General features: G+C 53.4%; 6 protein-coding genes and 2 long non-coding RNA genes across 13 annotated transcripts; 5 read left to right on the top strand and 3 right to left on the bottom strand.

Annotated features, from left to right (window-relative positions):
- Positions 1 to 14,533: 14,533 nt before the first annotated feature.
- On the top strand, positions 14,534 to 38,317 carry RASA4B (RAS p21 protein activator 4B). 5 transcript variants are annotated; one of them, XM_086691804.1, is made up of 22 exons: positions 14,544 to 14,691; positions 18,807 to 19,011; positions 19,734 to 19,790; positions 21,836 to 21,944; positions 22,458 to 22,519; positions 23,668 to 23,800; positions 25,373 to 25,454; positions 25,975 to 26,106; positions 26,357 to 26,448; positions 27,715 to 27,832; positions 28,086 to 28,236; positions 28,492 to 28,556; positions 28,866 to 28,978; positions 29,220 to 29,412; positions 29,632 to 29,769; positions 30,312 to 30,456; positions 30,815 to 30,981; positions 33,198 to 33,335; positions 34,336 to 34,471; positions 35,994 to 36,114; positions 37,899 to 37,963; positions 38,125 to 38,316. In XM_086691804.1, exons 3-22 carry the CDS (start codon positions 19,775 to 19,777, stop codon positions 38,244 to 38,246), a joined length of 2,298 nt encoding a protein of 765 aa, XP_086547930.1. In that variant the 5' UTR covers positions 14,544 to 14,691; positions 18,807 to 19,011; positions 19,734 to 19,774; the 3' UTR covers positions 38,247 to 38,316. The 5 variants fall into 5 exon arrangements, with proteins under 5 accessions (XP_086547933.1, XP_086547929.1, XP_086547931.1 ...); XM_086691806.1 differs by having other exon boundaries at positions 14,545 to 14,691; positions 21,831 to 21,944; XM_086691807.1 differs by lacking the exon at positions 18,807 to 19,011 and having other exon boundaries at positions 14,534 to 14,691; positions 21,831 to 21,944; positions 38,125 to 38,317.
- Positions 38,318 to 40,577: 2,260 nt separating this feature from the next.
- On the top strand, positions 40,578 to 44,093 carry POLR2J (RNA polymerase II subunit J). Its single transcript, XM_025923193.2, has 4 exons — positions 40,578 to 40,708; positions 41,823 to 41,912; positions 43,119 to 43,293; positions 43,892 to 44,093. The coding sequence occupies exons 1-4, from the start codon at positions 40,656 to 40,658 to the stop codon at positions 43,925 to 43,927; spliced, it is 354 nt and encodes a 117-aa protein (XP_025778978.1). The 5' UTR covers positions 40,578 to 40,655; the 3' UTR covers positions 43,928 to 44,093.
- On the bottom strand, positions 41,906 to 51,137 carry LRWD1 (leucine rich repeats and WD repeat domain containing 1). Of its 2 annotated transcripts, none has more exons than XM_025923192.2 (15): positions 50,910 to 51,137; positions 50,129 to 50,363; positions 49,912 to 50,028; positions 49,288 to 49,428; positions 48,944 to 49,048; positions 48,562 to 48,684; positions 48,360 to 48,474; positions 48,053 to 48,162; positions 47,659 to 47,866; positions 47,082 to 47,154; positions 46,859 to 46,999; positions 45,473 to 45,564; positions 44,928 to 45,083; positions 44,721 to 44,833; positions 41,906 to 42,112 (listed from the first exon to the last, which is right to left on the bottom strand). In XM_025923192.2, the coding sequence occupies exons 1-15, from the start codon at positions 50,987 to 50,989 to the stop codon at positions 41,906 to 41,908; spliced, it is 2,016 nt and encodes a 671-aa protein (XP_025778977.1). In that variant the 5' UTR covers positions 50,990 to 51,137. The 2 variants fall into 2 exon arrangements, with proteins under 2 accessions (XP_025778977.1, XP_086547926.1); XM_086691800.1 differs by lacking the exon at positions 41,906 to 42,112 and adding an exon at positions 44,372 to 44,640 and having other exon boundaries at positions 50,910 to 51,135.
- A 58-nt stretch (positions 51,138 to 51,195) lies between these two features.
- ALKBH4 (alkB homolog 4, lysine demethylase) lies at positions 51,196 to 57,561 on the top strand. Its single transcript, XM_025923203.2, has 3 exons — positions 51,196 to 51,354; positions 53,673 to 53,870; positions 56,615 to 57,561. The coding sequence occupies exons 1-3, from the start codon at positions 51,232 to 51,234 to the stop codon at positions 57,200 to 57,202; spliced, it is 909 nt and encodes a 302-aa protein (XP_025778988.1). The 5' UTR covers positions 51,196 to 51,231; the 3' UTR covers positions 57,203 to 57,561.
- A 2,413-nt stretch (positions 57,562 to 59,974) lies between these two features.
- ORAI2 (ORAI calcium release-activated calcium modulator 2) lies at positions 59,975 to 71,646 on the bottom strand. Its single transcript, XM_086691801.1, has 3 exons — positions 71,502 to 71,646; positions 67,728 to 68,015; positions 59,975 to 63,252 (listed from the first exon to the last, which is right to left on the bottom strand). The coding sequence occupies exons 2-3, from the start codon at positions 67,950 to 67,952 to the stop codon at positions 62,713 to 62,715; spliced, it is 765 nt and encodes a 254-aa protein (XP_086547927.1). The 5' UTR covers positions 67,953 to 68,015; positions 71,502 to 71,646; the 3' UTR covers positions 59,975 to 62,712.
- LOC147572954 (uncharacterized) lies at positions 64,025 to 66,493 on the top strand. The gene is made up of 2 exons (XR_015245362.1): positions 64,025 to 64,767; positions 64,896 to 66,493. It is a non-coding gene; the product is annotated as an uncharacterized LOC147572954 (long non-coding RNA).
- An 83-nt stretch (positions 71,647 to 71,729) lies between the features above and the next one.
- Positions 71,730 to 75,001, top strand: LOC147572953 (uncharacterized). The gene is made up of 3 exons (XR_015245361.1): positions 71,730 to 71,900; positions 72,032 to 72,186; positions 74,791 to 75,001. It is a non-coding gene; the product is annotated as an uncharacterized LOC147572953 (long non-coding RNA).
- Positions 75,002 to 80,366: 5,365 nt separating this feature from the next.
- PRKRIP1 (PRKR interacting protein 1) lies at positions 80,367 to 114,051 on the bottom strand. The gene is made up of 6 exons (XM_025923339.2): positions 113,866 to 114,051; positions 113,089 to 113,167; positions 111,732 to 111,832; positions 104,566 to 104,651; positions 103,202 to 103,269; positions 80,367 to 80,858 (listed from the first exon to the last, which is right to left on the bottom strand). The coding sequence occupies exons 1-6, from the start codon at positions 113,989 to 113,991 to the stop codon at positions 80,752 to 80,754; spliced, it is 567 nt and encodes a 188-aa protein (XP_025779124.1). The 5' UTR covers positions 113,992 to 114,051; the 3' UTR covers positions 80,367 to 80,751.
- Positions 114,052 to 132,960: the final 18,909 nt, after the last annotated feature.

The raw sequence follows: 132,960 nt of genomic DNA, 5'->3' as shown, positions 1-132,960 counted from the left end.
GTGGCTCAGTCCGTTAAGCGTCCAACTCTGGCTCAGGTCATGATCTTGTGGTTCATGAGTTCAAGCCCCGCGTCGGGCTCTGTGCTGACAGCTCAGAGCCTGGATCCTGCTTTGAATTCTGGCTCTCCCTCCTCTCTGCCCCTCCCCTGCACGTGCTCTGTCTCTCCCTTTCTCTCAAACATAAATAAATGTTAAGAAGAAGAAGAAGAAGAAGCTCTCTGAACTCCATCGACTAGGGTCTTGCTGGAGGCTCCATCACGGAGGCATGGTTGATTCAATCACTGGCTCAACTTGCAGCCCCTCGATCCTCGCCAGCGGTTGTCGCGGGGTGGGGGTGGGGCTGGAAGTTCCAACCATCTAAGCGCATGGCTGGTGCCTCTGGTGACCAGCCCCATCCCGAAGCCACCCAGAGCCCCCCCAAGAGTCACCTCATTAGCATGGGCTCAGGTGTGGTTGAAAGAAGCTTGTCTGAAAACAAAGGACCTTCTTGTCTCCCCTAACATTCAAAAATTTCTAAGACTTTTAGGAGCTCAGTGCTGGGAATCAGGAACAAAGATAATTAAATAAATACACACATTAGTTTGAGAGAGAGCAAGTGTGAGAATGGGAGGGGTGGAGGGAGAAAAAGAGAATTTTAAGCAGACTCCATGCTCAGCGCAGAGCTCGATGCGCAACTCGATTCCATGAACCCCGGATCGTGACCTGAGCCGAAATCGAGAGTCGGGTGCTCAACTGACTGAACCACCCAGGCGCCCCAATATCATGATGATATCAGAGAGGGTCACAGGCCGCCTTTGTGCCAAGCTTGTGGAATCAGACCCTTCCCCACCTTTGTGGTCTCCAGACTGGACAGAAGGGCAAACAGGTGACCTGAAAGTCCTGTCCCAGACAGAGGGCTGCCTGAGGCCAGAGTGGGGGTGGGGGCGTGCAGAGGGGACGCTGCAGGAGCGCATCCCGGAGTCTTGGAGGACAGGGACCTCTGACGGGAGATCCCAGAGGCCCCCAGGGCCACCATACAACCTCCATAGCCAAACCTAGATCTGCCCCCAGACCCCCACCTCCTCCTGGTGCCCTGGTCCTCCAGGCCCCAGGCCAAATGTTGAAGCCCCTGATGAACCTCTCCCCTTAACTACAAGCCTCCGCTGAGTACACGCACCGTTTTCGGTGACAGGCACAGTCAGGCCCCGAAGCCGAAGCCATCTCCTCGGGTCCTGCCCGGTGCTGAGCTCAGAGCCCAAGCTCAGGGATGTGGAGAGCCCAGCACGTGTAGGCGGGATTCTCTCCCACCCGAGCTCCCGTGTAGCCTCAAACAGGCCTGGGTTTGCTTCCCTGAGCTCTTCTGGGGCCTGGGAGCTCGGGGCTGGCTGGAGGGGGAGGCCCGAGCCAGGGTGGCCCTGTAAAGCTGCTGATCACGATCCGCATGCAGCAGACAAGGAACCTCAGCTCCAGAGCTGTGTCGTGGGACCCGCTGTCGGGGAGAGTCACACGGCGGTCAGGGCCCTGGGAAGGTCCGTGCCCTGGCCCCAGCCCCAGCCCCGGCCCCTGCCTGACCCTCCTGGCTCTTTTCGTCCATGAGAAGGACAGAAGGGACGGGCCACAAGCTCCCGTCATCCCCTTCCCCGATCACCGACTCACTCCTACGCCCAGCAGACCCTCACTGACTTCAGGCTCGCCGGGCACGAGACATGGAAACCTGGCCTCATGGGGACTAGGTCTGCACAGAGGTAACAAGGGGGCCTTTATGTGACGGAGCAGGAGCTGGTGGGGTGACACTGACCGCTGACCCACTCAGCATGCCTGCTGTCAGGGGCATAAACCTGGGGAACACGGGCTTGGGGACAATCGTCTTGAGCCATGAAATGATGTCCAGTGGGTCCCCATGTCACCTGCTATCAGGCTGAAAAACGGACAAATGGATCCGGGCAGGGGCCTTTTTCTGCCTTGCTAGCTGTTTCACTTTTTCTTTTCTTTTTTTTTTTTTTAAGTTTATTTTTGAGAGAGAGAGCGAGCTCGAGCAGGGGAGGTGCAGAGAGAAGGGAACAGAGGATCTGAAGCAGGCTCTGCACTGACAGCACGGAGCCCGACGCCGGGCCCGAACTCACAAACGGTGAGATCACGACTTGAGCTGAAGTCAGACGCTCAACCGACTGAGCCCCCCAGGACAAGCCATGGGAACTTGGCTCGCTTCCTGGAGGAAGCTGTCTGATCCGGCCCAGAGACGGGCATGACCGTCTCCCAGTGGACACGGGATAAAATCAGAGAGCTGGCTTCTGTTCCCGGGTTGGGCTCAGTACAGGAAGAGGACAAAAATGGAGCAGACACCCAGACACCCAGCTGTCCCCTGCAGCAGGAACCCAGGTGGCCCTCGTGGACTGTCACGGGAATGTAGACAGCTCCACCCCCTCCTCCCTGCCCGTGGGTATTTGCACCCCATCTTTGGCACAGGACCCAGCTCCGCTGGGAACACTGGCTCGCACAGAGGGGTCTGAAGGCCTGGGTGGTGCCAGAAGCCAGGCAGGCAGGAAGGGCTGCGAGGCCCCGGAGAGGAGGGAATCAGCTAGTCCTGGAGTCCGGGAGGGGGCTGCTTCTGCATCTGACCCTAGCCTCTTAAACTCCCTGGGGGATGTTTCCACCCTGAGCCGCCAAAATGCACCCCAACTTGAGAGAGGGGTCTCTCTAGGGTCCCAGTCACCCAGTTGGGAGGCCTCTCCCAGGGAGGACAGTCCAGCCAGGGGGGTGGTCTCCTCCACCCTCCCAGGATCCGTTGGTGAATCCCAGGCCAAGGAGCAGGTGCTCCTGGGATCCCCCTGGGGATGTGCTGTTTCAGGGGCCAGAATCTCTGCTTGCTGGGTGGGTCTGAGCCGCCCAGAGTCAGGTCTAAGGTTCCTATCAAGATGGCCCAGGGGTTCACACGTGATGGTCCCCTTGCCCTGCTGATGCTGTTCCCGCCTCCTGCCACCTTCATGGAGACCCCAAACCCTCCTGGCCCTTCAAGCCCAGCTTGTACGTCTCCCTTCTCCTTGTGGCCACCTGTGACCCCTTCACTGCAAGTTATTTGTCCCCCCCTGAATCTCAAGGACTCCAAGAATATTCCCTGGTTGTCCATCCATCCCTAGTGGGGTGAAGGGTCCAAGAAAGACAGACGCGGAGCAGGGGAAACAGACCGGAGACGCAAACCACCCTTGTCAGCCACCCCTGGTCACTCCAGCCCAACCCAGCGAATGCCACCCACAGAGGGCTCGGTGAGTCACAGGAGGGACTGACCCATGGCACAGCACTTACTGGGTCCCAGGAACGGGCCAAACAATTCCCAGACGTGAACCCCTAAATCCTCAGGCAAGCCCATGATAAACTCATTTTTCAGATGAAGAAATGGAGGCATGGTGAGAGCCACCAGGGCAGGAAACACAGGGGAAGGGAGCCCAGCTTGGGGTGGGGCAGGGAGGGTCTCAGAGCTTGGCTGGCAGGGATGGGGCTGGAGGGCTCCTGGAGGGGACTCAGGGTGCCCAAGGCTCCCACCCCTGCCTCTGATCTAGACAGCAGCTCGGGTGGTCCCCTTACCACACCCAACTCCCTCCCCCAGCTTCCTCAGCGGGAGGATGGGGCAGGGCTTTCCACTCCTTTCGGAAAGGTTCAAGAGGTTAATGAGAGCCAAGCACGGAACCGCAATCAGGAGATGAACATCTCGGAAGACAGGAACCTGGATCTGGGCTGAAGGCCAAGGGTGGGGTAGCCAACGGCATCTCTGGTCACGGAGCCTGACTACCCGCTGTCCCAGGGCCACAGCTGAGCCCCTCTGACCAGCCAAGGGCCCCCACGGAATCCCCAAGAATGTCAGAGACCCCTTCTCTTCCACTACACACCTGCTCCAATCAGGGTTATTTGGGAGGTGGGCCCTCAGGGCTGACAGACTCTGCTTGTCCCCAACTCACCTGCCTTGAGTCTAAGGCCCGGTTGACAGGGGTAAAGGGGAGAACAGGTTCGGAGTCCCGCCAGGACCCTGGAGGGATCCCAGGCCTGTGTTAAGGTCCCAAGGCGTTAAGAGCGGCACACAGACTGGACCTTGAGTCTCCGTCTTCAGGCTTGGTCCCCAAGGTGGGGACATTTATCTCTCGACCTTTCTCCATGTCCCCAGCTGCCTGTTGTCCTTCCCAGGCTGCATGCTGGGCACCGGGGGCAGAAACAGCTTAGCCACAGTCCCTGTCCTAGGGGGCAGAGGGTAGCCAAGACAGAGGGGTGTCCTTTTGGGGGTAAGGAAGCGCTCTGTCCTTGCTGACCAGTCAGGCGGGCCCTTTGGCGGGGGGGGGGGGGGGGTTGGGTTCATGAGGTGGCCGGAATGATGCCAGAGGTGTCCTTCTCTGCCAGACAAGGCTGAAGAATCTGGGCCGGTGGAGGAGACATCTGGTAGGTCCACCGGGCAGAGGTGGGGACAGGCGTGAAATGCCCTGGGAAGGACCTTAAGAGTTGACCCGTTTAGGATTCTACCCTAGGACCTCGTAATTCCGCTCAGAGGTATTTCCCCAAGGGAAGTGAGCACTCGTGTCCAGCAGAAGACACACGAGCTATGTTCACCGCCGTCTTACTCGTGACAGCCCCCAAACTGAACACAGCGCGGGTGTCTCTCCACAGGCCAAGGGAGAAGAAATTGGAGGAAATTGTGGGAAGCCAGGAACACAGTACATTCCGTATGGTTGCATCCATCTGAAGGTCAAAAGCAAGCAAGACTGTCAGGATAGCTGTTGTCTCTGGGGGAGGCAGTGACTGGACGGGGGCGCGAGGAAACCAGCTCGGGGCTGGGAATGTTCTAGATCTCCGTCTCGGGGATGGTTACCCAGGTGTATGCATGTGTGAAAAATTAAGCTGCTCGCTCAAGATCTGTGTGGGTTTGGTGGCACCTGGCGGCTCAGTGAAGCGTTAGATTTTTGGGTTGTGGCTCAGGGCATGATCTCGCGGTTTGTGAGTTCGAGCCCTGCGTCTGGCTTTGTGCTGACCGCTCGGAGCCCGCTTGGGATTCTGTCTCTCCCTCTGCCCCTCCCCAACTCGCTTGCACATGCTGTCTCTCTCTCTCTCTCTCTCTCTCAAAAGTAAATAAACATTAAAAAAGAAGAGATTTGTGTGTTTTACTGTAGGAGAAAGGGTCCGTGTTTATTCATGAGCCTCTACGGACGATGGCACCGCGGCCACGAGGCCCTGACCCAGAGAGGAACTGGTCCCCACCCCCCCCCCCCACGCCCACCCTCACCATCAGCCAGGCTGCCCCTCCCCCAGGCGCAGGCCAGAGAGACGTGGGCCAGGAAGAGAGCGCGTGGGGTCCAGCAGGGGAAGAGGGGACAGTCACACAGAAGGTGTAGGAGGACGGTGGAGATCCTGCAGGGGGTGGCTAGGGCAGGAGACCCCAGTGAGGCCGGGGGCCCGAGTGCCCACTAGGCCCCAGGAGCAACCGGAGTGGAGGAGGGGGCGGTGGGGAGCACTGCCCGTGGTTGGGAGTGAGGGGTGTGCTGGAGCCTCCGGGCAGGAGTCAGGCTGAGAACCGGGAGCCGCCTCCACCTCCTGTGTCCCCCCCCCAACCCTACACCTCCCTTCTTTACCCCAAGACCCCTGGTTCCTGTCAGCCCAGCCAGGGTCCTGTGCGGAGCGGAGCGGGGAGGCGATGGCGCCAGAAGCCACAGCAGGTTTATGTCCTGGCTGCGGCTGCCCTGCTCTCAAGCCAAGTTCCTGTCTCACACATACATCCTTCTCCCCTTGGAGCCGGAAAAGGCCCGGTCGGGGCCCAAGAGGCCAGGGTCTCCCTGCGATCATGCCGTCCCCACAGTCTTGGGCCGTTTCTGTTCAGGGGACACCCGGAGATCTGGGCCTGGCCACTTCATCCCCACTTCCTGGCCCCATCTCTACTCCTTCCAATCCAGCCCGGTTGTCACCCCTTCCAGGAAGCCCACTCGGAACACCGCCACCCTGTGTAGGAAGGGTGTGCTTTGGTTCTCGTAGAGACCCTGGTGGAGATCTGGACCCAAGACCGTGGACTCCTGGCCTTCAGCTTGCAACACCCAGGACTCCTGGTTTCTCACTCGCCTTGCCACGCCTCAGTTGCCCACTTTGGGGGTGGTGGGAAAGTAGTTTTTACCCACAGGGGCTGAGGCTGAGGGGGTTCACAGAAAGGGGCCTCTGAGCTCCCTGCTGGCAGCCACCCTCTGTCACTGATGGGATCTCCATGCCCACAGGGTGCCTGAGGGACACCTATCACCAGCCCTGTGCCTGCCTCGGCCCACCTTGGCTTCTTGCCCGAGACCACTCTCAGCCACTTTGGAAAGCCCAGAGGGACCCGCAGCCTGTTCCCACCCCAGCCCCCAACAAGGGGTCCCTGGGGAGAATTGAGGGGCCATATCGTCCTTCCCTCTGTCCCCACCTCAGTCCGGGGGCTAGGACGGTCCCCTCTCTTTCTGTATTTTCTCTTTCTGACTTCCTGTCTCTCTCGCTCTGTTTCTGAATGTTTTTCTCCACCTATTTCTCTCTCTTTCACTCCGGGCCGGGTCTTCTCTCTGTCCTGCCAAAGACAAGGACAGGGCCCTGCTAGGAGAGGACAGCTTTGTCAAAGCGACCTTGCAGCTCCTTGTTTATAAAGCAGACGTGATGCCAGCACTTAGGCCCGAGTTGTGCTGTGGATCCAGAGCCGATGACGCCTGTCCTCAGGGGCTCTGTCTGTGGTTTCCTCATCCCTTCGCACTGAAAAAAGAATGTCCCTGACGTGCTCCGCACTGGAAGGTGCCTCCTGAGGTCTGGTGACATCAGCATGCCGTCTTCACAGCCACTCACTCTACAGGGTGCAGCCGCCACTGTCCCACTTTACAGATTAGGCAAGTGAGGCCCAGAGAGGCAGAGTGACTCACCTAAAATCACACAGCAAGTCCTATTGGAGTAGTGGATTCAGGATTTGAACTCAGTGCTACAGCTCCAGTGTCCACACTCTTTACCACGGGCCTCAGTTTTAAAAACCGTATTTAAAAAAAAATTTTTTTAATATTTATTTATTTTTGAGAGACAGAGCATGGGTGAGGGAGGGGCAGAGAGAGAAGGAGACACAGAATCCAAAGCAGGCTCTGGACTGTGAGCTGTCAGCACAGAGCCGACGCGGGGCTCAAACCCACGAACCGTGAGATCCTGACCTGAGCTGAAGTCAGCTGCTTAACTGACTGAGCTGCCCAGACCCCCCTTAAAAAGTGTATTTAACGCTCTCTGTCTACATGGGGTGGGTGGGGTGCCAAGGCCAGCCGAAAGAGGGGAAGCTGGGAACAGAGCCCCATCTGGCCTGTGAATGCCCTTCCACCTGCCCCCCCAGACTTCTCATGGCTGCTGAGTCCACACTGCCTGGCACATGGCTTCACTCGGCCCAGAGCCTGCCAGGGCTCCCTGCGGCCCCGGGCTCAGTCCAGAGTCCTGCGCCCGGAATTTGCGGGTGCCCAGCTGGGCCTCTCTGACCTTTGTGTGGGGGCGGCCCTCCCCACCTTCAGCACATCTGCCCAGCTGCTGGGATCCCCATTCCCTCTCCTTCCTCTGACCCACCGTCTCAGCACCCCCTTTGAGCTGCAATGCCCGAGTGCCATTGCCCCTGTCCTGTCTCCTCCCCGTAGAAGGGACAGTACCAGCAGCCACTGTGTGGGGGGTGGGGGTCGGGGGTGGCAGGGTGGCATGACAAGGCCTTTCCTCTGGGCAGTGACAGTTTTCCCCAGGAAGCGCTGTGGGCGTGGGCCTCCAGCTCAGGAAAATCCACAAGGTCTGGTTGGGGCAAATGCAATGGCTCCAAAATATTGAAACCACAAAACCGAAAACAATAGTAAATGTTTACTTAAGTTTCTTCTAGAAGTAACACTCCATCAGCCTCACCCACTGTTACACTTAGTATTTTAAAACATGTCACTGCGCGTGAAAACAATTTGTAGGTCACATTTTCTCACTTTGGAAAAATCCCCAAGATTCCCAAGAATGCATGGCGTTTGTAGAAAAATCAAGGCCAGCAGCAAATCACAAGAGCTACTTGTACCCAGATAGCTTCAAAAGCTAAGTTAGAACATTATTTTCAAATATGTTTATGGCCAAAATATACATATAAAGTTGGGGTCTATTTGCAATTTTTATTTTTTATTTAAAAAAATTTTTTTTCATTTATTTTGAGAGAGAGATAGCAAGGGAGGGGCAGGCAGAGAGAGGGAGGGGGAGAGAGAGAGAGAATCCCAAGCAGGCTCTGCCCTGTCAGCGCAAAGCCCGACTCGGGGCTTGAACCCGCGAACTGCGACATCGTGACCTGAGCTGAAATCAAGAGTCGCCTGAGCCACCCAGGCGCCCCTGAACCAATTTTTTTTTTTAACCGCACTCTTCAGCAGTATCAAGTGCATTCACATTGTTGGGCAACCCATCTCCAGAACGTTCTCATCTTGCAAAACTGAAACTCTATACCCATGAAACAACAACTCCCCATCCCCCCTCCTTCCACCTTCCGGTCCCTGGCAGCCACCATCCCACTTACTATTTCTAAGAATTTGACGACACCAGGTATCACATATAAGTAGAAGCATGCCGTGTTTGCCTTTTCATGGCTGGTTGATTTCACCGGGCGTGATGGCCACAAGGTTCATTGGTGTGGTAGCATGTGACAGGATTTCCTTCTTTTCTTTTTTTTAATGTAAACACTACCCCCAACGCGGGGCTCGAACTCACAGCCCTGAGATCAAGAGTTGCATGTTCAGGGCGCCTGGGTGGCTCAGTCGGTTGAACGTCTGACTTCGGCTCAGGTCATGATCTCTCGGTTCGTGAGCTCGAGCCCCACGTCGGGCTCTGTGCGGACAGCTCAGAGCCTGGAGCCTGCTTCGGATTCTGTGTCTCCTTCTCTCTCTGCCCCTCCCCTGCTCATGCTCTGTCTGTCTGTCTCTCTCAACAATAAATAAACTTTTTTAAAAAATTAAAATAAAAAAAGAGTTGATATTCTCCTCTAGCCTCCAGGAGTCCCTTCTTTGTTTGAGGCAGAATATTCCCATGAGTGTGCATGCACGCGTGTGTGTAACACATTGTCTCTGTCCATTCTCCTGCCGATGGACATTCAAGTTGCTTCTATCTCTTGGCTATTACCAAAAATGCTGCAATGAACTTGAAGGTACAGATACCTTTTCAAGACCCTGGTTTCAGTTCTGTTGGCTAGATACCCAGAAGTGGGATTGATGAATCATGTGGTAATTCTATTTTTAATTTTTGGAGGAACCTGGTATGGGTGCGTTTAATCGATTTTGTTCCAGTTTTACAAGGATGTGAGCGACTTATAACCTCGTATTCGTTTTTGGTATACAACACGATGATGTGACACAGGTATGCATTGTGAAGTGATCACCACCAGAAGTTTCCTTAACGTCCACTACCTCACGTAATTATCATTTTTTTTTCTTGTGATGAGAACTTTTAAGATCTACGCTTTTTGCGACTTTCAAATACGTCACACGGTATTGTTAATTACAGTCACCAGGCCGTACGGTTAGATCCTCAGGGCTTATTTGACCTTATGTCTGGAAGTTTGGAACTTTTGACCAGCTTCACTCATGTCACCTGCCCCGCACTGGGTGCATTTTTAAATGTTTTTATTGGGATGTGGAGTGGAGCCCTGGCTGAGGCAGGTGTAAAAATAGCCCCGTGTGTGGGCAAGGCATTCAGCGTGCAAGCTGGGGGGGGGGGGTCCCCAAGTAAAACTATTTTTCTATCACTCAATGTCATCTTAAAGTTTTTAAATTCATTTTGACAGAGGGAGAGAGAGCAAGTGGAGGAGGGGCAGAGAGAGGAGACAGAGAGACAGAGAGAGAGAGAGAGAGAGAGAGAGAATCCCAAGCAGACTCCTACTGCCAGGGTGGAGTCCTATGTGGGGATCGAACCCACAAACCATGAGATCATGACCTGAGCCAAAACCAGGAGTCGGACACTTAACCGACTGAGCCACCCAGGCGCCCCATCACTCAATGTAATCTCGATCGAACACTCATTTTTTATCTCAAGGCTGTCCCTTGTCCAGGGCTCTTTCCTTATCCCTGCGGAGCCCGGAGGCTGTCATTGGTCCTGCCGGCCCCTTGCAAGGCTCCTCTGAAGCTCCAACATCCAGACTCTGCAACTCCAACACGTTCTTCTTCCCACCTTTCTGATCCGCTGTGAATTGGCTTTCATGAGCCCTGGGCACTTTTGACTGGCATGGGTCAAGATATTAAAACCTATTTAATGACTGGGCACCTGGGTGACTCCGTCGTTAGGCATCTGACTTTGGCTCAGGTCGTGATCTCACAGTTTGTGAGTTCAAGCCTCACACGGGGTGAGCTTGAGCCCCACATGGGGTGAGCCCTGCTTCTCTCTCTCTCTCTCTCTCTCAAACAAAACAAAACAAAAACCAAAAGACGTATATTTTATGACTGCTTTGGTATAAAGATGAACACAGTCCTGACTGGACTCATTTGTTATATATTCACTAGATTATATTCATTTTTTTGTCCTTCTAAAACATTTCTGTGGGTTCCTAAAAACAGGTGCGTGGAGATACTCCATTCGCCCGACCACGTGGGGCAGGGGCACAGAAGTTCAGGGTGGGAGGGAGACCCGTATGCTAACGCCTCAAAATGTCAGCCTCCTGTATCTCCAGCACCCACGTCCACCCACGTCGCCCCTCTGCTCCAAACCTTCTCTCCACGGGGAGCATTCCCCTCCCACCTGTGACCGCATCACGCACCGCCTCCCCATCCTTCCAGACCAGCTCAGTGTGACGGCCTCCGCGAGATCTCCTGAGCCCGCACCACCTCCATACCTCTCATTCATTTCTCCGCCCTCCACTTACCCACCCCTGCATGTCCATTTCTTCCCTTCAGCTGTGAACCCCTTGAGGGCACGGACCACAGCTGGCTGTTCTCTGGGTCCCCAGTGCCCAGCAGGCGGCCTGGCACACAGCAGACACGCAGTGAATGCCGAACACATAAGCGGGCGGCCGAGTGAATGAATGAGTGAGTGAGCAAGGAGGATGGGAAAGAGGGCAGTGGTCTGCTCCACAAAGGGGTCCGCTCTGCAGGCCTCCACAGACGGAGGGTCTGGGCGGATGGGGGAGCCAGGGCTGGGCTCCCCTCCCGGCCCCGCCCTCTGACTCACTCCTCCCCCAGAGACCGATTTCTGGGAACACGCCGACAACTTGGCTGGCCTCCCTGGCTGAATCCTCCGTGTTGACCATGTTCTGCCCCGGGAGTCCCCGCGTTCAGAGGCTGTGCTCCCAGGCTGCAAGGCCAAGGCCAAGGTGGTGCAGAGGGAGAGCAGTCATGTGTCAGCAGGAGGGGCTGGAGCAGCCCCCATACAGCCTCCTCCTTCCTTGTAAAGTGGGTGCGCTGCAGGATGCTGAGCACCCCGCGGGCGTCTCTGGGGAAAGGGGGTGACAGCACCTGAGGCTCGGGGTGTCACGCGAATCAAATGAGAAACCTGTGTAGGTGGCATCTAGAGGAACCAGGTGGCATCTAGTGGGTGCTAAAGAGATGTCATCCGGGTGCAACATGGCAATTCGAGACCGTGCGGTGAATATCGTCACTCCCGGGGATGCCCGGCCCCTCAAGCCCCTTCCTCTCCGCAAGCCGCTCCTCCCTCCCCCCCCAACCCATCTTCTGAGGTAGGTCCCTCCCAGGACAGATGTGTGCTGTCATTGGCTTTCCCAGCCCTGTGGTGACCAGGGGGGATGCCACAGTTCAGTGCAACACCCTGGCTTCCGGTGTCAGTGTGAGACGAGGGGTCTGTGGTTAGGGCCGGTGCTGGGGATGTCTGCACAGAGTCACTTCCGGCATGTGCGTGGGGCGTTGTTTTCGGCTGGGTGTGGCCTTTGGGCCTGGTTCTCTGGCCCTCCCACAGAATCTGTGACATGCTCAATGGCCTTCTAAGGAATCCCTTTCTGTTTAAATTAGTCAGAGCTGGTTTCTGTTGTTTGGAAGTAGAAACCAGGGCAGTACGGCCCAAAAAAGCTAAGGGGGGGTTGTGGGTGGTATCATTAAAGGTCTAGTGCCCAGACAAAAGGAGGGTTTGGTCTGTTCATGTTTGCTCTGCGTGGCACAGCACAGCAAGGAGGCCCAGCCCCTCTCTGAAAGCTCCACTCCAGAAAGGCCTGTGACAAACTGGAGGCTTTCTAGGGACAGTGACCGGGGCAGCGTGGGATCTAGAACTCATGGCAGGGGAGGGGAGCCTGGCTTGGGGCTGAGGAGGCTGGGGAGAACAGCCATGGTTTAGGCCTCGAGGGCCACTCTGGCAGCTCGGAGGGGTGGGGATCCAGGCCTTGTTCACATCTGGAACAGTCTTTGAAGATGGACAGGGCTGCCTGTGGAGGAGGTGGGCTCCCCAGCACTGGGGGTGAGCAGGGACTAGATCCTGAAGTGGACAAGAGAAGCCTGGCTTCAGGGCACCTGGGAGGCTCAGCTGGTTAAGCATGTGACTTCAGTTCCGGTTACGATCTCGCAGTTCGTGGGTTCGAGCCCCGCGTCAGGCTCTGTGCTGACAGCTCAGAGCCTGGAGCCTGCTTCAGATTCTGTGTCTCCCTCTCTCTCTGCCCCCCGCCGGCTCGCACACACACGTGCGCTCTTGCTGTCTCTCACTCTCTCTCAATAGTAAACTCTAAAAACAAATTTAAAAAAATAAAGAAAAACATATATGTCTGCTGTTCCATTGTGACAGAGACTTCTCCAGTAGGCAGTACAAAGAATTAGGGATGTGGATTCATTGGAGGAGGGGATTTGTGGCTGGGAGAGAAGAAAGCCTGACTCTTCATTGAAAGCATTAAAATTTTTTTTTTAATGTTTATTTTGGAGACAGAGAGAGAGAGAGACAGAGTGTGAGTTGGGGAGGGGCAGAGAGAGAGGGAGCGAGAGAGGGAGACACATAATCCGAAGCAGGCTGCAGACTCCCAGCTGTCAGCACAGAGCCGGATGCGGGGCTTGAACCCACAAACTGTGAGATCATGAATTGAGCTGAAGTTGGGTGCTTAACTGACTGAGCCACCCAGGCTCCCCAAATGCATTTTTGTTATGTTTGTTTTTTATGTTTGAGAGAGAGGGGGAGAGAGAGAGAGAGAGAGAGAACAAGTGGGGGAAGGGCAGAGAATAAGGGAGACAGAGGATCTGAAGCAGATTCTGTGCTGACAGCAGAGAACCCGATGTGGGGCTCGAACTCACAAACCGTGAGCTTGTGACCTGAGCTGCAGACGCTCAACCGACTGAGCCACCTAAGCACCCCTGAAAGCATTTTTTTAAAAAGCAATCTCTACACTCAAGGTGGAGCTTGAACTCAAAACCTCCAGGCCAAGAGTCACATGCTCTACCAACTGATCCAGCCAGGCACCCTCTTTCTTTTTCTTTTCTTTTTTTTTTTTAAGGAAGCATTGGAAAGCATTGTAAATATCCAACGGCTTTTGAACTTGGTAAAGTGTGCGTGTGTTGTACAAATAACAAACTAGGAAAAGAAAACAGAAGGTAAGAGAAAATAGAACCTGTGCTAGGCACCCACACATAGTGTTTCCTGGGCATCCTTGGCAGGTGTCACTGCGCCCTTGTTGCTGGTGATGAAATGAAACCAGCTCATGGCAGTTCAGAAAGCCACCCAGAGTGACCCAGCAAGGGAGTGGTGAAGCTGGGTCTAGGATCCAAGTCTGCAGTGATGTTTCAGACGGTGCCCTCGGAGCAGGAAGGGAAGGGCGAGGGGGAGGGGGGACAGATGCCCAGGGCCAGTTATGGCTGTGCCAGTCCCAGGACTGTGACCTCTAGATCTGGGAGAAAACCGCGAGGGGCCAATTCTAGAAACCTGAGCTCCTCATCCAAGTTCCCACCTCGGGGGGAGGGAGGAGGCGTTAAGTGAGCTGATCACTGAGAAAGCCCCCTCCTCACACACAGGTTCTCAAAAAGAATCCTGGTCTTTCAGACTCAAATACACTGTCCCCAAAGCTCTGGACTGCCCTGGCTCTGGCTGCCTCCTTCTGTGTCCAGGTGGCTCTAACATAAACACACATATTGTTTGCTAAGTTCGTCCGATTGTTCATTCATTCATCTTACACCTACGCAGCGCGTCCCACGCGTCAGGCTCCGGTGGCCAGGGCTGTCCTCCTCGCGCGTCCCCTGCCCGCGTGTCCCCGCACTTACCCGCGCCTCTGAGTACACACTAGGGCCCACTGCCCCCGTGCACCTGGGAACTGGCATTGGGACCACGCCCGCCGCCCACACATACCCGTGGCACTGGCCACCCGGCGCCGACCGTCGCCCCCTAGCCCCACCGCGCCCCCGAGCCAGCAGGGCAACAGATCTCGGCGCAGGCCCCTCCCATTCCCCCAGGCAGCCAATGAGCGCGGCGGCCTGGGCCGGCCCCGCCCACGCCGGGGAGCCCCGGCCGCCGATTGGCCCTCCGGGGAGCACTGGCCCCCGCACGTGGGGCGGGGGCGGGGGTGAATGAAGTGGAAGCGATTCCCCCGCCCCCGCGCTTACCTCCCGCGCCCGGCGCGGCCCGCCCCCCCGCCCCCCGGCGCCCAGTCCCGCGCTGGCCGCCCGCTGCACCCGACCCCGGCGTCCGGCTTTCCCGGACCCGCATCCCGCGTCGCGGACCCGCGATGGCCAAGCGCAGCTCGCTGTCCATCCGCATCGTGGAGGGGAAGAACCTGCCCGCCAAGGACATGTGAGCGCTGCCGCGGGTGGGGGCCCCAACTTTCTGGGGAGGGGCGCTGCCCCTTGTGCCTGACCTTTCCGGGGTCCGCACGGCCCGCCCACAAGTGGAGCAGCGGCGAGGGTGTGGCGAGTGTGGCCGCGGTGGGGGACTGGAAGGGAAATGGGGACAGTTAAGATTTGTTGCAGGCACCGGGCAGGGGGTGACAGGGAAGGGCTGTGGACTGGGGAGGGGACGGGGGTCTATAAGGGGCCTTAGTTAGCAGGGAGACAGCGAACGGCGGCTCAAGAAAGGAAGGGTAGAGCTTTAACAGGACAGGGGCTGAGCGTGGGGGAGACCGCGCTAGGAGATGCCTCAGTGAACTGCGGGGGGTGTGGCTGGGGGGGTGGGGGTGCCCCCTGGAAACTAGGGGTCTTCCTCAGTAATTCCGAAACCTTTAGTACCCGGGAGTGTGCACCTGAAACACGCCCCCAGGGCGGGGGGCTGTCCCGGGGCTTCCAGCTGCGCGCTGGCGTGGAGGGTGAACCTGTAGGTCAGGAGGCCGGTACCGTGCAAAGATGGGGTGGCTGAGCCATGCGGTGGCTTTACCTCCTCACAACTGCCCAGCAAGGCCGTTCTCATCGTTCCATTTTACAAATGAGGAAACTGAGGCTCAGAGACGTGAAATGCTGGCTCCAAACGGCTGAGCACCATCTTGGGGCCAGAGCTCCTAACCAACACCAACATCTAGGGCTTTCCCTGGTCCCTGGCCAGATTTGAGGAGGTTTTAGGGGCCCCTTGTCCCAGCCCCTTTCTCAGTAGGTTCCAGAGCTGAGTTGCCCCATCCAATCCTTGCCTCCCTCGCATACAGCCTTAGACAGCATCTTATCTCCGAAGCCTCAGTTTCCTCTTCTGTAGACTGGAGGTCAGAATCCCTTAAGCACAGGGGTGTCTGGCTGGCTCAGTCAGTAGAGCATGTGACTCTTGATTTCAGGATTGTGAGTTCTAGCCCCAGGTTGGGTGTAGAGTTCACTTAAAAATGAAATCTGGGGGCGCCTGGGTGGCGCAGTCGGTTAAGCGTCCAACTTCAGCCACGTCACGATCTCGCGGTCCTGAGTTCGAGCCCCGCGTCAGGCTCTGGGCTGATGGCTCGGAGCCTGGAGCCTGTTTCCGATTCTGTGTCTCCCTCTCTCTCTGCCCCTCCCCCGTTCATGCTCTGTCTCTCTCTGTCCCCAAAATAAATAAACGTTGAAAAAAAAATTAAAAAAAAAAATGAAATCTTAAAAAAATAAAATAAAATCTCTTCAGCACAAAGCTCCAGGTGCGCTGGCTGCCTGGAGCAGGGTGTGGGGGAAGGGGAGCCCAGAGGCGGCATTGGGTCCAAAGTCTACTGTCGGGAGCCCCCCTCCACACCCCTCCTCTGCCCAACCCCGGCTCCTCAGCAGGCACCTGGATGCGAATGGGGAGGGGTGCCGGAGGCTGGGGCGCGGGCATCTCTCCCATAGGCGCAGTGGCCCCTGGCCCCCGTGAATTCCCCCCCCCCCCCCCCCCCCCCCCCCGCTCTCTCAGCGCCTCGAGCAGTTCTAGTTCAAGGCCCCCTGGGCCAGGCGAGGCCAGACTCAGCAGTTGCTATGGCAATGGGTGAGGGAGGGGGCTGCGAGGGCCATCTCCAGGTGGGTTTCTGAGCTTGTAGGTGGGGCGGGAGCTGAGCCTGTGGTCTCTGGGGAGAGCAGGCAAATGAACTCCGAGGGTCTTAGCCTCCAGGCCCAGCCTCTGAGCACCCCCCTTGCTGGCACTGGTAACTAGGTCAGCTGGGCCTCCTCTGGCTGGTGGCTGCCGGGAGGAGCATCCCCTCCGTATGTCACCTTCCCCCCCCCCACCCCCCTGCCATCCCCGCAGGCCCTAGTGCCTGGCCATAGGCTTTCCCCAGCCCTGGGTGGTGAAGACGTGGACTTCGTCTACCAGGGGGCCAAGGTGCCGGCTTCTCTGGCCAGCCCTGCCTCTGCACAGCCGAGGGGCCTTGGGTCTCCTTCCCTGGGGGAGTGGCCACCGAGGCCTGTTGGTTTGCCTCCGAGATCTCTTTCCTTGCCCTGCCCCCCTCCCTACTCACCTCTCCTCACCTCCTTTCCTCCGCCCTCCCCTTAGTGGTTCTGACCTGTCACCTGGCTCTTAAATCTAGCTGTGACCCCGGCTCCCGGCTCCCCCCCCCCCGCCAGCCTCTCCTGGTTGGGCTCTTCCCCGCCCTGCTTTTGCACACGTTTAGGATCTTCTGCCTTCAAACACGCCCCTTCAGAGTCCTCCAGAAAACTCCTGGTCATCCTTCAGGACCCCTCTCAGACGTCCGCTCTGGCTTTCCCTGGTGCCCTCCGGCAGGGCTGTTCATTTGCTGTTTTGTGTCCTCCAGCGGTTTGGGGGCAGTTAGGATGAAGCCCTTGGTGGCAGCTGCTGCTTCTTGGGCAGCCTGGGGGTGAGGGTAGGAACCGGGACACATTCATCTTGGCATTCCTGGGGCTCTGGGGTCGCCTGGCCCACAGTAGGGGGGGGGAATAAGGGGTGTGGAGGACCTTTCCATTTAATCCTTTTATTTGTCCTATAAAGTAGATATGCTCAATTTGTAGAAGGGGAAACTGAGGCTCAGGGTGTGCAAGTCACCTGCCAAGGCCACACAGCATTTGGGTAGGGAAGTCAGCATTCAAACCCACTCTTTCTGCTGCTGACAAGCCAAGAATCCTGGCTGGACCAAGGTTTCAGGCCTGCTGTGGGGCTCTGTGGGGACTGAGCCTTGCAAATGCCATGCAAATGATATAGCTCCCGGATGTCAGGGGTTTGAAGATCACCGGAGGCCCCGCACTGAGTGCTGGAGGCAGGGGTGGTGGTGAGCCTGCCTCACTGTGCCTCATCAGCCTGTCTCCTGAGTAGCATCTCTTCCAGCCGGGACTCGCACACCTCTGAGGATGGGGAGCTCACTACCTTTATAGTGGCCCATGTTGACTGAGACTGTTCTAAGGAGGGAGACATCATCACACGGCCTCGGCCTGCCTCCCTGCCACCTCCACTCATGGGCTTTTCGTTCTCTTAAGGGCACAGAGCACAGCTGTGCTCCCCATCACCGACAGCTTTTAGAGCCCACCTGTTCCTGTTTTGTTTCCCTCTACCATCTCCCATCCTTGGGTGCCTGGGTCAGCCAGACAGGAGCTAAGTCTCATAATGGCTGGTGACTGGCTCCCACGCCCAGTGGCCCTGGGGACGGGCCCGGAACTATTTCAGGGTTTGCCCTGATCCTTCCCCTTCCACAGCCTGGAAACTGCCAAAGGCCTAAATATAGAGACCCTGCAAGTAGCCAGGCTGGGGAAGGAGAAGTCAGACAGGGGACCAGCCCAGGGGCCTCATCAGGGCAGAGGGCACTGGGCAGGGCCACAGGTCCCAGCAGCTGGCCATGGATCGTGGTCGGGCCTCTGGCTTCAGCCCGCTCTTGACACCGGCCCCTCTGCCCCCCTGTGACCCAGCCACCCAGCTCACCCTGCCCCTGCACACGCAGATCTGTTCCAGCCTCCGGGCCTTTGCCCACTCCAGCGACCTTGCCTGTAACACAAGCCACAGACCTCACTCTTCATTCAGAGATTCATTCGCTGAGTGAGAACTGCGCTGTGGGCAGAGCTGGGCTACAGGGGTGCCAGGGGTGCAGGCAGAGGCGGGGTAGAGGGGGTCCACCCCCCAGAGGCCTCAGCCCACACCGATGTCTCCCTCCTTCGGAGTTCCGGTGCAAACATGCACGTAGCTGCCGGGGCCCTGCCGCCCAGCCCAGCTCCTGGGGCGCACAGGGCCCTGATTGCTGGAGGCCTACGGCCCCCTGGCTTTGGGGTGGTGGGATGCAAGCTGGGGTGTTCCCCAGGGGCTCTTTGGAGGAGGGGGCTCCTAAAGGACAAGGGGAGGGGTTACAGGAAGAAGAGCAAGGCGTCTAGGGCAGTGCCAACATTTACTGAACCTCTCCCACTGGCTGGCCCTCTTCGAAGGTCAGGGCCCGAGGCAGCCGTGAGCCACCGTCGTGGCCCCACCGTGCCATGTGGGGAACTGAGTCTTGGCAGACATTTCCGGTCAGCATCAGGAGGACCTTTGGAGATGTTTGCATCTCGTGGCTTCCTCTGCAGGAAGGGCCCCTTCTGAGAAGGGAAGCAAGACTTGGAATTTCCCCAACCTCCAACAAGCAAATACACTTCCTTTTAATGGACACTGGGCCTGAAAGGCACTTCTGGAGACAGTCCTCACCCCCTTACTTGCCTGGGACCAGCCCTAGGCCTAGACCACCCCAGGAATCCCCCACCAACGGAGACCAGGGCACCTGAGCAGTCCCAGGTTGGTCTGCCCCTTCCTTCTTTCCCGGGTGGCCGAGAGCTCGGGGGCAGACTTACATTTGTTCATTCATTCGTGTATCCAGGAAACATTCCTGGGACCCCTGTCCTCGCCCCTGGGGGGACGCAGAAGTGGCCCCTGCGCTCAGGTAGTCAGGTGGGGATGGCAGCTGAGGACAGTACTCACGAGCAGTCCCGGGATGGAGAGAAGATGGAGAGTTTGTAGGCAGTGGGACCCAAGGGGAGACCTTACTTCCTGCCTCTGGGATGGGGCAGGGCTCTTGGGGGGGTAGGTGGGGGGGGTTGGGGGAGGCTGAGGCTGGGAGGTGGGCCTCGCTGTCCAGGCTGGGGAGCAGCAGTAGCAAGGGGTAAGATAGGGGTTTCTCCAGCTTGCCCGGGGCTGTTCCTTGGGCACCGTTACAGGGCGGGGCGGGAGGAAAGGGTGGCAGGAAGAGGCATCCATTCATGAGTGGGGGGGGGTGGGGGGGGCAGTGAGCCGTTTCTCCCCTTCCCCTGCATCTGGGCAGGGGAGCCTCGGTGCCTCCCACACTGATGGCGGGGCACACGTTTTGGCCTGAGGAGCCTTCAGGCACCAGCCCGGGCCCTGGTACCCCAGACTTGATTGTCTTTCTCCTGGGGTCACCGAGGGGAGGGCTGGGAACCCCTATCCTCACCCTGCCTGCAGCTGGACGCCAGTCCACCCCTCCCTGGCCTTCTGTCTTGCAGCACCGGCAGCAGCGACCCCTACTGCATCGTGAAGGTGGACAATGAGCCCATCATCAGGTACGGGGGTGGGGGTGGGGGGTAGAAGGGGGAGGTCTTGGAGCATCTAATCCCCTGTCCCCCACCCCCACCCCCAATGCCCTGACACACCCGCTTGGAGGGGAGAAAGACCCAGACCCGACCCCGACCCTGACCAGTAACTCCTCATGCTAATGACTGACCTTGACGCCCATCCAGGGATTATATCCAAGGGCTTCTCACCAACTCTGCCTTTTTTTTTTTTTTTTAATGTTTATTATTTATTTATTTATTTATTTATTTATTTATTTATTATTTTTTTTTATAAACACGGGCACATGTGTCCCCTTGTTTTTTTTTTTTAATTTATTTTTAATGTTTATTTTTGAGACAGAAAGAGACAGAGCATGAGTGGGGGAGGGTCAGAGAGAGAGGGAGACACAGAATCTGCACAGGCTCCAGGCTCTGAGCTGTCAGCCCAGAGCCCGACACGGGGCTCGAACTCACAGACCGTGAGATCTTGACCTGGCCCCAAGTCGGAAGCTCAACCGACTGAGCCACCCAGGCGCCCCTAACGTTTATTTATTTTTGAGAGCCAGAGAGTGAGCGGAGGAGGGGCAGAAAGAGAGGGAGACACAGACTCCGAAGCAGGCTCCAGGCTCCGAGCTGTCAGCACAGGGCGCGATGTGGGGCTTGAACGCACGAACCGTGAGGTCATAACCTAAGCCGAAGTCGGCCGCTTAACGGACCTAGCCACCCAGGCGCCCCGTTTACAATCTTTACGGCCCTCAAAAGGGACAGAGGATGATGATTAGGACCAGCAGCTGTCATTTACGGAGTACAGTCTGCCGGGCCCTGTGCTACACCTTTTGCAGCCCACTTGAAAGCTTACAACGAGCTGGCTGTGATATTATTAAATCGCGTTTGCAGATGAGGAGCCCGGAGGCTCAGAGAGACTAAGTAACCTGCCCAGGGTCACCTACCTAGGAGGTGGCAGATTCGGACTGGAACCCAAATCTGGCGGAGCCCAAAGCCAGAGCTCCTTCCCCCTCCCCGGCCCTTGCTCCCGCTTCCTGAGAGACTCCCACAGTGGTTGTACCCCAGAAAGGCTGCTCCAGCCTGGGGGCCCCAGCCTCTACCCAGAAGGGCCACGTCCCCTGGGTGTGGACAAAAGGGCTCCACGATTCTGGGCAGGGCCTTTGCGGTCTCGTGCCCTCCGTGTCCCGGACTTCGTGGCCAGAGCCGCCCCCCTGTTCCGCCCACCTGAGCGCCCATGGCTGACCGCCAGCCAAGGCTGACAGACTTGCGGTTCTTCCCCCCACTGCAAACAGGACCTCAAGTCTTTTGCCTCATTCTCTCCAAACCATGATACCAAGAGGGGGCAGGCAGGATGGCTCTGGTTGTCTCTGTGACAGACAGGGAAACCGAGGCTCCAGAGTTCAACTTACCTGAGAAGTGGTTGGGGTGAAGGTGACACCCTGAACCCTCATCCGGGTCCTTGGGGGTTTCAGCTCTGCCCCACCCCCACCCCCACATGCCCTGCTGAGTCCCGTGAGCTGAGGGGCACTGCCCTGGGGGTTTGGCCAGAGCTGGGTGAGGCTCTGCCCACGCAAGACCTCTCTGGGTCAGGCTCTGGACCGTGACTCCTAGGCCCCCCCAGGAGGATTGTCTAGCTCCAGGGTCAACTTGGCCATCCCCCTGTTCCCACCCTTAGTAAGTCTGTTCAGCATCAGGAGCCAGGGTGAGGCTGGGAGGCCGGGCTTCTGGTCCCGGCTCTGCCACTGCCCCGTCACGGGACCTGAGGCCAGCTACGGCCACCTGTGGTCTCAGTTTCCCCAGATGGAAAATGGCCTGATGGATGCGGCCCTGTGCCCTGCCCAGAGCAGCAAGGAAGGTCAGGAAGGAATGATTAATGGTGGGCAGTAGGGTCTAGGACAAGGAAAACCATCCACTGGCAGAGCACTTGTTCCCGGGAGTGGAAGGAGATGTGGGGAAAGGTGGACTTAGGTCACACGGCCCCGTTTTGCCGTGGCCTGGGTCCTGCGGGGGGCCCAGACAGGTGCTGAGGGTCCTCTCCTGTAGGACAGCCACAGTGTGGAAGACCCTGTGCCCGTTCTGGGGTGAGGAGTACCAGGTGCACCTGCCGCCCGCCTTCCACGCGGTGGCCTTCTACGTCATGGATGAGGATGCCCTCAGGTGGGTGGGCCCCCACTCTTTGGCTGGGGCCCAGACCCCACCACCTGCCCATTTCACTGCTGGGACTGCTGGTCGCTTTGCATCCTCTTTACAGCCTGGCGGGAGGGGGAGCCCAGAAGGGTCTGGAAGGGATCGGGGTTTGAGCGTGTGGGTGTCTGTGGGGGCGGAGGGTTCACTGGGCTCACACCACATCGTACGTGTGCGTGTGCGGGGACACAGGCACGGGTGTGCTGGGCCGCGCTTGGGGGCTGTGAGCTAGAGAACCCACAGAGCATGAGCTCGGCAGATGCGTGGGCACACGTGTCCATCCGTGCGCAGAAACAGGGCACATACCCACGAGAGGGTCCAGAATGCAGGGCCTACGGGAGGGTCATGGGTCCTGCTGCAGTAGGCTCCTGTAAGTGACGAGCGTCAGCCTCCCTGCTTCCCACAGGGCCCCTGAACTGGGCAGGAGGGGGGTCCCGAGCCCCCTGCAGAGCCCTGCCCAGCTCTGGTTCCCTCTTCATCCTCCAGCCGGGACGACGTTATTGGGAAGGTCTGCCTTACCAGGGACACCCTGGCCGCTCACCCTAAGGGTAAGACCCCCGGGAGGGAGCCTGTGGCCCACTCTGGCCTCCCTCCTCTCTTGCCCCACTGCTCTGCTTGTCCCCGGCCTTCCCCCATTTCAGAGACACTTCTTCTAGGCTGCTTCAGGGCCCATGCTCACGGAGAGCCATGTCTGCCCTCCCTAGAAGGGCCTCTGGCCAGCTCCGGCACCCTGGCCTCTGTGCCCTGGGCCCCATTCTGCCCCCTGGCTGGGACTGCACCCCCCTAGGGCCGAGGGGGGCTGCTAGCAGTGGGATCTGAAGCCTCGGCAGGCAGAAGAAGGGCCTCTCTATGCCCCATTGCTGAGATGTAGAGGCCCCCTCCTCCCAATCGGGCTGGCTCTTTCTGTACCCCTGGAGTCCCCCCAGCTTGGGCCCCAGTGCCATCGTGTCCTAAGCCTGTGAGGGGTCAGCCTGTGGCTGGGCTGGGCCCCTTTGGTGACTGCCGGGATGCTGACATTGTTTCCAGGGTCAGCTCTTTCCCAGCCTCACTGTGTGACCTGGGGCCTCCTCTGGGCTGGGTCCCTATCTGCCAGGGAGGGTTCAGGCCAGGAGCTCTCAGACAGTACAGGTTCCGCTTGTCTGAGTCCCCGGGACTCTCCCGGGGCCTTCCCGGCACGCACCTGCTCCTGTCTGTGAGGCCGGGCAGGCATGCGGGGGTGGGGGGGACTTTGCTGACTCATGGAGCCTCTTGGCCCCTGCCAGGCCAGAGGCCTTTCCTGCCCGCTGCCCCCACCAGCCCCTCAGGGTCCAGTGGCCCAAGTGATGCTGTTCCCTTGCTGCTTCCCCGTCTGGCCTTAGTTCCTCCTCCAGCAGCCCTAGACAAGAGCCATTGTTTTAAGTTGGAGAAACTGAGGACAGAGAAGGCAGTCCCGTCGTGAGTCAGGGTCAGAGCCGTCACATGCCTTGTGACACAATAGTAAGGACACAGGGGTCACCGGATTTGGATGCTCATCAAGCCTCTTCCAAGTGCTGTTGCTCAGCTGCTGAGCCTCAGTTTCCTCATCTGTCAGTGGGGACAACAGCCCCCGCCTCACGGAGCTTGAGAGGACCCCGAGGGGCCTGCAGAGGGGGCTGGGTGGCGCCTGGCGGGGCTGAGGGAGAGGGCCAGGCCCCCGGCTGAGCCGCCAGCCCTACAGGTTTCAGCGGATGGGCGCACCTGACGGAGGTCGATCCCGATGAGGAGGTGCAGGGCGAGATCCACCTGCGCCTGGAGGTGGTGCCGGGGCCGCGGGCCCGCCGGCTGCTGCGCTGCTCTGTGCTGGAGGCCAGGTGAGACGGGAGGCGCGGGGGCGCGGGGCGGAGGGCCCCACACAGCTAGGGACACCGGCTAGGACTCCCGGTGTGCCGTCCCCCCCTCCGTGTCCTGGCCCTGCACCTCCTCCCACGAGGAGGGCCTCGGACCCGAAGAGGTTTCCTGGGTGACCGCACACGGGAGGCTATGTCTCTTGGAGAAAGGGGTGAGGTTCTAATGGTGGAGCTTCGGGCATCACAGAGGGGACCGCAAACTCTGAACGTGCAGGCCCAGTGCTAAGACTGGGCTTCTGCTGCCTTTAACTCCAGTATGAACTTGACCTGATGCAGCGTGGATGTGTAGCGGGGTCCTCAGTGGGGTGGGGGGTGGAAGGAGTTGCTGGAAAACTCCAGATGGGAGGGGCGGGGTTCTCTCCAGGAGGGAGGCTTGGGTGGGAAGGTGGGCCTGAGTCACCTGTGACAGGGTTCCCCCTCCCCCCCCCACCCCCGGCTATTTTTAGCTGCAGGCTCCCCTCCCGTCTGGGCCTGAGTGTGAGTCACACACGTTCCATGAGAAGCACCTTCCTTTCTGGCTCCAGCCCACCTCCACAGGGTCCTTGCTCGCCTCTGGGGCGGCAGGGTGGGGAGTGGAACCCCATGTGGGTGGGTGGCTTCCCTGGGAGGAAGATCTCTCTCCTGCCAATGAGGACTGTGGCTCCCCTGGGCTTTATTTTCTGTCCTGGGGCTGGGACGTGGAACAGCCACAAACACATGGAAAACTTGTGGGTGGCCGAGGCTCCAGCCTGGCCTCCACTCAGCAGGTCCCTGGGTGGGAGGAGTGGTCTGTCCAGACCTCTCTGTAAAGTGTGAGGGGCCTTGGCCCCCGCCGCCCCCAGCTCAGACCCTGCTGGGGTCCTGAGAGGCCTACGAAGCTGCCTTTGCTGCAGAGGCAGAAAGAACGTTTCTCATCTTTCTGGGCAGGTCCTCAAGGCCAAGCTCTGGGATTCCTATTAGACGGCTGTGAGGAAGAAAAAAAACCAGGCATGAGAGGCTTTGAGCTGAAAATACCAAAAAGAGCAGAAGCTAATATTTATAGTAGATGGAAGAAGGATGGGCTTTGTTGTTTTGGCGCAAAGGGTCCTGAGCTGGGGGCGCCTGACCGCCCTTGGGCCTTGCAAAGGACCAGCTGTGGAGACAGGGCAGGATGGCCTATCGGGGCTGCTCATGAAACCCCCCTGGCCCTGTGGGGCAGGCCTTCTAGAAGCCCGTGATCTCAATTGTTGGGGCGATCTTCTCCATTCCACTGACAAGGAAACCGAGGCTCAGAGCGGTGGCCCCAGCTCAGTCCTGCCCTGGGAACAGATTGGGGGTGGGGCGGCACAGCCCCGGCTGTTCCATGGATGCGCTCGCCTCCCCCAGTCCCCAGAGCAGCAGCTAGTCCTGCCGAGTCAGAGGATCCCCGGTCTGGTGTGGGTGCCCCTGGAGGCCCATGGGGTGAACGCTGTGGGAATCAGGGTCCAGAAAAGGGAGGGGTGCTGTGCATAGTTACCCAGTGGGCCCGGATGACCCCCGCAACGGTCATGTGACAAGTGGATGCTTCACTTTCCCCAGGGACCTGGCCCCGAAGGACCGGAATGGTGCCTCTGACCCCTTTGTCCGAGTGCGCTACAGCGGCCGGACACAGGAGACCTCGGTGAGGGGGCTGGGGAGGGGGCAGGCAGGCTCAGGGTCTGGCCTGGGCCCTCATCACCCGGGAGGTCAGGCTGGGACTACGGTCCCACAGAAGAGGCTTGGAAAAGCGGGGTGACCTGTGTGAGGGTGTTAACAGATCCCAGCCCTTCTGGCACCAACCCCTGCAGGCTGGGCCGAGACAACCAGTGTGGGGTTCATCTGCACAGTCCAGCAGCTCCCTGCATGGCTTTCCTCACCTCCAGCAAATAGCTGGGGTGGTGGGCGCAACCCCGGGAGGAGAAGGGGGTGGAGTCTTGGCTTCTCAGTGCCATTTGCTACCTTTTTGCTGTGTGGCCTTGGACAAGTGCCTTACCCACTCTGAGCCCCAATTTCTCCCGGTTTGGGGAAGGTTTGAACAGGAAGTTTAAACCTCTCCTGCTGCAAGGCCCCTGCAAGGATCCCACGTGGGGTGTTTGGGGTGGCTGGGCCTTGGGGGGGGCCCCTTGGGGTCACCCCACCCCTACTCACCCCGTTTTGGGCAGATCGTGAAGAAATCACGCTACCCACGCTGGAACGAGATGTTTGAGTTTGAGTTGGAGGAGGGGGCCGCGGAGGCGCTGTGTGTGGAAGCCTGGGACTGGGACCTCGTCAGCAGGAATGACTTCTTGGGCAAAGTGAGCACCCTGCCCCTTCTGGCTGCACCTGCCCCGCCTCCATTCCAGCACCACCCCCCTTCTCTCCTCCTCCCCTCCTCCCCCACCCCGCCCTGCTGCTGCTTCAAAGGGGCACTCCCCAGGGCCAGCCACTGGTGCTCAGGGACCCCCGGAAGGGACTCCCCCAAAGGAAGATTCCTTGGCAAGGAAGAGCGCTGAGGGCCCCAGCCCCAGCCCCAGCGCGGCTTCCCTGCCTCTGCCTTGTCCCCAGGTGGTGTTCAATGTCCAGAAACTGTGCACGGCCCAGAAGGAGGAGGGCTGGTTCCGGCTGCAGCCCGACCAGTCCAAGAATCGGCGGGGAGAGTGAGTGCCTGGGGCTCGGTGGTGGGGCTGGTGGGCTCGGGGTCCCCAGGGCAGGGGGGCGCGGACAGTGGCTCCAATAGGCGGGGCTGCGTGTGGTGGGGGGAGGGGCTGACGCAGCTCCAGGTTTCTTTCTGCGCTTGCCCGATGGCCCAGGCTCCGTTATCCTGGCCTATCCTGCCGCCTCTGGCTTCTCACAGCCTTGGACTCAGCCCTGTCCTCCAAGGCAGTCTCCTGCTTTCCACCTTCTGGCAGATTCTGGAACAGGCCTTCAGCCCTTTCCCTTTAAGGGTTTCTCTGCAGACCTCAGACCATAGTTTGAGTCCCCAGAGCTCTGACTCTCCCCCCAAATTCTCCAGGAATAAGGTTGCCAGATAAAATACAAGCTGTCCCCTTAAAGCTGAGTTTCAGACAAACAATGAATAATTTTTAGTGTAAGTATGTCCGTGCGATGTTGGGGACCGACTTCTACCAAAGATATTCAGATTTAACTGGGTTTCTTGTATTTTTATTTTGGTAAATCTGGCAACCCCCTCAAGGAAGCCCTCTGGCCTCCTCGCTCACCACTCAGCCCGGAAGTGGGGGATCAGCAGTGTCCCCCACCTTGGATGGTTCACTCTGTCTCTCTGCAGAGGACCCCAGACCCCCCATCCCCACCATCAGCGGGGCAGGGGCAGGGCAGGGGCTGAGTCCCGCAGCAGGCATTTCCATAGGACGAGCCGTTTTGGCGGCTTCTACTGTGTATGAGGCCATGTGCTAGTGCATCACTTAGTGAACTGTCCTCTGCTTCTGGACATGGGGGCCTTAGAGAGGTTAAGCCTTGGTCAGCACCCTCCCCAGAAGGGGTCTGAGCAGAGGAACTTGGTAGTTAGATCCATTATGGCGAGTTGCTTAATCCCCTCGAGCCTCAGTTTCCCCTGGCAGGTTGTTATGACAGTTGGGGATTGTGTATGTGGAGGAGCGGATCTCTGATGAGAGTTTACAGATTCAAAGCTGGGAGCCCCGCATGTCCATATGGGTGGAGCGCAGAGTTCAAGGCGTCTAGAAGTGACAGGGAGCCAGGCGGTGAAAGTGGGTGGTGTTCCCCTGAGTCTGGAGGCGGGAAGGGCTTTCCGAGCAGAGAGCACCTTGGGGAAAAAGTGGGAGGGGTGCAGTGCAGGGGACCAAGGTGGAGGGCAGGCCCCAGGGGAGTATGGAGGCAGTGCGGGCGGGGGCACGGCCCAGGTGGCCTGGGTCCCCGGTGGAGAGGTCACAGGCTGCCCGTTCCAGGGGCAACCTGGGCTCCTTGCAGCTGGAGGTGCGGCTGCGGGACGAGACGGTACTGCCCTCCGGCTGCTACCAGCCCCTGGTGCAGCTGCTGTGCCGTGAGGTGAAGCTGGGCACCCAGGTGAGGGGGCCCCGGGGGAAGGTGGGAGGGTCCAGGGACAGCAGGCCTGTTCTCCCTGTCCTTCTAAACCTGCTCTGAAGAGCAACACTCTCAGTTCTCAGGATGGTAAGGAATTGACCAATGCCCAGGGCCCCTCGCCATTCTGTGGGAAAGCACGCCTCCCCCTTCCCCGTGGTGGTCCCAGGCCCTCGGAGTGAAGGGTTTGGGTTCCCCTGTGCGTCTTCGGACCCTGCCTCCTCGCTGCCTCCTGCAGGGCCCAGGGCAGCTGATAGCACTTATCGAGGAGACGACAAGCACCGAATGCCGCCAGGATGTGGCCACCAACCTGCTCAAACTGTTCCTGGGGCAGGGACTGGCCAAAGACTTTCTGGACCTGCTCTTCCAGCTGGAGCTGGGTCGTACCAGTGAGGCCTGGGAGGGAGTGGCCTGTCTGAGGGTGTGGTGGAGAGGGGAGCCAGGAGCCAAGGACTCCGGAGATGCTGAGAGGGGAGAAATCTGGGAAGTCTTCCTGTAGGAAGCTGCCTGATCTGATTAGGGGGCAAAGGAAAGAGCAAAAGGCAGAGTTGGGGCAGTGGGCTGCGGGCTCCCAAGGTCCTCTGTCCTCCCCAAAGCCTGGTCCCTCTCTCAACCCCCCTACCCACTAGAACCTCTGCTTGTAGGTGAGGCTAACACCCTGTTCCGGAGCAACTCTCTGGCCTCGAAGTCCATGGAGTCTTTTCTGAAGGTGAGGTTGAGTGATATGTGCTCTTTGTGTCATAGATGAGGAGTTTCAGAAGGGCCAAGAAGCAGAGTGGGAGCTTAGATTCCAGTTTCCTGTGTCCAGGGCCCTTTAAGGCTAAGAATTGCCTTCATCCGTCCATGCAGTCATCCTGTGGCAGCAGTGTGTCGCGCCGTCCCCATTGTGTGCCCCGTTCTCTCCTGAGTAGACACAGCAGGCAGATGGTGTAGGGGGTGGCTGGGAGGTCAGCTGCAGGGAGATGGCAGGCAGCTGGAGGTGGGAGACGGGACCAACGCCACTCACCGCCGCCCCCAGGTGGCTGGGATGCGGTATCTGCACGGCGTCCTGGGCCCCATCATTGACAAGGTGTTTGAGGAGAAGAAGTACGTGGAGCTGGACCCCAGCAAAGTGGAAGTCAAGGACGTAGGGTGAGGCCGGGGGCGATCCCTGGGGGCGGGAGTGTCAGGCCCTTTATGCAAATGTATGTTTTTCGCCCTTTCTGCCTGGGCCTGGGTCTACCTTTTCATCGCTCTGCCCACCTGTGCGTTGCCTGTGTGCCCCTGTCTCCGCTGATGCCTTACTGCGCCTGTCTCCAGGAGCCCCTGTGCAGCCGTGTGCACGGGCGCTGACCTCGACCTTCTCTTGCGGGTCCCCTGCGGGCCGACGCAGGTGCTCGGGGCTGCACCGCCCGCAGACAGAGGCCGAGGTGCTGGAGCAGAGCGCGCAGACGCTGCGCGCCCACCTGGCGGCGCTGCTGAGCGCGCTCAGTCGCTCCGTTCGCGCATGCCCCGCCGTGGTCCGCGCCACCTTCCGCCAGCTTTTCCGGCGCGTGCGCGAGCGCTTCCCCAGCGCCCAGCACGAGGTGCGCCCTCTGCCGGTGGGGCCGGGCGGAGGGAAGAAAGCGGTGGGGAAGGGGGCAGCTGTGGCGCCCGGAGGCGCGGTGTTGGGGGGGGGGGGGGGGCTTCGAAGCGCCTGGCGGGGTCGTGGGGAGAGGGAGAGGCGGGGACAGCACCAAAACCCAGCGGGCTGTTCCGAGCCCCGGCCTCGGGGAGTCCAGCCCCTGCTCTCCCGCACCCCCTAGAACGTGCCATTCATCGCCGTCACCAGCTTCCTGTGCCTGCGCTTCGTCTCTCCCGCCATCATGGCGCCCAAGCTCTTCCACCTGCGGGAGCGGCACGCGGACGCCCGCACCAGCCGCACCCTGCTCCTGCTGGCCAAGGTGCGGGCCGGTGGACGCTGGCGAGATGCCCGACCGGGTGCCCGGGGGGGCCCTTGCCTGGACAGCGGTGTGCCCCCCACTGGCTCCAGGAACACCTGTAGCACCGCACTTTATAGTTTGCAAAGCGTTTTCACGGGCACCGATCTCGTGTGGATGAGGAAACGGGTCTCCGAGGGGCAAGAGGTTCCCCAAGGCCGTGTAGCCTGCGTGTGAATAGGGGGCCTTGTAGCTCCAGCTCTACTCACTCCCAGGCTGGGGTCGTCACACCCAGTGGAACAGGCTGATATTAAACTTGCTGTGAAAGGCCAGCCGGTTGGGCTCAAGTAGCCTCCACTGTCGGGTCCCGAAAGGCTTCAGACTCCATGGGGTGCTCGGCGCCGAGTCCCAATGGGGATGGAATGGGCCTGTGAGCAGTGCGTGTGCTGCCTCCACCTCTGCTTCTACAGTGGAGGTAGCACAGATTTGGTGGTGGGGCGGGGGAGGTTGCAGGGGTGGGCCCTTGACCCAGCAGAGCCTGGCCCTCGGCGGCCGTCCCCCCTCAGGCGGTTCAGAACGTGGGCAACATGGACGCGCCAGCTTCCAGAGCCAAGGAGGCTTGGATGGAGCCGCTGCAGCCCACCGTGCGCCAGGGCGTGGCCCAGCTGAAGGACTTCATCACCAAGCTGGTGGACATCGAGGAGAAGGAGGGTGAGCTCTCCCGGAGAGAGAAGCTCCGCGCCCCGAGCAACCGCCCCAGACACGCGTTTGCTCCGCCCCCCGGCTGGTGGCCCCGCCCACACCGGATCCTCCTCCGGCCCCGCCCACAGCTTCCAGGTGTCGTCTGCCCCGCCCTGTGTCTCCGGTCCCCACCTACCTCTGCGCCTCTGGTTGCATCCGCGGCCTCTTGGTCATGTTTGCCCGGCTCCCTGCCCCATGGCCTTGCTCGCTGCCGCCTGTGCCCCTCGAGGCCCTGCCCACTGCCTGCTGTCGATGTTTGCTCTGCCCGAGTCCCTGCTTCAGCTTGGTCTCTCGGCTCACATTTTGCCCTCCCTCCCTTGCCCGCCAGAGCTGGGCCTGCAGCGGGCGCTGAGCTTGCAGGCGCCGCCGGTGAAGGAGGGGCCGCTCTTCATCCACAGGACCAAGGGCAAGGGTCCCCTCATGTCCTCCTTCAAGAAACTCCACTTTTCCCTCACCACCGAGGCCCTCAGCTTCGCCAAAACGCCCAATTCCAAGGTGGGTGAGGAAGGAGGTGGGCAAGCGGGGGCACCCTGGAGGCCCCTGTCCCTCCCTTGGAGCCCATCCCAGGGTCGGGCAGGACCCTGTTTGGGTGGCAGCCACAGTATCTCTTAAGACTCACGGGAGGGAAGCTTCTCTTCCCCAAGGGCCGGGGGTGGGGGGACAGTGCTGCAGTATCAGTCCTGGCTTCCTGGTGCATGAATTGGGTGGGGGGCTGAGGGGTGCTTCCGGGAAATAAAGGAATCAGAGAGGGTCTGGGAGGAGTCCTGGTTTCCAGCTCTAGGAAGGGTCTCAGTCGCTCTGAGCCTTGTTGCCTTGGCCTTCAAGTTGAGGATGACGGTCCCTACGTGCCAAGCTGTTGAGGGTAGAGCAGATGGTCGCTCTGAGGTGCAGCACCTGGGCCCTGCACGGGGCAGGATCTTGGCCAGTGGAATGACTGAAGGCCCTGGGCTGGTCCCTCTGTGCTTTTCTCCCAGGAGGGGCAGAGGGCATGCTTCTTGGGCAGATCTGCTGACCCCAAGCTGGGCCGACCCGGCCCCCAGTCAGTCAGGCTCTGGGGACAGTCTTCCGGGGATGCCCAATCCAGCCCTGAGCAGTCGATGGGGGAACTGAGCTCCTTGGGTGACTCCTCAGCCTGGGCCTCTCGCTTTCCAGCGCCTTCCACTCTAAGCAGCTACCTGGCCACTGAGTCCCCTCAGCATTTTTTGCAGCCTCAGCAGAGCCCAGCAGGACCTTCCCTCATCCCCCTCTGGGCTCAGCATTGAGCTCTGCCCTGTTGTGGACATACCGCCTATCCCCCTGTGCAGCACCACCCCCGTCTGCCCCCCTCCTGTCTCCCCTCCAGCAGGTGTACCCCAGAATGGGCAGCACATCCTCTGCCCTTTTCTTTTTTTGATTAAAAAAAATTTTTTTAATGTGTATTTATTTCTGAGAGAGAGACACAGAATCCAAGGCAGGCTCCAGGCTCTGAACTGTCAGCACAGAGCCCGACGTGGGGCTCGAACTCACGAACCGTGAGATCATGACCTGAGCTGGTCAGACGCTGAACTGACTGAGCCACCCAGGCGCCCCTGATTTTTTTTTTAATTTTTTTTTTAACGTTTATTTATTTTTCAGAGAGAGAGAGACAGAGCATGAACAGGGGAGGGGCAGAGAGAGAGGGAGACACAGAATCTGAAACAGGCTCCATGCTCTGAGCTGTCAGCACAGAGCCCGACGCGGGGCTCGAACTCACGGACCGTGAGATCATGACCTGAGCCGAAGTCGGACACTTAACTGACCAAGCCACCCAGGCGCCCCGCCCCTGATTTTTTAAAATTGAAAAAAAAATTTTTTTTTTTATTTTAGAGACAGCACATGTGAGAGGGGCAGAGGGAGAAAGAATCTTAAGCAGGCTCCACAGTGAGCATGGAGCTTGTGCAGGGCTCGATCCCACAACCCTGGATCATAACCTGAGCCGAAATCAAGAGTCAGATGCTTAACCGACTGAGCCACCCAGGTGCCCCTCCATCCTCTGCCCTTTGGGAGGCTCTGCCCCAAGATGGCTCAGATGTGTGTCCCCAAGGCTCCCCTCCAGGTTTCCCCACTCGCTGCTCGTCACTGAGGCCAACAGGGGTTGTTGGGCTTGGATGCCAGGCTGGGGGGTGTGGGTGCTCTCCAGAGGGCCGCGGGGACTGGTTATCTGTGTGCTAAGGGCCCCGGCAAGCTCTGATGGGAGAGACCAGGGGCTGGGGGCCGCTGGCACAGGCGGAGTTTCAGCAGCTTGGGGGCCCCTCGGGGATGTGGATCTGTTAGGCGCAGAACTCCCCATCATCCCGTTTGTGTCTTACCATATTGGATGACGACAGGAGTGAGAAGGGGCCAGGAGGTGGGTTGTGACTCTTAGAGCTGGGCAAGGTAAAGGCAAGTTGGGGAATTATTCATAAGGGAAAAGGCACAGGGTCTGATTCCGGCAGGTGCTACCTTCCAGCCCTGGGGAATGCTGGGATTCCAGACAATGTTTCCCATGCTCAGACCTCCCGGGGCCGCCGGGAACCCTCGAGAGGCCAGGCATCGGTCACCATCTGTCTGCACTGCATCTGGCCGAGGTCACTCACAGAGCTGGGTCCTCTACGCCAACCCCCGCTGCTGCAGAAAGGGAGACTAAGGCCCAGAACTAGGAAATGGCGGGGCCCCGGCTGGGACCCTGAGTCTGCCCACTCCACCCACTCCAGAAAAGTGCCCTCATCAAGCCGGCCAACATCCGGGCGGCGGAGAAGGTGGAGGAGAAGAGCTTCGGCAGCTCGAACGTCATGCAGCTCATCTACGAGGATGATGCGGGCAAGCCCCAGACCGTCTACCTGCAGTGCAGGGTGGGGGCCGTGGAGGGCCCTGGAGGGGAGGGGCGCTGTGGGAATGGCCACCTGGGGGGCGGCTACACGGAGGCCCCAGGGAGTCCCCTACCCCTTTGTCGGCCACATCGGGTCCAGCAGGGTGTGAGATCCGGCGTGTGTATGTGTGTGTGTCTCGTGTGTCTGTGTCCTAGACTCGGGGTGCCGTGCCTGCCTTTCCCTGGGCCTGTCCGGTTACCCACATGTAGGTCTGTGCGAGGCCCAGCGTCTGGACGTGTATGTCCCCATGATTTGGAGCTTCGTGTTGTACCTGTTTGCGGGAAACTGGATTTCTGAGTATGTGTGTTGGTGCCTGTGTGTTTGTGTGTGTGTATCAACACGTAATAATCACACGTTTACGGAAGTGTGTGGCCCCGAGTGCGTGACCTCAAACCGCCTTCTCGTCTTTTCACGTATTAACTCATTCACTCATCTAAAAAATATCTGGTGAGCACGTGCAAGGTCCCCGGCTGTTCTCAGCCGTGGGGGTTCAGCGGCAGGCAGAACACAGCCTTGCCCTGGTGGAGCTCGTGTCCCAGGGGAGCAGATGGATGTTAAATAAATATTTAAAATGTCAAATGGTGGCAGTGCCTTCAAGAGTACAAAGGGGACTTAGGGAGGGAAATAGGACAAAGTAGGCTTCGGTGGGGGGAGGACCCCCAACGCGTGGCATTTGAGCAGGGCCACTGTGAAGGAGGGACCATCTAGGGGGGACACAGGGATCAGGAAGGAAGGCTGAAGTGGGAGGGGTTTGGCTTGTTCTGGGAAGTGACTGTCCCAAGCCACAGGGGGAAACAGTGACAGCAGGGCCACCACGTATCGTCGGCAGGGGGTATGCTGCCCCAAGGACAGCGGAGGGGGCCGGTGGTGGCCGCGGTCCAGCCCACGCTTTGCGCGTTGGCCCACGTGCCTGGGAGTGCCAGGGAGGGAGGGCTTCCCAGAGGGGGTGACCTCTGACCGCCGCCCCCCGTGTCGCCTGCAGTGCGTGAACGAGCTGAACCAGTGGCTGTCTGCGCTGCGGAAGGTGAGCATCGGCAACCCTGGCCTGCTCGGCTCCTACCACCCTGGCGTCTTCCGCGGGGACAAGTGGAGCTGTTGCCACCAGAAGGACAAGTCAGGTGGGAGAGGAGGCGCGGGCCCCTACCCTGCACCCATCCACGCGGGGCCTTCGAGCCATGGCTTGCTGGCCTGGCTTGGGGGGGCTGCCTGTGCGCCTGCGGGAACTCGCCAGAGGCCGGCCGGCCCCTGCGGGTGCTCCGGGCAAGGAGGGTTCGTGACTGGCTGGTTTGGGAAATGCTGTGTGGTGTGTGTGCCGCGTGAGGGGACACGGAAGGCCCTGTGGTGGCCTGAAGCCCAGTTGGGATTCCGTTTCTAACACCCTGTGACCCAGGGCTCCCTAACTCACTTGACAGGAAGCCTTGTCTTGCCCAGTGACTGAGGTTCTTGCAGAACCAGGGTTCCAAGGAACGCGCTTTAGGAATTCCTTGCTGATGAGGGCAAGAGAGGGCCCCGGAGTTCACAGTCGGGTACCGGAGCTGTGGGCAGGGGGACCCTGGGCACTAGAGGGCTGGCCGGGAGGAGCCTCTGCTAGAACTTTCGGTGATGACGGAAATGGTATGTGTCTGTGCTGCCCGGTACTGAGCACGTGCTGGTCGTGAGCGTGTGTCTAGGCTTGAAATGTGGCTAGTGTGGCCCGGGAACTGAGTTTTAAGTTTGTTTTCTCGTATATAATTTTATTTTAGTATTGCTATTTTTTTAACGTTTAATCGAGAGAGAGTGGGAGCAGGGGAGGGGCAGAGAGAGAGGGAGGCAGAGGATCTGAGGCAGGCGCTGCGCTGACAGCAGAGAGCCCGATGTGGGGCTCGAACCCATAAACCGCGAGATCGTGACTTGAGCCGAAGTCGGATGCTCAACTGACTGAGCCCCCCAGGCGTGGCTAGTGGCTACCCTGTCGCACAGCTCAGTTCTGGAACTGTGACGATCTTCCCTTACCTCCGGCTGCTTCACAAAATTCTTGCTCCCCAGTCACAGAAGAGCCTCAGCCCTTGGAGCCCCCCCGCCTCCAGGCCGGGCCCCTGGAGCCTGGCACGGGAGGCCCTCGGAAGCTGACCCACCCACTCTAGCCCGGGCCCGCGTGTGGGACTGAGCAGTGGCGGGTCTTTACAAGGGTGTCGCTGGTCAGTTGGCCTGACCTGGAGCTGTTGGCTTTGACCTTGGTGACAACCCTCGTCATTGGTGAGGGGGGCTCCCCAGGGCACTAGGTGGCAGGGTCTGGTAGCCCATTTTATGGAGGCGGAAACTGAGGCTTACCAAGGGCCAGTACCTCTGCCAAGGTCGTAAAGCCAGCAAGTGGCAGGGCCAGCTCATTCCAAGGCACAAACCCCTCAGCTTCCCTCCTCGTGATCTTACGGTTCCAGGGCACTCCCTTCTTCCTTCCAGAAGGTTGTGCAGCTCCCACGCTCTGCCTTCGTGTGTCCCAGGGCTCAGGAGCGAATCCGAGGGACGAGCTGCTGCCCTCCTGGGGCCCCTGAGCGTATTCCTGTCCCTCTCCCGGCCTCAGTGTCCCCACCTGCACTCCCAGGAAGTTGGACGTAAGCTCTCACAGGGCCTGCCCACACCCTGCCCTCTCTGTGTCCCCAGATCTGGGCTGTGACAAGACCCGGTCACGGGTGACCCTGCAGGAGTGGAACGACCCTCTCGATCACGACCTGGAGGCCCAGCTCATCTACCGGCACCTGCTGGGCGTGGAGCCTGTGCTGCGGTGAGGGGGCCCGTGCAGCCCCAGGGAATGTGCCAGGCGAGGCCCAAAGTTGGGACTCGGGCTCAGGGCTGCTCTGTGTGGCTGGTCTCTCCCTTCGCATCAGGCCCGGCACGGGCCTGCCTTTGGTGGCCACACCTGGGGAGGGACACATAGGTCTCTGCGGCATGAGGCACTTAGGGTAAAGGTCCATGGGCTGTGGAAGCCCCAGCCTCCCAGCCTGTCCAGCCTTCCTGTTGTGCCCTCGGGGCTCAGGGGTTGCCCTCGGCCACCTCTCCGAGTTCCTCAGCCACCTCCGTGGTGCCCTGGTTCCCAGCCCTGGCCCCAGCTCCCCAGCTCAGGAACCAACGGGATGCCTGCGCCCTACCCCACTGACTCAGAGGCTCTGGAGGACAAGGCCAGCATGGCGATATTTTTAAGCAACCCGGTGTTTCCTGAGAGTGCTGCCTCCCCGAGTCTGCGGAATGGGGGCAGTTTTCTCTCCCACACTCCTGTCCCCGGGCCCTGGGGGAGGGGGGCTACGGTCCTCGCTCCTTCACGACTTTTCCTTGTTTCCAGCGGTTAACTCTCTTCCTCAAAACCCTTCAAAGCTCATGCGGTCAGATTAGAACCACTGGCCCCCTTGTGAGCCACAGTCACCAGTAGCCTCCAGGCCACCCTGCAGCCACCTCCTTTCTGCCGGTGCGGCCCTGTCACCAGCTCCCTCTCCACCCCTACTCTGGCCCCCTTGTTCAGGACTTCATCCTCCACCTCCAAGACGAAGCCACCACCTTGTCTGCTTTGTTCCTGGGACCCACGGTTACCCCCATTTAAGCCAGGAAGTGGCAAAGGTTTGAACCCAAGCAGCCTTGTGTTCGGGTGGTCCCAACACGGGACCAGGGCTCATAGTCCCAATCACAGCACCCTGCCTGGAGAGCCTCTCCCACCTCCAGAACGCCTCGGCCACCCTTCTCATTGTGCCCACCTCCTTGCCACCCACACCACCAGACCTCCTGCCTCACCCGCACCTCTGATCCACTGACACGGTGGCCTGTCCTCAGCCCTGCTGTACCCACTTCCCATGGCTGCTGGTACCAATTACTGGACACTTGGTGGCCAGAAACAACGCAGATGTATTCTCTCGTGGTAAATGTCGAATAAGTAAATGAACAGAGCAGGTGAGGGCCTGGACCGACCCCACAGGACCTAGAAGGCATCTGAGGAAGAGGACCCCATTAGATCTTAGCACAGGGACACCTCTCTTCCAAAACAGATCAGGGAGACCATCCAAAGGGCCAAGCCAGTCGAATTCCTAACTAAGGAACTTCAAGCCTGGGGTCCACTTGGCCGCCCACTCTCCCTCTGTGCAAACTCACAGGACTGTACCCGAGAGGGCCCAGGGTGGCCCAGGTCTGGTGGACCCCGGTTAGGAACCGTGCTTGAATTGTCAGTTTCCTATTTCCAGAAGAAAGAAGCTGGTTCCACAGCCAGTTAATAGTGGGGACTTTCAGGCCCCAGTTGGCCCCTTTCCCCAGGGCCCTCTGAAATAGGAGTGGTGCCTTTTGATGACCACCGCCCCCCGCTCCCCTCCCCCCCCCCCTGCTGCCCCGTTTTGGAAGTGGGGAGGACCAGAGGAGGCTGGAAGAGGAAAAGTGCCAGGGGACCAGGGGACCAAGACCTGGGCCTCTGTTTCTTCCCCACAGACTGAAAGGGTCAGCCCCCAGTCCCAGGACCCCATCCAGCTCAGGGGGGTCACCCAGCCTTCCTGGCCAGGGCACCAGGAGCCCTCACTCTGTCCTCCCCCGCAGGGAGAAGCACCGGGAGCTGAGCGTGGGCACAGAGGCGGGCTCTGTGCTCACAGGCCCTGGTGGAGGTAGGTCACCCCCCCTCCCCCCCCCCCCCCCCCCCCCCCCCCCCCGTGTGGACTCTTGCAGGGGCCCGAGCTCCCTTCAGGGCTACTATGGGCGGGGCCCCACTCCCAGAGGCTCTCTGGCCTTTGGCCCCACCTTGCCCCCATCCCGCATCTGCCTCCAGCCCCTGAGGACCCACTGGCCCAGCTGCTGCAGGTGCTGCGGGACCTCCAGGAGGCCCACAGATCCAGCCCAGCCAGCTCACCGCCTTCCGAGCCCAGCTGCCTCCTGGAGCTGCAGACGTGAGGCCTGCCCCACACTCCCTGCCGAGCCCCCTGACCCCCGCCCCCATGTGCTTCTGGCTCTTCACTTCAGTCCCCCTCCCTGGGGAGCAAGGCTCAGGGCTCTCCTGGGCTGGGTGAGTCCGAAGGGACCAGGCAGCAGGGGGTCCATTGTCACCCACCTCAAGTCTCTAGGGGACTTGGGGAGCTCCTGCTTCTCCGTGAAGCCTGGCTGCTCCCCGCAGGCCCTGCAGCCCTCGCTGCTACTGGCCCAGACTCTGGGGACCCCTCCTGCCCAGGACAGATCTAGCCAGAAACCACCCCTAGGATGGCCCCTGCCTGTTGGACTGATGCTCCTTGGGCCCAGAGAGGTGGGAGGGGACACGGATCCTAGGAGGCCAGGCCCCTTCGCTCCTGGCCACCCCCACCTGCTCCCCTGCGGCCACTGCCTGGGCCCCTGGGAGAGCTTCGCGGTGCTCTGTCGCTGACAATAAATCTGCTGTGACTGCCTGGCCTCTGGGGTCTTGTGATGGGGGTCGGTGGAGGGAGTGGGCCTGGGGACTCCAGTGGCTCTTGTGGGTGGCCAAGTACTGGGACCACCAGCATAGCCTTTGTGTATCCCTTCTGTCTCCCACCCCCAAATCCTGGGGGGATTCCCTCCTCCCCACAACTGTTGTCCCCACCACACCCCTGGGTCCCACGGCTCCATCCCCCACAGGCTCCAGAGCCTGACTTGTCTCCCCTTCCCTTCCTGGCATAGGGGGTGCTGAGGCTGCGCCGCCCCCCGCCCCCAGCAGCGTCTGTTCTCTGGCTGCTTCCTTAGGGCCTCACACAAGTCTGCACACCTGTTGAATCTCCTTGGGTTTCAAGAACCTTGTGGTCAGGGACTATGGACCCCAGGGTCTGCTGTGCCCTAATGCAGAGTGAAGGGGAAAGAGGTGTGCACTTAAGGGGCTGCCACAAGTAGAAGCCCAGGCTTTAACCGCATACACGCGGCCCCATAGTGTCACCCACCACCCTCTCCTCCAAAAGGGTCCTGGGGTGGGGCGGCTGCTGCAGCCCAAAGGGGGTTACAACAAAGTGCCTGGCCATGTACCCCCGCACCCTCAGGGTCTCTCAGGCAGGGAATGAGGTCCCGTTTGGGTGAAAACGACATCCCCTTTTCCCCTCACCCCCGCCCAGAACAGTTAAGTAGCAATCCCTGGTCCAAACTTTCCCAGGATGGCCCAGAAGGGCGGGTTACAGCCTCAGGGCATCGTCACCCTCCGTGCCTTCCATTCCTCCCCACCTACTTAGCCTGGTGTGGCCTGGCTTGCAGGCCGGTGCCAGCCTCCACTTCCTCACCCCAGGGGCCCAAAGCTCAGGAGGAAACAGCCCCTCCCAGGAAGTGGTGTGGAAGCTCCGGGTTTCCTTGGGGGCTCCTCCGCTGCTGAGGCTTCGGTAGCTTATGGGAGACCCAGGCCCTTGGTTCTGCCAGCTCAGGCAGGGCCTTTAAACAGTAGTAGGGGTTCCTGGGTGGCTCAGTTAAACCTCCGACCTTTAAGTTTCCGACTTTGGATAGGGTCATGAGCTCCGGGCTCCTGAGTTCAAGCCCCACGTGGGGCCCTCTGCTGTCAGCACAGAGCCCACTTTGAATCCTGTCCCCCTACCCCTCTCTCACAAATAAACATTAAAAAAAAAAAAAAAGATTAAATTGGCTTTGGGATAGATCTCAACAGCAGTCATTAAAAAACCAAAAACCCCTAAACCGTAGTCTGCCGAATACCAACCAATGAAAACGGACTCCTACACTTGCCCCTCCAAGCTCCTCTCTCCCCCTTGGATACACCTGTCTCCAGCCCTTACCCGCTGTCTGGCTAACAAGAAGCTCATTAGGCCACAAGCCCCCTTGGCCAGCCAGGGACGGCACAGCCGGGGGCCCGTGGCAGGCGGCCTTGGCGGGGGCTTCACAACCCACTGGCCCGGGGACCGGGAGCCCGTGAGGCGTCTTCCGCCCCCCGCCGGCCACAGCTGCCCACTGCGCCCTGGCTCCATCCTCCGAGGGCCTCGCTGGGTACTCCGAGGGCACATCTCCAAAGAAGGATCAAGGGGCACGGGGAAGCGGAGAGGGGCACCGGTGAGGCCCTCTCAGCACGAGCAGAGCAGCTGCCCGCACCGCTAGCGGGGGCCGAAGCGCGCCCACAGGGGAACGAGCACACGGAGCCGACTCCGGGTTGACGCATGCGCAGAACCACCAGCCCCCCCCCCACCCCCGGCCTTCGGTCCCACGGACTTTTCTCGTGCCTGCGGTACATCCTCCGGGCCGATAGGGGGCAATCAGCCGGTCTTCACACGGGTTCGGCCCGGCCGGAGTAACCCGGAAGCAGCCTCTAACCCGGAAGAGGTGGTGTTATAGGATTCTGCCGGCGGCGGTGGTGGCGGCTGCGACGCTAGGATGAACGCCCCTCCCGCCTTCGAGTCGTTCTTGCTCTTCGAGGGCGAGAAGAAGTAAGTGGAGGCGGGGCGGGCCGGGGGTCGCGGGCAGTGTCCGGGGCTCCTCCGGCTCGTCCACTGCCGGGAGGACGGAAGCAGCTTTTTACTGGGCGTCCCGTCCGCTTCGCCCTGCGTACGCCAAACTTGAGACTGTCCTGCCGGGCGGTGGTGAATGTCTCCATTCTGCAGAGGAGGAAACTGAGGCTCAGAGAGGCTGAGTAACTGCCCCGGCACACAGGAAGTGGCGGTCTGTATCGGAACTCAGGGTACCTGATGCCAGAGTGCTTTTCCTCTGGGATCCGACAGCCTCCTCATTTCTCTTCCTGGCCGCTGCTTTCATCCTCCTGATGCAGCCAGAGTGATGACTCCTAGGCTCTAGTCCGATCTTCACTCGCCCGTGGGGAACCCTGGGTGACCTCTTGCCTGCAGGGGGAAGGAGAAGGGTGTCTCGTGGTCTCAGACTGGACTTGGCTCCTGGATCCCCCACTTAACGTCTCCATACCTTTGGGCAAGTGACTTAATCTGCTTGAAGCCTCCTCTGGAAAATGGGCTTCTTGCTGTATTCAATCACAGGATTTTCTCTTAGGGGAGCTTAACGAGGTAATTTACGGAAAGCCAATTAAGCATCGGCTTTTCCTTCTCTTAACAGCCTGGCATGCAGGGAGGGCTCTGTGGTCTAGCCCTTACCAGCCACTTAGTCTCCCTTGGGAGCAGGGGTTGTCGACTGGGGCCCATTTTGCCCCCCAGGGGGGCTTTGGCAGTGTCTGCATTTTTCGTTGTCATGAAGGGGGTGCTCCTGGCAGTTAGTGAGTAGGGACCAGGGATACCGGTCGTGTCCTGCGGTGTACAAGACAGCCCCCGACAAAAACGAACTATCCGCCCTTAAATGCCAGTGGTGCCAAGGTGGAGGAACTCTGCTTTAAGAACAAGGAACAGTCCAGAGTAGGTGAGGGTCCCGGCAGAATCAGGGCGTAGCCACCCTGCGCGCTGAGTCAGAGGTCTTTATGGTTGAAGAGATTGAGGAAGGCTTCCAGGAGGAGGTAGGACTTGGGCCAGTGTTGAAGGGCAGGGTTTAGACTTGGAGGAGGAGAGACCCTGTTCCCCATCAGTTGCTCTTGTCTCTTCCTAGGATTACCATTAACAAGGACACCAAGGTACCCAATGCCTGTTTGTTCACCATCAACAAAGAAGACCACACGCTAGGAAACATCATTAAATCGTAAGTTCCAAGTCAAAGGCTCTTGGGCAGTGTTTAGGGGGCTCTCTGAGGCAGAGCAGAAATTCCAGATTTCCTGGTCTTTCTGAGCTACTGGAAGATCTGGGTGCTTGTTCTGGCAGCTCGCACGTAAACGTGCATTTTCTGCAGGACACTGACCCGTGTCGGTTCACGTAGCCATGTTTCTGTGTTGGCTCATCTAGCTGAGGAAAGGAAGCGAACGCGCAGTGAGCCAGAGGAGAGCAGACCTACTTGTGTTTTGGGGCTGGGCACGGAGCAGCAGTCAGGATTAGTGGCCCCCCACCCCAGCCACCCCGGTTTGTCACGGTGACCTCAGTAACACCTGGCATGCCAAGATAACACGTGCCAGAGACTGTAACGTACAGAGTAAAGGAAAGAGGTGGGAGAGAGGCTGTGGTGATCTGGCGCCCCTGTGGACAGAGCGCGGATATGGGTTGGTGGGTGTTTGTTTACGCCAGTGAGATCCCGGCCAGATGCGATTGCTGTTCTGGCCCAAGGATTTGTTTCACTGATGAAAAGCACTATCGGTGAGGCCGGGTCTTTCCAAGGTTTGAGGTCGTGGGCATGGAGCCTGCCCGGTCTCCCGGCTGAAAGGAGGAGGTGGACTTGGCCGCCTGTCTTCTCTCTGGCCGAGTCCTGCCCTGAGCCGGGTGGTGGTGCTCAGGCCCTCCTGGGGCCTCGCCGCTCCCATGCAAGGCGAGGCACGTCCCCCGGGCTTCAGTTCACTTCGCCACAGCCTTGCAGAACGAGGCCCTCGGTGTGTGGGCAGCAGCTGCCAGCCCGTGTTGCCCAGAGGACTTCGATTTCTCCCCCTGCTGCCTTTACTGCTCTCATCGGGCTGGAAGCTGGGCTTCGTATTTTGTGTTCTGGTTTACTGAATCCTGGCTGCCTAGGGAGGGCTCTTTTGACTTCCCCTGAGGGAAGTTTTCTGGAAATCCTGCTTACCACGTGGGATTCCCACAGATGTGTTTATGAGAGGCTTCCCCATGTGGTCTATCTTCGAAGCGTTTTCTTTCAGGATTTTTTTTGGGGAAATCAAGAGCAGGGAGCCACCTGGGGTCAGCCCCCCGGCTGTATTTGCTTATAGGTTTCAACCCAATGGGAAGATTCCTTGGTTATAGGCCTGGTAATCCCCAGGGGTGCTAGGCTCAGCCTCCCTGCGTCACACTGGCCATCTGTGTGTCCCAGACAGCTGCTGAAGGACCCCCAGGTGCTGTTTGCGGGCTACAAAGTCCCCCACCCCTTGGAGCACAAGATCATCATTCGGGTGCAGACCACACCGGACTACAGCCCCCAGGAGGCCTTCACCAATGCCATCACAGACCTCATCAGTGAGCTCTCGCTGCTGGAAGAGCGATTCCGGGTGAGGAGCCAGCTGTGCAGGGGGGCGGGGATGTTCTCGTGCCCACATCCGGGGCAACCATTGGGGGCAGGTGGTGACAGAGCAGGGATGTGACTATAGTCTCGAGCAAGTGCGGACTAAGGGGTTATGGAGCCTTCTGTCTGCACGCATGGGTGGGACCTTACTGAGGGCTCCAGGCTTTCCTTGGGTGCTCTTGTGGCCCCTTGGGGCTCCTCCCCCAAGTCTTCTCTATGGTGCCGGCTACTCTGGTTTGTAAGGCCTGGCTGCTTCCAGGGCATTTCTGGAGGGGGCAGCTCATCCTGGGGTGGGGGTCCCATAGTTAGGGGGGATGGCCACACCTGTCCCTGCAGGGGGGGGGGGGCTCAAAGTCTAGACCCAAGATAGAGCGGGAAAGATCCACGGCTTGTCAGATTTTAACATCTGTGTCATCTGCACCTTGCACAGATGGGGTGGGGCCGCTGCGGACTGCCCAGCTCCCAGGAGAGGGGCCAGGGTGGCAGTTCCCTGGCAGACCTCTGTCAGGGACCCTGGGGTTGTGTTCCCGGCACCCAGCCCCAGGCCTCTCCGGCTAAGTGCTCTGCTGCCCCTCTCTGCTCAGGTGGCCATCAAAGACAAGCAAGAAGGCATCGAATAGAAAGCTGGAGGGGTCTTGCTTGGCACCTGCACTGGAACCTTCTCCAGGCCTCAAGTAGCTGCTTCTCCAGCTTCAGGGACATCCTGGTGAGCCCCTCCCACCAGAGCCAATGTGTACGTACATAGAGTCTGTTTTACCTTCCAAATAAAAGTGTGGCAGGAAGAGACCTGGATGTGGGCTAAAGCAAGGTGACCACACAGCATGTGGATTGCGAGGCTCCATGGAGGTAGATGACCTCTTGCACGGTTACTCTGGGGCTGTATTTCAGAGTGGAAGACTCAGAGTTTTGTCTGAGAAGGTGGCGCGATCCCTCATTCTAGACCAACAAGTGCAAAGCTGGGGGCGGCCAGGGAGGCAGTGCTTCCAGGAGTCCCTCAGCTGCCAGGTCCGCCTGCCCGTCTCAGACTAGGAACGCCAGACGGGGCCACAAACCGCTCTCCAGTCTTCTCTTAAACAGTAGAGACTTTAATAAAAACATTCGCTGATAAAAAGCTCCCTGTCATTAGCCCCAAAGCTGAATAAGTTAAGTTGTGTCCCTGGTGCTCCGCGACAGGCAGGAGGCGCTGCTCTGGCTACGGTCTCTTCCAGATGGCCACGATATTGGAGTCTGTCAGAGCGGTGAGGTAGGTAAAGGTGGGGTTGGCCACCACTGTGTTCACCATGGTCTTGGTCACCATCTGGCCGAGGGCCCAGGGCTGGGGCCACTTAAGGATCTGGGGGGAAGAGAGGGGGGCTGGGCTCCCGCTTCCTACACAGCAGTCCCGGCGGCAGGAGAGGGACACGCGGTGCCTACCTGCGTCGGGGCCTGTGGAGCTGCCGGCAGTGGAGGCTGCTGGGTCAGGATGTGCCTGACGTCGTAGACCCACACGTTGCCCTCCTCGTCTCCACAGAGCACGATGCCCTCATCTGCCAGGACACACACGTTGAGATTGAAGGTGGGGCAGAGCTCCGGGAGGTGGAGGGCAGGATGGGGTGGCTGGGGGTGGGGGAAGAGGCTCACCAGGACAGGTGCTGAGCGAGAAGTAGGCCAGCTTGGTGGGTGACCACTGCAGCCGAGCCAGGACCACCACCGCTAGTGTGGACTGCTTGCCCCGGCCCACCCATGTCTGGCTCCAGCTCCACAGGCAGATGGTGCCCAGGCTGTTCCCCTTGGAGGCTGCGGGCGAGAACTGGGGTTGGGGGGGGGCCCTCTCCACAAACACTTCTGTTGCGTAGCGGGGACCCCTCAGAAGCCCCTAAACCCCAGCCCAGGGAGGGGCGCCTGAGTGGCTCAGTCGGTTAAGCATCCGACTCTTAATCTCATCCCACGTCACGATCTCGCAGTTGGGGAGTTTGAGCCCCACGTTGGGCTCTGCACTGATGGTGCGGTGCCTGCCTGGGATTCTGTCTCTCCTCTCTGCCCCTCTCCCGCTTGTGCTCTCTCTCAAAATAAAAAAATTTTAAACCAAAAAACCCAGCCCAGGGAGAAGCGACCCACAAAGGCCTTACCGGGGTCTATCCTTGGTTCTCAGGAAGCCAGGCTGTCCCTGAGCAGGGCTCACTCACCCACGACATCCTCATTCACAAACGCCAGCCCGTCCACTCTCCGCCCTGGTGCCTCCGAGCCCTCGGAGAAGACAAACTCCACCTCACACACCCTGCGGGGCAGCAGCAGATACCGGTCAGCTACCCCTGCATGGACAGGAGCCGTGTGCCTCTAGATGTACCCTCTGCCCCAACTAGGAGATGCGACAAGATCTGTCCCGGGCCCTGGAGAGGTTCGGCTTTGCCCTGGAAGGGGAGCCAGCACCTCTGGGGACACAGCCACAGGTGGTGGGAACTCAGGAGCAGGAGGGGCTGGTTCTCCCACCCCATCCTGGGGGGCGGGGCTGGGAATGGTCTGGAGAGGCAGGCAGTTCTGGGCCGGTGCAGGGAGCCAGAGGGTGGTGGGAAGTGACTGCTGCACTTTTCCAAGCTGAGAAGCGTATGGGGTCGACGCTGCTTGGAAAGGCTGCCCGGCAGCTGCACACGGTCCCCGTGCCACCTGGAGCCAGATAGGCAGCTGAGGAGCAGCAGACCCATCTGAGGCGTGGGCCACCATAGGGCTTGGACCCCAGACATGTGGGTGGGCAAAGGGTAGGGGGCAGGCCCAGGGCTTAACCAGGTGTGGCACAGGGCCACCACCAGCACTGGGCCAGACAACTGCTCCAGCCTGTGCTGAAGCTTCTGGGATTTGCCTCCATGTAGCAGCTGCCTCACTCCTGTCACCCACCTCTAAGGTTCTTCCCAGGCCATCGACTGCATTTAGGACAAAATTCACAATCTTACCGGGGCCAACGGCCAGTGGCCCCGGCCCGAGCAACCTCACCACCTCCTGTGCCATCTCCTCCAGCTTCCCAAGCTGGGCCAGACCTCCCAGGTCAGGCAGCTGTCCCCACCCTGTGCACAGGCTGCTGCCTCTGTGTGAGCACCTCCCCCCTCTGCCTGACTCCCTGCTAGGCTCACATGGTACCTTAGTCTTCCTTTGCACCTGACCTCACACCTTGGGGGTAACAGGCCATCTTTGTTAATGCCTGTCTCTGCTACAAGGCTGTGAGCCCCGCAAGGGCAGGGATGCTATGCTGAGCTCAGTCTCTGGCCTACCAGGTGGTACAGATGAGCCCCGCGCCTCCCCATTGCCCTCAAAGGTGAGGTGATCACAGCTCTGAGAAGTGACCCGGCCCGGTCCCCCTCCCCCCCACTGAACACCAGGGAAGGAATGGGTCACGAGGCTTTCCTCGAGAGACTGGCAGGAGGTGGGGACAGACCAGACTTGGGAAGAGGACCCTGAAAACAGCCTCTGGCTGCCCAGAACAGGGCACAGCTTGGGCACCACCCCCGGCAGTCCCACTCAGGGTCAGACATCTGGACTGGCCGCGGCCAGGCTTTCGAGGCCTCCCGGGCCGGCCTCACCTCCTCTTCTGAGGCTGGTCCAGCCGCACGTCCCAGCAGCAGCAGCCACCCTCGCAGCCAGCCAGCAGGTAGGCCTCCGGGCAGGACGCCACAGGGCAGAGGCGCAGCGGGATGGAGGCAGCATCGAGTGTGAGCAGCTGGCTGCCGGCAGGTGGGGAAGAGTGTGAGGCCGCGGCCCTGTGTTGGCGCCCCGCCCCCGCGCCCCGCCCCTCAGCATCATCACCTGGCCTGGAATTCATAATCGTGGTTGGGCACCCCGATGTCCCAGAGGATGATCCGCTTGTCATAGGAGGCCGCTGGGCAGGGGATGGGAAGGGGAGAGGCGGCTCTGAGGAGGCCCTGCTCCCTCCCGTGGACTCCATTCCAGGCTGAGGCCGTGGTCACAAGGCCAGCCCGAGGCAGGCCGGGCCACAGCTGGGCCACGGAGGGCTCGAGTGCCTATGCTGCCTACCTCGCCCTAATCTAACGTGCCCCACGGCAGGCAGCCATCTTCTTAGGCCTCTGCTCACACATCACCCTTGTCTGGCTTACCACTCTTGGGGGGCAGGGGTGTCCACCCAGGTCACAGAGCAGCCCAGGCTGTGGGAAAGCTTCAAGGCCATGGAGCAGCTGGGGGCAAAGCCAGGATCTGACACCCTGTCAGTCGTCCACAAAGCCACGCTGTTTCTACTACTGCCAGAGCAGAGCGTGGCGCCAGCCATGAAGCCCGCCAGCAGCAGGAGCTCCCTACCGTGCTGGGGAGGGCGCACTGAGGCGTCTGGGTGCTGGGGACACCTCAGGGGTGTGGGAGAGGGTCTTACTGAAGAGGTGGGTCTCGTGGGTGGGGCTGAAGCAGAGGGTGGCGATGGCCTTCTTGTGGGCCCGGATGACTCCGCAGCAGAAGCCAGCACGCACGTGCAGCAGCCGGACCAGGCCCCGCAGGCCTGCAGCCGCCAGCACACTCCAGCGCTTCTTGTGGCCTGCCTGCGTGACCACTGTCAGGGCTGTCCAGGCCACCGAGAAGAACTCCTGGGGGAGAGGAGGGAGAGGGCGTCACTAAGGGGCAGGGCTACGTGCGCACGGTGCCTGCTAGGTCAGGCCTGCGGCACTGAAGCCCGGCAGAACAGAGTCACCTAGCGAGCGGGTGGCTGAGCCTGGGCTCCCAACCCCGGCACTCTGCCCACAGTCCCGCACAAGCAGGGCCCCGGCACTCACCTCGCCAGGCGCCTTGTACTTGTGCAGTACGATGCCCGTCTGACAGTCTATCACACACACGGCCTCCCCGCCACACGTGGCCACGGTCTGTGATGTGGCCCCTGCCTGCCCTGTTGTGAGGGGTCAGCCTAAGTAAAAGCGTTTCCTGTGAGGTTTGCCCCAGCAGCTCCTTCCTGGCCTTGACGACACTTCATGAGCTGTCTCTCGCAGGTCCCCCATCCACCGAGGCGGCCCCCTGACCAGAAAGCTTGTTCCTGCTCGTTCCCTTGGCTGTCACCCTGGCCCTGCCTGCCCCACAAGGATGTACCCTCCTCCCAGGCCGGCTCGAAGGCGCAGGCCCAGAGCTGGGTCTCCAGGTCCCGAGGGCTGTTGTTCTTGCTGTGACACTGCAGAAAGTGCAGGGGCTCCAGGTCCAGGGCAGGCTGTGGGGGCAGAGGTGGGGTTCACAGCTGCCCCAGCCCTCACTCCCTGCCAGCTGCCCAGCTGCTTCCTGGCCCCTGCGAGCTTACCTGGCTGCCATCGGAGCCCATGGGGCTGCCTTCCACATGGGCCGGTGGGGAGGGGCATCCCCGCTTGCTGGGAGACAAGCTGAGTGAGACGTCACCCGATCGTTTCAAGGCCATCGGTCTGGCCTGTGGAGGGGGTCAAGGCTGGGCTGAGAAGAGCCTGGTGACCATGGGCCCATCTGCCCAGGGCTTCCTTCCTCTGCATCTCTCCCCCATGGGTGTAGAAAGCCAGGGTTGGCCCAAGGTCAGCTTGAACTCGCCCAGGCATCAGAGGCCATCTCCTGGGCTCATTTCCAGGACCCCTCCCCTTCCCTCCTCTAGTCTCCCTAGGCGGGAAAGGCCAAGACAGGCCTGTGGAGCCTTGAGAGCTGCATGATACACCTACCCTGGGCTCCTGGGCGGCTGTGGCTTTTGAAGGCCTCTCCGGGATGCCGGTCTCATGCACCTGGGTCCCACCAGAGGCCACCAGCGCCTCAGAAATCATCTGCACCTATGTGGGGCCAGGACATCAGGAAACTGGGTACATGCAGTCCTAGGGGCCCCCAGCCCCTCCCCAACTGCTGGGACAAACAGCCTGTGCTTCCCATGCAACCATTAAGTCAGCCTTCCCTGACCCATGCCACTCTCCCATAAATCCTTATGGCCAGAGGCTTCCAGGGCAGCTGAAGGCATGGGAGCCATAGAGGATCTGGGAGAACCAACTCCCAGCACAGCAGGGTGAGGCCATACCCGCCACTGGGTGAACTCGCTGAGGGACTCAGGCCCATAGCGGACGTTCCTGACTGCGGACTTCACAAAGTCAGCCTGGGCCTTCTCTGCCTCCTCCTCTGGGCTCCGTGTGGCCATGAACTTCTCCCAGTGAGCGGTGACCTGCCACCAGAGGGACCAGATTCAAGCCCAGCCCACCCCAGATCTCCTGGACCCTCTGTGGAACCTCTGCATCCAATCTTCTGGCCCCAATTGTCTCCACCTCACTGTCTCCTGGAAGTCTCCCTGAACCACAGCCTTCTTAGCTACAGCATACACAGTCCTAAACAACCCACACGTGAGCAACAGCCCCAAGGAGAAGCGGGCCCAGAGTAAGGTTACTTGAAAGTGTCTTAGCCTCCCTGGCCGGGCCCCGCTCCCACACCTGGAGAGCCAGACCTCTCAGGACGAGAGACCAAGCACCACAGCCAGGCTCAGAGCAACATGTCAGGCTAGGACATAAAGGCCACTGAGTATCAGGGCAGAGCCACTCAGTATCAGGGCAGAGCACTCCCGTGACCCTCACTCGGGGTTCCCCCAGTGTTGCTCATTCCTCAAGGTCTCCAAGCGTTTCCAAACACCAGAGAAGCCTGCTGGCTCCCTTACCCTGCTGGTCAGCTCCCGGTTTAGGTTCTCCACCTGAGAGGAAGTGGAGGAAGCATCCTTGCCATTGACCTTACGGAGCTTGGGCAGGAGAAAGGAGACTTTCAGGTTGTCACTGACCTGGGGGATGAGGGAGAGTGGCTCAGTGTCCACCTGTGGCTCAGCCCAAGCGTGCCGGCCCTGGGTACGGGGCAGGTGGGGGACGGGGTACCCTACTTACAGTCAGGAAGGGGTTGCCTTCCAGGCTCAGCTCCTCAAGCTGCGGGAATTGACACAAGGCAGTGACGTCTCCCAGCTGGTTGTTGGCGCAGCGGAGGATGCGCAGGTGGGACAAGCCCAGATTGGCGGGCAGCGTCTCCAGCTGGTTGTTGGAAAGGTCCAGCTCTTGCAGCTGCGTCAAGCGGCTCAGGAGCTTGGGGTCCAAGTGCTCCGAGAGCAGCTTCAGGCCAGACAAGCTGGGTGGGGGCAGACAGGGAGGGCTGAGGGGGGGAGGGGAGGGGAGGAGCGCCCCCCCCCCAGGACAGTCCAGGGTGCCTCCAAAGCCTTTTCCAGCAGAGGATCACCTTCGTGCACAGCTTTTCCTTCTTAAAATCTAGTAACTACTTTACAACTGAGTACAGCTGGCACCTCCAGAACGCTTTCCCTCATCCTCTATGGGAACTCCTCTGTGCTGCCCTGGGCCTCGGGAATTAGCTCAACAAGTTGCTCAATACCCTTTCTGCAGGACTGTCTCCCCCTAAGCCCGGGCCCCCTTCAGGGAAAAGGCCACTCAGGGCCCAGCCGGCCCCTCTCATAACGGCAGCCCTGAGTTTGGCCCCAGTGATCAGCCTCCGCCTAACCGACAAGGCGATAACGGGGCCAGGGAGGGAGTGGGCATGGGTCGCAGACTTTCTTCACTCCCAGCGGGCGACGCAGGCCCGGGTGGCGGGCTGTGTGTCCCCCGCCCACCCCCCCACCCCCCCGGCCCGGCGGACCCCCGTCGCCCCCGGCCCGCCTCTTACTCCAAGCTCCGGATTTTCCCCAGCCGGTCGCTCTTGGGACGCCCCCGCTGCATGAGCAGCCGCGCCGAGAGGGGGCCCATGGCGAGGAGACGCGACCCGCGCTGGCCGGTCGGCGGCACCGGCGTCCGGCCGAGTCCGTGCCTCCTGGAGACCGAAGTTAACGTCCACGGCTGGCGGAGCTCTGGAGGCGGCGCCGCGCGAGCCCGTCGGGGGCGACGACCGGAAGGAAGCGGCCCGGCGGACCTCGTGCCCCGCGGGCTGACTACGACTCCCAGCGGCCCCCGCGGCCCCGCGCCTGCGCTTTCGCCGCCAGGACGCGGCGATGGCGGCTGCGGCGGTGGCGGCCCCCGAAGTCCTCCGGGAATGCGGCTGCAAGGGCATCCGGACCTGTCTGATCTGCGAGCGGCAGCGCGGAGGTGACCCGCCCTGGCAGCACCCCCCGCAGGTGAGGGTTGGGGAGGGGCCGTGCCATAACTCCCTTCTTCAGATAGGGAAACTGAGGCCCAAACTGGCTACGAAGATGGGCCCCGGTTCAACCCGTGTCAGAGACCCTCGCCGTGGGGGCGTTGCAGGATCAGATGAGTGCTTTGAGGGGGGTTTGGATTGGAAGGGGCTGGAGTGGGTGCCATCTGACTGCAACTCCCCTCTGAGCCCTGGGGGTGGGGGGTAGTGTGACAGCGGACCTCCACGTAACCCCCGTGGGGCCAGGAGCTTCACGGAGTGGGGAGACGAACCGGAAAGAGGAAAGGATGCCGAAAACCAGGCCAGGCGAAGGTCCTAGAAACCGTTGGGCAGAAGTGGGCAAGGAGGAAATTAATTCCAGTTAATTAATGAAAAAGTACTTAGAACCTTTGAGGTGGGCGAGGACATTTCCACTGGGGGAGCTGCTTAGATAAAGGCCTGGGGTAGGTGCGTGTGTTTGGAAGGAGGGTGATGCTTGGGGGGGTGGTCAGTGGGGCCTGATCACAGAGGGCTCTGTGTGTGGCTGCTGGATAGCCTGGATTTGTCCTGAGGGCCATGGAGAGCTGCTGAGGGTTTTAAAGGAAGTTAACACGTGAGTTTTAGAAAGATCCTGGGAGGGGGAGGGGAGGATAGGAAAGTATGGAGCCTGGGAAGCCAAGGAAGAAACTGTCACAGTGTCCCTGGCAAAAGCTTGGAAGGGTCAGTGGGAAACAGTATGGTGATTCCTCAGTAAATTAAGAGTAGAATTACTGTATGATCCAGCAATTCTGGGTATACACCCAAAAGAATTGAAAGCAGACACTTGAAGAGAGATTTGTACACCCACCTTCACAGCAGCCTCATTCCCAGTAGCTAAAAAGTGGAAGCGATGTAAGCATCCATCAGTGGATGAGTGGATAAACAAAATGTGACACAATATGTACAGAATATTACGCACCTTAAAAGGGAAGGGCATTCTGACATCTACGACATGAATGAATCCTGAGGTCATTATACTGACTGAAATGTCAGTCACAAAAGGGTAAATGTTGTAGGATTCCACTTATATGAGGTTCAGAGAGTAATCAGATTCTTAGAGTCAGAAAGTAGAATGATGGGTGCCTGGGCCTGGGGGAAAAGAAGGAGTTGTGGTTTAATGGGTACAGAGGTTTGCTTTTACGTGATGAAAAAATGCTGGAGATGGGTGCACAACGTGAAGGTTTGGTGGTGAAGGCGGTGAATACGTTATATATATACGTATATACTTACATGTGTACATATATGTACATATGCGTGTGTACATATATATACTTTTTTTTTCTTACCGCAATTAAAGCGTGAAAAGTGCCAAAAGTCTGAACTTTGCCTGTGACCATGGGTGTGGAGACACAGGGCACTGTGGGGTAGCACCTGCTCAACTTGATGTCTGTGGGATGAGCAGAAGGTCCAGGATGGCTCCCTAACTGTAACATGTCCGTGTGAAGTGCTAGAAGACAGAGGACAATGGGGTGGGTAGCAACGGCCATGAAATGCAAAAGGGGAGGGAGCAGAATTAATTGGGCAGGGAGGGCTTCGTGCTGCCACACCACTGGAACAAAGTCATGGCCAACCCAGTTGGGAGCTCCGGAGCAGACTGACTGGTAGAGGAGTCCCATGTTGGGTATGAAAAGCCAGACCTGCGCTGAGTCATTGGCCGGGGGCTGCCTGGGACCCGGATGGTCTCTGGCCGAAACCTGGGGCAGATTCTGAAGGCACTGCAGCAGGAGGGGGTCAGCCGGGCACTCCTCCAGGATGACTGGCAAGTTCTCTCCTTCGAAGGGAGATCGAGGCAGTGCCTGGGCAACCACAGAGGAGGGCCGGGCCCGGAGTCCTCCCCACCTCTCCCTCTAGCTGTCCAACGTGCTCGCCCTCTGAACAGCTCCGGAGTCCTTTCCTTTAGACGCTGGGGAGGGCAGGAGACACCCCACAGTGACGCTAGAACAGTGTGAACTCGCGGGCAGCCTTGGGCTGTGTAGCCTTCAGCCGGTTCCTTAACTTCATTCGTCCTGGGTCACCCCACCTTTAAAACAGAACAGAAAATGGTTACATGGATGCTCTTCCCACCTACAGCTGAGGAATGTGACAAAGGAGAGGGCCCCAGGCAGGGCTTCTGCATCACTGCCTCTCTCAGCCTAGTCTGGACTCCAGCTGCTTCCCAAAGTGGCACCAGGGGAGGGAGAAGCTCTCGGCAGGGGCTGCTCCTAAGAAGGGGCCTCCGGAAGGTGCACACACAGTGTGAGGAAGGGCTTCGGCGGCTCCAGGTCCCTCGTCTTTCTTTTGCAGAAAACACACCGCTTCATTTACTACTCTGACACTGGCTGGGCCGTGGGGGCTGAGGAGTCTGACTTTGAAGGCTGGGCCTTCCCGTTCCCTGGTGTGACGCTGATAGAGGACTTCGTGACCCGGGAGGAAGAAGCTGAGATGGTACAGCTGATGGACCGGGAGCCTTGGAAGCTCTCCCAGTCTGGACGGAGGAAGCAGGTAGGACGGCCCAGAGCCGGGGACTCCAGGAGGGCCAGGCTGGCTGGTCAGAGAGGAGTCACCCTGCTGGGCCCCTGCACACTCCTTGCCCCGTGCCTTGCTCACCTCCCTCCCAGCGCCTCTCTCGGCAGCCACAACCCATGACACCCCCTCACCAGGGCCGCTAGGGGGCGAGCTCCTCTGACCTTGGGGCTCTGGCAGCTGGGGCGTGGGTGTGCTGGAGGGAGGGGCGGAGGGAGGGGCGGAGGAGGGCCCAGCTTGCTCCGCTTCCCCAGACGCACCAGACTCGGTGAGGCGGGGCCGTAAGGCAGACTGGTGCCCAGCTCAGAGGGTTTCTGGAAGGCTGCCGCTCGCCTTCCCACCGAAGTCCTCTCCCCATCCGTTTCGAGATACTTGGGCCTCCGAGTCCTGGGCCTCCTCTTTGTCAGGAATGACAGCCCCTCTTTTCTGCAGCCTTGTCGGCCAGGACCTGAGAGCCATCCATCGGCCGCCTGCTCTCCTTCCCTCCCCCTCCTGTGGGCTTTTCCGTCCCCACTTCGGTGCCTGGCCAGTTATCACGCCACTTCCTCTGCTGCTCCTGTGCCCTTTCGTCCCTCGCTATCCTCCTTCCGCTAAACCACAGCCCCCGTCAAGTCTGGCTCCTCTCGCTGGGCGCCTCCCAGTCCTGGCTCTCCAATCCTGAGCTGGGCCGTCCTGCTCTGGAGGTCATGCCAACCTCCCCCAAGGTGGCCCTTTTGCGGCTCTCCTTGCAAACCTTCCCTTCCCCCCCCGCCGGCTCTCCGCCGAGCCCCCTCTGACTCAGAAGATGCTGGCGGGTGTTGCTCCCCTCTCTCTCCGACATTAGTTTTGCCTCAACTGGGTCTTTTCCACCAGACTGCCAGTAAGCTCTAGCTCTCTCTGCGGCCCGATTCCTCAGAAGAGTTGTTTATTCCGTCTCCTGCTCCTCTCCTCCTGTTCCACTTACTGTACTCAGCACTTCCATCCCGGCCTCTGCGCCCTAAACCCTGGGGCCGACTTTCAGGCTCAGTCCTGGGGCCTCTTCTCTTCCAGACGCCCCCTTGCCAGGCTTCATGAGTCACGGCTCTGACATGAGTGTGTGTTTACAACTCCCACGTTCGTGTCTCTGGCCGGCTTCTCCTATTTGTCAGACCTGAACTGAGCTTTGAGTCTTCATCCCCACCCCCGTGCCCCCCTGTAGTGTCCCCACCTTGGCAAATTCCAGCTTCCATCTGCTCAGGCTGGCAACCGTGGAGCTTTCCAGATTCCTCGCTGTGTCTCATTGGTAATCCCCATCAGCTCTCTTCCTTCAGACATACTCGGGATCTGAGAACACAGCACCCCTACCACTGCCACCCCTTTAGGTCCCAGCCCCCAGATCTGTCACTGGGATTCCCACAGGAGCTTCCCTTACCCCTCTTCTGTCACTTTCCACTGGAGAGGAAGGTGACCCCCATTGATGGCCCCTCAGATGGACTCACTGCTCTGCTACAAATCCACCAGGCCTTCCACCCCAGCCTGGGCTTCCCCTGCTGCTTGGTGCTCCTGGGATGTCCCCACAGCAGCCTGCTCGGTACTCCTGAGATGCTCCAGCATCAAGCCCTCCCTTCTAGCCTGCCACCGCCTGGAGGACCCAGCCACTCGGTCGTGCCAAAGCCGGCAGGAGAAAGATGTTTCCACCAGACATTGCCCCCCTCCACTAGAGGGGGACTGCAGGGGCCAGGATATGCTCATCCCTTGGGCCACAGGTCTGAGGTGTATTCTAGAAGCTTCCTCCCTAACACTTGTTTTGGGGTTATTTTTTTTAGATAGAACCCACACACTGTAAAATCTGCCCATTTAACACGTACGGTTTGTTTTGGTATATTCATAATGTCACACAGCCATCTCCACTGCCTTACTTCTGGAACGTGCCCATCACCCCAGAGGCAACCTGTACCCATTAGCAGTCACTCCCCGTTCCCCTGTACCCTGGCAACCACTAATCTACTTTCTTTCTGGATTTGCCTGTTCTGGATATTTCATGCAAATGGGATTGTATCACATGTGGCCTTTTATGTCGGCTCCTCTCACTGACCAAAACGTCGGCCTGTGTCGGTGCTACGCTGTTTGCAGCTGGACAAACAGCTCCTCCGTCATGTGGCTCTGCCACCATTGCTTCATCCATTTGTCCGATTGCAGACACTGGGTTGTTTCCGCTTTCTGGCCATTGTGCCCTAGTGTTGCTTTGAATGCCCACGTGGCAAGTGTCTGCATGGCCGTGTTTTTGGGACTGGGCGTGGAGCTGGGAGTTTGACTCCTGGGCTGTGTGCTAACTTCTCTCTCGTGGTTCTGATCCCCAGCTTCGATCAGCTTGATGAGGCTGCCTCGGGCTAGCCCGCCCTCCCTCGCCGCTCCTTCTGCCCACATCCCGACCCCTTGGTCTCCCGTCCCAAAACACCCTACCTGCATATGGGCCTTCTGTCTTTAGCTCTGCTTTCGGGGGCATGTAGTCTAAGACATCCCCCTGAGCACATCATGTCCTTTTCCTGCTTTATTTTCTCCCTTAGCGTTTACCAACGTCTGAGTGTTGGCTGTTTGTCATTGGTGCAGGCCTCCTGCTGCTGGAGAGCAAGATCCTGATCCACGGAGTCAGGAGTTTTTGCTTGTCTTGGTCACCGCGATCGGATTCTTCAGCCCTGGTCTGTGATAGCCATTCCTATAAACTCAAGACGCTTCTCTGCTTCTTTTTTGTCCGCCCCCTTCAGGACTATGGCCCCAAAGTCAACTTTAGGAAACAGAAGCTAAAGACCGCTGGCTTCAGAGGCCTCCCCAGCTTCAGCCGGGAGGTGGTGCGGAGGATGGGCCTGTACCCCATCCTGGAGGACTTCCGGCCCGTGGAGCAGTGTAACCTGGACTACTGCCCTGAGCGGGGCTCGGCCATCGACCCCCACCTGGACGACGCCTGGCTGTGGGGGGAGCGGCTGGTGAGCCTCAACCTCCTGTCCCCGACCGTGCTGTCCATGTCCCGGGAGGCGCCCGGCAGCCTGCTGCTCTGTCTGGCCCCATCCGGCTTCCCAGAGGCCTTGGTGGAGGGTGTGATGGCTCCCAGCAGGTCCGTCCTGTGCCAGGAGGTGGAGGTGGCCGTCCCCTTGCCCCGCCGCTCTCTGCTCGTGCTCACGGGTGCCGCGCGGCACCAGTGGAAACACGCCATCCACCGCAGACACATCGAGGCCCGCCGCGTGTGCGCCACCTTCAGGGAGCTGTCGGCCGAGTTCCGTCCCGGCGGGAGGCAGCAAGAACTGGGGCAGGAACTCCTGCAGATCTCTCTCTCCTTTCAAGGGAGACCTATGTGAGCCACCTCCCTGGGGCCGGGAGCTGGCGCTGGGCCTGGCCAGGGCACCGGCTCCAGAGTTGACTGCCTGCCAGGACGGAAGGGCGGGAAGCCCAGCACAAGGGGCTTTCTCCCCAGCCAATTAGCTTTTCAGAGAAGACTGCTCAGCACCCTGACATCACAACAGCGTGAGCCCTGCCCGGGAGCTGGTTGTGATGGGAATGCGCCTCGGGTCAGTCCTCTTTGACCCGCACCGCGGCCACCTGTGTGGCTTGTCACGGTTTGAGGGCAGTGGGATCGTTTGTGCTTAAACACGTTGGTACCACCTGAAACCGTTTTCTCCTTTATCCCTCGCTCTTAATGAAGTTCCCTGATAGCCCATTCTCCAGTCCTTTCATTTGGGAAGTGAGTTGGAGAACAGAATCGACAGAACATTTGAAGTTATGTCCGACTTCAGAGCTGGTGATGGCCTCTGAGCCAGGCTCTGCCCAGGTCATGCTTGATCCCAGGGAGGTGGGCGATGCAATGAGGAGAGGGAAGTCTCCGGAGAGTCTGGTCCCACCTCCCCATCCCATGCTGTTAAAAAGTAGGGGAAGGCGCAGTGTAGTTTGCTTCCTGGCGCTGGTGTTTTGTGGGGTGCTCACCTTGGATGCTCAGCCAGCCCTCTTCTGCTCATGAGACAAAATACACTCGCTAGCCACTTGCTGAGTGCCAAACTTTGGAACCAGGGCCCCATCGTAGCCCAGAAAGGTTCATGGTAGGCACTGGTCTTCATTCTAGAACCTTCTATCACCTGTCAGGTTGGGGGAGTCACTGGCCACCACACACTGTGAAGTGGCATTGATCTGGAGACCCATGGAGAGGCTGCTGAGTTTCCAGTGGCTATATGAGCCCGGCTGCAGGGCGGGTGGCTCCCTAAGCTCACTTGGAGCAGGAGGGTAGAGGATAGCTTCTTCCCAAGGTCGTGACCCTCCCAGACCCCGCACTGGGCATTTAGATGTAGGCCTGCCGGTGAGCAACGCAGTAGGCTTGCAAGCTGGCGAGGGGTGGGGGGGGTCTACCCCATGGGGCCTGTGAGGCCTTTGCCCTGACAGGCTGGGCCTTGGAACACCGTGAACGCGGAGCCTGCAAGGTGTTCTGCCAATGAAGGGCTCCACAGGAAACGTACATCTGGGAAACTGCACACCCAGGCTTGCTGGGGAGAGGCCCGTTAGGGCCGGGAGAGCCACTAAGCAAAGCAGCCCACTTCCCCCAGAATCACCCAGTGCTTGCCAGACATCTGACAGTGGGCCCTTCCTCCAGCCCTACTGAGCGCACCTCAGGTCCACCTGGTCCGCACAGTACGCAGAGCCCACCTTGGGACGTGCATCGTGTCACGTTCAAACCGGTGACCCTGCATCGGGTTTGTTCTTGAAACTACACCATGAAGACCATCAGATTCCGTGTGTCCACCTAAGCATCCACTGCTTGCGCCCTCAACTAGGATGGGGCTGGGGATGGCCAGGTTGGGCGGTTCAGCCACTGCCTGAGGGGTAGTAACCCTGTATTTCAGGTGGCCGTTTCTGCAGCCAGCGTGCTCTCAAAACACCACACGTGTGTCGTGCAGACAGTCGTGTCTGTTGCAATGCTCTGACCGTCTCAGGCGACAGGAAGGGATGAGCCTTATGGGATTGTATTCCTGTGGAAGCATCCGCTCTGAGGGTGGCTTCCTGCACGGTCTTCCAGAGTAAGCCAGGGAGAGCTCAGCTGATACTCCTCAGCCTGGCTTGTTTTGAAAGATGTTAAGGAAGCTCAGGGCCATTTGCTTGTTTGGAGCTGGGGGCTGGGAGACGCTGAGCTCTGTCCAGGAAGCATCCTCTGGGTTATCCCTGTCGAGATGGATATCCCTGTTTGTACCGTCCCCAGTAACCGTGGGGGCGCTGGAGACATCGGGGTTGGAAAGCGGGTTCAGCAGGTTCTAAAAGGGTCTAACAAGGAATCCCACTCACCCCGCTGAGCCCCTACACCCGGCTCTGTGGACCCTACCTCTCCACCTACTGGGGGCAATGAGTCAAGACTTCGATGAGCCTTCTATGGGTCGGCCGCACTCACTGGGAAATGGTCCATGGAGTGGGCTCGCTGGACACAGGCTTCTTTAGACCCGGGGGGCCTTGGAAGTCATCCTCCTGAGCTGCAGCGGCAGGGCCCCCCTCGGCTGGCAGAACCTGTCCATACAGCAGTGTTGGTTGCTTTGCACACCTGATTCCTAGGAGCCGCTAGGTTCAAGGGCCTGCAAGTTAAAAATAATACAAGACATCTTTTCCTAGGTGGAGGCCTCCGTGGAAAACAGTTACAAAACAGAATGGGAGCTTCCTCATGAGTGTCACTGGGCTGTGGGAGGGATTCCTGCTGCCTGGCTGGCTGGACCCCGCAGCCACAGGTACCTGGGATGGAAAAGGCCGTGAGACCACAGCTTCAGCGGCTCCCCAGCGTTTTCAACTGGGGGATCTGGGGACCTTCAAACTGACTCCTTCAGCACTTAGCCCTGAGGCCGTCTCTTGCTGTGTTTCTGGAAAGGGAGAGCCCGCTGGGGAAGGGAAGCAGCAGAGATGCCCCATTCTCCCGGGGCCCCGCCAGAAGGGAGCTTCGCAACGTGCCCGGGTCCAGGCCCCCCCACTTGTCCATTCCAGAAAAGTCCACCGCCCTGGTCCGGGGAGACACATGGCCGGTGACCAGCGATTAGGAAGAGGCAGGAGGGGCTTCAGGAGAAGCAGTCTTCCAGGATGCATCAGACACTAGGGGAGAGCCAGGGGCCTCATAGCTTTACCTGTTTATTCAGCTCACTCCAGGGCAACTGTTTTAAAAACCCACACGCGGGACGGGGGTTATGTACACCGCACGTGATCTCCGCAGCGTCATGCATAATGAGTCAATCAGCGCAAGACGGAACAGCCGCCGACACCCGGGCTCACGCGGTTTTAGCCTCAGCAGGCTTTCCTAGAAGACACTAGGATACATCCTGCCCTTGCAGTTTCTAAAATAGAAACACCTGGAGTTTTGAAACTTCTGGTCAGGTATTAAATGGAGACCGTGTTCCGCTCTGGAAAGGGCCCCAGCGTACCTGTGGGGGAGGCTCCGCTCAGAGGAAAATAGGGCAAGACCACGCCGGCTCCGGGGCGGCCTGCGTGGCCTCACCACCCGGTGGCCGCTGCACTTGGAACGCTTCACAATCAGGTTAAGCCTCCAGAAAGTGACTTTCTAGTTTGTAATGTGCCTTGCCCTCCCCCCAACCCACCCCGCTGAGTCGTGTCTGCAGCTCCAAATAGCAGCTGGTCCCTCCCATCTCCCCAGAAGCTCTGGGGCCACCAGGAAGGTTCCCTGCTGACCACCAGTCCCCAGACCATGGTCCTCTCTGTCCCCACAGAAATTCCTCTGCTTGCCCCCTGCCTCTGGGAGCTGGGAGAACGCTCTGGATGAAAGAGAGCAAGAATTACACTCTTCCAATCATTGTTAAAAATGAGATGTGGCACCTTTCCTGCCCATGTGCCAGTCACAGGTAACCCAGTGTGTAGCCCTGTGCGGTCAGGCCCGAGGCTCTGCCCATGGAGCAGGCATTAACAGCTGGCTCCTAGCTGGAACCGGGGGGTGCTTTCTAGTCTTGGGAGCTTGGCACATCTGGTGCACTTGGGGCGGAGGCACCAGATGGCCCAGGACAGTGAGGCCAGCATGGCCCCTCTCAAAAGGCCCAGGCTGGAGGAAGGGCCTACTGCCCACTCCCAGCCATGGGGAGAAGCCAGCCTGTCTTGTCCAGGACAGAGTGGCTGTCTTACAGAGACGCAGACACAAAGCAAATACACAGTAAGCCAGACAAGCCTTTTCAACAAGGCCCTAAGAAAGAACAGACATGCACCAGAGAGCAAGCAAATTAACGACAGACATCTGCAGGATGCAAGGAACACGCCCTTTGGAAGATGCCAGGCTCTTGTCCAGGCTCCCACAATGTCCCGACTTAACAACGGTTGATTCTCGGCACAGCTCCCAGGCAGCCCCTTGGCATTTTGGTTACGTGTTAAGGTTTGTGTCCTCAACAGTGTGTCACATTCCCAGCAACCTCTGCCAGGCCAGCCAGGATTTCTTGGAGTGGGCGACTCAGACCCCACAGAGAGTAAGCTGTCCACAGAAATGCCATCAGAGCATGATGTCCGAGGACTATGAAAACAAAAGTCTCCCTCTCTAGGTGGCTGTTGGCCAGTGTGGTAAGCCTGGTTTTTGAAAGCAGCTCAGGATGTGGCATGCTTCCCCCTGAGCTGAGCTGTAGTATGTATGTGCATGACCCAAGAACATGGGCTATGGTCTAATGAAAACAGCAGAACCCACGCTGCACAAGGCCCGGGAAATGTAGGAGCTGGGCCCCTGCGTGGGGCTGGGAGGACTGGGGGTTGCTGCAGGGGAACACTATATGGGGATTCGCCTTCCATTAGAAGCAGGACCCGCATTTGGCCAGGGCCGGCCAATGGCCTTGTCTAAACAGAAAGTCCCCCAGGCTGCCCCCTCCCGCCTCCTGGGGTCACAAGGCAGCAGGGAGACAGGAAGCAGGCTCTGCTTCCTGAGCAAGTGACTTTGGCAGCCATAGCCTGGAGAGGCAGCTGACTTGGGCTCCAAGGCCATTTTGTAGCCCAAACATGGAGAACTCTGGACTTGAGCCCTTTCCCCGACCCAGTGGCTTTGCTGGGTCATTGTGATTGGGCTCCAGGCTGGCTAGAAAGAATTTGAGCCCAGTGTGCCTCAGAGCATCCCTCAGTTAAAAGTCTCCTCAAGAGGGCCTTTCACACGGGATGCCCACAGATGTGCCTTGCCAGCCCCAGCAGGCCTCCATCCTTGGATGTCTTCCCAGGGGCCTGACAAGTCTGATGGCCGGCTGAGCACCGGCAGCACCAGCTGAGCAGACCAGTGCTCCAGGTTCCTGCCCTCCTCCTGTGAGCCAGGCCACTGATTCCCCCCAGGGCAGCAGAGGAAACCACCAGGCAAAGCTGTGGGTCTGTACCCCATCTCATCAGACACCCAGCCACCAGGAGACCCACCTCACGTGTCACCGGGCAATCCCTTCTCTGAAACTCTCCGCCCTCCCCTCTTGCTCTCCCACCTCTGCTGGCCGCCTGTTCCACGTGTCTGAGACTGCCCTTGCCCATGACGCCTGGGTGCTGCCTGGAGCCCTGTCCCCTGCCGCAGAGAATCCCCAGGCCCAAGGACTCAGGTTTTTGTTTTTTTTTTTTTTTTTTTTTTTTTTTTCTCTCAGCTCTTGGCAACAGAGTCTCTCTTTTAACTACAGATTTCCACTTTCTGCGGGAGCATCATCCAGCCAGGTTCTCCGACATGAAGACAGGGACGAGACTTTGGTCTGGAACTTTCTGGCAGTGCCTAGGCAGCCTTGTCAGGAATCCCCACATTCCCGTGTGATGCTCCCCAGAAGGCAAGCAGCTCATTGCTGGCTCCCGGGGGGTGGGAGGGTGGGAGGGGGGGGGGCTGCTGGCCTGTGCCCGGGGCACCGCGCCCTCACACGACCTGCAGGCTGCGTTCGTGCCCGTCCAGCTGCACCTTGAGCTTGTGCAGCTCCTCGATCTCGCGGTTATGCCGCTCGGTTTTGTGGCGTACCAGCGAGCGGTAGAAGTGGATGGTGAAGACCACAAAGATGAGACCTACGGGCACCATGATGATGGTGGACACGAGCGCGGCCTGCCAGCCCGTGTGACCGCCGGGGCCGGGCGGGGGGCCGGGCTGGCGCCGTGCGTCCACGGGCAGGAACTTGATCCAGCAGAGCAGCACCACCTCGGCCAGGAAGAGCAGGATCCCCAGCACGGTCGAGAAGCCCCAGGCCAGCTCGATGTAGGGGTGCATGCGCTCGTGCGGGGACTCGCTGATGGAGTTGAGGTTGTGGATGTTGCTCACGGCCTCTACGTTGGGCAGGATGCACGTGCTGATGAGCAGGGCAAAGAGGTGCACGGCCACCAGCACCGTGGTGCAGGCGCTGAAGGCGATGAGCAGCGGCCGCGGGTACTGGTACTGCGTCTCCAGCTGCACCTCCACCATGGCCACCTGCAACGCAGAGCAGGCGAGGCTGGGCCGGGGTGCCCGCAGCCGCCCCCCCTCCCCGTGCCGGGCCCACTCGGGGCAGAGGGCTCCCACCTCACTGTCCACATACTTCCAATTCTCCTGTTTTCTGATGAGCTAAAGGACACATCTCACTAAGGAAGAATCCAGAAAATGCAGGGGAGATTAAAGCACAAGGTGGGGGGCGGTGGGGCTCACCCCCCGGGGGGGCCCTCCCAGCCCAGAACTAAGAGTGTACCTGGGGTACCTGGGGTACCGAGCTCTGACCCAGGAGGCCACCCTTCCCTGGGAACAGGTGGCTTTGCTGCTGACTTAGCTGCAAGACAATGGCTGTTTTTCAAAAACTAAAAGCTAACCTTTCAAAAAGTAAAAAAAAAAAAAAAAAAAAAAAGAAAAAGAAATCGTGGAGGCTCTTGTGGGTCCCCAGGTTCCCAGACTCGGAGGTGCACGCCCAGACAGCCTCACACAGGCCACAGGGTGCAGCTCACAGCCCTAGAAGCCCCGGGGGAGAAGCCCGCATCTCAAAGGCCAGGAATGGAAACAAAAACGAGGGCAACGGTGAGGGGGGGGAGGCTGTGGGGAGGGGGCTGGGCTGGGAAAAAAGCTGAGTCATCAACCGCAGTCACAGAAAGCCCGGGCCAATAGGTAATGCCTGAGATGAATAAATCGAGAAACAGCAGTCTGGAGAAAGTTTTTCAGAGCGAAGAGCCTGAGGGCGCCGCAGCTGGCGGGGGGGGGGGGGGGGGGGGGGGGGGGGGGGCAGCCAGGGTTGCTGGGGTGGCTTACCTGCCCTGCAGCAGCAGTTTGGTTTTAAACTGCATGCACGTATTCATTTTGATAAAATAAAAAAGACTTTTTAAATTAAAAACAATTAATTTATTTTGAGAGAGCGAGCACAAGTGACGAAGGAACAGAGCAAAAGGGAGAGAAAGCCCAAGTGGGGGAGGAACATACAGGGAGGGGGAGAGCGAGAATCCCAGGCAGATTCCACGCTGTCAGCGCAGAGCCCAATGTGGGGCTCGAACCCACGAACCATGAGATCGTGACCTGAGCCGAAACCAAGAGTCAGACGCCTAACCGACTGAGCCACCCAGGTGCCCCCGACAAAAAAAAAAAATTTTAATCCATGACCCCGAGATCAAGAGTCACATGCTCTACCAACTGAACCAGCCAGGCGCCCCAAAACTAATTTTAAATAAAAGGGAAAAAAAGACCCACAGAGGGAACCAGAAGCCCCAGCCTAGCTCTGTAGTAGTGAAGGTCTACAGCCAGTCAGGCAGGATTTGCTCACCACAGGCCCTAAAGGGCATTCACACTACAGGCCGGGCAACGTGGCCCTCCCCCACGTCCCCCAGGGCAGACCCAGGCTACCGAGAACTCCCTCTGTGGCCTGGCATTCCCCTGCCCCTCAGCACAGTGGACCACCCCCAGCGGATGGTGCAGTCCAGGCCTGGCGAGGACTCCGGGGCTCACCAAGGGTCTTCCCCCAGGTGCCCACAGGTAAGAAACCAGACCAGTCAAAGAAGGGGGACGGGGAGGCAGAAAGAGAGAAGGCAGAGGAAGGCTTCTCCACCCACTGCGTTCGCTTCCTAGATCCGAGCCACCTTCTGTTTTTACATTTTTACAAGAAAGACAACTTCACAACTTCTAGCAAGTCCTGCCTCCTAGAGTGAGAGACTCATCCTTTCAGCACAGATGGAACATTTGGTTGGTAAAAAGAAGATATGGCAGTGCCAGTGGACCACAGCTGAACGGAAACTCAGAACTGACCACTGCTCCATACAGTTGCCATAGGACACGTGTTGAGGGGGTGCTCTTTTCTCAGTGACCCCTGTGGCCTGGGCAGGCTCTCGTTACCACAAAGGACACGGCTCAACAAAAAGGCGTCGTAAAACACAGAGGGCATTGAGGTAAGAAACAAAGATAATTAAAGGGCCTGCAGTAGGAAAGCAGTTTTGTTCAGCCTCATGGAGAGAAAAGGCCAAAAGGCCATTTTTCAATGTGTTTATGCAAAGATTTTATGAGGCGGCCACGGTTCACTGGCTCTCTGTGTTAGCAGAAGGATAAACATGAACAAACGGGCTTAAGGTTAGGCATAAATGCTCGCTGTAGGGCAAAAGAACAGCTTTGCAATTCTAATCGGGGACACCTAGCAAACGGACTCTTCACTTTTTCTTGGCCCGCCCTTGTTCAGCCATGGTTTCCACTGTTGAGATCCTATCCGATGATCTGTGTTGGTCTTTTTTCTCGCAAGCTGCTCCACAGTCTGAACAGTTACCTGGCCTGCAGGTGGCGTGTGAATCTAGTGGGCCCACTGCTGCTTTCCCACCCCTGGTTCTGCTGCTTTCCAGTTTTCACCATTACCACTGAATGTCTGGTGCGTATTAGGCCGTGGCTGCCCCCATGAGAGGAACCTTCTAGAAGAGAAGGTGAGGGCACCGCATGGCTTCTGAAGTGTATCCCAGGTTGCTTAAGGAAGCATTTGCTGGTAGAGGAGACGCCCCATAAATGTTGAAGAAACGAACGACTGATCACTGGCAAGTGTGACTGCCATTGCCGAGCTAAGGACAGACAGCAACCTGCAGGATGCATCCAGGCCCTGCCATCCTGGTCTCTGCCTGCGGTTACTATCTTCAACCTAAGACCACTTCGTACCCCTGCGGGCCGCCGGTAAGTGTCAGACTAGTCCTCCAGAATTCGATCTAGGTTTTAGAACCTTATGCACAGGGCCTTTAAACAAGCAGTTTGGGAGGCTTCAACTTGGGTGAGCCTTTCGTTGGCTGGGGAAGACCACGAAGCTTCTCAGAGTTTGGAGATCTGAGTGTTGGGAAGGCGGGGGTCTAAGAAGACAGCTGCAGACAGGAAGTGACTTCGGAGACCCGGGCCCCGCGCACAAAGGAAACTGTCTTACTGCATCACATCACGCAGCACTTCTCACAGTGTGTTTTCCAGAGTTAAAAACACAAGCGCGAGCCAGACAAACCTAACCTGAGACTATAATTCTGCCATGTGGAAAACAAGCCTTCATAGAGTCGTTTAAACTTCTTACCCGCATTCCGTACAATTAAGCTTGAGAAAACATTCTATCTTTTGCATGTGATGGAAACCACAGGAAGAAAATAACTATATGCCAAAGTTGTGCACCATATGATTTTATGCTTTTGGTGTTATGTTAAAAATAAATAAATAACACAATACAACACATAAATAAAGCCTTTGCTTTAAACTACTGACCTGGGGGTGCCTGGGTGGCTCAGTCGATTAAGTGTCTGACTCTTAATATTGGCTCAGGTCATGATCTCACGGTTTCTGGGATGGATCCCCAAGTGGGGCTCCATGCTGACGGACAGCATGGAGCCTGCTTGGGATTCTGTCCCTCTCTGCCCCTCCCCCGCTTGCATGTTTGCTTTCTCTCAAAATAAACATTAAAAAATTTTTTTAAAGGGGCACCTGGGTGGCTCAGTTGGTTAAGCATCCGACTTCAGCTCAGGTCATGATCTCACTGTTCAGAGTTCGAGCCCGGTGTCAGGCTCTGTGCTGACAGCTCAGAGCTTGGAGCCTGTTTCAGATTCTGTTTTCCTCTCTCTCTCTGCCCCTCCCCTAATACTCTCTCTGTCTCTCTCTCAAAAATAAACTTTAAAAAAAAAAGGGGGGGAGGAGGTGCCTAGGTGGCTCAGTCAGTTAAGCATTTGACTTCGGCTCAGGTCATGATCTCGCGGTCCGTGAGTTCGAGCCCCATGTCGGGCTCTGTGCTGACAGCTCAGAGCCTGGAGCCTGCTTCGGATTCTGTCTCCCTCTTTCTCTGCCCCTCCTTCACATTCTCTATCTCACTCTCAAAAATAAATAAACAAACATTTAAAAAAATTTTTTTTTTAAAGAAAAAAATTATTTCCACTCAATGGAGAAGAAAGAGGGGTGGCCCTCCCTGCGTTCTCACTCTGAATCCTGGCATCTTCACCTTCTGGGACAATTCCCTGAAGGGATGTGAGTCAGGGACTTTGGAGTCAACAGGTGACATGGCCCTTCTCAGCGCCCGCAGTTTGGCCCAAGACTGACTCCTGTGCTGAGGAATGACTCAGAAGGAAGGTGGTGGCCTGGCAGCCAGGAGTCAGGTCAGAGGCTCTGCTTCATCACCCCAGATGCCACATTTGGGGGGCATCTGCGTCCTGAGTTGGGCCAAACTGAGCAAACCCGAATCATTGCAAGAGTCCTGCTCAAATCCTTCAGATTTTCCAAAGTCTTGAGGGGTGCCCAAGGTGGGAGCACACAGGGGTACTTCTCTCCCCGCATACTGAAGCCATTTTGATTACCCTTGGGGACTGCCTGGGGACCATCCTTGGCAGCCAGCCTGTCTGCCAGTGGGGCCTAGAGGGAGTGCTTTGCTCCCTGAAGCATCATAGCATCTCGACAGCAAAAGCCCATTTTGCAGGCCACGTTCCCCACCACGTGTCTGCACTCACCATGGCGAAGCCTGACAGCAGGGCAGAGGTCCGGCTGGAGGCCTTCAGCTTGGCTCTGCTCAGGTAGAGCTTCCTCCAGGAGAGCGCCTGCACAGAGTGGTGGTTGGATGTGACCAGTTCCAGGTAGCTGCGGCGGACCCAGTCCCGGTAATCCATGCCCTTGTGGCCGGGTTCAGAGCAGGCAGGAGTGGAGGGGTCCACAGGCACGTTGAGCTCGGCGCTCATGGTGGGAGCCAGGCTGGGGGCAGGAGGCAGATACTCTCAGGCATCCCAGAGGGTTCCTGGGACCTGGAAAAGCCAGAAGCCAAGCAAGTTGACCTTCTCTGGGACCTGCTGTCTATACCTGACACTGGGGGGTAGTGGGAGTATGGGACCCTGATCCCTAACACAGGACCGTGGGGACCATCTGTGGGAGAGGAGGGTCAGGAGTACACTTCCAGGAACCACCACAGTGTCCACTGTGCCTCCCTCCACAAAGCTTCCATCCCTTCCATCCCTATGTTAGACGGCCTTCCATCACTATGTTAGAAAGGCTCCAGTCAAATGTGGGTGAATGGAATTCTAAGGTCAGCCCCAAAGCACCTAAGGAACCTTCCAATCTGTTGCTATCCTCAGGGAATAGGGAGCTATAGCATTTACAGAGACCCTAGGACCTAGTGGCTAGGCCTGGATTTTATTTATTTTTTTTTTTCTTTTTTTTTCAACGTTTTTATTTATTTTTGGGACAGAGAGAGACAGAGCATGAACGGGGGAGAGGCAGAGAGAGAGGGAGACACAGAATCGGAAACAGGCTCCAGGCTCCGAGCCATCAGCCCAGAGCCTGACGCGGGGCTCGAACTCCCGGACCGCGAGATCGTGACCTGGCTGAAGTCGGACGCTTAACCGACTGCGCCACCCAGGCGCTTCTAGGCCTGGATTTTAATCTACCATGTGATCTTGAGCACGACATCTGAACTTTCTGACCTTGTGCATCTTCAGATGGGGGACATCCCCACCCTTACAAGGCTCTTAAACAAAATAACAGACCCAAAGACTCAAAACTGCTTTTCAGTGTCTAGGGTCCAACCACAAGAAAAAAAAAAATAATAATTCCAAACAGCAGCTAATTTCTCAAATCCAATTTAAATTTTAATCAGCGCAGTTCACCCCCCAAAATACCTGGTTTATATAACTGAAGGAAAAGCCACATCCAGGCTGTGGTGGAAACCCTGAGCAAAAGGAAAAGCTGAATCCACCAACTGACATGAGCACATGTTACAGAGAAACGGAGACCAGAGATCTCTGCGGTCATCCCAGGTAGATATCAGGTTTGACAATAACACGGAATTAAGATCAGAAGAGCCGATCTGTCAAGACTTGTGAATTTAAACCCAAATCTCCACTAATCCAAATAGGGGATTGGCGGTCTCATGTGGCCCAAGGGACCGGCCCGCGCAGCAGCACGCCAGGATCGGTTCTAATTAATCTGCAGGGCAGACTTCAAGGGCATCGGCACCTCGCAGCTCACTTGGCATCAGATGTGAACTTGTATGTTCAGGCCCGCATAGGCCCCACAAAAAGCCAACTTAAGGCTATTACAAACAGATCAGTGTTTCTAGGTCCCAGGGAGCAGAGCTGGGGGTGGGTAAGTGGTAGAAGGGGTGTTTACCAGGGTCAGTGGCTGTGGAAATGCCCCAAACTTGATCTATCCACACCAATCTCTGAAAGGGTTCTATGGGAGGGTCCTAGAGGTGGAGAAGAGCTTTCTCTTTTGGGGTGCCTTCCTCTTTGTTCTCTACTAGGCTGCAGAGGTACAGCTTTTACTGGCCAACAAGACCCTGGGGAACAGTTCTGTGTTCTCCTATTTCTGCCAGGGGATACCAATTACTAGGTCGTTTCTAGGAAAGTTGGCTTGGGAGCCCTGGTCACTGCCCCATGCCCCTGTCTGCAGCCAGAAGCATTGCTTTCCAGCTCTTCAATCACTGGACCGTCCCTTCCTTCGGGGAGAATTAAGAGAAACGTTGCTCACTAACTAATCCATTGGTTAGCACCAAATAATTTAGAATGGCGTCATTTGGAAATTGACTTTTCCTCTTTTCTTTATCCATACATAACAGAAGCCAGCCAACAGGTATGAGGAAGACAGCATATGGCAGGTGGATGGGTGAAAGGCACAACCTTTGCCCTCACAGAGTATCCATCTCTCCATTCTCCATCCAAAAGACACTTCTTACTGGGCTTTAAGGTCAGACTGCATTTGGTACTTAGGCATCAGAGATGAAAACGGTGAGGATCCTGTGAGTTGGGTGGGGAAGCAACATAAGGGGGGGGGATTTTCACCCAACGAGCTAAATGCTGCTTTCGTGGAGGGGGTGTGAGGACAAAGGAGCAACTTTGGGCAGGGAGAAGGTCCCTGCTAGGGAGCAAGGACAGGAGTCAAGGGCATAGGTAGTAAAGGCAGTACTTGCAAAGAGGGACCCTCCCTCAAAGACGAGATTCTGCCCTCATGGGAGGGTTCTGAGAGGCAAGGGACGTGGCAGGAAGGCTGGCTGCAGAGGGAGTCAGGGAAATGTAGGTGGAAAGCAGGATGTGGTAAGTGTGTGGAGCCCAAGGCAGCCCCGGCAGTGTGACCGTGCTGGACTCTATGGTGGTGCCAGGCTGCAGGGGCTTTGAAGGAGCTACTGAAGGGAGCAGCAGCCTGGGGTCGGTGTGGTCTGGGTGGTTGTCCGCTGAAATGTTTGGCTGCCTGGGAGGAGCAGGAGGACCTGGTTGCCTCCAAAGGGTGAAAAGACAAGCCCAGGGGCCATCAGTGGGCCTGGGCTGGGCTCAGGTCGGAGGGTGGAGAGGGAGGGCTTTGGGGGCCATGAGGGCCGACACTGGCCTCTGGGTAGTGCCCGGGCAGTCTTGGCCCTGCAGATGTCCTCTGAGTGGCAGGGAGTGGAAGGAAGGGCAGGCTGTCCGTCTGCTTGGAGCCTGGGTCTTGAGGCAGGCCTGTGGGTCCTGGAGATAGAAAGGCCACTTCCTGCTGAAGGTGTAGCCTGGACTGGATTCATATCCCACCTAACTGTCCCAGTCCAGGTGTCCTACCTTCTGCCAGGCCTCCTCCCCCTGCCCCAGGAGAGGCAGAGTTCTCACACTCTGGGCTGGGGTAGCGGTGGGGTAGGACAAGATGAAAACTGACATCTCTGTCGGGTGACAGAGGCTTCAAAGGATGCCCTCCTGGCTAAACTTCACGGAGGCTTTTTTGTTTGTTTTTTATATGTAAGGAGCAGTCAGAAAAAAAAGCTCTTGAAGAATAATGGTGTCTCTAAAGATGAGCTATTTCTTCTCCTTGGCAGGCCTGCCTGAAACATTTCTAGGCGGTAGGTTTGGGGTTTGCCTGTCCTAACTTCCTTTAAACATCTGGGGCATGAGCAATGGCGAGTCTGACTCTGTCACACCCGCGCGGGGCGGGGGCGCAGGGGCCCCCGCAGCCTCCACAGGGTTCTCCCAGAAGCGTCTTCCTGTATCTCTGTCCCTTCCCCTAGGAAAGCCTCAGTAGAAGCAGGACCCGCACTCGGCCCCTGTTCTGGACTTCCAAGTCTTCTCAGCGCCGCACTCCTCCCAAGGATCCCTTAGGGTTGGGGTCACCTGGCCACCCTCCAAATCCGCAGCCACGCCATCCCAAACCAGCCCAGGAGAAAGCCCACCCCCTCCCCCGCGTCGAGTCTCCCATTGCAATTTTGGTCCCCCAACAGGGCGGGGTACCTCCCCCCCCCCCCACTCCGCCAACCGCCCCCCACGGCCAGCACTCACCGAGCTGCCCTGCCTGCCGGCCGGCTCCGCTCCCACTCAGGCTTGTGGCATGCGGCGTGGCCGTGTTGCCCTGTGGCCCCGTGGCCCGTCCGGGGCGCTGAGCACGGCCCCCTCCCTCCTTCCGTGAGTCCCGCCGGGTCCCCCCCTCCCCGGCCCCGCCCCCGCGGGCTGCCCCACCCCCGCAGGCCACCGCAGCCGCTGCCAAGGCAACGGCGAGCCGCCGTCACGTGGCTGGCCCTTGGGGGCGCTACGGACCACGTGATCTGGCTGGCCGGGAGGGGAGGGGAGGTGAGGGGAGGGGCGGGACTCGCTGCCCCTCCTGCCTTACACCCCGGCTTCGGGGATCCGTTCTAGCCAGGACCACCCGGCCGGAAGCCGGGGAGCGGAAACCGGTAAAAGGTGCGCATCTCTCCCGTTTCCCCGGCGGGCGTGCCGTGGGCCACAGTGCACTCGGATTGGCGCTGCCGCGAAGGGGGCCGGAAGCCTGGGCATCCCTCGCTTTCACCATCCTCCCTTCCTTTTCCCCCCAGCCGCGCGGGCGCCCGGCCCTGACGACGGAACACAGGACGATGTGGTAGCGCTTCTCTGGGTCCCTGGATCTGGACAACAGGTCCAGGACAGGGTGAGCCCTGCTCGGCCCGAGTGCGTGGGTCTGAGTAGAGGAAGGGAGCACAGAATCCCCAGGGTGAGCCGCAAAGGATGCCCAGGACTGGCTGTGGGCCAGGTGGAGGGCTGGGGAGAGACCAGAAGGGCACGCCCCGTGGGGAGAGGGAACAGGTATCCCATTACCAGGCCACAGGGCGGGTGGGTGTGAGGTGAGTGCGGTAAAGGGCTGGAAGGTGAGGCTCTATTTGGTAAGGGTTCAGGCAGCCACACCCGCTCGCCAGGGTGGACCCTGGCACTCCATAGAGTGTGCAGGAGCTGGTCAGGTGGTCATCCGCCGCACCCCCTACCCACAGGCCCAGGGAGACACTTGGGGTCCTAGGCTGGGTGCAACTTGCTGGGCCCCTGATAGACCTCCACCAAGCTGTTATACTGAGATCTAAAACAGGAACGTTTTTCAGGAAGTGCACACGATAAGAGGCAGGATGGGTTCATATCAACCCCTGTGCCAGAGGGCCCCTCACAGTCCTTCCTCACAGTCCTTCCTGCGTGCCCTACATAGGATTTTTCCATCTGTCACAACAGCATCTGACAGTGACACATTTATCCAAATGAAAGAAAAATTCCACTCGTGTCAACCAGTCCAAGTTTTCTGACAATTGTTAAGAGGAGAGGTTAACGGATGTCAGGCCAAATCCATTAATCTCTCAAGGCGCATTTTAGAGGCCATTGCTGAGAGCCAGAACGACACCTTTTAATCCAGGAAGACAAAAACAGACCACAGCATAGGGAAATCCCAGGGTCTGATTACCGACCTTCCCCCATCAACACACACACATTATAGATGGCTATAGGAAAGGGATCATCTGAATTTCACAGGGCAAAATCCTCAAAAAGCAACAGCTCTTTGTAAAATAATGCGGAAAACAGGAAGACGACACTTGGTAAACTAGAGTAATTGCATCACAGATGAACATTCTTTCCACAACAGAGTCACTTGCTTAAGTTCTCACCGTTGGAGTCTGATCTGACTGCACATCCTTTAGAAGGCTTTCGGTACTAGTCAGTGATGCCTCCACCCTCAAGCACATTTATCCAGCATGTCTGGACAAAAGGAAAATCTAAGTCATAATTACCTGTGCTTTTCAGAGTCCATTTCCTAACCAAACACAGAAAATGGCTCCCCCCCACCCCCCGCCTAGACGAGTAAGGAAGGTGCTGGCACCATGCTGAAAGGTGGTGCAAATTACAATACTAATAGTTGGAGGGCCCCTCAGGTGCACAGGTAGTTGAGCGTGAGTTACACAGAAGTGAGGGAAAGGCCCACAGGGACCAGCCACCCAGTTGGGATGTCTGGGTGACAGTCTGGGCTGTGATTTCCCTAGCTGTTTGGCCATGGCAAGTTGCTCCCTTGCCCAAGGCCTCAGTTTGAAAAAGACCAGTTCTTGGAGGCACATCCCGGGGGCCTATCGCGTTCATCTTCCCCATCAATGCATACCCTTATTCAGCTAAGACTGTGGCCCTACTGTCCCCTTCCCTGAGTCTTCTCATCCAGAGGGACTCTCAGCTGCCCTGGACTATGTAACCAGTCCGGACAGTTCTGTCCCCTTGGCCATATGGCCGAGTCCTCGTCACTACCCCTTGTGAGATCTTCAGTTCCCATCTCTTGCTTTCTGACCCTTTCTCACCCAGTCCTCAGCCGACCGCCTCGCTTCCTGGACTCTGCTGAGACCCGCTTTTTGCCCCCAGCCTCCTTTGACTCAGCCTGAGCCCTCGCAACCTCTCCTTCCACCACGTTCCACTTCACGCCCAACTTCTCAAGTGACCTGTCCTTACCATCTCCTTCTCGGCCCCTCTGCAGCTGCCTGCCAGCATGGTGCTGACTCTGGGACAGATGTCAGCCGTGCCCTTTTCTGTCTTTGGGAACCCGTCGTTCCAGCTAGGAACATCTCTTTCCTTGTTCTGGTGACCTCACCTTTTTTTTTTTTTTTTTAAACCTTTGTGCAGTCTCCTCCTCTTCTGTCCCCTAGATGTGGATGTCTCTCCACTTTCCCCTGACTGGTTTCATCCATTCCCCTTGTGCCAAGCAGCCTGTTGACTCCAAATGGTCACCCCAGCCCGGCAGGGTGTGGCCCAAGGGCCCCCACCTCACCATGCTCACAGTTGAATTCCCCATTTTCCTTCACATGCCTGCTCTACGTCCTGGGTTACCTGTGTCAGGAAGTCCCAGCAGCTACGCAGCTGGTGACATTACAGATCTGTTATTAATGATTACTCCCATCCCCATCCAGTCCTGTGAAGTCTCCCATTTGTCTCCACAGGTCTCAGACTAATTCAGGCCCTCGTCACCTCTGCACTGTGTTACTGCAAGTGCCTTCCACCTGTCCCCTTCCCATCTAATCTGCACACTACAAAGTGGCAAATTCCCGTCTCTCCCCTGCCCCCACTGAGCCCTTCAGTTTTCCCTGGGGCCTTAGATCAACTCCAGTCCCCTCACCTAGTGACTGAGGGCCATGACAGGGCATCTGCTTCTCCTCGGCTTGGTTTCTTAGAACTCCTGCATTACTGGGCTACCCAGGAGCTCAGCTCAGACCTGCCCTCATCCCCAAGGCCTGGGTCACATGCCACGCTGTACTCTGTGCTGTGTGCAACTGTGCTGACCTTTTTCTTGTCTGTGTCTTATCAGATCTGGAGCTCCTTAAAGGCAAGGCCTGTGTCTTGCTCACCATCGTCCCCACTGCTGAGCCAGGTACACTCAGGAAACCTTCAGATTAAGCTTTCAGTCATGTTCAACAATTTGCTATATTCTGTGGAAAAAGAAAACTGCTTCAGGACTTGCACCGGGGTGTTCTCTTGACTGAAATATATTAAAATACGGTAACGGCAGCTCACTTTAATCAAGTGTGCCAAAGACTAAACATAAATAAACTTCCACAGGGGAGGAGAAGGCACACCTGTCCTCACAACTCTCCTTCCATGCAGCCTCGAAACTGATTTAGCGATATTCCCATTCCCAGAAGCAACATCGCTCCTCTAACTCAATTAAGTAACACGCTTTTTCCAGAAGGGTTAATATTGAAAACAGGAGAGTAAGCTAGCAACAGTCCTTGATAGGTTAAACCAGTGTTTCCGAGGGGGGGCCTGTGGCAGAATCTGCTGGGGTGCCTGTCCCAAATGCCTGAGCTGCCACGAGGTGGTCTCTGGGGCGCGGTCGGGGAGTCCAGATGTCAGAGGTGGGCTCCGCGGTGGCCGGGGCCATGGCACCAGTGGCCTCCGGCAGACACGACCACGTGCGCCTGTTCAGGCTCTTCCTGCCGTAGCGGCCATTTTTCCGGTATGAGCAACTTCCCCGCCTGCTTTCCGTCACAGATCTGCTCAGTCACCCCTCATTTATCGAGCACCCGTGGTGTCTCGGGCACTGTGCTGGCACAAGAGGTACAGCAGAGGACAGAACAGGCAGGTCCTTGCTCTCGTGGTGCTCTGAGGTGGGGAGGGGAGGGGTGCTAGTGGGGCAGGGTACAGACCAGTAAATGAGATGGATGCTAGGAAGAGAATGGAACAGAACAGGGTGGGCGGAAAGCTGAGGTCCAACAGCACAGGAAGAGGCAGAGCAAGAGGGGAGTGGGGTACGGACCCGTGCTGAGGCTCCAAAGGGAACCTGAAGCCACAAACCCAGAACACATCAGCGAGGATGGTATTTGAAGCCCGGGTCAGGTTGAGATCTCCTGGGGCCTGGGTGTCGATGACAAAGGCAGCGCACTGGGTCACCCAAACATTTAGAGTTTGAGCAGAGAAGCCAGCTAGGGAAAGCCAGGAAGAAAGGCAGGAGGCAGCACTGTCAGAGATGCTGAGAGTTCAGGCTTCTCTACTGTGCAGATGCCTCCACGGGCTGGATGTGGTAAAACTGAAGGCTTTCAGTTTGGGGGTGAAACCTTGCAGAGGCAGAAGAACTCTGGGATTTGGGCTGAGAAGGGAGGAGATAAATGGCGTGGTAGGTGCAGGAGAACCTGGAGCTTTGCTCTGTTGCCACAAATGGGAGACCCCATGACTGCTGGAGGTTGTTTGGGTGGGGGTGGGGTGGGGTGGGGGGACAGTGGCTCCAGCGACAGGGAGGGCGACCAAGGCAGGTGTGTGAAGTCCTGGGGCATGAGGGCTTGGCCTGAACTCCTGCTCTCTCTGCTCTGAGAGAGCTACTCGATGAAGGGGGAGGTGCTGTAAAAGCACCTTTCAGATGGTGGGAGATGAGCCTGTTCGGGAGGACCTAAGGATGGGTGGGGGGGTGCCGGTTCCCAGGTGACACCTGTGGTCTTGCATGCCAAGCGGGACTGAGGAGTTCAGCTCCTGATGCCCAGTGAGATAAGTACCGTTCACGCAGGGAACACACTAGTCAAGTCCAATCCCCTGCATTAGCAAACACTACTCTCTGGAAGCCCAGGCTCACTCACATTTGACACATACACAGCCGGTTCTCATTATTCCTGGTAGTTCCATTCTGCAAAGTCACTGTGAGCACTGAGTGTTAGTGACTGCCCGGCCGCTGCCATCTGGGGAAACATGGGACTTGGTCACGTCAACTGATCAACACATAACCTTGTTTTATGTGTTTGTTCAAAAGCACTCCTGGTTGGGGGTGGCTGGCTGGCTCAGTCAGCAGAGCACGCGACTCTTGATCTCGGGGATGTGAGTTCAAGCCCCACACTAGCTAAAGAGATTAAGAATAAACTCTTTAAAAGATAAAACTAAAAAAGCTTTCATTTATATTGATTAACAACAAACTTGCAGCCAACAGCACTGTAACTCATGCCCGGACAAAGCTTACGTAAGGAAAGCACATCCTGGCCTTCTTGCTCTTAGGACACTACACAAAATACTTTGAGCACTATGCTTCGGGGCCGTTTTAAAAATGGCAAAATCGGGGCGCCTGGGTGGCTCAGTCGGTTAAGCATCCGACTTTGGCTCAGGTCATGATCTCGCGGTCCGTGAGTTCCAGCCCCGCGTCGGGCTCTGTGCTGACAGGTCAGAGCCTGGAGCCTGTTTCAGATTCTGTGTCTCCCTCTCTCTGACCCTCCCCCGTTCATGCTCGGTCTCTCTCTGTCTCAAAAATAAACGTTAAAAAAAAAAAAAAAAAAAAGGCAAAATCAAGAAAAAGCCAAAAAAACGGTTACTAAATGATGTGTTTGAGCTGAACAAGAAAAACAATGTTTTTTCTTGAACTCAGCTGGGAACAGGGCATTAGGCAACTCCGATTTCTCACCACTCTGTGCCTGCAAATGACCACAGAGCACCATGAGTACTGATCTTAGGGTTACAAATAAGTGTTAAATGAACAGGAGACTTCACAAACAGAACCTGTGAGTAAGGGGCAACTATATTTAATTTTTTTTAACGTTTATTCATTTTTGAGAGACAGCATGAGTAGGGGAAGGGCAGAGAGAGAGAGGGAGACACAGAATCTGAAGCAGGCTCCAGGTTCCGAGCCGTCAGCAGAGCCCGATGCGGGGCTCGAACTCACGAACTGTGAGATCATGACCTGAGCCGAAGTCAGACGCTTAACTGGCTGAGCCACCCAGGCGCCCCTGGGGGGGCAACTGTATTTAAAATTATCATATATAATCACATGTACGCACGTGCAGGCACGCACCAGGAGGTTACTAAAGAAGCAGCCTTCCTCATCAGGGAAATATAAATCAAAACCACACTGAGATACCACCTCACGCTGCTCAGAGTGGCTAAAATGTACAAATCAGGAGACTATAGATGCTGGAGAGGATGTGGAGAAACGGGAACCCTCTTGCACTGTTGGTGGGAATGCAAACTGGTGCAGCCACTCTGGAAAACAGTGTGGAGGTTCCTCAAAAAATTAAAAGTAGATCTACCCTATGACCCAGCAATAGCACTGCTAGGAATTTACCCAAGGGATACAGGAGTGCTGATGCACAGGGGCACTTGTACCCCAATGTTTATAGCAGCACTTTCAACAAAAGCCAAATTATGGAAAGAGCCTAAATGTCCATCAACTAAGGAATGGATAAAGAAATTGTGGTTTATATACACAATGGAATACTACTTGGCAATGAGAAAGAATGAAATATGGCCTTTTGTAGCAATGTGGATGGAACTGGAGTGTTATGCTAAGTGAAGTAAGTCATACAGAGAAAGACAGATACCATATGTTTTCACTCTTATGTGGATCCTGAGAAACTTAACAGAAGACCAGGGGGGAGGGGAAGGGAAAAAAAAAAAAGAGAGGGAGACTCTTAAAAACTGAGAATAAACTGAGGGTTGATGGGGGGTGGGAGGGAGGGGAAAGTGGGTGATGGGCACTGAGGAGGGCACCTGTTGGGATGAGCACTGGGTGTTGCATGGAAACCAATTCGACAATAAGTTTCATATTAAAGAAAAAAAAAAAAGCGGCCTTCAGCCTATAGCTCTGGCACTAAGAGAGCAGTGCACGGGCACCCCTTGTCACTAGGTCTGGGCCGCACACAGCGTCTCCCCAGAGCAGCACAGCGCTGTGGTGCAGGGGCTAGAATGGTGGGTTCTGGAGTCACACTGCTGGGATTCAAATGCCAGCTCTACACTTACTGGCTGGGTGACCTGGGCAAGTTTCCAGACCTGTGTTCATGAATCTTGTCTGGTAAACCTATAAGGCCATCTAATCGAAGGACAGAGTATTCTAATACGAGTACGTTGGCTGGCGCAGGGCTGTCTCGTTAAGTGCTCAATAAGTGTGGGGAGGAAGTCCGAATTCCTGTACCTGAGGTTTCCTGACATGACCAAGTTATGCACACCTGTGTCGATCAATTCCAGAGTTTTCTCCACCCACAAGCCAATGAACGAGGACATTACTGAATGATTCTCCCCTCATCATGGTTTTTTTGAGGCGGGGGGGGGGGTGTCTCTCTCTGTATCTCCCACTCCCTTCTCAATGATGACACCTAACTGTTCTCTTTTCTCGAACAATACACCGAAGACCAAGAGTCATTCAACCGAAGGTATGACAGCACCTTAAAAATCGCCAGAAATTGCCACAGACATTTCCTAGCTAAACATCCTCTTCTGAAATGCAGTAAAGGTGCAGAACATAAACCTCCAGTCTGGCACCCTGTTACCTGCTCTGGCACATGCTGCCCCATCCAACACAATCTGCTCTGCTGTGTCACTAAGCTCTTGACCAGGTGAACCGGGCAGAGGTGGTGTCAGAACTGGAATCCTTAGGTCTTTGGGTTCCAAGCTCTGGCACCCTCGACAGCCTCGAGGGCAAGCGAACACCCACAAGATCCAGGCTGCAGATTCAAAGCGAGAGTTGTGACACACATCTTGTGGGGAGATAAGGAGACCAACAGCTCAAAGACAGTAGAACAAAAAACCAGCACAGAACTAACCAGCCAGTTCCTGATGAGAGAAACACAGGTTCCAAACGTACAGCCACGGGGCGTGCCCATTTATTAGGGCTGATTTTCCATTTCAGCTTCCTGGGAAAGAAAAATTCCTGTGGCTTCAATTGCTTAAAGGACAGAAGTTATCACAGATGTCGCCCGGCTCAGGGCGGGGCCGGGAAATCCATACCGCAGAAATGAAAAACAAGTAGAATGTTTCTTAGTTTCCCTTCACTCAAAACCACTGTATCTTTAATTCTATCAAACTCCATAAAAGGCACAAAATATACTTAGAAACTTGGAATTGGAGATAAATCATCCAAAAAGTGAGCAAAGGCTCTCATTCACACCATCTCTGTCCCTCCCGCTGGCCTGAAAGGCTGCCCCTGGCCACCTCCCACTTTACTTAGCCCCCCTTTCCTGCAGGATGAAGACACAGCTTTTGGTTACCACCCCCCCCACCCCCCCCACTTCTGGTTGGGCCAGGACTCCCCATACTCTGCTCTGGTTCAGTCCAGCCTGGATTCTCAACCTGCTTATTTTTCTTGTTTTCCTCAAAGCTTTCTTCACACTCCAAGTCACCTTTCCTATGGCTCGGCCCCCTGGTTAAGCCCCCCATCTCCCCTTGCACATGTGCGGGGCTTCCCGATTCACACCTGTGGACAGGGGGCAGCCGGGCGGCAGCACGTATCACAGGGTACAGTCTGCCCCGCAGCTGAGGGAAATGGTGGTCAAGCACCCTGCGGTGCACCGTTGGCCCCAGAGCCAAGGCCATTTCCTTCAGGGTGGAAAACAGGTCCATGTTACAGGACCATCCCTGTCACACCATGTCCCAGCCTTCCCTATAGCTTCTGAACAACATTTCACAGGTCTGAACAAAATCTAAGATGTTTCTGCTCTTTACTAAACATTTCTTTCACAGAAGCCTAAGCTCATCACTGTCCAAATAGCAGAACAGGGATCAGGGGCAGAAGGTTACACATTTTCCCCATCAGCAGGAACATGAATGAACTCTGCTTGGCAGCCCCGAGTGTCCAAGAGACAGTGTCCAACAGACAGTCCTCTCTGTCCCACAGGCTCAGAGTCCTGCTGACAGGTGGGGCTGGGAATGATCAGGAGGGGATCCCACTTGCTTCTCTCTAGCAAAGCGTTGGGAGGGAAACTGAGTTGAAACACACATTCCTTTTCCCTTGGGTTGTGTGGACAGTTTCCTGAGGTCCTGGTCACAGCATGGGTTAGGCCGCAGAGAGTTGCTACAGCAAACACTGTCATCGACCCATGATGAAGCTGGGCTGCTCCTCCTCCTCCTCTTCCTCCTCCGTTCCAGACGCTTCCTCGGAGCTACTGGATGGCTGCTCCTGGGACTGACCAGATCCTGTAATCACATGACATTTGATTAGAGACATACAAATTCACCCAGAGAAGCAAAGGGCACTTTAAAAATGGAGGAGCACTGAGGAAAAATTAGGATCTACAGTTTGCTCTAGAATAATGCAGAGCTTAGGGGCACCAACCCCTCACCCCCCACAGTAAAAAATCCTTGTATAACTCTTGACTCTCCCAAAATGTAACTATTAACAGCCCACTGCTGACCAGAAGCCTTATCAATAACGTAAACAGTCCATTAACATATTTTGTATGTTGGGGCGCCTGGGTGACCCAGTCGGTTGGGCGGCCGACTACAGCTCACGTCATGATCTTGGGGTCTGTGAATTCGAGCCCCACATCGGGCTCTGTGCTGACAGCTCAGAGCCTGGAGCCTGCTTCAGATTCTGTGTCTCTCTCTCTCTCTGCCCCTTCCCTGCTTGCTCTCTGTCTCTCTCTCTCAAAAGTAATAAATATTAAAAAAAAAATTAAAAAGAACATTTTGTATGTTACGTGCATTGTATACTGTATTCCTACAATAAAGTAAGCTAGAGAGAAAAAATGGTATTAAGAAAATACATTTATAGTGCTGTACTATAAAAAAAAAATCCATGTCTACATGGACCCACGCAGTTCAAACCCAGGTTGTTCAAGGGTCAGCTGTAGTTGTTCCGTACAGTAGAGCGAGGGGCCAGAGGGGGTCCTCATGTCCCATCAGTCCCTCACGCCACTTCTCGGGTATAAAGGGTCAGTCACAGAACTACTCTCCCACTGCTGGCAGGTGGATCTCATCCTTGTGAAGAAGGTCCAGGAGCATCCATAAAGAGAGCCCAACACCCCATCTAGTGGGCCTCACTGTCTTTTTTTGAAAGGCAATTCCTTTTATTTTTAAGGTATTATAAGGTATTCATTAAAAAAAAATTTTTAACATTTATTTATTTTTGAGAGACAAAGAGAGACAGAGCATGAGCAGGAAAGGGGCAGAGGAAGGGAGACACAGAATCCGAAGCAAGTTCCAGGCTCCAAGCTATCAGGTCAGAGCCTGATGTGGGGTCGAATTCACAGACCACAAGATCATGACCTGAGCCGAAGTTGGACGCTTAACCGACTGAGCCACTCAGGCGCCCCATAAGGTATTTTTTTAATTTACATCCAAGTTAGTTAGCATATAGTGCAACAATGGTTTCAGGAGTAGATTCCTTAATGCCCCTTACCCATTTAGCCCATCCCCCCCTCCCACAGCCCCTCCAGCAACCCTGTTTTTCTGCATATCTAAGAGTCTCTTATGTTTTGTCCCCCTCCCTGTTTATACATTATTTTTGCTTCTCTTCCCTTATGTTCATCTGTTTTGTATCTTAAAGTCCTCGTATGAGTGAAGTCATATGATATTTGTCTTTCTCTGACTGACTGATTTCACTTAGCATAATAGCCTCCAGTTCCATCCACGTAGTTGCAAATGGCAAGATTGCATTGTTTTTGACTGCCGAGTAATACTCCATCGTATATACAGACCACATCTTTATTCGTTAATCCATCGATGGACATTTGGGCTCTTTCCGTACTTTGGCTACTGTCCATAGTGCTGCTTATAAACATTGGGGTGCATGTGCCCCTTCGAAACAGCACACCTGTATCCCTTGGATAAATACCTAGTAGTACAATTGCTGGCTTGTAGGGTAGTTCTATTTTTAATTTTTTGAGGAACCTCCATACTGTTTTCCAGCGTGGCTGCACCAGTTTGCATTCCCACCAACAATGCAAGAGAGATCCTCTCTTCTCCACATCCTTGCCAAATGTGTCATTGCCTGAGTTGTTAATGTTAGCCATTCTGACAGGCATGAGGTGGTATCTCTTTGTGGTTTTGGTATTTATTTCCCCGATGATGAGTGACGTTGAGCACTTTTTCATGTGTCGGTTGGCCATTTGGATGTCTTCTTTGGAGAAGTGTCTATTCATGTCTTATGCCCATTTCTTCACTGGATTCTTTGTTTTTTGGATGTCGAGTTTGATAAGTTCTTTATAGATTTTGGATACTAACCCTTTATCTGATATGTAGTTTGCAAATATCTTCTCCCATTCCATCGGTTGCCTTTTAGTTTTGCCGATTGTTTCCTTTATTTCGATGAAGTCCCAATAGTTCATTTCTGCTTTTGTTTCCCTTGCTTCCGGAGACGTGTTGAGTAAGAAGTTGCTGCGGCCAAGATCAAAGAGGTTTTTGCCTGCTTTCTCCTCGAGGATTTTGATGGCTTCCTGTCTTACATTGAGGTCTCTCGTCCATTTTGAGTTTATTTTTGTGTCTGGTGTAAGAAACTGGTCTGGGTTCATTTTTCTGCATGTCGCTGTCCAGTTCTCCCAGGACCACTTGCTGAAGACACTGTCTTTATTCCATTGGATATTCTTTCCTGCTCTGTCAAAGATTAGTTGCCCATACGTCTGTGGGTCCGTTTCTGGGTTCTCTATTCTGTTCCGCTGATCTGACTGTCTGTTCTCGTGCCACTACCATACTGTCTTGATGATTACAGCTTTGTAATACAGCTTGAAGTCTGCCTTTTTATATGCCCCCCCCCCCCCCGCCACCCAGGTCTGTCAACATGGCAGCACGATGTCCCCGGCCAGCCCTTTAGCATTTAACACTAGGCTGACAATGCTCTTGTGGAGGTCTCAAGCTCTCACTACAGTCCACAAAAGGATTCGAAAACTGTGTAGCAGAGGGCTCTGCCCACAACAAACAAGCCAGCTTCCCCGCTCTTCCCACAGACCCAGAAACCTTCTCTCTTGACACTCCACGTGCAGCTCTGAATTCCAGTGCTTCCCCGGCACGACTGCCGGTACCCACAGTGCAGCTGAGCTGGCCGACAGCAGAGCAGAGAGACAACTTATTCCCAACTCCTCCTCCTCTCTCCTCTCCGCGGGAGCAGGGCAGTGGGCGAGAGCTGGAACAGCAGAGCCAGAGCCACCAAAGCAGCCGGGTCCTCCAGCCCCTTGCGGGCACAGTGGGCTCCCCGGGCCCGCCTACGGACCTCCTCCCTGCAGATGCACAGGAGCTCAGCCCAGCACCCCCAGAGCACAAGGCACCCGGAGCTTTGCTACGCTGTCATCACCGCATCAGACAGAGAGCTTCAAGGCAGGAGGTGTGGGGTGCCCAGGACACAGCAGAGCCTACGATTCACCCGCACACCCTGGGACGTGACACTAAAGAGCACTCACAGCAGTGGGTGGAAACCTCTCAGATTTAATGACTTTCGGGTATTCCTCCTCCTCCTCAACCTCCTGCCAAAAGTACAAACAGTGAGCACCGAACACCTCTCCACGCAGCGCCTTGCTTCACTCTAACAGAAGTCTCTGGACAAGTCCCACGACAAGAGATCCAGTTCGCGGATGAGGAACGGGGTTCAGAGAGATTAAGTAGCTGCTACTCAACGTGTCATAATCGGTAAGACCCAGGCCTCTAACCTGACTGATTCTCTAGGACTCGGCCTACCTTGCATGCACAAGTGCACAGGGAAACTAAGGCAAAAGAATAACGAGAAGGAGACAGGAGTGAGGTGAGCACACTGAGTGGATAAGCAGGGTGTGGTCTGTGGTCTGTGACTGGAATACCAGTCAGCCTTAGAAAGGGACATCGTGACGCCTGACAGACACCACATGGAGAAAACCTGGACACGACACTAAGTGAAATAAGCCAGAGAAAAAGATACCTCTGGGTCCTCTTCTGTGAGGTGCTCAGAGTAGTCCAATTCTCAGAGACCAGAGTAAATGGGCAGTGCCAGGGGCTGGCAGGAGGGAGAAGGGGGAGTCAGGGTTGAATAGATACAGTTCCCGTTTCACAAGATGAAGAGTTCTGGAGACGGATGGCGGCACCATGAGAAAGTACTTAACACCACTGAACTGGTTAAGATGGTAAATGTTAAGGGGCGCCTGGGTGGCTTAGTTGGTTAAGCATCTGACTTAGGCGCAGGTCACGATCTCACGGTTTGTGAGTTCGAGTCCTACATTGGGTGAGCTTGGGCCCTGCTTCTCTCTCTCTGCCCCTCATGGGGTTGTCTCTCTCCACCCTCACTCACTTGCACACTCTCTCTCAAAAAAAAAAAAAAAAAGTAAATGTTATTTCACCACAGTTAAAAAAAAAAAGACACATGCATACCATGGAAAGACGAAAAGCTAGAGATGGACTGAAAAGCCGGCTCTGAGCCCCAGATGCTACCCCTCAGCTCTCTGAGCACAGCACTCAACGGAAAAGGACGTTATTTCTATGGCACACGGCGCGATGCCTACAAGACCTTGGGCACTCGGTCTCCACCCTGAAGAACAAGGAGGCAGAGTCTTTGCCGCTTGTAGCCCCTTCCCCACATACCAGCTGGGAGTCCTGCTCTAGAACGTGGGCTCCAACGCGGAGCCCGTATTCTGTCCGTCTCAAGGCTCTCTAAGAACCACCAACCACCCCTGCACAGGTCTGAACACAGGACAGGAGCACAGGATTTGATCTTCCACTCTGATCTTTTTTTAAAAATTTCTATTTAAACCTATTTTATTTCTACTTTTTATTATTTTTTTTAAAGTTATTTTAAGAGAGTGAGCGAGAGACAGCGCACATATGCAGGAGGGACAGAGAGACAGAGAAAGAGAGAATCCCAAGCAGGCTCTGTGCTGTCAGTGTGGAGCCCAACTTGGGGCTCGATCTCACTACCTGTTGAGTTCATGACCTGAGCTGAAATCAAGAGTTAGATGCTCAACCAACTGAGCCATCCAGGTGTCCCTTCAACTCTGATCTTGAAGAAACCGTGAGACACTGACTAACCTGGGTGTTTGTGCAATGCATGTTTTGGAAGCCTGAGATGCTAACAAGAAGAGGAGGGCTCGAATCATCCCTTGTGATGGAAAAACCCCTGAAAATGTGGTACCTCACCTAATAGTAAACACAACTGATTCCTATGTGTGGGAAACATGTCAGGGCCTAGAAGCGTTGCTCTCAAAGAGGAGAAACCTAGGAGTCTGGTGCACATTCGAGTCCTTTGGTAATTCAATAAAATTATTTCACTCGCTCCGTCTTTCAACATAGTAAAGAAATAAAAAACGAAGTGCTCATTACTACTGTGTTTAGTATCTAGGACCTAAGAATTCAGAAAGATGCTGTCCCAAGTGAAAACAACGAGACACCACAACACACACCCCAGCATGGCTCAATTATGCAAACTGACGCTACCAATTGCCGGCGGGGATGTGCAACATTGGCAGCTCTCACTTGCTGGAGGGACGGTGACACGGAACAGCTGTTCTGCAGACCGTCCGTCAGTTTCTTATGCGGCTACACGCGCTTATCGTGTGACCTAGCAATCACCTTCTAGGTACACAGTCAACTGACCTGGAAACACATCCACACAAAAGTCACACGTAAGTGTTTGTAGAGGTTTTCATCACGATCACCAGAAACAGAAGGCCACCAAGATGTCCTTTAATAGACGAATGGACAAAGAAACCATGGTGTATCCGTACAACGGAATGGTGGAATACTATTCCACAATAAAAAGGAATGAGCTATAGAGCCGGGCCAAAGCGTGGATGGATCTTAAACATATTTCTCTGAGTGAAAGAAGCCCGTCTGAGAAGGCTGCGTGCTGCGGGACCCCGGCTATCTGGTACTGTGGAACACGGTGAAGAGATCGAGGCTGCCAGGGACTGCGGGTGGCAGGAGGCTGGAGAAGTGAGCACAGGGGATTCTTTTTATTTTATTTTATTTTTTTAATTTTTTAATTTTTTTTTTCAACGTTTATTTATTTTTGGGACAGAGAGAGACAGAGCATGAACGGGGGAGGGGCAGAGAGAGAGGGAGGCACAGAATCGGAAACAGGCTCCAGGCTCTGAGCCATCACCCCAGAGCCCGACGCGGGGCTCGAACTCACGGACCGCGAGATCGTGACCTGGCTGAAGTCAGAAGCTTAACCGACTGCACCACCCAGGCGCCCCCAGGGGATTCTTTTTAAGGCAGTGAAGCTATTCCGCGTGATACTGCAATAGTGAACACGTGACGTCGTGCCTTCGTCAAAACTCACAGAACTTCACAGCACAAAGAATCAATCTTAACGTGTGCAAATGTAAAGAGTTATTTAGGATGTCAAGGATCCCAGGATGAATGCAAAAAGTGGCACATGAATCCAACTGTGTAACAAATGGAGGAAACAACCTCTGTGAAGGGGGTGGGGTGCCGCCCCGACGTACTTTTGGATACGGCGGAGTCTGTAAGACCAAAGGCAAAGGAACTGTGCGTAACACTGCACCAGCTGATAAAAGTGGTGTTGCACGGGTAACGGGTTACCAATTCTGAGCCACGATCCACGTCCATCGGAACTGAACAACTGAATAACTGAACGGTAGGTAGTAGGGGCCAGGTTACTCACTGTCACAAGTGGGAGGTTATAGGCAAACAAGTGAGAAGGCTGGAATGATCCATGTGGCAATGCATTAGGGTTGGAGACATCGAGATAAACTCACCTTGAGTGAAATACAGATTAATACGGATGGTTATATATAGAAATAACTATAAAAATGCACTTATACACTGGTCAGTACACGTGCACTTTTCCTTGGCCTACAAACAACCACACCCAGTAGTGAAGAGCACACCTAACCCCCAGATCTTGGTTTGTACTACCGTTCCCCAATAAAACAAACCAAGACTCCTCAGAGAAATGGCTGCTTCTAGGTCTGGGGCAGGAAATACATGAAGTAAGTCTGGAATAGCTTGTAGTGCCAGGGAGGAAGGGAGGAAGGGAGGAAGGGAGGAAGGGAGGAAGGGAGGAAGGGAGGGAGGAAGGGAGGAAGGGAGGGAGGGAGGGAGGAAGGGAGGGAGGAGGGAGGGAGGGAGGGAGGAAGGGAGGAAGGGGGGAGGGAGGGAGGGAAGGAGGGAGGAAGGGAGGAAGGGAGGGAGGGAGGGAGGGAGGGAGGAAGGGAGGGAGGAGGGAGGGAGGGAGGGAGGAAGGAAGGAAGGGGGGAGGGAGGGAGGAAGGGAGGAGGGAGGGAGGGAGGAAGGGAAGAGGGAGGGAGGGAGGGAGGAAGGGAGGAGGGAGGGAGGGAGGGAGGAAGGGAGGAAGGGGGGAGGGAGGTAGGGAGGGAGGAAGGGAGGAAGGGGGGAGGGAGGGAGGGAGGGAGAAGGGGGGAAGGGGGGAGGGAGGGAGGAAGGGGGGAGGGAGGTAGGGAGGGAAGGAGGGAGGAGGGAGGGAGGGAGGGAGGGAGGAAGGGAGGGAGGAGGGGGGGAGGGAGGGAGGAAGGGAGGGAGGAAGGGGGGAGGGAGGGAGGAAGGGGGGAGGGAGGGAGGGAGGGAGGGAGGGAGGGAGGGAGGGAGGAGGGAGGAGGGAGGGAGGGAGGGAGGGAGGAAGGGAGGGAGGAGGGAGGGAGGGAGGGAGGAAGGAGGGAGGAGGGAGGGAGGGAGGGAGGAAGGGGGGAGGGAGGGAGGGAGGAAGGGAGGAAGGGAGGAGGGAGGGAGGAAGGGAGGAGGGAGGAGGGAGGAAGGGAGGGAGGAGGGAGGAAGGGAGGGAGGGAGGGAGGAAGGGGGAAGGGGGGAGGGAGGGAGGAAGGGAGGAAGGGGGGAGGGAGGGAGGAAGGAGGGGAGGGAGGGAGGGGGGAAGGAAGGAAGGAAGGAAGGAAGGAAGGAAGGAAGGAAGGAAGGAAGGAAACCCCACCTAAATCCCACAGTAACAGGAGTATGTAAAAGGGACACAGGAGCCAAAGCAAAGTGCCCCCAATGGCCAAAGCTATAACAATTTGAGTAACAAAATAAATAAAGTGGTACTGGATTCGACCTAAAGTGTAAAATAAATATCTACAAGTCCATATTGATATAAATAGACAAACAGGGGAGAAGGGACAAATCTGTGAAGGATTTCCAATAATTCATGTAGCATTCCCACCCACACAGAGAGGGTGCATAATCCCCCACTCCATACGTGCGGGCTGCACATAGTGACTTCTTCCCAAGATGTACAGTGTGGGCAGGAGGGAAAAGGAGTGAATTTACAGCAGGCAATCCTGACAAGCACTGCCTCAGCCAGGTGATCGAGGTCAACACATCAATAGTGCCAGTCATCTTGACCGTATACAGCCTTGACGTGATGTCATTAAGAATGGAACTTCGCCTCTTTGGCCTTCCTCCCCAAAATAAGTAACTCCAGTCTCATCATGAGAAAAATATCAGATCAATCCCAATCGAGGGACACTCTACAGGACACCAGACCCTCAAAACTCTCAAAGGCAAAAAACAAGCAAAGTCTGAGAAACTGTGACTGAATGTAACGTGATATCCTGGGTGGGATTCTGGAACAAGAAAAAGGCATTAGAGGTGAAAACTAAAGAAGTCTGAATAAAGTATGGACTTTAGCTAATATATCTATCAATAATTGGTTCATTAATTGTGACAAAGGAATGGTTAACTTCAGATGTTAATAACAAAGGAAGCTGAGTATATGGAAAGCCTTTGTACTATTTTTGCACTTTTTCTGTAAATCTAAAACCATGTTAAAAAGTCTTTATTAAAAAAAAAAAAAAAGGACACTACCACATTCATGGAACTGGGATTACAGCTGAATAGTGTTGGGAGGAAGAATTTCTTCTGCCCTTCAAGGTCCCTCTAGCTGGATTAAGAATCAGATTGACATGGGACAGTAATAGGAGAAAATCAAATTTAGTTTTGTCTGTATGGGGAATCCAGACAGATACAAAATTCCAAGAACACGCAACATGAAGGTTTGAGTGACATCCTGAGCATAGGAGAGGGCAGGAGCCTGAGGATACAAAGAGGCGGAAAACCGTTAGCAGGAAGGTAATAGGAGATGTTTGGAAAACAAAGGTTGTCCTATTGTGCAGATAATTTCTTAGGTAATGAGGAATCTCTATTAATAGCTCTCTTCCTGACAGAACAGGCGGTTGAGGGGGGGAGGTAAAGAGCTTTTCCTGAATCTGCTAGGTTTTGGTTGCTTTTAAGTTACGAAAACTAGTAACAGGAAACCTCACCAAAATGGAGTTGAGGGGTTTTGGCAGGGGGAGGTCTCACACTCTACCATTCAAGGTCAGCTGCAGACCCAACAGGGAGAGATGGGCTTGACTTTGCATGTGGTTACTACTCTTCTATCCCAGGCAGAGGAAGAAATGCTTTACTGTGTATCCCCCCCAAAAGCCCAGCCACTGAGAAGCCACCATACTTTGAATTCTCAGTTTACTCCACTGGACTTCCGGTTTGTAACGGCCTTCCCAACTTACCCCTGTCCTCTTTAAAAAAGCATTACCTCGCCTTTGTTCCCCAGACTTGCCTATGGTTTTCTGCAGCTTGTCTGCCCCGACTGCGGTTCTTTTCTATTTCCAAATAACCCCCTTTTGGCTGCTAAGATAACTAGCAATTTTTTTTTAATGTTTTTATTTATTTTTGAGACAGAGAGACAGAGCATGGGCAGGGGAGGGGCAGAGAGAGAGGGAGACACAGAATCTGAAGCAGGCTCCAGGCTCTGAGCTGTCAGCCGAGAGCCCAACGTGGGGCGCAAACTCATGGACTGTGAGATCATGACCTGAGCTGAAGTCAGACGCTCAACCACCTGAGCCACCCAGGCGCCCCAGATTACTAGCAATTTTTATTTTTAAGGTTAACAAACTCAAAATCATGTTCCTGCCAACGTGGCCCATCTTGGGACAGCCCGATCCTGGCTCCTTCAATAGACAACTACATTACAGGATTTAGCAGATTCTATAAACCGAGTAAGCATGTGCAGCACCCTCTGGGAGCAAGGTGGAGGGGACAGTTTGGTTAGGTTGAGGAGGGAGGTTAGGTAAGGCTTTACAAAGAGAGAAAACATGGCAAGAGGAAGGTGGGGGATGACTACAAGCCCTTTGGGCAGAGGGGGATTCAGGGGGCGGGAAAAAGGAAAGAGCGCAGAGCCCAGAGTGCATGAAGTGAGGTGGAGAACAGAGGGGTACACCTGGCGAGGGCAGAGAACCGCTGGAAGGGAGTGGCCAGACCCAACTGGTGGAGAGGCTGGAAAGGAAGAACGGGAACGCGGGAGCTGCTGACTAGATCTCAAGCAGGGTCACCTCGTGGGTAAACACGGAACGTGGAGCCACATCACCTGGGGTCAAATCCTGCCCTGTCCCCTCCCTCCCTCCGGCTCTGTGGGTGCCAGCACTGTTTGGTGCCTAAGGTCACTCAACTGTAAACTGGGGATACCACAGTTTAGTGCCTGTCTCTCAGGGTCGTCGGGAGGATCATGTTAGTATTCACAAAGCTCGTACAGCTGGGGGTACATAATAAATTTTCAATAAACGTTAGCCATTGTTGTAATTTTTTTTAAGTAAACTCTACCCCCAGGGCTTGAACTCATGACTCTGAGATCAAGAGTCACATGCTCTACCGACCGAGCCAGCCAGGTGCCCCTGGTATTACATAATGTTAAAAAAGAAAAAAGAAGCCCAAAATTGAGTCATTTGCCGCCCCCCCCCCCCCCCCCCCCAACGACAGCAAACAAGACTTAATGACAGTTTCAACCTATGCCAGGAATGTGACTTTTAAACAGTGGACCTGAAATTTCCAGATCTACACGGGAGAGGTCATCTGAATGATAAACACCCTGGCATTCCCTTTTGCCCTCCCCACAAAGATTTCCCAGCTTGAAACAATCCTTTCTTTTCTTTTGCTTGTATCTTCTTGCCTGACCCTCCTTCCAATAAAAACCTTCCATTTTGTACACCTCCTGGGGGCATCTCTCCACTTGCTAGATGGGATGGTGTCAATTTCATGAATCGCTTAAAATTAAGCCAATTTGATCCTCAAATTGACTCAGATGAATTTTGTTTGAAGTCACATTCTTATCCATGCGGAGGAACATAAAACTTTTTTTTTAGTTTATTTATTTATTTTGAGAGTGACAGAGCAAGCAGGGGAGAGACAGGGAGAGAAGGAGAGACAGAATCCCAGGCAGGCTCTGCACTGTCAGCACACAGCCCAACGCGAGGCTCGAACTCACAAACCGTGAGATCGTGACCTGAGCCAAAAGCAACAGGCAGACACTTAGCTGACTGAGCCACCCAGGTGCCCCTGGAGGAACAATTTTTTTAAAAGCCAGCGCTGGCAAGGATATGGCAGAAGTGTACCCCACTGCATTCTGTACGTGACAGTAACAACTGGAACTACTCCTTTGGGAAGTAGCGTATTTCAAGAGGCACGGAATCTTTTTAGATTCGATGATCTAGTAATTCCCACTGCTAGAAATGTATCTTAAGGAAATAAACCATAAAGGGGGAAGGGAGACAGGTATATAATAGTTGCTAACGTGTCTTCTAAAGAAGATAAAAAACAAATCAAGCTAATGTCTAACAAAAGGGAAAAAGGTTAGACGTATCATAGCACGTCAACTGCTGGATGTCATCAGTCACTGAAAAAATTAGGAAGGACTGGAAATTCTCACCATATTAAATAAAATAAGCAAAACAGAAAACTGTTCATACGCTGTAACTACATACAAACGACACGTGCATGTGGCAAGAGACTGAAGCAAAAGAACAGAAAGAGGCTTTACTAGATAACATTTGAGCTGTTTCCATTAGTGCTATACTATTGTTTACATAACATTTTAAAATCCAGGAATCTGACTTTATTCACATATTTTAGGAATACTAAGTAAATGCCACTGAGTGTAACTGAAACGGATACTTTTTATTTTTTGCTTCTTTACTTTTTATTTTTACTTTTTACTTAAAATTTTTTTTAATTTTAACTTTTTAATTTTTTTTTTATATTTTATTTATTTTTGAGAGAGAGAGAAAGAGAGAGAGACAGAGCACAAGTGGGGGAGGGGCAGAGAGAGAGGGAGACACAGAATCCCAAGCAGGCTCCAGTTTCCAAGCTGTCAGCACAGAGCCTGATGCGGGGCATCAGCACAGAGACACGGGGCTCAAACCCACAAACCATGAGATCATGACCTGAGCCGAAGTCAGATGCTCAACCGACTGAGCCACCCAGGTGCCCCAACTTTTTAAAGTTTATTGGTCTTTGTGATCTCTGTACCCAACATGGGGCTTGAACTCATGACCCCGAGGTCAAGAGCCACAGGCTCTTCTGACTGAGCCAGTCAGTGCCCCAAAACTAGGCTTAACTTTTAAAAAAAAATTTTTTTTTCAACATTTATTTATTTTTCGGACAGAGAGAGAGACAGAGCATGAACGGGGGAGGGGCAGAGAGAGAGGGAGACACAGAATCGGAAACAGGCTCCAGGCTCCGAGCCATCAGCCCAGAGCCTGATGCGGGGCTCGAACTCACGGACCGCGAGATCGTGACCTGGCTGAAGTCGGACGCTCAACCGACTGCGCCACCCAGGCGCCCCTAGGCTTAACTTTTTAAAAGAACAAATGAAAGAACAGACTAGGAAAAAAAAAATCCTTCCTTGTACTACTGAATTGTAAGGATGTGGGAAAATATTTATGAGACAATGTTATGTGATAATTAGAATAACTATAAATATAGCATTTATATAAATGGATTTATATAATATACACTTAAAAACTGGGATTAAAAAACATGTCATTACAGTGTTAAAGTCACTATTTTCAGTAAGGATTAAATTTTTTTGTGTGTGTGTTTTCTTAATGTTTATTGATTTTTTGAAAGAGAGACAGACAGACAGAGCGTGAGTGGGGGAGGGGCAGAGAGAGAGGGAGACACAGAATCCCAAGCAGGCTCCAGGCTCTGAGCTGTCAGCACAGAGCCCGATGCGGGGCTCAAACTCAAACCCCAAGATCATGACCTGAGCCAAAGTTGGAGACTCAACCAACTGAGCCACCCAGGAGCCCCAGGATTAAAGTTTTGACTTTATTCTTTTCTGCATATTCCAAAAATTTTTATTTTTTTAAAGTTATTTATTTTGAAATCCAGAGACAGTGTGAGCAGGGGAAGGGCAGAGAGAGAGAGAGAGAGAGAGAGAGAGAGAGAGAGAATCCCAAGCAGGCTCTGCACTGTCAGCACAGAGCCCGATGTGGGGGAACTCACAAAATTGTGAGACCATGACCTGAGCCAAAACTGAGAGTCAGACGCTTCAATGATGAAGCGACCCAGGCCCCCAGATTTCTTTTTTTTAATCAATTGATTGATTAATTTTGAGAAAGAGAGAGCGAGTGAGTGAGCGCAAGTGGCAGGGCTCGAGCTCACAAACCTTGAGATCATGAACTGTCTGCATATTCCAAAAATTTCTAAAATGACCATATATTATCTTTATTCTCAAAAGACACAAACAATACGAATAGTTTCTCAACATAGCGCGTATAAGAATTTTGGCACTGAAACAAACAGTTCAATCCAAAACATATATTGAGTTCCTTCTGAACACACCAGGTGACGTGAGTCTTGACCGGGGCAATTTTGTCCCCCCTCCCCACTGGCAATGTCTGGACACCTTTTTTTTTTTTAAGTTTTATTTATTTTCAAGAGACAGCGTGTGGGGGAGAGGCAGACAGAGAGAGGGAGACAGAGAATCCCAAGCAGGCTCCGCACCAGCAATGCAGAGCCTGATGTGGGGCTTGAACTCACAAACCGTGAGACCATGACCTGAGCCAAAATCAAAAGTTGGATGCTTAACCGACTGAGCCACCCAGGCACCCCAGTCTGGAGACCTTTTTGATTGTCAGTAACCTAGGTAACAGTGGGTCCTACTGGCCTCTAGCAGGTAGAGTTAAACATCCCACAGTGAACAGGATATAGCCCCTCCCAGCAAAGAATTCTTCAGCCCAAAATGTCGATAGCAGGATAGCACAGAGGATGAGAAACTGCTCTTGACATACCTAACAACAAATCACCTGAGGCCACCCTGGGTTTCTTTGATAGGGAGGCCTATGTCAGGACAAGTAACATTGGTGTTAGAACACATCGTTTCAGGAGTTCAAGGTTTCAAAAATCCAGATTGGCTTAATGCCATCCTGTGGTGTTGTTCAGACTGCACTACAGGGTGTCTTCACTGAATTACTGGACCGGCAGGGACAACAAACGGGGAGATTTCCTCGTGAACAACAGAATGGAACTCGTAGCCAGCTGTCCCTTGCTGCTTTTTAGAAGGGCCTAAAAAGCTGGACCGATTTCAGTCCAAGCCCATCAAGAACCCAGCGGTGCACAGAAGCCACCTTGTGGCACAACTCGGTGTCACCACATTAAGTTTCTATTCATTTCAATCAGACAACAAGAAGATCTATTTTGTCTTTCACAATATGAAAAATAAGGAAGGAAACTGAGAAGGCACAGTAAAAGGCACACACACTGTCTTTATGACCAGCACTCTATCCTGCTCACTGGTACCAAGCACACACAACCATGTATTATTACTGATCACTGTTTAGTACGTATAGGTGCTAACTTCACAATTAAGCGTAAGAGCAGGGCCCATGAATCTGAACAATGATTTTCAAATTTGTTGGTCTGCAGCCCATAGCTGACACTATTCTTTCAGAATCTGAAAGAAAATTTCACAAATACTTAACCAGAGTGTGATGCACTCTGACAATTTCTAGTCTGTTCTATTAATGTCTGGAAAAATGACAGCTGCAGCCTCAAAACTAACTGCATGACTTAGCGAGTGAAGATCACACCCTCGGCTTGAGAAAACACCGTGTTACTGTGGTGTGACTCCAGGATGTGGCATTATGACAAACATCTGTCTTTTTGATAGAACTGAAGTTTAAGACAGGCGGAGACCCAGGGAGAGGGCACAAGGCTGCTATAAAGAGGCTGGAGGCTCCAGATGAAATCTCCCCGAAAACACTAAAGCCTGCTGTAAGATCTCAAATACACTTCATAGCCTTGGGCAAATTAAAGAAAGGCGACAAAACTGTATGGTCAGGTGCACCAAATGTCTAGAAGAGGTTAGAAAAGGAGGATTCAAGGGGCGCCTGGGTGGCGCAGTCGGTTAAGCGTCCGACTTCAGCCAGGTCACGATCTCGCGGTCCGTGAGTTCGAGCCCCGCGTCGGGCTCTGCGCTGATGGCTCAGAGCCTGGAGCCTGTTTCCGATTCTGTGTCTCCCTCTCTCTCTGCCCCTCCCCCGTTCATGCTCTGTCTCTCTCTGTCCCAAAAATAAATAAAAACGTTGAAAAAAAAAAAAAAAAGAAAAGGAGGATTCAAGAGGACCCAGCTCTGTGATGGTGCCACTGGTCCCCTTCAATTATAGAACCGATTACTAAAAAGTTTATATGCCATTCCAAAGACCCAATACAGGTTCGTTCATTAAGTGCAAACTAACACCTGTTTCTTGTTCTGAAAGAGTTTTTAGACTCACTGGTGAGGGACCACCCCACGCCCCCAAATATAGTAATTACAGCAAGGCATTTGGCAAAGTTATCAAACTACAGAATTTTAGATCGAGAAAGAGCTTATCAGTTATAAGCTAAAAAAGAAATTTCAAATAAGAGAACCCAGATGTTTGAGGTCAGGGTGAGCCAGAAGGAGAGCTAACTCTAGAACTTACCTCTACTGTACTCACTCCATGATCTCATATTACCACTTAGTTTCTTATGCCACGTCTGTTGGTAAGAGGAAAGAAGAGGGAGTCTGGTTGATTTCTTAGTGGGAGAATTAACTCCACACTAAGAGTTTTAACAAACCCGTTCCTGCCAGCCTACAAGGAGGAACTCTCCTGTGGATGTTAAAGGGCTCTGGCCCCCACCCAGGCTCAGTCTGGTTCAACATTTTTATCAATGACAAGGGAATTATGTTTATCAAATCTGCCTATGACAACATCAGAAAGACATGGTAGGCAACATGCTGATTTCAGGATATGAATTCAAAAGGATTTTGGAACCTGAATCAACAGAGCCAAGAGCAGCAAGTTAAAATGCGAAACAGCTAAAGTCCGTGTTTGAATTAAAAACAAAACAAAACTGGGGCGCCTGGGTGGCGCAGTCGGTTAAGCGTCCGACTTCAGCCAGGTCACGATCTCGCGGTCCGTGAGTTCAAGCCCCGCGCCGGGCTCTGGGCTGATGGCTCAGAGCCTGGAGCCTGTTTCCGATTCTGTGTCTCCCTCTCTCTCTGCCCCTCCCCCGTTCATGCTCTGTCTCTCTCTGTTCCAAAAAATAAATAAACGTTGAAAACAAAACAAAACAAAAAACAAATAGAAGGTTCCAGGTAAGATAAAGCAAGCACACGGACTCCTTCTCTCCACTGAATATAGTGACAGGACCTGGACAGAATGATGGACTGTTGAGAAGCAGGCAGACTGCGGAAAAAGACCAGCCTACAAAGTGCCACTGGAACGGTTTTGAATTCCTAGGGTTTTTCCCCACTCCAGTATCCCTCAGTCCAGACTCAGATGTTCAACATGCAGAAGTGAAGCCTGGGCACAGACAGAACACAAGAAACCCTCCGCTTGTAGTCTGAGGAGTAAGAAAGGGGGTTCCCGATGCTCAGAGTAAGGGAAATTCTGTGCTTCTTTGTTCTCCATTCTCTCACACCCTAGCTCCCAGGCCATTCTGCCAGAGTCACAGCGGCAACAGCAACAGCGGCGGCAACGGGGGCCTGCTGGCACAAACACTTCAAACGAGGGGAGCCTTTCTCTCCCATCAGAGGAGCTGTGGGTCCTAAGATAGCCGGGCAAGCCTGCCGCTTTCCCCCTCCGTCCTGGATGCTGGGGCAACTGGAGGAAGGACGAACCAGAGTGGTAACTAAAGCCCCGGCTTTCTGCCTGGAGTTCTGAAAAGGAGAGTCCTAGGGATCCGGAGAGTACAGGAGCAGTCACGGAGAAAAAGATTAGAACCTCCCGAATCCCTGGGCTCACGCTGACAAGCACACGTATGGATGTGGCCCTAGTCATCATACCAAATGCTCTGAGAACCCAACCGACACTGGAGCCGCAACCACAACCTACAGAAGGCTGGCGAGAACCAGGCTGCCTGCCTGCTAAAATAAGTACCAACAAGACCAAAGCCTCATGATAGAGTATTCAAAATGCCCAGGATACAGTAGACAGTTACTTGACATATGAAAAATCAGGAAAATCTCGACTTGCACAGGGAAAGACAATCAACAAATGCCAATGCTAAGATGACTTAGATGCTGGAGTAACCAAATACTTTAAAGCAGTTGCTTAGAAATCTTTCCGGGAAGAGTGAACACTCACTCTCGAAATGAATGGAAAGAGAGAAAATTGCAGCAAATAGAAGGCATATAAAGAAGAATCTACTGGAAATTTCAGGACTTTTCTGAAAAAACACAGTAACTGAGATAAAAAAAATCCATTGGAAAGGATCAACAGCAGAATAGATGGCATAGGAAAGAGATAGTTTGAAGTCAGATCAGTAGGAATTATCCAATAGGAAGACCAGAAACAAAAACGATTGAATAAAACTTTTTCCAAAAAAATTTTGTTTTTAATTTAATTTACATCCAAGTTTGCAGCATATGGTGCAACAATGATTTCAGGGGTAGATTCCTTAATGCCCCTTACCCATTTAGTCCATCCCCCCTCCCACAACCCTTCCAGTAACCCTCTGTTTGTTCTCCATATTCAAGAGACTCTCATGTTTTGTCCCCCTCCCTGTTTTTATATTCTTTTTGCTTCCAAAATTTTTCCAAATTTGACAAAAGACAAACAGGCCTACAGATTGGAGTAGCTCAATGAAATCCAAACAGGATTAAACCAAAGAAATCCATGTGCAGACCCATCATAATCAAACTGTTGACATCTAAAGACAGAAATATTGGGGCGCCTGGGTGGCGCAGTCGGTTAAGCGTCCGACTTCAGCCAGGTCACGATCTCGCGCTCTGTGAGTTCGAGCCCCGCGTCGGGCTCTGGGCTGATGGCTCAGAGCCTGGAGCCTGTTTCCGATTCTGTGTCTCCCTCTCTCTCTGCCCCTCCCCCGTTCATGCTCTGTCTCTCTCTGTCCCCAAAATAAATAAACGTTGAAAAAAAAAAATTTAAAGACAGAAATATTAAAAGCAGCCAGATAAAAATAATGATAGAACAATCTCAATAGTTATAAAATTTTCATCAGAAACCATGCAGGCCACAGAAAGTGGCATGGTATTTCTAAAGTGCTGGAAGAAAAAACTGCCAACCCAAAATTTTTTTTTAAGTTCATCTATTTGAAAGAGGGGTAGGGGGAGAGATTGAGAGTGAGTAAGCGAGTGCAGGCAGGGGAGGGGCAGAGAGAGAGAGAGCAGGCTCCACAATGACAGTGTGGAGCTCAAACAGTGAGATCATGACCCAATGTGGGGCTCGGACTCACAAACAGTGAGATCATGACCTAAGCCAAAATCAAGAGTCAGACACTTAACCGACTGAGCCACCAAGGTGCTCCCTAAATTTTAGATCTAGTGAGAATGTCCTTCAGGAACAAAGGTGATATAAAGACAGCCTCATATGAAGAAAAGCAAAGAAAATTCATAGCCAGCAGACCTCTTCTAACCAAATGACTGAAGGAAGTTCTTCAGACAGAAAGGAAATGATGCCAGAGGTAAGCTTGGAACATCAGGGACAAAGGAGGAACAACAGAAATGTAACTATCTGGTTACTATTATTATTCTAGACAATTCTCCTCCTGATCTTGAAAATGTACTGGATGATTGAAAACAAAAATAACATTATCCACTAGGGTTTTCAATGTATGTAGATGTAATACATAAGACAACCACAACATAAAAGGGCAAGAGACCTATATGGTGACAAGTTTCTACATTCCACTTAAATACCGATTCTAAGTAGACTGTGAAAGGAGTACATATATAGCAAGCTGCAGAGGAACAACTAAAAAGCTAGAAAGAGGGATATAGTTAAAAACACAATACATTACAGTGAGATAAAAAATGTTCAAATAATACAAAAGACAGAGAAAAAGAAACAGAGAAATACAGAAGGAACAACAGAAAAACCCCCAAATAAAATGGTAGCCCTAAAATCCAAACATATCAACATAACAAGGTAGAGACTCTAAGAATGGGGAGGGGGAAACCCATGACTCAAACATCTGATATCTACATGAAACATATTTATTCAGAAGAAAAAAATTTTTAAGTTTATTAGTGCATTTTATTTTTAAATGTTTATTTATTTTTTTTTTTTAATTTTTTTTTTCAACGTTTATTTATTTTTGGGACAGAGAGAGACAGAGCATGAACGGGGGAGGGGCAGAGAGAGAGGGAGACACAGAATCGGAAACAGGCTCCAGGCTCTGAGCCATCAGCCCAGAGCCTGACGCGGGGCTCGAACTCACGGACCGCGAGATCGTGACCTGGCTGAAGTCGGACGCTTAACCGACTGCGCCACCCAGGCGCCCCTAAATGTTTATTTTTGAGAGAGACAGAGGCACGCGCATAAACGGGACGGGCGGAGAGAGAAAGGGAGACATAGAATCTGAAGCAGTCTCCAGGCTCTGAGCTGCCAGCGCAGAGCCTGACACAGGGCACGAACCCACAAACTGTGAGATCACGACCTGAGCTGAAGTCAGACACCCAAATGACCGAGCCACCCAGGTGCCCCAAGAAACATTTCCAATATAGGCAGGGTAAAGTCTAAAGGGATGGAAGCACTTTCAGAATGGCAGAGTAAGGATCTCTAAAAATCTGCTCCTCCATAAAAATAATTAAGAACATCAACAATTGTCAAAACCAACTTTTTCAGAACTCTGGAAACGCTCCTTGGATTGTTCAAGAAAAATGGCTGAACCTTGGTAAGTACAGCAAGTTCTGTGATTCTAATGTCTCTCTCTCACCATATCCAAGGTAGCCCTCATCACCACAGCAGTTGTGGAAGCCAACCGCCTGGCAGCCACTGGAGGAAGAAAACTGTTGGAAGGTCCTCAGAGGTTCCATACTCAGAGCACTGTCCCTACGTGAGCTGTCTAGCTGCTCCCCAGAAACTTCCACTCCCAAGGCTTATCTTCATTCAACCTTAGTGCAAACAGCCCTTTCTCAAGGGTGGTCGTCAAAAACAACCAGTGGCAACTGTTTAACATTGCAGCTGCCTAAGGTATTAACAGTTGGAGCAATCAAGAAATCCATCAAAACCTGAGGAAAAGCTGGGAATTTAGACAGTCACATGCAGAGCTGTGTACATGTCTAAGAAAGACAAGTGATGGTCCTAATCTCACCTCTGGCTGACCTTGAAGCTCTGTGCAAGGAGGGCATGAAGGCCAAAGCAAATTGTGAACCGCCTGCCAAAACGTTGAAGGCATGTTCCTACAGATACGTAGAGCCCCTCGGCAAAGGCTGTGAGACTTGGAAGTTCAAAGAAATCTCTACTCTTCAGCTGACCACTAAGCTAACAAAGCAGACTCAATAAAGAATGCAGGCTTTACAAAATTAGCTCAGGAAATTCACTAAACACTAAATAACAGCAATGACAACACAAAGAAAAAATAAATCACCTAGAGACAAGGACCTTTCTATATCCTGATGTCATGGGTCCAAGTTACAATACCTCCTTCAATATAACACGAGACTGGCTCGGGGCGCCTGGGTGGCTCAGTCGGTTCAGTATCCGACTCTTGATTTTGGCTCAGGTCATGATCCCAGGGTCATGGGATTGAGCCCTGCATCAGGCTTTGCACTGTGTGTGACGCCTGTTTGGGATTCTCTCTCCTTCTTTCTCTCCCCTACTCACACATGCGCTCGCTCCGTCTAAAATAAATAAAACAAAAAACCAAAAACTGTGAGATTGGCTCCTGTGCCCAATCCTCCAGCCCTTGGATCAGTACTGGATGTTCCTGTGTGTGTGGGGAGGAAGAGGGCTGGGAAAGTAATGAGGTGGTTTCTTTCAGGGATGAGGTCCTAGCAATCACATTTCAGTGTTATAAAAGAAATGATTCTAAGAAATGGGAAGGAAGAGTCTAAGACTATACCATACAGAGGGTGTCACGCAGTATATTTACAAACCATAAGGAAACTGATCCTGGAAGGGACCAATCATATTTAGTGTGTCAGTGAAAGTCTGACTTTATCTTAAGACCAAAACTCACAACCGTCTAACCAGGAACCATGCCTAGTCAATCAGGGAACAACCACCAATTCAGTAATGTGTATGCACTTGTCGTTTTTTGGTCTCTTAGCATCTTTGGTCCTTTCCATCTGATGCCCCTCTTTCCCGGGTTCTCAGCTCAGGGGCTCTCAGGGGAGCGGCTGGCACCTCTGGCCATGTGGAGTGCTCAGAGGTGGACAGGACTGGTAGCACTGTGGGACACTGACACGTGACTCACCCCTATTCCTCCTCGTTAACAAAATCTCATCCCAGTCCAGGGTGGCAATGTACCCGGCTCCCAGGGATAAATCATGACAGGTTAAACACGGTCACAACAGTTCGGTTTTCTATTCGTCTAGCCTAATAGCAGCAAGGGATGGCAAAGTGACCAGTGAAATATAAAATGCCATCTGTTGGGCACTTCTGGGGGATCTTCTGCTCTTCTGTTAAAATACCAGCATCCCCTGCACTTCTCTCCCCTTTGGACACAGGTATGATGCCAGGAGCCACAGGAGCCATCTCACACCCACAAAGTAAAGGCCAAGAGAAGTACAGGGGATACTGGGCCTGCCACTCCTGAGCTGCTGAACCACAAGAGACTGCCACCTACCACCAGATTTCTTATTTTTTTTTTTTTTTTAAATTTTTTTTTCAACGTTTTTTTTATTTATTTTTGGGACAGAGAGAGACAGAGCATGAACGGGGTAGGGGCAGAGAGAGAGAGGGAGACACAGAATCGGAAACAGGCTCCAGGCTCCGAGCCATCAGCCCAGAGCCCGACGCGGGGCTCGAACTCACGGACCGCGAGATCGTGACCTGGCTGAAGTCGGACGCTTAACCGACTGCGCCACCCAGGCGCCCCACCAGATTTCTTATTAAGTGAGAGAAATGAACTCTTCTTTGTTTAACTACTGCTAGTTTTCTGGTTTGTTGTTTTTTTTTTTATAACCCAAAGCATTCTTAACTGACTTGCCAAGTGACTCCATCAGGGCCAAAAAAACACAAAAGCACTTTTGCGAGGGACATCCCCTCAGTCTTTCCTACTGGACAAGAATGAGGCACGGTGCAGCCCCGGGTACCCCACAACCACAGGGAGGACATGCACCTGCCTGAGGACAAGGAGCCAGGGGACAGAGGGAGACAAAGAAGGCCAGTAACATCACTGAGCTCATTTACTAGCCATCCCTGAAGGGAGGTCTGTCCTGACTTAATGCCAGTCAGCATCTTTCTTTTTGCTTACACCAGTTTAACATTCTGACACTTGCAATTAAATGAGTCCTAACTAATGGAAATAAGTCCTCGTGTCTTCAGTGGCCAGCCAACCAGCTCCAAATTCTAAATCTCACTCCTGATAGGTGAGAAAGATCCCAACCAAGAAAAGCAGGTACCACTCACCTTCTTTTTGTTTCTTCTGTTCAAGTTTCATCTTCTTTGCCAATAATTTCTTCTCTTTTAACTTCTGGCTACAAATATAAAATAAATCTATTAATTCCCCCACTACCTTACTATATATTTTAGAAAACAAATAACTACTTATGGAATGTTTAAAGACCTTACAATTACACAAACACTACAATAATGAAACGGAAGAAATACTTTCTCATGATTCTGCTACTCCAACACCATCAACATTATCAAGCTGTTTTCTTCTTGAATCAAAATGAAACAACCTTTCAGAGTCTTGAGGTGATTAAAACAATCTCAGAAATATTGGGAGAGATTTTTCATTCCAAGATGTTTAGGGACTGTTTTTATTTATTTATTTTTATTTATTTTTTTAGGTGGCACTTCATTGCAGCCATCAGCAAAGGTCAGATTTCCGAAGCTGGTGAAGGCTGGGCAGCATTTCCATGTGAAATGTTACAGCTTTATAGGTTTTGTTTCTTATTTAATTCTACATGCAGAAACTGGAACATGATAAAAGAAAAAATACAAAACAGAAAAAAAAGATGTAATCAAGTTGCAGCATACAGATGTGCTCTTTAACTACCTTTACTATGCCTATTGGAAAGCAAAAGAAAAAGAACTATCCCACTACACGAACAGATTGCCAGAAACAGACTAAGAATGAAGGACCGTTCAGGAGCGCCTGCGTGGCTCAGTTGGTCAAGCGTCTGACTCTTGATTTTGGCGCAGGTCATGATCTCATGGTTAGTAAGTTCGAGCCCCACGTTGGGCTCTGTACTGACAGTGTGGAGCCTGCTTGGGATTCTCTCACCCCTTCTCTTTCTGCCCCTACCCTGCTCGTGCTCTCTCTCTCAAAATAAATAAATAAACTTAAATAAGTAAATGAATAAATAAGAATTAAGGACTGTTTTCAGAATCCTGCTCAGCTCTTTAAAAGTCGAGGGAGTATTTATTAAAACACACACACACACATGCAGCCTACATGCTCACATGATGTCACTGAGGGAGGTCACACACCCTAATTTAAGGAACAAGCTAAGGGAACCTTACTCACAGCATATTGTTAAACTTGGTGTTAAAATACAGAAGGGAAGGAGACCCAGAAATCCATGTGAGCACCAAAGTGCTGACCTGAGCTATGGAGAATCTGTACGGGGGAAGGGGGATGTAGTGGTAGTAAGTGACTTAATCTCTTCTCGGTTATTGGAAGAAAGGCCATTCCTCTACTGGGTAACACCTAAGACCTTGACAGGTCATAAGGTGAACTTCTGACCGCAAGGACGACTCATTCCCCAGCTTTCACATTTCTGCCTTTAAGTTTCATCGGTTATGAGAAGCCACAAAGCCCTTACCGCTTTTTTCGGCGCTTTGCTGTCTGCTCTTCTGCAGCAATTTTATTTCTCTCCAGTCTCTTCTGAAACTCTGCGTCCAATTTTTGCTGTGAAAAAACACATCATTTAGACACACTCTGGGCTGGGTATGGGAGCTCTGGAAGTCACACCACTGGGGGTGCCATAGGCACATCCGGGTCTCTGGGGCCACCGTAACCATTAAGAGGATGCCCCCAGTATCTAGTTCTCCGATGGCGAAAGTTACTTCATTCCGTAGGGTGGCAGTCATACACAAAATACGAGAGCATGAGAAGGTGCACACTGTGTATTCCCTGAAGGCAGAGGAAGAATTACCGGCTACGTAGCCAGGGCCTTGGCTAGTGTGACATTGTGATTTACAGTAAGAAACGTATACAGCTGACCTTTGAACAACACAGGTTTGAACTGTGCGGGTCCACCTACATGCGGATTTTTTCGATAAATACAGTCCAGTACTGTATTTTCTCTTCCTTGGGAAGAGAAACATTCTTTTCTCTAGCTTACTTTATTATTTAACATTCTTTTCTCTAGCTTACTTTATTATAAGAATACAGTATATAATACACGTAACCAAATATATGTTAACTGACTACATTATCAGGCTTTGGGTCAATAGTTAAGGCTAATAGAGTTTTAGGAAAGTCAAAAGTTATATACAGATTTTACTGCATAGTGGAGGGGTTGGTGCCCCTAAGCACCTGCTAATAGTCAACTGTATTTGGTCTTCATCCATTACTTCTGGAACGTGGTTCCAAAAGCTCCTATAAATTTCCTATTCAAGAGCCACAGGGGCACCTTTTATTATAATACTTAATTATGTTCCCAGTTTCTGAAACAGCTCCCAAGAGAAAGGTGAAATGGTGTCTTTTTTTTATAACAAGCCCCTTTTCAACCACAGGAGTTTAAGTTAACGAGTGAGTTCTGGAAAGCCCTTAAGGAGCAGGGCTGGTCACCGGGGTAACTTTCAGCCCCACCTCCTGTGCTCCAGGGAGGGAGAGGAGCTGCAGGCTGAACTAACTGCCAAATGCCAATGAGTTGATCAATTGTGCCTTAGTAGTAATGCCGCCAAAACCCCAAAAAGATGGGGTTCGGATGGTTTCCGAGTTGGTGAACATGTGGAGGGGCTGGGAGGGGACAGAAGCTCTGTGCCCCCTTCTTCCACCTGGCTTCTCCTGAGTTCTGTGAGTCCCTCTGAGCAACTTAATTGAACCTGAGGAGGGAGTGGTGGGGGACCTCTAATCCACAGCCAGTCGGTCAGAAGGACAGGGGACAACACCTGGGCCTGGGACTGGCCTTTGAGGTGGTTGGGGGCGGGGAGGCAGTCTCATGGGACTGAGCCCGTTGAACACGTGGCATTGGACATTCTTGCCTGGTGGATGGCATCAGGATTGAGTTAAACTGTAGGATGCTCAGCTAGCGTCACAGAATTGCTTGGTGTGAGAGAAATCCCCACATACTTGGTGACCAGAAGTGTCAGAAGAGAAGCAGAGAACTGAGAGTAGAGGAGACACACAGGAGCACGTTTTTTCCTTACGGTGACCTGGGCTCATCAGATGGAACAGCCAGAGAGGTGGAACCATGGGATTTTCAAGTCCTAATGATGACAGTCATCAGGTGACTGATTCCACAGCAAGACAACACCCAGTGCCATCACTGCTACTAAGCACATACATGTGTCACACAGGAATACGTGAGTGTACACACGTCCATACAAAGCCAACCCTTGTATTATCCCTTCCTAGCAGCTCCCTGTCTCTGAGCCTTCGTTTTCTCACCTATAAAATGGGGAAAAGACCAATTCCTCTCTCCCAGAGCCTTTAGAAAGGATAACACATGATAACCTACTAGAAAGCACTTGTAAACCACAAAGATACAATGATCTAAAATGCCGTCTCTGAGGCGCGTAGGTGGCTCAGTCAGTTAAGCGTCCAACTTCGGTGCAGGTCATGATCTCACAGTTCGTGAGTTCGAGCCCCGCATCGGGTTCTGTGCTGACCGCTCGGAGCCTGGAGGCCTGCTTCGGAGTCTCTGTCTCGCTCTCTCTGCCCCTCCCCCACTTGCGCTGTCTCTCTCCCTCTCAAACAATAAAATTAAATAAAAAAAAATAATAAAATGCCATCTCTTTCTTCTAGTCAAAGCCTTAAAGGTCAACAGAGTAAATAAGGGGCCAGCAGAGGACAAGGTGGCTTCAACCCCTCTGCTGGCCTGCACTGCCAGGGCTGTGTGGCTCTGCTTAGAGTGACGCAGAAACTCTCTGAGAGCAGAGATCATGAAATAAGAGGAGTCAGGACGCCTGGCTGGCTCAGTCCGAAGAACGTGCAACTCTTGATCTCGGGGTGGCGAGTTCCAGCCCCCCGCTGGGTACAGAGATCACTAAAAAAAAATAAAATAAGTAAAACAGGGTACCTGGGTGGCTTAGTCAGTCGAGCGTCTGACTCTTGATTTCGGCCCAGGGTTGTGGGATGGAGCCCCGAGTTGGGCTCCGCGCTGAGCACGAAGCCTGCTTAAGATTCTCTCCCTCTCCCCCCACTGGGCCCTCTCCCCCACTCACACTCTAAAATAGAAAGTAAAAAATAATAAGTAAATAAGAAAAAAAAGAGAGAAGGGTCTCCTTTCAAGGAACTCAGTTCCGATTAGAGCACCAGAAAGCAAACGACTTAAAAGGAAAAGCATGTGGTCTGTTCACAGCTGGACCGTAAACGCACTCTGCTGCCGGAGCAGCTGCAGCCAACAAGTGACCCACCGGAGCCCCGTCAGGCTTGGCAGGACTTGAGCTCACCACGAGCTCTTCCAGTGGCGACGCCGTTAGTCACCGTGAAAGGTGAGGACACCCTTGCCTCTTTGTTTCTTCTAACCTCAGAGCCTGTCTTTCGCCGTGTGAAATAAGAACCTGCGTGTCTGTGTGGATTCAAGGTCTGTGAAACATTTTTCTGTATTTTCCCTGGGTCTTTGATCAATGTATAAAAACCAGACTAGCTGATGGTAGTTGAGCCAACAGCCTGCTCTGTTTCCTTCCCTCTAAAGTAGTTTCAATATGAAGCTAAAGTAGCTTCAGATAGTTTCTACATAGAGTTTTATTTATTCTTGGTAGTGGAAAACCCACTACAGTGACTAGGTAGAGGTGTGACCAGCCACCAGAAACTCCCCACTAGAATTGAGAATGCCACATCCAGAGGACGGCAGTAGCTGGAGAAGAACCACCAACAGCTGGGGGCCAAGAGAGACGGAGGACAAGCAAACAGCAGGTGAAAACCACCACGGCAATGATTCCCTTCTGTTCCAAAATCATAAAGGTATTTTTCAAACTCAATTTTTGGCCATTCCAGTAAATTTTTACATATTTTCTTCTGTATCATATCTATCCCTTTAATAATTTCCCTGGCATTTTACGTTGGAAAATTTCCAACATAGAAAAGTTGAGGGAATCATACAGTCTGTATACCCACCACTAAATCCTACAGACATTTTGCTACTTGCTTTAGCACATGCCTGTCCACCTATCTATCCCTCTATCCTTCCGTCAATCCATCTTATTTCTTTTTAACACATTTCAAAGTAAGTTGCAGACACCAGGACATTTCACCTCTAAAGATTTAAGCATGCATATCATCAACTAGAGTTTAATATTTGTTAACGGTTTTTCTGTTTTTTTCCACTTAAGGTAATACATACAACAAAATGATCAAATCTAGAGTGTACAATGTAATCACACCAGAAAGTTCCCTCGTACCTTTTCTTATCCAACTCAGAAACAACTATTCTGATTTTTAAAAAATGTTTATTTTGACAGAGTGAGAGAGCTCAAGAGAGAGCTCGAGAGAATCCCAAGCAGCCTCTGCTGTTAGCATAGAGTCAGGTGCGGGGCTTGAACCCATAAACCATTGAGACCACGACCTGAGTGGAAATCAAGAGTTGGACGCTTAACCAACTAAGTCACCCAGGAGCCCCTGATTTTTTTTTTTTTTTCTTTACATACATTAGTTTTCCCTCTTGTAGAACTTCATATAAATGGAATTTTACAGTGTGGTCTCTTTTATGCAAGGCTTCTTTCACTCAGCATGTTGTAAGAATCATCCACACTGTTGCATATATCAGTAGTTTATTCCTTTTTATTGCTAAGTAGTATTCTATTTTTTGTGAATGATTATTTTAATGTTTGTTTTTGAGAGACAGCGCGAGTTGGGGACAGGGAGAGACAGAGGGAGACACAGAGTCTGAAGCAGGCTCCTGACTCTGAGCTGTCAGCGCAGAGCCCGATGCAGGGCTAGAACTCACAAACTGTGAGATCATGACCTGCATTGAAGTTGGACGCTTAACCACCTGAGCCACCCAGGTACCCCTTGTGAATGATTATTTTAAATTTTTAAAGCATTTTATTTCCTTTATATAGGAAAAAGTTCTACAGTGAGTTAATTTTTTTTTAAAGGGAATCATTGGAAAACCACATGCTGTTGCCCAAAGTGGTTTCCTCCTTTATAAAAAGCAAATAAGAGATACCTGGGTGGCTCAGTCAGTTAAGTGTCTGACTCTATCTTAGCTCAGGTCTTGATCTCAAGGTGGTGACTTCACAATACAAATACATATCATTTTAAAGCATGTGAATCTCTAAAACACACAAACGTATTCCATGAAAAAATAGGCACCATAGTCAGAGTGAGGAAAAGGTCCTACATTGCATGGTGTAAGATTAATAATGAGAGGTAATCTCTCATACATGTTAAAAGGAGAAATCAGGGGCGCCTGGGTGGCTCAGTCAGTTGGGCGTCTGACTTCGGCTTGGGTCATGATCTCGCGGTTCACGAGCTCAAGCCCTGTGTCGGGCTCTGTTCCGACAGCTCAGAGCCTACAGCCTGCTTTGGAGTGAGGGAGGGAGGGAGGGAGGGTCTCTGCCCCTACCCCACTCATGCTCTCTCTCTCAAAAATAAATAAAAACATTAAAACAAATTTTTTTTAATAAAAAAATTAAAAAATTTAAAAAGGAGAAATCAAATGTGGGAATCACAAAGAATTTGCCAAATAATATTTGGTTTTTATTAATTGCCAGGTTGGAAAATAGAAGAGCCCTAAAACATCAGGATTTTTTCTGATTTTTACTAATAGTCAAGAATAAAACATAAAGGAGCACCTAGCGCCACTGCAATAAAAAAATCCCTTAAAATCTTGGGGCGGCTGGGTGGCTCAGTCGGTTAAGTGTCCGCCTTCAGCTCAGGTCATGACCTCACAGTTCATGGGTTTGAGCCCTGCACTAAGCTCTGAACTGACAGTGTGGAGCCTGCTTGGGATTCATTCTCTCTCTCTGTCCCTCCCCAACTTGCACTCTCTCTCAAAATAAATAAACAAACTTTAAAAAAAAAACAATTTAAAATCTTTGGGGCACCTGGCTGGCTCAGTCAGTAGAGCACGCAACTCTTGATCTCAGGGTCATGAGTTTGAGCCCCACGTTGGGCATGGAGCCTACTTAAAAACAAGCCCCGCCAAAACTTAAAATCTATGAACAAATATAGTGAGATAAGTATCAAATCTCCATAAATCATCATTGAGAGACACAAAAATTTTTAAACAAAAAAAGATAAAAGTTTCTAGAGGGGATAACTAAACACTATAACATCCATTCTTATTCAATTTAAGTGACAGACTCAACTCAATTCTAGTAAAAAAAAAAAAAAATCCAACACAATTTTTGGTGTGGATAAAACAACTCCAAAACTCTCTCTGAAAAATAAATAAAATAAGCGAAATGTCCAAAGAGCATTTTTTTTTTTCAACATTTATTTTATTTTTGCGACAGAGAGAGACAGAGCGTGAACGGGGGAGGGGCAGAGAGAGAGGGAGACACAGAATCGGAAACAGGCTCCAGGCTCTGAGCCATCAGCCCAGAGCCCGACGCGGGGCTCGAACTCCCGGACCACGAGATCATGACCTGGCTGAAGTCGGACGCTTAACCGACTGCGCCACCCAGGCGCCCCCAAAGAGCATTTTTTAAGAGCAATAAAAAAGAGGTTTCTGGCCCTTCCAGTCAGGTAACAAAAACCTTAATAGTTCTTTAAAAAATTTTTTTTTAATGTTTATTTACTTTTGAGACAGAGACAGAGCATGAGTGGGGGAGGGACAGAGAGAGGGAGACACAGAATCCAAAGCAGGCTCCAGGCTCTGAGATGTCAGCACAGAGCCAGACGTGGGGCTCGAACTCATGAATTGTGAGATCATGACCCGAGCCAAAGTTGGACACTCAACGGACCGGGCCACCCAGGCATCCCTTATGATACAATTTCTGATTTTATTTTTGAAAAAGAGACAGACACAAAGCATGAGTGGGGGAGGGGCACAGAAAGAGGGAGACACAGAATCTGAAGCAGGCTCCAGGCTCTGAGTTGTCAGCACAGAGCCTGACATGGGGCTGGAACCCACGAACCATGAGATCATGACCTGAGCCAAAGTCAGATCCTTAACCACCTGAGCCACCCAGGTGCCCCTCAATTTCTAAAGCCATTCCCAATTCTTATTTGACACCTGTCATGAAGAAATGCCAGTCTCTACGCTAGACAACTCAAAGTAGACACACGCATACACACTATCCACACTAAACACATAGCTGAATGGAATTATAATAGGCATTCAGCCAAAAAGAGAACAACAGAATTAGAAATAATAACTCAAGTGATGCGGGACATCTTGCTTTCTATTCCATTTCACGGCAAATGGACTGGAAGGGAGAGAGGCCTCTGCTGTCCTTTCTGCCCAACTGGAAGTCTCCCTTCTCTCATACATCTCCCAGTGGGAGCATCTTGATGTGCTGAATCTGACCTTGGACTAACCTGGATTTACTTGACGTCTGTTTCCCATGCTGACTTAAGAAGGCAGCCTTCACACCAGGTGTATCTTCTCTTCTTTAAATGCCTCTTCCTGGGGAGCCTGGGTGGCTCTGTTAAGCACCCAACTCTTAATTTCAGCTTAGGTCACGATCTCATGGTTCCTGAGATCGAGTCCCACATCAGGCTCTGTGTTGCAAGAACCTGCTTGGGACTCTCTCCTTCTTAATAAAAAAAAAAAAAAAAAAAGCCAAAAACAGCAGTAGCAGCTTTTTCCTAAAAGTCCCAAGTGTACATTGCCCAAACGCAAGGGCTCAGCCAGCCTTGTCACTCACTGACCTTCTCAGCCATGGCATCCATGTAGTCCTGTCGCTGGTACTCTCTCCGGCGCAGATGCCTGTACACGTGGAACTCTCCACTGCCAGCCCCAGCGCTGGAACCTATAGCCAGGAGAGTCCAGAGTTCTTAATGAAATCCAGTTACCGACACGGGTGACCCTTGATCAAAAAGGACCAAAAAAACAAACTGGAAGTAATGGAAAGGACCATGCCCCACTGAACTCCAGAATCTAGCAGTGACTTGCATAGTGTCGGCATCATTAAAGAATTGTTGCATGAATGTTGAAGGGGAAGTCACTAAAAATTCCACCCTAACACAGTAGTAAGAGGAGAAACAGTCTGCAGTTAAGTGACCAGAAACCTAGAAGATAGCTTAAGACCTTTCCCTCCCCTGCCAGATGACTTCACACTTGACACGCTAAATTTCTACTGAGCTGAAAAGATGTCCATGTCTATTAAAGGAAAAAGGTAGGTTACTAAATAGTATGTGTAGAATGGCCACATTTTTAAAAATCATTTTTCCGGGGCAAGCCTGGGTGGCTCGGTCGGTTGGGCATCCGACTTCGGCTCAGGTCATGATCTCACGGTCCCACGGTCCGTGAGTTCGAGCCCCACGTCGGGCTCTGTGCTGGCTGCTCGGAGCCTGGAGCCTGTGTCGGATTCTGTGTCTCCCTCTCTCTCTGCCCCTCCCCTGTTCACGCTCTCTCTCTGTCTCAAAAATAAATAAAAAAATAAAAACGTTTAAAAAAAATTAAAAAAAATAAAATAAAAATCATTTTTTCTTACACATGAGTGATTTTGACTAGGGGTTTAGAAGGCTGTAGCAGCATGCTACAAGAGGAATGATGGAATTACGGGGGTTCAAAATTTTTCAGACCTCTGTTACTTAGTCCTCTTTATAATCAGTATGTTAATTTACAACCACCCAAAATAATAAAGCTATTTCCAGTTAGATTTAAAAAAATATGTTATTTAAACAATGCAGAAGGGATTCCTGGGTGGCCTGAGCACCTGACCCTGATTTCAGCTCAGTCTTGATCTCACAGCTCCTAGGTTTGAGCACAGAGCCTGCTTAGGAATTTCTCTCTCTCCCTCTGTGCCTCATACCGCTTGCGCTGTTTCTCAAAGTAAATAAACTTTTTTTTTAAGTGCAGAAGAAAATTCTCTAATGCCAAACTGTAAGCAACAATACCCCTTTGCTGTAAGTACAAAGTTACTGAAACAGTGAACTTTTTTTTCCTATTATAGATTTAATTAAATGCTAACTGCAGGATTTTTAGATCTACGCTTCAAAAACTATATTTACACACACACACACACACACACACACACACACACACACACACACACGACATTACCCATTACATCTCGAACAAATTCTGGGGGAGGCCGGGGTGCCCATTCACTCATTTTTTCTGGAATCGGAACTGCTTTGTCCTGCAACATTTAAACACAAAAGCGTTTTTAAGCACAAACCTGCTGACAATCACATCTCTTAAAACCAAAGCATTTTAACTGGATTGGTGAAGAAAGGCTGCTTTGCTCCTTGGACCTAAAGCCGATTTTCTTCGCTGCCTTAGATTTACTTCATCCCATACATCTTTGGGGTCTACCACAGCCCGTGGCCTCGCCAGGGCTACACTTAACTTTCCAAAACAAAACTCAGAAACGTAACTCACCATTTATGGCTGGAAACTTCTAACCCTAACTCTACTACATGCGGAGTCAACCCTTTCTAGCCAAAGGTGTAAGAGACCTCACCCAATTATTTTTATGACTGAGGGAGTGATTTGCTCCGGGTGGCTCAGCCAAAGCCTTTCTAACAATCAGTGCTGTTTAGAAGTTAATAAACCCTTGTGCTAACCCATGAATGCTATCGTTCCAGTCAACGCTTCTGTTCACAGAAAGTTAAACTCTTAAGTGTCTAAAAGCACCCTCATCCGGGCTGGGCTCCAACACAAGGACAGAAGAAGCTCAAGGTCTGCGAGGTAGCCTACTCCTTCCTAAGGGCTGGCCCTGGGGTTCGGGTACTCAGTTCCTAAGTCTAGAGGTGGGAGAGGTGGGCCCGTGGGTCCCCAGCAGCGCCGTAACGGAAGGGGACTCGGAGGAGGAGTCGAACCAGTGCTTCGTCTCACCGGGTTCTTCATGAGCCGCTCCAGCTTGAGCTTCTGCTCTTCTGCCGCATTCTTGGGGATGACGAGCGCTTGTGGCTCTTTCTTGGGCCTCGGCGGTCGCACCGAGGAAGCAGCCGAACTCGCCATGACAGCTTTCCACTTCCCCAAGGCGAGCGGCGGCGGTGGCGGCGGCGCGTACTTATGACGACAGAGCCGCGCGCAAGCGGGGCAAGTGCAGTCTTCTCGCAGGGCGGGGCTGGGGCGGAGTCGCAAGCCGGAAGCATCCTGCTGAATATTCATGAGCTCGTGGCCGAGTAGGTTGTCTTGATCAAAGCTGTTTGCTTTCGTTTCCTGTGTTTGTACAAATCAAGGCAGCCGAGAGCCCAAGTTCCTATGAGAGAGGTGGCCTTGCACGCCCGAGGGTGCGACCCCAGTCGCCCTCTCCAGTTCGCGTACGTGTCGTGGCGCCGCCGGGAGCCCTGCTAATGGCTCTCAGCATCCCCTCCTGCCCCCGGGCCTTTGTCCTGGCCGTTCCTCGGGGCTGGTCCACTCTCCCATTTATGACAATCTTATGAGAAAGAGAAAAGGGCCCTTCCCGTCTGGGAGCTGGCTTGGCACTTACAGCTAGACCTTGATGTCCTCCTGTTGGACGTAAACAATTTCCCAGAACACCGACCTCACACAAGGCATAAACAAGACTGCTCTGTAATCATGTTTGAAAGTAGATGAAAACAGGAATATTGTTGAAACCTCATTCTGGCTCTTATGAGTAACTACTGCTTTTTTAAAGCATTAGCCTCGGTTCACTTTATTTCTTTTTCTCTATTTTTCCTTTTTCTTTCTTTTCTGTTTTTTTTTTTCCCCCATTCTCTTTAAATATTAAGACAGCCAGTCATGGAATTGTGTTGCTTCCTGACAGCACCTAGAGTTAAATCCACTTACTTGAACCCTCCCCCAAATCACTTCACCCAAGCACAAGGGCTACAAGAAGTCCTCTTTCACACCCCCTTGTTGAAGTCAGTGTAGTCTCCTTTCCTAAAAGAGACAACAGACCCCAATTGTTTTTTCAACCGCAGGTGTATTTCTGCTGGTCCTCACACTTGCTAGTTTTCTCCTGTATTTGTCACCAGCTAAAGAATGGGCATTCTATTCACTGCTGTATTTCGACATCTGGGGCAAGGACTGGCTCACAGCGAAGGACACAATTAACCTTTGCCGATGACCATGGGATCCTGGGGGCCAGGCACCTCAGATACTAATGTTGCTGCTGTCTGCACAGCCTGCTCATCCAGGCAGCTCTCTCACTGAGTGTCCCAGTCCAGCCAGGTGACCCCGGTGACAGGGTGTTTTGTTAATGCCTTAAAGCTATTCCTGGCCCCCCCGATAGTGGGTGGTTTTCCAGTGACCAAGGGTGATGAATTAGAAGTCCTTGATTGGCCTATGACTGTCACCGGAACCTAGGGAGAGACTGACCTGGTTGTTGTCATGGACACATGACCTACATCATATACCCCAGCCACCCAGGTACCTCACTTTTCCCCAAACGTACCACACACACAAAAAGACTTTACCTGGAGTGTCTTTCCCTCCCTGGAGAACTGCCCTACGCCCTTCTTAACTTTGTTTAAATGCTAACTCCTCCACGAAGCCTCTTCTGATTGCCCCCCTGTTCCCTCCTCCAGGCAGTCAGTTGCTCCCTTCTTGGTGCTCTCCCTGCTCTGGGTCCTGATGGCTGGCATATGGTAGTTAGCACAGCGTGTCCTCACCATCTGCCTACCCACAAGTCTGGGAGGAGGGTTGAGCCAGAATGCCAGCATCTAATCCTGGCCTTGAGTTGAGTGGTGCTTCCAGAATGCTTGCAAAACAGGAATTAGGGAAGGAGGAAGGGGGCGGGGAGTCAACAATTGCCTGAAAAAATAAAGAAAGAATGGATGTGTCAATGTGATAACCAAGGGACGGATGAATGAATGAAAAAGGAATTTCAGTGAGTCTGAAAAAGAACGAAGGAACACTCAATAAATGGATACTCCAGGAATGAATGAATGCATGAGATAGTGGATCAGCTGAGTTAAGAGCCAGGAGAGCAGCCGTCTCTGTCACCCCTCCACCTCCGGGTCTGGCACAAAGCTGGTGCTTGGCAGATAGCTGCTGGATGGAAGTTAAGTCAGTGAACGGAGTGAATGAGTGCACAAGGGTGGGGGGCATGTGGGTGTGATGGAGCTGGTAATTACAACCTCAGTGTCTAAGCCTAGTCTAAGTGTGTCGACACGCTCATCATCCTGATTTACAGATAAGGAACTAAAGCCCCGAGGGCTGAGTGATTGGCTCAGGATTACACACAGACTCAAACCCAGCACTCTGGCCCTAGGTCTGTGAGGGCCCGATTGATCACGTGACTCGTGGACGGCTGGACCAAGGCCCCCAGCAGGCCTTGGTGGGGTCCCTCCATGTGGCACCTTTCTAGGGCCGAGGCCAGATTTGAGGTCCTGCTCCCTGGGGGGAACGGGTGTCTTCCGGCTCCCACCACTGGCTGCTCTGACCCAGAGTGCCTCCTCTGCTGCCACCAGAGGGCAGCAGAGCTCTACCCAGGTGCACCTGCTGGCCTGTGCCCCTGAAGCCCAGGACCCCGGGGGGATGCTTTGGAGTCTGGCAGATCTGGTGCCAAAGTTTGGCTCCACCTATTCCGGAGCGTGGGCTGGGGAAGCAACTTAACCTCTAGAAGGTTGTTCCCTCATGCACGAGTCAGGGCACAAACCCACCCTTGACACTTTCTCGTGAATAAAACGATGTGATGGATGTTCAGTGCCCCGGCGTTCAGTGGCCACATATCCCCGTTTGGTGCCAGGATGGAGGGGTTTCTCAGGATGCAGGACTTTCAGTGTTAAAACCAGGAGAATCTGGGGCACACTGGCAAGTTAGTCACCCTAGCCGGGTGGGCACTCCTACTTTTAATCCTTTGAGTTGTGGTTGGTGCTTAAAGAACTGAAACACCAAAAATATTTACGGCTATTCCATAATTTGAGTTTCTCACTGAATTAGTGAGTCAGTGGTCTTCCCACAATGGTCCTGCCAAACATGACAAGAGGAAAGTTCCACCAAGGGGAATAAAAACTAAGGTGGAATACACCCACTTGGGAAAAGAGTTTGTCAGTTTCCTATCAAGATAAACATACATGTACCATATATCCCAGAAATCTCACTCCTAGGGCACCTGGGTGGCTCAGTCGGTTAAGTGTCCGACTTGGGCTCAGGTCATGATCTCACAGTTTGTGGGTTCGAGCCCCACCTTTGGCTCTCTGATGTCAGCATGGAGCCTGCTTCAGATCCTGTCCCCCCTCTCTCTGCCCCTCCCCTGTCTCAAAAATAAATAAACATAAAAAAAAAAATCTGGGGCTCCTGGGTGGCGCAGTCGGTTAAGCGTCCGACTTCAGCCAGGTCACGATCTCGCGGTCCGTGAGTTCGAGCCCCGCGTCAGGCTCTGGGCTGATGGCTCAGAGCCTGTAGCCTGTTTCAGATTCTGTGTCTCCCTCTCTCTCTGCCCCTCCCCCGTTCATGCTCTGTCTCTCTCTGTCCCAAAAATAAACGTTGAAAAAAAAAAAAATCTAATCTTTTTTTTTTTTTAAAGGTGTGTGGGGGGTGCCTGGGTGGTGCAGTTGGTTGAGTCTGACTTCAGCTCAAGTCATGACGTCATGGTTCGTGAGTTCAAGCCCCACATCGGGCTCTCTGTTGTCAGCATGGAGCCTGCTTCAGATCCTCTGTCTCCCTCCCTTTCACCCCTCCCCTGCTCGTCCATGCTCTCTCAAAAGTAAATAAAAGCATTAAAAAAAAAAAAAAAAAGAATCTCACTCCTAAGCATTACCCTAGAGAAATGAAAATATGCATCCAGTGAGAGACCTGTATGCAAATACCTATAGTAGCTTGATTCATAATTGCCCCAAACTGGAAGCAACCCAAATGACCATCAAATTGTGATATATCCATACAGTGACGCACTTCTGAGGAATAAAGCGGAAGGAACTATTGATATTTGCAACCACATGGATGAATTTCAAAAGCATTATGCTTAGTGAATGAAGCCAGGTTTGAAAGACTACAACCTGAATGATTCCATTACTTGACATTTTGGAAAAGCCGAAAACGATGGGGACAGAACACGGATCAGTAGATGGCCAGGGGCCAAGGGCAGGGGGAGGGGATTGACTGTCAAGGGGCCAAGGGAACTTTTGGGGGTGATGAACATGGTATGTCTGGATTGGGCTTGTGGTTATGTGAACACACACATTTGTCAAACTCATTGAAGTATATGCTTAAATTTAAAAAAAAATTTTTTTTTAATGTTTTGTTTATTTTTGAGACAGAGAGAGACAGAGCATGAACGGGGGAGGGGCAGAGAGAGAGGGAGACACAGAATTGGAAGCAGGCTCCAGGCTCCGAGCCATCAGCCCAGAGCCTGACGCGGGGCTCGAACTCACGGACCGCGAGATCGTGACCTGAGCTGAAGTCGGACGCTTAACCGACTGAGCCACCCAGGCGCCCCTTAAATTTTTTTTTTTAATGTTCACCTCTGAGAGAGAGACAGAGACAGAGCACGAGCGGGGGAGGGGCAGAGAGACAGGGAGACACAGAATCTGAAGCAGGCTCCAGGCTCTGAGTTGTCAAGCACTGATCCCAACACGAGGCTCAAACTCACGAGCTGCAAGATCACGACCTGGGCCAAAGTTGGATGCTTAACCGACTGAGCCACCCAGGTGTCCCAGTATATGCTTAAAAAAGATGAATTTGGGGCACCTGGGTGGCTCAGTCGGTTGAGCATTCAACTCTTGATTTCCACTCAGGTCATGATCCCGGGGCTGGGGGATCGAACCCCATGTGGGGCTCTGGGCTGAGTGTGGAGGCTGCTTGAGATTCTCTTTCTCTCTCTCCCTCTGCCCCTCTCCCCCACTCGTGCTTGCTCTCTCTCTAAAATAAAATAAAATAAAATAAAATTAAATTAAATTAAATTAAATTAAATAATTTTTAAAAAGAGTGAATTTAAGGGGTGCCTGGATGACTCAGTCAGTTAAGTGTCTGACTTTGGCTCAGGTCACGATCTCACCGTTTGTGGATTTGAATTCTGCATTGGGCTCTGTGCTGACAGCTCCCAGCCTGGAGCCACTTCAGATTCTGTATTTCCCTCTCTCTCTCTCTCTCTCTCTCTGCCTCTCTCCTGCTTGTGGTCTCTCTCTCTCTCTCAAGAATAATTTTTTTTTATATAAAAAAGGTGAATTTACGGGGCATCTGGGTGGCTTAGTCAGTTAAGCATCTGACTCGTGATTTTGGCTCAGGTCATGACCTCGCGGTTTGTGAGTTTGAGCCCCGCATCGGGCTCTGCGTTAACAATGCGGCACCTGCTTGGGATTCTCTCTTTCCCTGTGTCTCTGCCCCTCCCCTACTCATGCTCACTCTCTCTCTAATTAAATAAATCCACGTAAAAAAAAATACAAATAAAAATGTAAAAAGGTGAATTTGATTGTATGATAATTATACTCCAGTACACTCGACATAATAAACAGAAGTCACCTGCCAGGTTACAGAGGTGCCAACCCCCTATTGTCTGGGTGGCTTTGGGGAGCACTGCCAGCTTTGAGCCCATCGTGCTCACCTGAGGCAGCTCAAACCCTGTATACGTGCCCTGCTCTGGCCTGTCTAGAGTGGGGCTAAGGGCTTGGGTGGCAGCAATAGGTTTTCCAAAGCCTAGAGGCCAATGTAGATGAAGCCCCCATGTTTCCGCCTCTGGGCCCCACACACCCACAGGCCAGGGTCCTGGCGGCTCCGGCTGAGGCAAGTCAGCACCCAAAGCCCAGGGCTCTCTCTGACCCAGGCCACACTGAGCAATGGTAGGAGGGGCTTAGAGCAGCAGGTGCACAATCCCCATCCTCCAGAGCTCCCCGTCTGACTTACTAAAGTACCTTCCTATTCCTGAACTTGGACTCCTAAGGTTAGGGGACTTCAGTCTGCTGGTTGAAGGACCCAATGGGAGAGATGAATTGCCCTATCTGGGTTGGGCCATCATCTCTCCCCTTCCGACACTATCTGCCCCACCTGTGTCCCACACACCTTCCCTGGGTGGCCGTCCACGAATACATGTGGACCGCCCACAAATCTGCGAAGTTCCACATGCAAGGTCACATTCAAAACACCCCCAGCCCAACGATAATCAGAATCGCTAACCTTGGCAGGTACCTTCCCCTACGCCAGGCTCTTTGTGATGGGGTCCTGTGCAGTATTTCACTCAGAGCTTCACAAAAACCTTCTGAGATAGACACTATTTTAAACTTTTATCTTATGAGATAGAACACACACGCAGAAAAATGTACGCAGACAAAACACAGCTCGATGAACGAACACAAAGCAAACACCCATACAGCACCATTCCCGTCAAGGGCGAGAACACAGCCCACGGGCCACTCCCAATCGTCCAAATCACGACTCTGTTCCCCCTAGAGGTAACCACTCTTCTGGCTTGAATGGTAATGGCTTCCTCGATTTTCTTTATATCTTTATAGTTTCACCATCTAACCATATGCCTCTAAAACTCATGTGGTCGGTCAGATGTTTGAAACTCGACATGCTTGGAATCAATCAGAACGCATTTTAAATATCTTCCTTCCACTCTGTGTTCACCTGTTTACTTGTTTACTGCCATCAGTTGTCAAAAAGGAACTCCCCATTATTCTTTTTATGTTTGTTTATTGATTCTGAGAAAGACGGAGTGCTTGAGAGTGGGGGAGGAGCAGAGAGAGAATCCCAGGCAGGCTCTGCGCTGGCGATGCGGGGCTCGATTTCAGGAACCATGAGAACATGACTGGAGCCAAAATCAAGAGTCAAACGTTCAACCGAGCCACTCAGGTGCCCCAGCTCTTTATTCTAATGTGGTCAAATTTATCACCATTTCCTTTGGTTAGGGCTTTTTGTGTCCCATTTAATTTTTTTCCTTTTTTTTTTTTTTTTTAAATTTAAATTTTACTTAACCTACAGGGCAATCAGTACTGGTGTCAGGAGTTGAGTTCAGTGATTCCTCACCTACCTACAACACCCAGGGCTCATCACAATAAGTGCCCTCCTTAGTACCCATCACCCAGTTAGCCCATCCCCCACCCACCTCCCTCCCTCAACCCATAGTCTGTTCTCTGTCATTAAGAGTCTCTTGTTTGAAGGCTGTATTCAACAATAATAAGTACTACAAATGAGATTCCCTTTCCAGGTCCAGTGGAAAAGGCAGCTTTAAAACCAGTAAAACTTTGAGCATAAGAGACTCTAAAAAACTGAGAACAAACTGAGGGTTGATGGGGGGTGGGAGGGAGGGGAGGGTGGGTGATGGGTATTGAAGAGGGCATCTTTTGGGATGAGCACTGGGTGTTGTATGGAAACCAATTTGACAATAAATTTCATATATTAAAAAAAAAAAAAAAAGAGTCTCTTGTGGTTTGTTTCCCTCTCTTCTATTGCCCCCCCACCCAATCCCGTATGTTCATCTGTTTTGTTTCTTAAATTCCACGTAGGAGTGAAATCACATGGTATTTTTCTTTCTCTGATTGGCATATTTTGCTTAGCATAATACATTCTAGCTCCATCCACATCATTGCAAATGGCAAGATTTCATTCTTTTTGATGGTCAAGTAATATTCCATTATATATATATGTATATATATATATATATATATATATATATATATATATATATATACATATATATATCACATCTTCTTTTTCCATTCAACCGTCAATGGACATTTGGGCTCTCTCCATAGTCTGGCTGTTGTTGCTATGAAAATCAGGGTGCACGTACCCCTTCAAGCCTGTATTTTCGTATCCTTTGGATAAATACCTAATAGTGAAATTGCTGGATTGGAGGGTAGTTCTATTTTTAGTGTCTTAAGGAACCTCCATACTGTTCTCCAGAGTGGCTGCACCATTTTGCACTCCCACCAACCGTGCAAGAGGGCCCCCCTTTCTCCACATCCTCGCCAACACCTGTTGTTTCTTGTGTTGTTCATTTTAGCCATTCTGGCTGGCGTGAGGTGGTATCTCATCGTGGTTTTGATTTGTCTTTCCCTGACGATGAGCGATGTTGAGCATCTTTCCATGTGTCTGTTAGCCATCAGGATGCCTTCTGTGTCCTATGTGAAAGGTTTTTTTTTTTTTTTTATGTTTATTTATTTCAGGAGAGAGAGAGAGAGAAAGAGGCAGGGGGAGGGGCAGAGAGAGAAGAGAGAGAAAACTCTACGAAGGCTCCGAGCTGTCAGTGTAGACCCCCACGTGGGGCTGAATCCTGAGAACCATGAGACCATGGCCTGAGCCAAAATCAAGAGTTGGATGCTTAACTGGGCCGCCCACGCACCCCTTTCGGTGTCCTACTTTAAGAAATTCTTTTCTTACCCACTCCGTTAGCTTGCCTTTGCCATTTGGATCTGTGATTTACCTAAAACTGTTTCCAGGGCTTGAGGTAAAGTCAAGAACTAATTTCGCTTTCTGGTTATCTCATTATCTGGTTTCCCCAGCATCGCTTACCGGAAAAAACTGCCTTTCCTCACTGTTCTTGTCCTTCCCTTCAGATCTTCCCGACCAGACTTTCATTATGGGCCTTGCCCCTGGAGCATGGCACTTGTCTTGCTTCATGCCCTGGGGCCCACTGGTACTCACGCGGATCCAGAGCTGGTCGCGGAAGAGAGTTAACGTTACATGTGGGGTGCTTGACCGATGGGGACAGGAATTGATGGATAAATGCTTCTGTCTTCCGCCCCTGGAGTGGAAAATTCTGAGATGTGCTCTATGGGGCTTTGCAGAGGGTCCGAGTTGGCTTCAGCCCCAGAACGCCCACAGCGGGGAGCAGCTCAATCAATCTCTCTTGGATTGGCTCTTTCTCTTCCTTGTTTCCATCTTCCTTGTCCCCCACTTTCTGTCACCCTGGGATCGCTTCCCAAAATAAATGACTCATCCTTCTGGATGGAACCCAGGCTAAGACAGTTGGTAGTAGAAGTGACTCAAGAAAGCGGCCCCTCAGGATGGGATTGTAGGATTGGGTTGTGCGCTCCTGCTGTCTCCTGTGATAGATGGAGCCAAGACCCAGGTGGAAGGTGTGTCCGCTCATGCGCCTTGATGGCACTTGAAAGGCTTAGGAGCAATGGAAAGTGTGAGAAGTACGCTGTGGGCTGTTTCCTGTCCACTGCTTCAGAAGGGCCGAAAGAAGAAAACACAGGCTCGGGTTGGCCAACCACGAACTCAAGGCAGGCTGCGAAAGTCAGAAGGCATCCAAAGTGACAACGGACCCCAGGTAGACAAGATGGCTCGTCTGGTGCTGGTCATTCAGCTTCTGTCTGAAGCCCCTCCGGTGTCTGTGCATTTGGCTCAGAAACAGGTGTCTACGCAGGAGCAGGGCACAGCTGCACAGAGCACGGAAGTTCAGGTGCAGTCAGAGCACCGTGAGATGGGGGTAGTCTTGGGCATCGCCTCCCCTTCCTGGGGCTCTTGGTAGCAGCTGAATTTGCATGAGCTTTATTTGGAAGCCTTCTACCCTCTGCTGATTCATATGCAGCTCAGGTCAACTCACACTCTCTGTATTTGCACCTTTGTCTCTTGAAGAAGCTGTCGCAGAGTGGGAGGGGGCCACGTGAGGCACCTGACGATTCTCCCTGTGGAATTTCCTTGTGGGGACACCTCCGCCTCCCCGGCTGGCCCAGTGTGACCAGCAGGGCGGGCACCCTGTCCTTAACAGCTCCCACCCAGCTGCCCAAGGAAGAGAGGCGACCAGTCGCACAGGCTGCGTCTGTCGTCACCTCTGTCACCTCCAATGGTTGACATTCCGCTCTCACCACCTTCATCCCGTCTCACAGCTCCAAGCTTTGGAAGTACGGCAACTTTGGTTTCAATCCAGGATCTGCCATTTACGGGTTGTCTGACCCTGAGTGAGTCACCCAACTTTCGGAGTCTCGATTCCTTATCTCTAAAATGGGAATAATGACGCCATCTCATGGGATGGCTGTAAGGGCCAATTAAGATCAAATGTGTGAATAGGGCACAAGCTGGCATTCATCTAATGGAGGCTGGACTGTAGTTGCCACCCTCGCCAAGGTCAAGCCTGCCACCTGGGCTTTGCATCCTTTTTTCCCGGGACCCTCCAGCCCTGGCTCCACGGGGGAGTTCTTTTTCTGTCGTTCTATCCCTCCTTCCACGTATAAACATGCTCCAGACTTGACGTCCCCGTGCAGGGGCTCTCCCTCTCCTCACCATCCAACTTGTGCTTTTTGGAAAGTTTAATTATGGTTATAAAAAATAGTCCTAAGAAGAGCGAATACAAAGTGATTCCCACGTACTCATCACCTAGCTTCAACACCTGTCAACACTTGCGTTTCTGTCCCTGCCCCCACCCCACCCCCACTGGAATATTAGCGAATTCCAGACATCATATTGTCTTATCTGTAAATATTTCTGCACGTGTCCCTAACAAATAAGAACCTTAAAAAAAATCCGTAATACCACTATCACACCTAACAAAATTAACAAGAATTCTTTTATGCTTAATACCCAATGTTTTCATATTGCCGATTGTCTCAAAGATGCTGGGTTTTTTTTTTTTACAGTTGGATGATTTCATTTAGTTCCTACATCTTATCTATGTCAGTTCCCCTCCCTTTTTTTTTCTTAAGACATTGTTTTTTTTAATCTTTATTTATTTTTGAGAGAGAGACAGCGTGTGAGCGGGGGAGGAGCAGAGAGAGAGGGAGACACAGAATGCAAAGCAGGCTCCAGGCTCTGAGCTGTCAGCACGGAGACCGACACGGGGCTCGAACTCATGAACTGTGAGATCATGACCTGAGCCAAAGTTGGACGCGCAACCGACTGAGCCACCCAGGTGCCCCATCCCCTCCCATTTTTCTTTTTCATGACAATTATTTGTTGAAGAAACAGAGTATATATTCCTGTAGATTTTCTCAGTTCTAGATTTGGCTAAATGTGTTCTTTTCTTTTTCTTTTTTAAGTTTATTTTTATTTATTTTGAGAGATAGAGAGCAAGCAGGGGAGGGGCAGAGGGAGAGGGAGACAGAATCCCAAGCAGGCTCCGTGCTGTCGGCACAGAGCCTGACTCAGGGCTCAAACTCATGAACTGTGAGATCATGACCTGAGCCAAAGTCAAGATTAGGATGCTTAACCAACTGAGCCACCCAGGTGGCCCCCCCCCCTTTTTTCCCCAAGTGTTCTTTGACATGTTCATCTATCCCCGTATTACAATAATGTTTTAAATAAACCCATATTTAGATCTAGAGACGTGATTGGATTCAAGTTCAATTTTTTTGCTTATTTGTTTGATTCATAAGAAGTTCTATGTTCTTTCCATCATCTCACTTCAGGACTCGCTTTTAGTCATGATAGGATTGATTGGGGGTTAGAAGTTGGCAGGCTAATCCATCCATTATAAACCTCCAAAAACCTGACCTAATGGTTTTTGCAGCCCGTGGTGGTTGTTCCTGCATCCATTATTTCCCTGAGTGCTATAAGATGTTGAATTTTATCATTCCTTATGCATTTATTAGCTGGTATTTTTCTCTAAAGAGCTTTCCTCATTGCCCATCTGGTTATCTTGTAGAGATAATGCTATCGAAGCTATAACCCACATCTCTTTGGCTGACCTTTGAGTTTATCACGTGCCCTGAGAGCCACACACCTCAACTGTCCGTGTCTCTCTGCTCCTGTGGATGTGGCACGACAGTTGCCAAGAATCTCACGTATGTTGTAGTCTTAGATCCTGAAGGATATGGGGGCAATGGCAATTCTATGAACTGTGGAGTTGGCTGACTTTTCTTTACTGCCCGAGAAAACTTGAAGGAAGACAATAACAAGCTCAGGACAGCCAGTGGAACCCAGCACAGAGACAGCGCCTTGATGCAACCCTTAAAGGGACTTCTCATCTCCAGTAGCTGGAGGCGAGTCAGTGCTGAAAACCAGAGCCAGCAGGAGAAGATGGAGAAAAAGCACCAGAGTACTAAGAGTTACTGGCTGAGAAATTTCTAAAATTGATGAAAGGTATGAATCCACATATTTAAGAAGCGCAGTAAACCCTAACGGGCTCAATACAGAGCAAACCATACCTTGGCATATCAAAGTCAAACTTCAGTGGACTGAAGAGAGAAAGAGAAAATTCTTAAACAGCCAGAGGAAGAGGACATTTTAAATTCAGGGAAACAAAGGGGCACCTGGGTGGCTCAGTCACTTAAGCGTCCGACTTCAGTTCAGGTCATGATCTCACGGCTCCTGGGTTCGAGCCCCGTGTCGGGCTGTGTGCTGACAGCTCAGAGCCTGGAGCCTGCTTCAGATTCTGTGTTCCCCCCCCACCCTGCCCCTCGCCTGTGCATTCTTTGTCTCTCTCTCTCTCAAAAATAAATAAAAATTAGAAAAAATATTAAGACATTATGTTAAGAGAAACAAGGGAGACACATAAGACATGTGTTGCATGACTCTGCTTATATGAGGTCCCGAGATTTGTCAAATTCAGAGAGACAGAGTGGAATCACCTTTCAGGGGCTGGGAGAGGGGAATGGGGAGCTAGTGTTTAAAGGGGAGAGCGTTTCGGTTTGCGAACATGGGCAAGTTCGGGATACTGCCCACGCCTTCCTCCGTAGGGTGATGCTGACAGTGATGATGTCTGATTGCTTCTTTTACTTCTGGTCTCTGGACCTGCTTCAGTCAGATCCCAAACGTACCATCTCCACTATTCGATGACTGCACTGTGTCCTTCCAGCCTCGTGACCCGGTGGATCTCACACCATCGCCCTCATGACAGCCGCTCCAGTTCCGTAGACCATGATTCCCAGGGACAGCGCTCCGTTTCTTCCGGAAACCAGTAGTCTGGATGGTTCTCCACGAAAGAAGCACTCTTCCCCAACACTTCAAACGCTAGAGACAAGAACTTAGTTCCAGTCCGAACACAATGCTGAATCAAAATTATTGTGCAAAACAGGGGCGCTTGGGCGGCTCAGTCGGTGAAGTGCCTCACTTTTGGCCCCGGCTCAGGTCACCGTCACACAGTTCGTGAGTTCGAGCTCCACGTCGGGCTTCCTGATGATGGTGTAGAGCCTGCTTGGGATTCTCTCTCTCCCTGTCTCTCTGCCCCTCCCCTGCTCTCTCTCAAAATAAATAATAAATAAACTTAAAAAATTACTATGCAAAACAGAAAACAAAACTCTGGTGTTTTATGAGAGCAAAACACACTTTCTGAAACATTTAGCATCATTTTCGTGTTTCAAAGAGGACATCTAGTAGACCTGGGAGCAGAGAGGTGAATAGAATGATTAAAACAACAACAACAACAACAACAACAAAAACACAGCCGGTGGGTAATTTTTCCCCTCCCGTGGCTGGAAACTTGGGCAGGTGCTCTCTGTCCCTTCTGCCTGCTCCTCGAGGGTCCTCTGGTCACTGTAAAGGGAACAGTAGAACATAGTCCGTGTTCAGACCAAATTATGGCTCAACCTCGAACTCACTGAGGGGTGTCAGGCCAGTCTGACAGATTTGGCTGGTAAAGAAATGACCAGACCTTTTTAGATTTGACAGTTTGTCATTTACATAGAGAGCAAAAGCGAGTTGGGCAAAAGTATCAATAACCCACGTCCTTGCTCAACAGGATGACACCCAAAACAACAGACGATAGTGTAACATGAAGAGTTGAGTTGTTCCCACCTTATTTTGTCCCCCCACACCTGCCTCTGGCCGCTTTTAGGATTTTCACTTTATTACTGATCAATCCAATTTGATTGTAATATGTCTTTTTATTTTTATTTTTTTAATGTTTACTTATTTTTGAGACAGAGAGGATAAAACATGAGTGGGGAGGGACAGAGAGAGAGGGAGCCACAGAATCAGAAGCAGGCTCCAGGCTCTGAGCTGTCAGCCCAGAGCCCGATGCGGGGCTCGAACACACGGACCGCGAGATCATGACCTGAGCTGAAGTCGGACGCTTAATGGACTGAGGCAGCCAGGCACCCCTGATTGTGATATGTCTTGATAGAATTTTCTTCATGTTTCTTGCACTTAGGATTTACGGAGTTTCTTGAATGTGTAGGTTTAGTGTGTTATGAATTTGGAAAAACTTTCAGCCATTATTTCTTCAATATTTTGGTCCCCTTCTCTCTCTCCTCTCCCCTTCTTTGGGGACTCCAAATTCATGGATGTTTAGCAGCCTGAAGTTTTTCTACAGTTCGCTGATGCTCTGTTCATTTTTAAAACAGCTTATCTTATTTAATTTTATTTATTAGCTATTCTTAATTTTTAGTTTTTAAGTAGGCTTCATGTCCACTGTAAGGCTTGAACCCATGACCCTGATAACAAGAGTCACATGCTTTACCAACTGAGCCAGCCAGGCATCCCATTTTATTAATTCTTTTATTGTGAATAGATATATATTACTTATATATATATCAAAACACATAGGTATACATTTATATATAAATAATATCTGTTGTATATATAAATAATATCTACCATATATAAAATATATAATTTATATAAATATATATATAGTTTGCCACTTTAACCTTTTTGACTGTAATTCAATGGCCATGAATTACGTTCGTGGTGTTGCACAACTGTCACCACACTGTTCCCAGATTTTTTTGTCAGCCCCAACAGAAACTCTGCAGCCTTAAGCAATAATCCCATGCCCTCCTCCACTCAGCCTCTGGTAAACTCTGATCTACTTCCTGTCTCTGTGTAACCTGCAGATTCTAGATATTTCAAATGAGTGTGATCATACAATATTTGTCTTCTCGCACCTGGGCCGTTAATTTTTATTCAGTTTCCCTCTGGTTAGTTTCTGTTACTCCCCCTCCAAGCTCGCTAACCTGTTCTTTTGCAAGGCCCAGTCTACTGTTAATCAGGTCTTGGGTATTTTTCTTCTTAGTCCTTGTAATTTTCATCTCTAGAAGCTTGATTTGGGCACTCTGCTTGCTGTATGTTTCACGTTTCTACTTATCGAGTTCACTACTTTGTATAGCTTCTAGACCATGTGGAATCTCATTATAAGAACCATTCCGGATCTCCTTGTCTCCTAATCTATCATCAGTGTCATTTCTGGGTCACTTTTGGTTGATTGTCTTCCTCGTTATGGGTTAAACTTTCTTTTCTCTTCATACACCTGCTAAGTTTTAACTGGATGTCAGACCTTGTGAGCTGTACCTTGTTGGATGCTGGGTAATTTTTTTTTTTAAAGTTTTTCTTTTTTTTTTTTTAAATTTTTTTTTTCAACGTTTATTTATTTTTGGGACAGAGAGAGACAGAGCATGAATGGGGGAGGGGCAGAGAGAGAGGGGGACACAGAATCGGAAACAGGCTCCAGGCTCTGAGCCATCAGCCCAGAGCCTGACGCGGGGCTCGAACTCACGGACCGCGAGATCGTGACCTGGCTGAAGTCGGACGTTTAACCGGCTGCGCCACCCAGGCGCCCCGAGTTTTTCTTTTTTTTAAAGTTTATTTATTTTTAGAGAGAGACAGCATGAGCAGGGGAGGGACAGAGAGAAAGAGGGAGACACAGAATCTTAAGCAGGCTCCAGGCTCTGAGCTGTCAGCACAGAGCCCGATGCGGGGCTTGAACCCACAAACCGCGAGATCATGACCTGAGCTGAAGTCGGACCCTTAACCGACTGATCCACCTAGGCACCCCTTGGGTATTTTTATATTCTTCTAAATATCCTTGAGTTTTGTTCTGGGACACTGTTCTGTTACTTGGAGACAATTTGTTCTTTTTTCTTTTTTAATGTTTGTTTATTTTTGAGAGAGACACAGAGCATGAGCGGAGGAGGGGCAGAGAGAGAGAGAGAGACACAGAACCGTAAGTAGGCTCCAGGCTCTGAGCTGTCAGCACAGAGCCCAACATGAGGCTTAAACCCACGAACTGCGAGATCATGACCTGAGCCAAAGTTGGACACTTAACTGACTGAGACACCCAGGCGCCCTCAGTTTGTTCCTTTTTTTTATTTTATTTTTTTTACATTTATTTATTTTTGAGAGACAGAGAGAGACAGAGTGTGAGCAGGGGAGGGGCACAGAGAGAGGGAGACACAGAATCCGAAGCAGGCTCCAGGCTCTGAGCTGTCAGCACAGAGCCCGACGCAGGGCTTGAACCAACGAACCACGAGATCGTGACCTGAGCCGAAGTCGGAGTCTTAACCGACTGAGCCACCCAGGCCCCCACCCCCTCCCAGTTTATTCCTTTTAAACTTGAAGTGCTGTTTGGTCCGAGGTTGATTCTCTCCACTGCTGAGGCCACACCCTGCCTTGCACTCTGATGTTCTCCGGACTTGGAGGTTTCCCACTCTGGCTGTTGGACTCATGCACTATTGTTGGCCCCGCGGTGGGTACGGCGCCCTGTTCCCACTGATCCTTCCAGGTGGCTCTCTTCCTGGCCTCTGGTAGTCTCTTCACATCACATACTGCAGGTGCATTCAGTATTCTCAACTGAACGCTCAGGGAGGGCCCTCGGCCGGTCTCCATAATTCTGTCACCATGCAGCTTGCTCTTCTCACTACTTGCCCTGCGGACTGTAGCCATTTTACTTTGTAGATTTCTGCCTCTGCTTCCTCAGCTTTCAGAGGCTGCTGGGCTCTTCCTGGCTCCCCCGTTCCTGCACCGCAGCCTGGAAACCTTTTCCAGGCGGTAATCTGGGACCCTCGTGGGGCTCAGCTCATTTGCTTCCCGTCTGCCAGACATCGCTGTTCCCTCCCGCTGTCCAATGTTCTGCGTGGAAGTGAGGATGGAGAGTGAATTTGGTCCATGCTACCCCGTGTTGACTCAGGCAGATGTCTAGAACCTTAGCTTTGTCCTTTCATTAATGACCATTCATTCTATTTTAATGTTTATTTATTTATTTTTCATGTTTATTTATTTGAGAGACGGAGCTCGAGCCGGGGAAGGGCAGAGAGAGAGGCAGACAGAGAATCCCAAGCAGGCTCTGTGTTGTCAGTATGGAGCCTGATGTGGGGTTCGAACCCACGAACTGTGAGATCATGACCTGGACTGAAACCAAGAGTCAGTCACTTAACCAACTGAGCCACCTGAGCACCCCCTGTGTTTATTTATTTTTGAGAGAGAGAGAGAGAGAGAAAGAGAGAGAGAGAGAGAGAGCACAAGCTGGGAAGGGGCAGAGAGAGAGGGAGAGAGAGGGTCTGAAGCAGGCTCCAGGCTCTGAGCTGTCAGCTCTGAGCTGTTGAGCCTCACAGAGCCCGACACGGGGCCCGAACCCACGAACCCCATGAGATCATGACTGAGCTGAAGTTGGATGCTCAACTGACTGAGCCACCCAGGAGCCCCTTGTTTATTTATTTCTTTATCATAGGCACTTTTAGTGTTTATATGCAGATAAATGCAGATACAAATTTATAAAAGCTAAAATCAGAAAATTCAATTGCACTAATGTTAAGTAAAATTAATAAGAAGTACCAGAGAAGTATGTCAAATACTACATTTAAAAAAGTATCTCGGGGTGCCTGGGTGGCTCATTCGGTTAAGCGTCCGACTTCAGCTCAGGTCACGATCTCGAGGTCTGTGAGTTCGAGCCCCGCGTCGGGCTCTGGGCTGATGGCTCAGAGCCTGGAGCCTGTTTCCGATTCTGTGTCTCCCTCTCTCTCTGCCCCTCCCCCGTTCATGCTCTGTCTCTCTCTGTCCCAAAAATGAATAAACGTTGAAAAAAAAAATTTAATAAAAAAAAATAAAATAAAAAAGTATCTCGGGGTGCCTGGGTGGCTCATTCGGTTAAGCGTCCGACTTCAGCTCAGGTCATGATCTCGAGGTCCGTGAGTTCGAGCCCCGCGTCGCGCTCTGTGCTGACGGCTCAGAGCCTGGAGCCTGTTTCAGATTCTTTGTCTCCCTCTCTCTCTGACCCTCCCCCGTTCATGCTCTGTCTCTCTCTGTCTCAAAAATAAATAAACGTTAAAAAAAAAAAATTAAAAAAAAAAAAACCAAAAAACTATCTCAAGGGGCACCTGGGTGGCTCAGTTGGTTAACTGTCTGAGTTTTGACCTCAGCTCAGGTCTTGATCTTGGGATGGTGAGTTCAAACCCCATGCTGGGCTCCGTACTGGGTGTGGAGCCTACTGACAACAAAATAAAACAAAACAAACCATCCCGAGACTGGGGTCGAGGGGGGAAATGGGGAGCTGCTGTTTACTAGGCGTAGAGTTTGAGTCTGGGGTGATGGAACTGTTCTGCAAGGGGTGGTGACAGCAGCTATACAACATGAATATGCTTAATGCCACTGAATTATATCCTTAAAGCGGGTTAAAGTGGTACGTTGTGAAGTATACACATCTTACCAAAATAAAAAACCGTGCCGAGAAAACTTACATGAAACACCTTCCGTAAGTCCACGGAATGTTTATACTGTCATCCGAGTTCCTCAAGAGCCAGTGTATAAACAGATTCTACCAGCACCCTTGCTTGATATACATTTGAGCTGCCCATCCACCCTTATATTTTATTTATAAACTCCATAGTGTCATTTTGGTTGGTGGTATACTTCAGAGTTTAATGCGACACAGCAGAGAAAAATGAGAGCTACAGCCACGGGCACTGAACACATTCTATCTTCCAATGATGGGTACGACAATATCTTTCATCTTGGGGCACCTGGTTGGCTCAGGAGGTGGAGCGTGCAACTCTTGATCCCAGGGTCGTGGGTTCGAACCCCACGTTGGGTGTAGAGATTACTTAAAAATAAAATCTTAAAAAAAAAAAATCTTCTATCTCATATGCTCTTTGAGGACCTTACCACTTTTCCTACTAAGAGATGCTGTCTGAGTCCCTTCCCTTTGAATTCTGGGTAGGCTTGTAACCAACCTTGCAGTAGCCATACTAGATGTTTTTCAAGCTTAGGTCATAAGACTGCAATTCAGTTCCTTTCTTTCTAGATTACTCCCTCTGGAGTGGCCTTCTGCCACCTCATAAGCAATGCAACAGCCCTGAGGCCGCCATGTTGTAAGGGAGCCCCAACTAGCCCAAATGGAGAGGCCCCAAGGCTACTGGAAGAGTATGAGAAGGCTGGCCAGCCTGAGCTGCTAGGCTCCAACCACCATTTATTTGCAACTGCGTAAGA

This window comes from Puma concolor, chromosome E3 (genome assembly GCF_028749965.1).
Source record: "Puma concolor isolate L17-30 chromosome E3, mPumCon1.1.hap2, whole genome shotgun sequence".
In the NCBI taxonomy this organism is placed as follows: domain Eukaryota; kingdom Metazoa; phylum Chordata; class Mammalia; order Carnivora; family Felidae; genus Puma; species Puma concolor.
This window is presented reverse-complemented; position numbering and strand designations above follow the sequence as displayed.

Coding starts and splice junctions, on each gene's coding strand:
- ORAI2 (XM_086691801.1), bottom strand. CDS start 67,952: ATGAGCGCCGAGCTCAACGTGCCTGTGGACCCCTCCACTCCTGCCTGC. Junction 63,253..67,727: donor TGCTGTCAGGCTTCGCCATG/GTGAGTGCAGAC, acceptor TCTGCGTTGCAG/GTGGCCATGGTGGAGGTGCA.
- POLR2J (XM_025923193.2), top strand. CDS start 40,656: ATGAACGCCCCTCCCGCCTTCGAGTCGTTCTTGCTCTTCGAGGGCGAG. Junction 40,709..41,822: donor CTCTTCGAGGGCGAGAAGAA/GTAAGTGGAGGC, acceptor GTCTCTTCCTAG/GATTACCATTAACAAGGACA. Junction 41,913..43,118: donor CTAGGAAACATCATTAAATC/GTAAGTTCCAAG, acceptor TGTGTGTCCCAG/ACAGCTGCTGAAGGACCCCC.
- PRKRIP1 (XM_025923339.2), bottom strand. CDS start 113,991: ATGGCGAGTTCGGCTGCTTCCTCGGTGCGACCGCCGAGGCCCAAGAAA. Junction 113,168..113,865: donor AGCGGCTCATGAAGAACCCG/GTGAGACGAAGC, acceptor TAAATGTTGCAG/GACAAAGCAGTTCCGATTCC. Junction 80,859..103,201: donor ACAGAAGAAACAAAAAGAAG/GTGAGTGGTACC, acceptor ATGTGATTACAG/GATCTGGTCAGTCCCAGGAG.
- RASA4B (XM_086691807.1), top strand. CDS start 14,627: ATGGCCAAGCGCAGCTCGCTGTCCATCCGCATCGTGGAGGGGAAGAAC. Junction 25,455..25,974: donor GCCGGACACAGGAGACCTCG/GTGAGGGGGCTG, acceptor CGTTTTGGGCAG/ATCGTGAAGAAATCACGCTA. Junction 26,107..26,356: donor GGAATGACTTCTTGGGCAAA/GTGAGCACCCTG, acceptor CCTTGTCCCCAG/GTGGTGTTCAATGTCCAGAA.
- ALKBH4 (XM_025923203.2), top strand. CDS start 51,232: ATGGCGGCTGCGGCGGTGGCGGCCCCCGAAGTCCTCCGGGAATGCGGC. Junction 51,355..53,672: donor CCTGGCAGCACCCCCCGCAG/GTGAGGGTTGGG, acceptor TTTCTTTTGCAG/AAAACACACCGCTTCATTTA. Junction 53,871..56,614: donor AGTCTGGACGGAGGAAGCAG/GTAGGACGGCCC, acceptor CGCCCCCTTCAG/GACTATGGCCCCAAAGTCAA.
- LRWD1 (XM_025923192.2), bottom strand. CDS start 50,989: ATGGGCCCCCTCTCGGCGCGGCTGCTCATGCAGCGGGGGCGTCCCAAG. Junction 50,029..50,128: donor AAGGCAACCCCTTCCTGACT/GTAAGTAGGGTA, acceptor CTCATCCCCCAG/GTCAGTGACAACCTGAAAGT. Junction 48,163..48,359: donor CGAGCCGGCCTGGGAGGAGG/GTACATCCTTGT, acceptor CCCTCACAACAG/GGCAGGCAGGGGCCACATCA.